This window comes from Lepidochelys kempii, chromosome 23, assembly GCF_965140285.1.
Source record: "Lepidochelys kempii isolate rLepKem1 chromosome 23, rLepKem1.hap1, whole genome shotgun sequence".
Classification (NCBI taxonomy): Eukaryota; Metazoa; Chordata; order Testudines; family Cheloniidae; genus Lepidochelys; species Lepidochelys kempii.
In genome coordinates this window covers 5,595,237-5,714,931 of record NC_136402.1, presented here as the reverse complement: position 1 = coordinate 5,714,931, position 119,695 = coordinate 5,595,237, and the positions used below count along the sequence as shown (strand labels likewise).

General features: G+C 61.1%; 4 protein-coding genes across 12 annotated transcripts; 2 read left to right on the top strand and 2 right to left on the bottom strand.

Annotated features, from left to right (window-relative positions):
* Positions 1-31,746: 31,746 nt before the first annotated feature.
* LOC140902289 (homeobox protein Dlx2b) lies at positions 31,747-35,300 on the bottom strand. Its single transcript, XM_073322206.2, has 3 exons — positions 35,088-35,300; positions 33,066-33,229; positions 31,747-32,291 (listed from the first exon to the last, which is right to left on the bottom strand). Exons 1-3 carry the CDS (start codon positions 35,101-35,103, stop codon positions 32,118-32,120), a joined length of 354 nt encoding a protein of 117 aa, XP_073178307.1. The 5' UTR covers positions 35,104-35,300; the 3' UTR covers positions 31,747-32,117.
* An 11,348-nt stretch (positions 35,301-46,648) lies between these two features.
* Positions 46,649-67,739, top strand: SYMPK (symplekin scaffold protein). 6 transcript variants are annotated; one of them, XM_078850012.1, is made up of 27 exons: positions 46,649-46,738; positions 47,990-48,229; positions 49,425-49,490; positions 49,952-50,005; positions 50,538-50,611; positions 51,306-51,432; positions 51,707-51,956; positions 52,115-52,285; positions 52,692-52,931; positions 53,679-53,833; positions 54,424-54,574; positions 55,054-55,288; positions 56,971-57,121; positions 57,201-57,436; positions 58,122-58,203; positions 58,540-58,653; positions 59,040-59,187; positions 59,713-59,873; positions 61,948-62,056; positions 63,054-63,154; positions 63,429-63,519; positions 63,914-64,015; positions 64,281-64,468; positions 65,256-65,432; positions 66,117-66,206; positions 66,517-66,822; positions 67,442-67,739. In XM_078850012.1, the coding sequence occupies exons 1-27, from the start codon at positions 46,649-46,651 to the stop codon at positions 67,619-67,621; spliced, it is 4,089 nt and encodes a 1,362-aa protein (XP_078706138.1). In that variant the 3' UTR covers positions 67,622-67,739. The 6 variants fall into 6 exon arrangements, with proteins under 6 accessions (XP_078706138.1, XP_073177495.2, XP_073177490.2 ...); XM_073321394.2 differs by having other exon boundaries at positions 46,665-46,738; positions 47,987-48,229; positions 53,664-53,833; XM_073321389.2 differs by having other exon boundaries at positions 46,688-46,766; positions 47,987-48,229; positions 53,664-53,833.
* A 594-nt stretch (positions 67,740-68,333) lies between these two features.
* DMWD (DM1 locus, WD repeat containing) lies at positions 68,334-77,594 on the top strand. Its single transcript, XM_073322398.2, is given in 6 exon segments — positions 68,334-68,714; positions 71,432-71,614; positions 72,511-73,245; positions 73,247-73,777; positions 75,131-75,640; positions 77,212-77,594. Coding segments are annotated over 5 exon segments (1,905 nt in total). The 3' UTR covers positions 75,206-75,640; positions 77,212-77,594.
* Positions 77,595-81,069: 3,475 nt separating this feature from the next.
* DMPK (DM1 protein kinase) lies at positions 81,070-112,504 on the bottom strand. Of its 4 annotated transcripts, none has more exons than XM_073321380.2 (15): positions 112,130-112,504; positions 99,771-99,862; positions 98,177-98,260; positions 96,721-96,816; positions 95,769-95,917; positions 93,705-93,798; positions 93,117-93,317; positions 92,196-92,459; positions 90,762-90,847; positions 89,991-90,096; positions 87,504-87,646; positions 87,144-87,241; positions 86,016-86,080; positions 85,581-85,657; positions 81,070-82,930 (listed from the first exon to the last, which is right to left on the bottom strand). In XM_073321380.2, exons 1-15 carry the CDS (start codon positions 112,287-112,289, stop codon positions 82,297-82,299), a joined length of 2,349 nt encoding a protein of 782 aa, XP_073177481.1. In that variant the 5' UTR covers positions 112,290-112,504; the 3' UTR covers positions 81,070-82,296. The 4 variants fall into 4 exon arrangements, with proteins under 4 accessions (XP_073177481.1, XP_073177482.1, XP_073177486.1 ...); XM_073321381.2 differs by having other exon boundaries at positions 92,211-92,459; XM_073321382.2 differs by having other exon boundaries at positions 82,300-82,930; positions 85,581-85,661.
* Between the last annotated feature and the right edge of the window lie 7,191 nt (positions 112,505-119,695).

The window sequence follows — 119,695 nt, the reverse complement described above, 5'->3', positions numbered from 1 at the left end:
GAGGGGGTGTGGGCTCTGGACTGGGGCTGAGGGGTTCGGAATGTGGGAGGGACTCTGGGCTGAGCCTGGGGCAGCGGGTTGGGGTTCAGGTGCGGGCTCCGGGAGGGAGTTTGGGTGCAGGAGGGGGCTCAGGGCTGGGGCAGGAGGTTGGGGTGTAGGAGGGGGTGCGGAGTGCTGGCTCCAGAAGGGGGCTAAGGGCTCAGGCAGCAGGTGGGGGTGCAGGGTGTGGGCTCTGGGAGGGGGCTGGGGCAGGGAGTTGGGGTGCAGGAGGGGGTGCAGGCTTTAGGAGGGAGTTGGGGTGTGGGAGGGGTATGGAAGGGGGCTCAGGGCTGGTGCCGAGGGTTGGGGTGCAGGAGAGGGTGTGGGCTGTGGGAGGGAGTTTGGGTGTGGGAGGGGTTCGGGGTGCAGGCTCTGACAGGGCACTGCTTACCTCAGGCAGCTCCTGGGCAGCGGCACAGCGGAGCTAAGGTAGGCTCCTTGCCTGCCCTGGCCCCGTGCTGCTCCCAGCAGTGGCCAGCATGTCTGGCCATGGCTCCTGGGGGGGAGGGGCAAGTGGCTCTGTGCGCTTTCCCCCTCTGCCGGCACTGCTCCCACAGCTCCCATTGGCCGCGGTTCCCCATTCCCAGCCAGTGGGAGCTGCGGGGCCAGTGCTTGCGAAGGGGAGCAGCACGCAGAGACCTCCCATGCCGGCCACTTCTGGGAGCGGCGCAGGGCCAGAGCAGGCAGGGAGCCTGCCTTGTCCCCACTGCACCGCTGGACTGTTAGTGGCCAATCTCCTGGTTTGGCTGCAGGAGGGTTGGCAACCCTAGACTGAGACTGAGATCGACGGTCAGCGGCTCCACGATCGATCAGTTGATCATGATCTACCGGTTGGTGACCACTGCTCTATAGAAATCCATAGTATGCACACATCTGGAATACTGCATGCAGATGTGGTGGCCCCATCTCACAAAAGATATATTGGAATTGGAAAAGATTCAGAAAAGAACAACAGAAATTACAAGGGGTATGGAACGGCTTCCATATGAGGAGAGATTAGTAAGACTGGGACTTTTCAGCTTGGAAAAGAGATGACTAAGGGGGGATATGATAGAGGTCTATAAAATCATGACTGGTGTGGACAAAGTAAATAGGGAAGTGTTATTTACTCCTTTCCTTAACACAAGAACTCGGGGGTCACCAAATGAAATTAATAGGCAGCAGGTCTTAAACAAAAAAAAGGAGTATTTCTTCACGCAACGCACAGTCAACCTGTGAAACTCTTTGCCAGAGGATGTTGTGAAGGCCAAGGCTATAACAGGCTTCAAAAAGAACTAGATAAATTCGTGGAGGAAAGGTCCATCAATGACTATTAGCCAGGATGGGCAGGGACTGTGTCCCTAGCCTCTGTTTGCCAGAAGCTGGGAATGGGTGACAGGGCATGGATCATTTAATGATTCCCTGTTCTGTTCATTCCCTCTGGGGCACCTGGCATTAGCCTTTGTCGGAAGACAAGGATACTAGGCTGGATGGATCCAGTCTGGCCGTTCTTATGTTCTTACGTTTTTATGTTCTTATGTACCTCCCCACGCATGTAGCTGGAGTCGGGGGAATTCTGCCTACAATGACACCACTGTCATAGTGGTTTAGCTACATGGGAAGAGCCAAGTGAAACTCGGAGTTTCTGTCTTGCAGGAAATTCCGATATTCTAATATTTGATTTTTCTCCAAAACAATCAAATGTGTCCAAAAATTTGCATGGATTGAAACAGTCCATAAATGTTGACTGGGAAATGAGGAAACATTTCGTTTTCAATTGGTTTGACATTAAACTGCATCTGTGATGGGAGCTGTGCCTCATGCCCCTATGGACTGCATATCCCATGATTCACCACAGATTCATGATTCCCATGATGCATCATCTGGCTCGCTCTCAGAGGACACCATGGTCCATGGGGGATGTAGTCCATCCAAGGAGCCTGGCCAATAGGAGAGAATGGGGGCATGAAGGATCTGCACTACAACTCCCATGAGGCATGGCAGCACATTAGCAGAGGCAGTTTAATGTCCATCTAACCTGCAAGGAAATATTTCATTTGTAGTTTCTGCAAAATCAAAATATGCCAAATTTTTAATCCAGGAAAAGCCATTTCCATCCAAAAAATCCTTTAAAAAAATCTCAACCAGCTCTAGACACAACTCATCAGAGGATCAGGACCACAGCTGGCTCACGGTGAGATTCCCCGTGCATGTCAGTGGTTGTGTATTCCCCAGGGTAAATTCCACTCTGAGAGCTCCTTTGTCCCCTTGTTTGATCAGCAACTGGGTCACCAACCAACCGGATTTTCTGCAAACGTTTGCCAAAAAGTTTGAGTGCACATTTTATTATTATTATGTGCATGACAGGACCATTTAGAATTCCCAACCAAAATGAGGGCCCCGTCGCGCCAGGCGCTGCCCAGACACACCGTGACTGAGATCAGGCCCTGTGGTGCCAGGCGCTGCCCAGACACACCGTGACCGAGATCAGGCCCTGTGGTGCCAGGCGCTGCCCAGACACACCGTGACCGAGATCAGGCCCTGTGGTGCCAGGTGCTGCCCAGACACACCGTGACCGAGATCAGGCCCTGTGGTGCCAGGCGCTGCCCAGACACACCGTGACCGAGATCAGGCCCTGTGGTGCCAGGCGCTGCCCAGACACACCGTGACTGAGATCAGGGCCCCGTCGTGCCAGGCGCTGCCCAGACACAGGGTGAGAGACTGTCCCTTGCCCCAAAGAGCTTCCCTTCCTTTTTTCTCCCGAGCTCCCCCCATACAGACAGGGCCCTGAAGTAGCATGTGACTCTCCCATGGTCACACAGGCAGAACCTGGATCTCCTGAGTCCTAACCTAGGGCTTTAACCACACAGCCCCCTTCCGCTAGCCCCGAGCTCTCTCTGACCCAGCCGCTCCCTCCAGGGGTTCAGACACACTCTTGGGAGGACAACGGGGCAGGGCCCAGCGCCAAATACCTGGGTGACATCCCAGCCTTACCACAATGTTTGCAGCTCTCATGACTGGGGAAAAACGCTAGAAAGTGACGCAACACTCCAATGGAGGTTACTGGGGTCCCCCCACCCAGCGGGGAGAGACAGATGTGATTTGACACCCAATGGGGGTTACTGGGGTCCCCCCCACCCAGCAGGGAGAGACAGGTGTGATCCGACACCCAATGGGGGGACCTTCTAGAGATCAAACCAAGTTATTCTAGACACGCACCGCCCCACTACGCCCCCTGGGGAAGGTGGCCAATGACTGGATGAGGAAGAGCTGGGGCTGGTCCTGGTTCAGTGTGGGAGATGAGCCCCCCTCCCAGCCCAGCCCCACACCCATCCCAGGCCCACCATGGGGCCCAGGTCCCCAACTCCCCCCGCCCCCAACATCTTGATGGGGCCCAGCTGCCGCCCTTTCCAGCCCCACTACTGGATCCAGGCCTCGCCACCCCCAGCCCCCAAGCACTCTGCCCTTGAATGCCCCACAGCCCCAACAGGTGGGGGGGAGCTGGGCCCTCCCCCCACTGCCCCTTACAAGCCTTGGGCTTCTCCCCAGCAGGCCCACCCACTCCAGATGGGGCCAAGGCCGGAACCCCCCAACCCTAGCCAGAGGGAGCAGCCCTTCTCCACCCTGTGCCCTCCATGTCGCCTTGTGCCATCTGGGGACCTTTGTCCCCAGACCCCTCTGGGCCTGAGCCATGACCGCAGGGACAGTTTGCTTGGCAAACAGCGCCCACGCTGCCCCAGTGGGTGGGCGGCCCCTCGGGGATCCGCCCGCCCCAGCCTGTTTAATCACTAATCGCTGGGCACCCCAGCTCGGGGGCGAAACCCGGCCAAGGTGTGTGCTGGGGGAGGGGACGGCGGCTGGCTGAACTGGAGCCCCAAGGCCTAGCCCCCCTGAACCTTCAAAGGGGGTCATTTCTATCTGTGGGGTGGGAGTGACAGGGCCACTCTTTCCCTGCTCCTTGGGCATCTCACCAGAGGCTGAATCCGTCTTGACTAACCCCCAGTCCAGAGTAACGAGATCTGTCGGGGATCTTTACTGCCTCTATCTATCTATCTATCTATCTATCTATCTATCTATCTATCTATCTATCTATCCCCAGACACCCCCTCTATCTATCTATCTATCTATCTATCTATCCCCAGACACCCCCTCTATCTATCTATCTATCTATCTATCTATCTATCTATGCCCAGACACCCCCTCTATCTATCTATCTATCTAGCTAGCTAGCTATCCCCAGATACCCCCTCTATCTAACTATCTATCTATCCCCATACACCCCACCTATCTATCTATCCCCACACACCCCCTCGTCTATCTATCTATCTATCTATCTATCTATCTATCTATCTATCCCCATACACCCCCTCTATCTATCTATCTATCTATCTATCTATCTATCTATCTATCTATCCCCAGACACCCCCTCTATCTATCTATCTAGCTAGCTAGCTAGCTATCCCCAGATACCCCCTCTATCTAACTATCTATCTATCCCCATACACCCCACCTATCTATCTATCCCCACACACACCCTCGTCTATCTATCTATCTATCTATCTATCTATCTATCTATCTATCTATCTATCCCCATACACCCCCTCTATCTATCTATCTATCTATCTATCTATCTATCTATCTATCTATCTATCCCCAGACACCCCCTCTACCTAACTATCTATCTATCCCCATACACCCCACCTATCTATCTAACCCCCCACACCCCCTCTATCTATCTATCTATCTATCTATCTACCTATCTGTCTATCTAAGATCGGCTCTAGTGCACAGAGGGATTAATTCAGGCAGCTCCCTGGCTTGGCTTACGCAGTGGCTCAGGCTAGGTGATGGCTGTGGTCCCTCCTGGCCTTGGAATCTATGAATGAATCTCTCCCCATATATACACCTGCCCCCCCTCCTGCCCCGCCCCGCAGTACTTGGTCTCTGAGTCACTCCCCGCACCCGCTCCGTGCTGGCTGCCCCGTGCCGTGGGCTGGCCAGGGACAGGCTGGCTGGGGGCTGCCAGCAGTGGCTGCTCGGGCCGGGGCGGCTGAATAGAGCCTGTGTGAGCGGGTGCCGGCCGCTCTGCAATTCCTCGCAATGCTGGAAAAAACAACATGGCAGCAGAAAGCTCCTGTGTGATGATGGGGCTCCTCTGCCCACCCCTCCCAGCTCGGCCCTGCAGAGACAGGAGCCCCCAGGCGCCCTCGGGCTCCCTCCCCATCTTCACCCCCGTCCCCTCCTCCTCAGCTCCCCACACTGGCACTCCAGTGGGCCTGAAGGTGGGTGGAAACTGACCCCTGAGAATCTCTCCTGCGCAGGGGGTCTCCCCAGTCAGTGCCCAGACGGTGTAAGGCTTCTGCTCCCAGTCCCTGGCAAACAGGGCAGATTGGGGGCGTGGCTGGAGCACCCTGCACTGTGGCTATTCTCTTGCCCCCAGGGCCCATGGGGTGAAGCATGTGTTAGAGCAGCCCTGAGGGTGCTCTAACTGACACCAGGAGCCGGGCAGGCCCCAGAATAGAGGCAGGCCCCAGGGCACAGGACGGAGGAGCGGGCGATCAGGCCTGGCACTGGTGTGAGCACAGGAGTGCAGAGCGGAGGAGAAAAGGCCGGGGTCTCCAATCCCGCTGGGCTTGCAAGAGCTCCCTTGTCATCTGTGTGTCCCCGCTGAGCCCCCGAGGTGCTGCCAATCTGGGTCATTTAACGGGGTCTTTCTGCCACCTGTGGAAACAAATGTCGCTTGCTGCTGGAGATGAAGTGAACTAACTTCCTTTGGGTGGCAGCGAGGTCTAGTGGTCAGAGATAAGGATTGGGGGGGTTCCACCCTCATCACTGGGGCAGGGAGTGGGATCTAGTGGTTAGAACAGAGGACGGGGAGGCAGACGGCTGGGTTCTATCCCCAGCTTGGCCGCCGTCTTGTGACCTTGCAGCAGCTCCCCCTGCCTCAGTTTCCCCCCCCCCCCCCCGTGACCGATGGGGATCCCAGAGCTGGCCTCTCTGTCAGGGCAGCGTGAGGCTATGCCAATGCCCATGCGCTGTCTGGACAGGATGGACAGAGGAACGGATTTCTTTTCTTCCCAAGTAGGAGTTGGAGAAGCTGGGCACGTTTGGCCACAGCCTGAGGAGCCGGGTTCTGTGTCCCAGCCCCGCTGCCATCTAGGGCAGCCTGATCCAGGCACTGCGCCAGCTCCCGGCTCCCCTGGAGCTGGGGGCAGGAGCCGGAAAGCTGCGGTTTCTGATGTTCCAACAGTGTGAACCCAGCAGGGCCCCTTAATTCGCTCTCTTCCCTCCCGGCTCTCAGCTCCTCGCTACGGCCAAGAGTCTAAACATTCTGCAGGGAGAGTGGATTTCCTGGGGCTGGTGCCACTGAAAGGATCATTCATCGCTGTCCAGTGGGCCTGGGATCTGCCGGGCTGGGAGGCTGGGAGCAAGGGCTCTGGGGTAGGGATCGGTGATCTGCCAGCCAGTGGCCAGGCATCTGAACGCTGAGGAGCGGGGGTCAGAGATCTGCAGGCTGGGGATCCACTTTTTACTCACGATGAGCCATCAACCCTGCATCTCCTGGCTATATTCCAACTCAGACAGTCCCGTTTGGCCTCCCTAAAAGTCTCCCCCGAGGTTTCCGTTGCACCGAGGATCCTCCTTCACCGCCGGTCCTAAGCAGCTGTGTTGTGCTGCTGTGCAGTTGCCATGCCCCACCCCAGAGGTGGCTGCATGCCAGTGACAGGGGAAGCAATCCCTGGACTCACAGCCTGCAGAATGCTCTGGCAACCTGGGGTGGCGGGGGAGGGCGGGGGCGGATGTCTCTCTGACTTTCTAGGCCCTTGCATGGGCCCTGTCACCATGGAAGGATCTTAAGATACAGGTTGCTTTGGTGTTAGAAACATGTAAAAGGGGAGTGTTACCAGATTGTTGGGAACTAGCAACAGCGATTGTATTGCCAAGCTCCCGTGGGGGTCCTGAGTCCTGGATCGGGGCCCCAGCATTCTAGGCGCCGCACAATCACATCACCAGCAGACAGCGCCCGCCCTGAAGAGCTGACCGCGGAGCTGATGCAGATGGCAGATGAGGAAACCGAGGGTAGAATGAAACGATTCTGGGCAGCGTGAGCTCCTTACTGTCAGAAAACCCTGTGTCATTGAAATCCAAACGTTTTGCAGGACTGCATCCACTGCCACGAAATCTTCTAACGGGGAAAAGTCAAACTGGATCGTGTCTGCTTTCTCGGGGCAGTAAACACGTTTTGTTGCAATGTGAGATCCCTCCGATTCCTTCCCCTTCGACTTCTGCATCCTCTGAATAGAGCAGCCGGAATATCCCACTCACGTGGGTAGGACAGCACAGGACGGATTGTATTTAGTAGTCTTTTAGAAGGGGTCGACGTTCTCGAAGCAAAGCGTTTTCACCGAATTGGAACAAAGAGCAGCAATCTGTCAAAAGGATTCGGGGGGTTCGTTCTGCGGGAAATTGAAAATTTCGGCTTTGGGGTGGAAAAAATTTCTCTTCAGAACAGAAATTTCGGTTTCTGACCACTGGTGAGCCTGTTCTATTCTGATCTATCCTGTTCTAACTAGTCCTGGTGAGTCAGTTCTAACAAGTGCTGGTGATTCGATTTCATTCTATTCTGATCTTACCCCACCTTCATCACCACAACCTCTGAGCATGTCTCAATCAGGCACTAAGTGACATGGCCAACATTTCTCCCAGCACATTCATTCTCTCTCCCGCGTGTGCCGGGGAGCAGTTTGTTTTGGTAGGGTTGGCTGTTTTCCAGTGTTTTGTTTCAGCGTGGTGCTGTTCTATGTCCCTATCAGAGCAGGCTGGCCAGTAGGTGGTCCCAGCTCTGGGAGTGGAAGGGGGAAGTTTGGGGTGGGGTTTAGTCCTGGTCGGGGTTTGGTCCAGAGTTCCATGCCTGGGGGGAGTGCTGGGTCAGTACTGTGGCAGAAGGGGGATCTGAGGGAGGGCAGTGGGGGGCTCTGTGGAGGTCTCTGAGGAGCTTCTCCCATGAACGGGAGTTGGGTTGGGAGACAATACAAAAGGACTTAAAATTTAGTAAGTGGGTGATAATGGTGCACATCAGCGATTGACACCATCTGGAATCTGGCCGAGCTACAGATGGGATCTGGCCCAATTGACTCCAGTGGAGTGACGGTCCATTGACACCAGCTGGGATCTGGCCCATTCACTCCAATGGAGTGACGGTCCATTGACACCAGCTGGGATCTGGCCCAATGGACTCCAATGCAATGACAGTCCATTGACACCTGCTGGAATCTGGCCCATTCACTCCAATGGAGTGACAATCCATTGACACCAGCTGGGATCTGACCCATTTACTCCAGTGGAGTGACGGTCCATTGACACCAGCTGGGATCTGGCCCAATTGACTCCAATGGAGTGGCGGTCCATTGACGCCAGCTGGGATCCGGCCCACTGACTCCAATGGAGCTACGGTCCATTGACACCAGCTGGGATCTGGCCCATTCACTCCAATGGAGTGACGGTCCATTGACACCAGCTGGGATCTGGCCCAATTGACTCCAATGCAATGACGGTCCATTGACACCTGCTGGAATCTGGCCCATTCACTCCAATGGAGTGACAATCCATTGACACCAGCTGGGATCTGGCCCCATTCACTCCAGTGGAGTGATGTTCCATTGACACCAGCTGGGATCTGGCCCAATTGACTCCAATGGAGTGACGGTCCATTGACGCCAGCTAGGATCCAGCCCACTGACTCCAATGGAGCTACGGTCCATTGACACCAGCTGGGATCTGGCCCAATTGACTCCAATGCAATGACGGTCCATTGACATCAGCTGGGATCTGGCCCACTGACTCCAATAGAGTGACGGTCCATTGACACCAGCTGGGAAGTGGCCCTCAGTCTCTTCTAACTGCTCTGGCCTGGTTCTGTGTTGCCTCAGCCCAACAGTGAGAGGCAAAATTCTACTCCTGGGTGTGTCGGCCTGGTCCTTAGACCTCAGGATGGAGCTGCCTTCAGTGACACTGCCAGCAGCAAAATGATTCCCTCCGGCTGGAGGGGAGAAGGCAGGTGGTGGGTCTGAGAGCTGCTCAGATATTACAGTGGTAGATAGATAGACGGGGTGTAAAGAGACAGAGACAGAGACATACACCCCTATGTCTCTGTCTCCTTACACCCCGTCTCTGTCTATTGATCCCTGTACACCCCATCTATGTCTCTGTCTCCATACACCCTGTCTATGTATGTGTCTCCACAGGGTGTATAGGGATCAATAGACAGAGACATAGACGGGGTGTACAGGGATCAATAGACAGAGACAGAGACGGGGTATAAGGAGACAGAGACATAGACGGGGTGTACAGGGATCAATAGACAGAGACAGAGACAGGGTGTAAGGAGACAGAGACAGAGACGGGGTGTAAGGAGACTGAGACATAGACGGGGTGTACAGGGATCAATAGACAGAGACAGAGACGGGGTGTAAGGAGACAGACATAGACGGGGTGTATAGGGATCAGTAGACAGAGACAGAGACGGGGTGTAAGGTGATAGGTGCAGTGTCAGGCACGGGGGAGATTTCTGGACCTCTCTTGTATCTCCCCATCGCTGGGATCCTTGCACTGAAGGAGGTCTCCGCAGAGAAGGACCCAGCAGCCCCTCTCCAGTGCCTGGAGTCCGGTCCAGCCCTGCCCCCCACGCTCGCGCGATGGGTTGGGGCTCTGGGAGGGACGGGGATGGGACGTGGCTCCGTCTCTCCCTCCCCAGAGCTGTTGGTAGCTGTGTGCACCCGACCAGAAAGGGCTCTTTATGTGCCCCCGGCTGGGCAGCCAGATGTCATTCCAGCGGCACCTCCTGCATGAAAACAAGGCTGCTGGGAGGTCACCGGCCCGCAATGCACTCAGCTCCGGGCTGCCCGGACCCCCCCCCCCCCCCCGCCGGGCGATTTCCATCAGGGAACGGAGGGGGAGGAGTGTCACGCTGGCACTAGGGCTGGGCTGAGGCCTCCAGAGACGGAGGCACCCTGTGTGTGTCCCCAAAGCAGGTACAGCCCCGTGCGTACCCCACCCCCCATTTGACACAGCCATACCCTGGCTGGGGGAGTTCGGTCCCCAGGGCCCAGATTCCCAGCTGGCAGTGGGAGGGGGCCGTTCCAGCCTGGTCATTCCTTGGACCGGTTCAAGTGAGATGTCTGGGAAACCCCACAGCCCAGGAAAAGGCCTTTCCTGATGGAGGCAGAAACTGGCTCCCAGAGCTCCAAAATCCGACACTGGCAGGGGCTTCCTGACAACGCAGCATGGAGGCCAAGGGGTTATGGCACCGGCCTAGGCCCCAGGAGGCTGGGGTTCAGTTCCCAGCTCTGTGACAGATTCCCTGGGTGACCTCAGCTAGTCACTTCTCTGCCCTCCGCCTCAGTTTCCCTTCCTGAGCTTTGTCTGTTTAGACTGTGAGTTCTTTGGGGAACAGACTGTGTCCCTCTGGGTCTGCACAGCGCCCGGCGTGACAGGGCCCTGATCTCAGTCAGGGTCTGTGCAGCGCCCGGCACAACGGCTGTCCGTATCTCCATTGGGTCCTGCAGCTGCTACCGTAATACACCTCACAACAGACTGTGTGTGGCCGGCTCCCTCTGGGACGAGAGAGTGTCTCTGAGTCCAGGCCTCCAGCGCCATGGCTAGGGCTGGGGAGAGGTGACAGTCCGAAGATAGCTCTGTAGCTCTGCAGCAAATCCCCAAGCAGGAACCAGCATCCTGGAAGAGCTGGTGACAAAAGGACCCCACCCGCTTTATGGCTGGGGCGTGAGCAGGCTGGAGAGCAGTAGGCGCTCCCCATGCAGCAGGAGACCTGGGGTGGGGCAGGGAGAAGTGGCCCTGGCCCAGCACCCCCTGCAGTTCTGCAATGACTTTACTCCACCAAAGGCCTCCTGCAGCCCCTGGAGGCCAGGCAGGGGCAATGGGGCCGCACCGCCAGGGCACGGTCCCGGGGAATCCCCTGGCATGGGGGGTCTTCGGCAGAGGGGGCACGGCTGGGCTCCTGTGCAAGGCCTTTGTCCATGGGGCCCCCTCTGGGTGTGCCAAGGAACCAGACAGAGTGCCCCCATTTCAGACCCGGGTGTAGCTTTGAGCAGGGCCCGGCTGGTGCTCCATGTGGCCCCCAAGGGGCCATCAGCCAGCTGGGGATTGCTGGAGCACAGTGCACTCTGGCCACCCCCCACCCTAAGATGAGCTGCCCCTACCTTAGAATGAGTCTGTGTGTGTGTGTGGAGAGGGGCAGGTGCAGGGGCTGGCTATGCTGGCTCCACGCCAAGTGGGGACTGAAGTCTAGTGGAGAGAGCATTGGACAAGGATTCAGGACACCTGGCTTCTGTTCTATGCCACTGACCGGCTGCATGGGTCCCTGCCGTTCTCTGTGCCTCAGTTTTTCCTCCTGCCCTTTGGCTATTTAGACTTCAAGCTCTTTAAGGAAGGGACTGTCTCTCACTCTGTCTATGCAGCGCCCGGCACGACGGGGCCCTGATCTCGGTCACCGTGTGTCTGGGCAGCGCCCGGCGAGACGGGGCCCTGATCTCGGTCACCGTGTGTCTGGGCAGCGCCCGGCGAGACGGGGTCCTGATCTCGGTCACTGTGTGTCTGGGCAGCGCCCGGCGAGACGGGGTCCTGATCTCGGTCACTGTGTGTCTGGGCAGCGCCCGGCGAGACGGGGCCCTGATCTCGGTCACTGTGTGTCTGGGCAGCGCCCGGCGAGACGGGGTCCTGATCTCGGTCACTGTGTGTCTGGGCAGCGCCCGGCGAGACGGGGCCCTGATCTCGGTCACTGTGTGTCTGGGCAGCGTCCGGCGAGACGGGGCCCTGATCTCGGTCACTGTGTGTCTGGGCAGCGCCCGGCGAGATGGGGTCCTGATCTTGGTCACTGTGTGTCTGGGCAGTGCCCGGCGAGACGGGGCCCTGATCTCGGTCACTGTGTGTCTGGGCAGCGCCCGGCGAGACGGGGTCCTGATCTCACCGAGGGCCTGCAGGCTCCGCTATAGTAATGTGAGTCCAGTTGATAGCCCCTTTGTGGTGCACACAAGGGAATCTGACCTGCGACAGCCATGAGGGCTCTGAGATCCCTCCCCCGCCCCCGCGCTGTGGGAGGGTCTGTACGAAAGGAATAAAGTTGCCATTTGGATCCCGTTTTTTGGGACATTCAAAACAGCTCAGCCGGGCCAAGTGATGCTAAATTTATCGGCCAGAGGCGCGACCTGACTTCACCCCCCATTTCCATCCAAACCAAGAAACACTCCTGGTCCGTCTGATTAGCCCCGCTCAGCAAAGCGGCGTTTATTCCCAGCCCGCCGGGGCTCACCACAGCCCTGCGCCGGGCCCGCAAATAAACCCCAGTCGGCTTCAGCCCTGGGCCGCGCTGCCCCCTGGAAACAGAGGCAGCTGTCCCGGCAGCCCCACTGGGGCGGGCAGCAGGGCAGGGCAGGGAGAAGGGGGGACACCCAGCCGGAGAGAGGTGGAAAGGAAAACAAGCTACAGCCTGGAATGGAAAAGTACAGGGGCACCGCGGGCCTGGCTGGGGAGATGCACACCGAGACACTGGCATATGCACCCACATGCACAGCCCCACCCACAGCCCCCCCCCTCCCCCCCAGTGACGCCCCCTCAGCCCAGATCCTTTCGGTTGGTAGCACAACTCTTCAAAGTGCCCCGCAGTCCACACCCACACACGCGCGCTCACACACACGTGTGCTACACAAATACACACGCACGTCCACAAACGTGCACACGCACGCACGCAGCCTGCAGCTTACCTCGCCATAAAAGAAGCTATCACCTATTCCCCTGGGGGTCAGGGAGGGGGCAGGAGGCTGGGGGGGCAGGAAGGGGGAGGGGCGGGATGGCTCAAGGGGGCAGGAAGGGGGAGGGGACAGGAGGCCTATGGGGGGCAGGAAGGGGAGGGAGCAGGAGGCCACTAGGGGGCAGGAAGGAGGGAGGGGACAGGACCACTCGGGGGGGGGCGGGGGGTCAGGAACAGGGCATTCAACATCTTAGACCCTAGTTCAAATCCTGCCCATGTCAGCAGTCAGAGGTGCCCCCGCCTGGTTTGAGCCCAGTGCCCAGCAGGGGGATGCCCCCAGCCCCACCCGCTTGCCCAGCATGAGAACTGAGACGGGTCCCCACTCTCCACATCTCTCCAGAGGGAAGCCGGGGAGGGGGCCCGTGGCTGTGAACCCAACACCAGCCTCCTATGAGGAACCACCACAATGAAAATACCCCTCCCCAGCCACGTCTCCCTCCCCACAGCCACCAGGATGCCCCACATCCGGCTCCATGTGCTGGGGCTCACTGGGCCACGGATGCCAATCGATCCCCGGGGCCCCGGGCCCAGCCCTGCAGGGCTTTCCCGTCATTCCTGTTTGCTTTGCTGCGAAGATTTCCTCCCATGCCTGCGCGAGTGCAAACAACGGATCCTGGGGAACGCCCAGCTACCCGGACTCACCTGCGTCAGCCCAACCCGCGGGGCCCCGGACCTGTGAAACCGGACCCGCCCCAGGCCAGCACTGCAGGGCGGGGCCGGGATCCCGGCTGGGCTCTGACCTTTCACCCCCACGTTTGGGGCCCTGGAGCGCAGGGAGCCCACCCCAGCTCCACGCCCAGCCGGGCTTGGGACGCCGGCGGGTTTGCAGCTCAGGAACCCCTGGACACACAGACACACACACGTACAGAGACGCACACAGAGAAACGTACAAAACACACGGACACACACAGACACACGTGCGGGGTCACAGACACACACACATGCAGACAGAGACACACACATGCAATTACGGATATACAGATGTGTGCGTACACACCCACCCCCACAATGTGGACCAGGTCCCCAGAGTGACACTGCCTAGCTGTCACGCAGCCCCGGGGCGATGATCGGGGGGTTACTCCCAAATAGAGCGACCAGATAGCAAGTGTGAAAAATCGGGACGGGGATGGGGGGTAATAGGCACCTATATAAGAAAAGGTCCTGAATATTGGGACTGTCCCTATAAAATCGGGACGTCTGGTCACCCTACTCCCAAACCCCAGCGGATTGTGCCCCAAGGGGCCAGCCGTGCTTAGAGGGGAGTGACAGAGCAGCAGCAGCAGGGGCAGCTCAGCCCCCCTACTATCCGTGCAGCCGTCCTGGATCAGGTGAGTTTCCCTTCAGCGGTGAGGGGTGGGGGGGGCAGCGGAGAAGTGGAATACCTGCCGGCGGTTATAAATAACCGACAGGACGGCCCGGCAGCCGGCTCCGCCTAGACTACAATGGCCCCTTTGAGGCTCCCAGCCCCCAGCCTCCGTCACGGCCACCCCAGCCCCGTCATTGCCCGGCAGACAACTCCTCCGAACGCAGCCTGGTTCAAAGGCCTCCGGGGCTGGCCTGAAACGGCTCCCCCGATGCCTTCGCCTCGTCCTCCCATCTCTCTATCTCCGCTCTCCCCTCCAGCGTCCAAACAACCAGTCCAGCCGCCCCAGCCTTCCCCTCGAACTGGGCCAGAGCCAACCCTCAGGGCCCCCGAAACATCAGAACAAGCGTCTCCCCTCCTGCCTGCACCCCCTTTCTCTCAGTGGGACCTTGCCTTGCTCAGAGGGGCAGGCTGGATGGGGCGACTGCTAGACACAGTCGGAGTCCATAAACCAGAGCTGCAATCCTTGCTAGTTACCTTCTGTCTATTCCATGAGCAGCTACAGTCCCCAGGTGAGACCAGGCCCCCGCACAAAAGGGTTACTGTGTTTGTGCAGCGCCTGGCACAGGCATACGGGCACTGAGATCAGGGCCCCATCGTGCCGGGCGCTGCCCAGACCCACGGTGACTGAGATCAGGGCCCCATCATGCCAGGCGCTGCCAGAACACACAGCTAGAGACAGCCCTGCCCTGAAGGGCTCACAGTCTGAGCAGACAAAACAGATTATTCCCCCATTTTACAGCTGGGAAGCTGAGGCCCAGAGAAATTGACTTATTTGCCCAAGATCCCAGAGGGTCTTAGTGACACACCCAGGAAGTGGACCCCAGTTTCCCATACTCCAGCCCAATGCTGTGCCACACTGCCTGGACCTCTCTCTGCCCCTCAGTGTGTCTCTGATAGGCATTACTTGTGAACCGCGGCCAGCACAGCCGGAGACCTCACCCATCAGAGGTGCCAAACACGCACAATTCCAGCTGAAGCCAACGGGTGCCCAGCACCCCTGAGAGTGCACCCCCCCCCAAGCTGGGTCCCCAATATCTGAGGACACTAGTGGAACTGATGGGCCTGTGTTATTGCGAGAAGCCTCCCAACTGCACGGAGCCCCAAGCCAAGGCAGTGACCCTCAGCCTGACTACGATGGAGGAGGTGGGACACAGCGCCCCCTAGTGCCTGCCATGGGCACTGAAAAACTGGGCATGCGTGAGTGGGGAGCACAGCAGCCCCTAGCCCCTGCCATGGGCACTGAGACATGGGGCGTGGGTGGGTGGGGAGCACAGCGCCCCCTAGCCCCTGCCATGGGCACTGAGAAACGTGGCGTGGGTGATGGAGCACAGCGCCCCCTAGCCCTTACCATGGGCACTGAAAAACTGGGCATGGGTGGGTGGGGATCACAGCACCCCCTAGCTCCTGCCATGGGAGGATGGGTGGGTGGGGAGCACAGCACCCCCTAGCTCCTGCCATGGGCACTGAGAAACGGGGAGTGGGTGGGTGGGGATCACAGCACCCCTAGACCCTGCCATGGGCATTGAGAAATGGGGTGTGGGTGGGTGACTGAGCATAGTGCCCCCTAGCCCCTGCCATGGGCACTGAGACATGGGTTGTGGGTCAGTGCGGAGCACAGCGCCCCCAGCCCCTGCCATGGGCACTGAGACCCGGGGCGTGGCTGGGTGGGGAGCACAGCGCCCCCTAGCAGCCTGCTGGGGAGCTGCTCCATATATCACGCCCGGCTACAAAAACTAAACGACTAAATCTTTCCGGTCTCCTCGGCTCCGTCCTTCCCAGGAAGCAGCCGTAGCGCTCGGCTCGGCAGCCGTGGGCCCCCCGTGAGGCCAGGCGTCGGGCCGACCCTGGGCACGCCACGGGGCGGCTCGGCTCCGGCAGCCGGGGCCACGGGCAGGTGTGGAAAATGCAGCCGACCGGCCCTTCTGCCGGGCGAAGCGCTGGGAAGCTGCCGATCCTGCCTTCCTCACATCCTCACGCGGCTTCCCTGAAAACATCCGTCCCCCGGCCTGGCTGCTGGGAGCAGTTTTATATATATCCATACATTCTTAAATCAACACGGGCCCTGTGTGTTTTCCAGGCAGCCAGAGCTGGGCGAGGCGGGCAGGCCGGCTCCAAACACATGGGCCTTTGTCTCCGGCAAGGTGGGCCGGGTGCGGGCACGGCAGCGAGTATAAAGATGCTCCTGTCAGAGCTGCCAGTTTCCTTCCAAGGTGTGAGACAGCGGGACACTGAGACAGGCAGAGGCTGGGGGAGGAAAGGGGGGGAGAAGAAGGCAGCAGTTGATTCCAGGGAGGTGGGTTTCCAAGCCTGGGGGTGGCGGGGGGGGTGGGGTGGGGGGGAGTTAAACTTGTCGTGTTTTTATTCAATGGACCTTTCACGCGTGATGGAATTAGCTCCTTCCGCTCGGTCGGGAGGAGGCGGCCCCAAGGGGACTGTGCCAGGGCAGGGTTCGGGAACAGCCCGCCACCCAGCCCCAGGGCACAGCCAGCCCCTGAGCTGGCTGGCTGGGCGCAGGAAAAGAGTTGGGGCGGGGAAGGCTAAATATCTCGATCAGTTCTCAGCCTGACCCTTCGCCCACTCGCCCGTCCTCCTGAGGTTCGTAGCTCTTAGAGGCAGGGAGCCTCTGTTCTGTGTTTGTACAGCTCCGAGCGCGGGTGCAGGGGGTTGGTGGGCTTTGCCTGTGATCACAGAAATGGGCTAGGGAGAGGAACACCTGAGTGGATCCAGTCTCTGACAGCGGCCTGCAGAGGCGGGTTATGCTGCCCCCCCCCCCCATCTCCATCCTAGATCTTTTCCTAATGATCCATCTGGAGATGGGCTTGAACCCCCAGCCTGGGAGTAAACAGGGGAGGAAGATGCGAGGCCCTGGAGGGAGGTGGTGGGCACCTCCCAGCAGTTCGGCAACCGTAGCCTGCCCCTGGGTGCTGGCAACGCCCCCAGCCAGAGCTAACCACAGCAGGGTTAATGGTTAACCGGCAGCCGGGGAGCGTGAGCCTCGCCCTGCGCCCTGCGGAGGGTTATGGGAGAGGAGCAGCTGTTTGCCTCCAGCAAGCGCCGGCTCCCCCTCCATTGCCCCGCAGGGCCAGCGCTCGGGCACACAAGCAGGGGACAGGGGAGGAGGATGGCCAGTCCCCGGGAGCTGGGCACAGGAGCTAACTGGGTATAGAAACAGCCCCTTTGGCAAACATGCCTCAGGATGGGAGTCCCCGGGGAGCCCCCAAAGCCGCCCACACTTGTGCAGCCGCTTTCACCTTCCAGTTGGGGACAGGCCAGGGCATTGGCTCAGGAATGTTGGGTAGAAACCCAGCCAGCGCCCAGGATTCGTTGGGTCATGGGGTGGGCGTTTTGTTTCAGGAAACCCAGTCAATTCAGCTCGATTAATTCTTGGCTTATGGGGCGGCCATGGTGTTTTGGGAAAGCCAGTTAACTCCCATGATTCCTTGCCCCATGGGGCAGCCATTTTGTTTTAGGACACCCATCACCTCCCATGATTCCTTGCCCCATGGGGCAGCCATTTTGTTTTGGGCAACCCAATCAACTCCCATGTTTCCTTGGCTCATGGGGTGGCCATATCTTTTGGGGGGGGGAAACCTAGTCAACCCCCATGATTCCTTGGCTCGTCAAGCAGCCATCGTGTTTTGGGAAACCCAGTTAGCCGACATGTTTTTTTGCGTACGAGGTGGCCATTTATCTAACTAAACCCAGCCAGCTCCCATGATTCTTTGGCATGAGCAGTGGCCAGTTGATCTGAATAAACCCAGTGGGCACCCATATCTCTTGGCTCAAAAAACGGCCATTTTCCTTTCAGAAACCCAGTCACCTCCCCTGATCCCTTGGCTCGTGAGGCAGCCATTGTGTGATAAGGTGCTCAGTCATCGCCTGTACTTCTTGGCTTGTGAAGTGGCCATTTTGTGTTCAAAGCCCAGCCATTTCCCATGAGTCCTTGGCTTGTGCGGCAGCCATCTTGTCCTTCTCCTGCTGCCCTCCTAGGATCACATGGGTGATTGTTTCGTTACTGACGCTGCTGTGTGACAGTGGGGGGCAGACCCTGGTTTGGGGGCCGCTAGGACAGGCCTGAGGCACATTGGTAGAAAGTGGTGGGCATGTGAGGGTGACCCGGCTGTGCCCCCCATACAGGAGCCTGGGCTGCAAGGGACCGAGAAAAGGGACCTTGGTCGAGCCCTAAATTCACTGGAGCCACAATAGGGGCTGCACCTTCCCCCAGGAGCAGCACCAGCACCAGCACCAGCCCCAAGCCTCCAGCCCTGCCGTGGGATGGCCCCCTTTGCCGCAGGAAGCTCCCCGCCTGCTATCAAGCCTTTTATATCAGCAGCTGCTGTTTGTTCAGGGGGTGGATCCCCGGCTTCCATTAGCTCCCGGGAGCAGGATCCAGCCACCGCCACAGCAAAACCGGCCCGGGCAGGGCCCACTGATGGGTGTAGGCTGCAGGGTCCCGGTGCCCAGGAGCTGAGCAATGATCTGGGGGGCCTGGGCTGGGGCTGCGCCCTGCGACCCATCTCCCCAGGCCCCTGCTGGAGATTGGGGGGAAGCCCAGCACAGGGAGAGCTTTGCAGCAGGAGGCGTAGGAGCCCGTCCCTCCCCAGGGGATGCTGCATCCTGCTGCACCCGTCCCATCCCTCCCCGCACCCCCACAAGCCCAGCCTCTCCATAAACACCTTGGAGACATTTACAAGCTGTTTGCAGATGGCTTTTATAGGTGGTCATTATGCTATAAAGGGCCACATCACTGCAGACAGGAGCTGCCCATCACTACCTGCTCATGGGCACCAGCACTTCCCTGCAGGAGCGTCACCCACAGTCGGGCAGGCTGCTACATGGCGTGGGCATGGCAGAGGGGCTGCAAGTGAGAATTCTGGCACTAATGCCCAGGAGTGTCAGGCATCTGGCAGCCAAATAGCCCCTGGACCCCACGCCAAAGGCAGCTGCATCTCAGTGCCAGATGAGGGGTCCCTGTCTAAACAGCTTCCATGCCCCGCCCCAGAGGTGGCTGCATCTCAGTGCCAGGTGAGGGATCCTTGTATAAACAGCCCCCATGCTCCACCCCAGAGACAGCCGCATCTCATTGCAGGAGAGCGCATTCCCTGTAAATGTATAGTTTGTCGTTTCAAGAGGCACTCGGAAGTTTTCTGTAAATAATAATAATAAATAAATAGTTTACTTTAATGTGATGCTTTCCATCTTCAGAGAGACATTAATGCGCCCTTCCTGCTCCCCTGGGATCCTTGTGACTATTTCACCGGGGGGGGGGAGGAGCGGATGAGGTCCAGTCTGGGGGAGTGGCCTTCCCACAGTAACAGCGAGGTGGGGTGGCATTAGAACCCAGGTGTCCTGGCTCCCAGCTCTAACCACTTGAACCCAATCCCCTCCCAGAACTGGGGCTAGAACCCAGGAGTCCTAACTCCCAGGCCCTCCTGCTCTAACCACTAGACGGGGTGCTGCCCTCTCTCCCGCTGCTCGTTGCTGAGCTCTCCGTGTTGGAAAGGTGATTTCCCCAATGACTCCGCCATGTGATCGTATTGGCAGGAAACCCCCGCTTACCCTACCCCCACTGCCATGAGTGAACCTGCCCCTCTGTCCCTCGTGTGCTACCCACCTGGCCAGGCTGCTGTTTCCAGGCAGAGACACAGAAGCCACGTCCTTTGCGAGAGCCGGCTAGGACCGCTCTGTACCTGGGCCGCAGCCTCCCCCCTCGCCCCAAGCCAGCACACCTGGAGCAAAGGTTAGCGAGAGGGAGAGGCCCTGCCCTTCCCTCACTCCGGCCAGCCAGAACAGTGGAGGCTGAATTCCTGCCCAGCTCCGCCCGAGTGCCGACACCACCACAATGGCACTGAGCATTGAGAGGGCACTGCTCAGCCCTGCACTGTGTGGGCAGGGCCCATTAGCTCTCTGTTACAGGTTGGGAAACTGAGGCACAGAGCAGGTTTTTTTTAAGGCAAAACCTGCCCCCCTTGTGTTTGGGTGTCTCTTTATTCAGGGGGCTCCTCTGTGGGAGGACGGGGAGCTGCTGCTGAACACCCTGAATGCCAGTGGGAGCCGTGGGCACTCAGCACCCTCGCCCTCCCAGGGGGGCAATCTGGGCTCCTTTCAGGGGCTGCAGCTATGTCCATGCACCACCTCACACATCTCACCCTGAGGTCTATTCCCAGCACCTCCCCTCCCAACTGGGTGAAGCTGGGTGAGCCACCTTCCCCTGTGCCTCGGTTTCCCCATCTGTACAACAGGGCTAACGAGGTCCCTTTGTAAAGTGCTTTGAAATCTATGGATGGAAAGCCCTAGGGACTGGTACTGTTATTGCCAGAGAGCTAGCGTGAGTTGGGGGCAGGAGCCAACTTCTGTTGCCCCTTAGGCTGAGCGGAGAGTCGACATGCCAGGGGAGAAACTGGGGAGTGAGCTTCCAGGAATAGCGACGGGGCTCTGGTTCTCTGGCCAGTAGGCGGCATGCACAGCCCCCAGGTGGGCTCCTGCGGACCTTCAAGCCAAACCTCCTCCTGCAGCAGAACTCCTGGGCCCTCCCGTTCTCTGGTTACTTAACTCCCAGGTTTTAACACACCAGCCCCTGAGACACACGGTCTGGACCTCCCTGGGACTGGACACACCTTTGTAACGCAACCAGTTGCAATCAACCGGTGTAAGACCCCTTCAGGGTCTGGAATGCCACCGTCCGACTCAGTTCTCCAGTCCTCCAGGGAGACTTCCAGGAAAATCAAGTCAGATGAGGCCTGACTAATGAACAGGACAGAATAAGCTCAGAGGGGGCCCCTCGGGGCTTTGTGAACCACCCCTAAAGATTAAAAAACCCAACCACCCAGGGTACGAACTCCATTTTCTTTCCCGGGGCAGGTCGCCTTGAAAGGTGGGGACACAGGTTCCCGGCTGTTCATGGCTGGGTGTTAGCCTAGGCTTGTCAGGTGTTTATTACCCCCTGGCCCGAGGGGTCGGATCTCTCTGCTCAGGGCGCTGGCGGAAGATTTAGCCCAAGGATGTCGGACGCCCCGTGCACTCGGTCTCTCACGCTGAGCAGTTAGGATGCAACACAACCCTGGCCTGGGGGACACGACGGAATCAGGAAAGCACCTCACTCTGAGGAGAAGGTTGGCTGCACCTTGTCATTACAAAGAGCACCCAGGAGCCAATGATACTCCCTGCCTAGGAGGGAAGTGGGGTCTAGTGGTTAACAGAGTGACGCCTAACCATCAGGACTCCTAGGTTCTACCCCAGCTTGGGGAGGGAAGTGAGGTCTAGTAGTTAGAGCAAGGGGGCTGGGTGTCAGGACTCCTGGGTTCTCTTCCCAGCTTTGGGAGAGGAGTGGGGTCCAGTGGTTAGAGATAGTTTCTGCCCGGAAGAATTTATGGTTTAACTAGACAAGCCAGAGAAAGGGTGGGAGGCAGATGTTAATATAATTCCATGCTATTGACTTGCAACAAGAAAGAAAGTCAGAGTTGTAGCCTTTTGACCCCTTTAATTTTTTTTAACATCTTGCTGACATGTGGTGGATATGTCTAAGGAAATATCAGGACTGTCAAGTCTGTTCCTTCCCTGATTTTCCAGCCAGGGTGGGCTGAGGAATAAGCAGTGGGAGATTGGTTGAATCTTTCACAAAGAACGTTTTTCTCCAAAGAGTTTCTCTGGCATTTGAGTTAAAGAACAGAGTTTTCAAGCAGACTGACTACAAATGAATAGAGTCCTTCCTGTCTCAATGGTTGGCAGTTCGGTGGTGTGGCATCTCTCATGCCAGTTCTCCAGTTGTCCGGACAGTCTTGTGGGGGAAGCAGGGCAATCGTTAACAATAATTAATACCTAGCTCTCATGCAGGGTTTATTTACAGCTCAAAGCAGACAAGCCCTGGGGAGCGAATGGCAAACACAAGCAGAAAAAATGATGAGAGAAAAATATATGAGTCCGGCAAAAGAAGGCACTGAGCCTTTTTGTAGCATCACTGCTCCCTTGGCAGGCTCTCCCTGTTCGTGTGGGAATCACAGATCCTCAGGGAGATACCTAACTCCCATGGGAGCCTGGCTTCGAAGCACTAGACCCTGAACACACACCTGGAGTGAGACATCTCCTGCCCCGGAACAGGCAAGTGAGGATCACGATCCCCATGGGACAGATGGGGAAACTGATGCCCAGATCTCCAAAGGCGTTTAGGCACCTATCTCCCATTGGCTTCAGAAGGTGGGGAGCTGGGCCTAAGCAGAGAATCTGGCACCAAGCACTCCTATGAGGCCGGCCAGGGCTTTCCCTGCAGCCCCACCCTCCCGGGGAGGGCTCCCTCACAGCCAAGGGGGGCTGAGGATTGTAGATGGAGGGATGGGAAAACTGGCCCCCACTGCCTTTCTGTCGGACCCCAGCCCTGCCTGAGGGCTGGCGGGGGACTCAGTGCCCAGGCTGGAGGCTGGCACAGTGGGCCCTGCTGCTGATGGGGATTATTTGGAGCTGGGCTGAGACCCAGAAGACTAGTTCCACACAGAAGCCATCGCGTGGCCACTGCGTGGGACTGGCTCTGGGTGCCACCCACTGGGATTCACAGCTGGGACGCTCCCGGTCCCCTTCCTATTTTGCCAGGAGGCCTGGACCCAGGGCTCCGCTCTCCAAAAGGGTTAAATGTCTCTCTGCCATGGGATATGCCACAGCACGCCCTGCCCAGGGCCCTGGGCGAGTGCTTAGTCACGGCAGGGCTGGGTGGAGTGCTGTGCGGTCAGCTCTCCTGTTCCCAGCACAGGCTGGCAGCCCGGACTCTGGGGTTCTGCCCCCAGCTCTGGGACAGGAGTGGGGTCTAGTGGTTGGAGGGGCTTAGGAGCCAGGACTTCTGGGTTCTGTAACCAGCTGTGGAAGCCAGTGGTTTGAGTGGGGGTGGCTGGGCATCAGGACTCCTGGGTTATGTTCCTGGCTCTGGAAGGGCAGTGAGGTCTAGTGGTTAGAGCAGAAGGGATTAGGAGTCAGGACGCCTGGGTTCCATGCACAGCTCTGTGACTCATTGGTTGGGAGGCCTCAGGCAGGTCACCTCTGCTCTCCATTCCTTAGCTTCCCCTCTCTGAAGCAGAGTGGATTGCCCTGACCCACAACTCCCCCCCAACCCCGCACACACACACCTGGCGGTGGTGGGTGGGGTTAGCGAGCATCCTCAGAAGGCTTTGGCCAGAGACAGGGCTGTGGATATGCAGGCGTGCTCCTGGGTGGATTCACAGCCCCCCGCCCAGTCCCTGAGTGGAGCTCCGTGAGCCGGACGCCCCAGCGCCCCCCTGCCCCGGCTGGCTCGGGCGATCCTTGGACACCAGCTGTGGGCAGTTCTGCTTCTGTGCCACGCTCTGGCTGCTCCTCCCCTCTTATCGCCGGCGGGGATTTGCATGGACACAGCAGCCCAGTGTCTCATGGACTTGCTGCCGGCTGACTAGGAGGGCTGGGACACCACAGCCCATACTGGGCCACACGGCCGCTTGTGCTCTCACATGCAGGGGGCCAGGTGTGAGCTCCTGGGGCCAGACTGGGGGCAGTCACAAGCGGGGCTGCCATGGAAAGGCACTAGGAGCTAGTGAATAGAGCACTGGCCCAGGACACCTGAGTTCTATCCCCAGCACCACCCCTAACTTACTGTGCGACTGTGGGTATATTATATCCCCCTCCTGTCTCTCCTGCCACCCTTCAACCAGTTAGATGGTGAGTTCTACAGGGCAGGGACCATCTCTTGTGATGTCTGGGCAGCACCCGGTGCAATGGGGCCCTGATCTTAGTCAGTGTCTGGGCAGCGCCCGGCGCGACGGGGCCCCAATCTCAAGTGAGGTCTCTAACCATTGCCATAATACGAGTAATAATAACAACCTGCTAATTCAGTCAGTGTGGCACAAACACCTTGGCTTGAGGAGCTCCCCGACCGAGATTGGGGCCCTTCCATGCCAGGTGCTGCAGACACCCAACGAGAGACAGGCCCTGCCCCAAAGAGCTTCCAGTCTAAACAGAGAGCCATAGGAAGGGCAGATGAGTCTGCCACAGGTGGGGAGGAGTCTGGGGCGAGCAGGGAACTGACCCCTGGACTCCTGAGCCCCAGCCAGTGCTCTAACCACAGGGACACGCTGCCTGTTCCCTGTATCTCTGCCTCTGACACCTTTCTATTTGCTTGCCACCAGTCTCCAGCTGGCAGGCTTGTGTCCATGTCTCCAAGCCCTATTACAGGGCATTATGGAAGCCAGTCCCTGGGCCATTGATGCCAGCAGGTGCCACCCTGATAAGCATCCCCTCCACCAGCTTTGTGTTGGCCTTTCTTCTCCTTTTTCTCTTTCTCGTTCCCCTGTTCGGTCCTGCTGCGTTTGGCGGCAAACAGGAAGTCCTGGTTAATGGTTAACACCGGCGGCACCGCACTGACAGGTGCGGGCCAAGGACATGGAGAGATAAGGGAACAGACGGTGGCAGCGGTGGGATCGCTGTGGGGACCCGCCCCTGCGATAGCACGGCGCTGCCCCGGTTAACTCTTCACTTCCCTGCGCCGAAAGGGCTGAGAGTGGGGAGAAACGGGCGCCCGGCTGGATCCGGCCCTAGCACTCAGGGCGGGATCCAGCTCTAGCGTCAGGCTGGGCTGTTAAATGCATTAGATGGGTTAGCGGGTGGCCCCCACCTGCCCACATGCACCGGCTCAGCAGCTGTCCCCAAAGGCTCCTGCCCTGCAATGGGCTATCGCCCCCTGGTGGAGTCAGGAGGGAACTGCATCCCCGCACTCATTCCCTCCAGGGGAGCGGCCACCCCAGATCCCAGTGTGCTCAGCTCACTCAGGCAAAACTCCCCCCGCCGCACCATGGCAAAAGCCGGCACAAGAGCCTGACACTGCTTAGGTCCCATTTAAACCAGACGTGCCAGAAAGTCCCATTCAAGCCGTCTGCGCCGGGCTGCATTTCCCCCTGACGCTGGTTATCCCAGCAAAGGTCTGAGCCCCCCCAGCACACAGCCCTGTGCCCAGAGACCAAGGGACTCAGCCAACCATCCTGCCAGGGGCCGCGTCCCTGACTCTTATGGGTTTCATGGCTCTGTTACTGGGGGGGGTTGTTGAAAAGCCCCAGCTCCCGGATTCCTGGGATCCTGGGAGGGCCTGAGTCGCCCCTTTTTTAACGAACGAAGTTGAGCTGCTCGTCAAAGTCCTGGGCCCTGGGACCTTCCAGCTGGCAGTAGAAATTGATGGAGTCTGGGATTTTCTTTGATGCAGCCTTGTTTTCTGACCGAGAATGTACATAGGCCTCTTTAGCTAACACCAGACCCAAAATTGCTCTCTCCAGCTTTTTCCAGGGTCTCTCTCTCTCTCTCTTTCTCTCTCTCTCTGTTTCACACACACACACACACACACTTACCCCCACCAACCTCAATGGGCGTCTAACCCAGCCCATAACAAGGATGCACCCAGCTCATAAGAGAAGATTCTAGTCTTGAGGGCTGCTGAGAAATGGGCAAATGGGAGGCCCCCGAAAGCTCAGATGACTTGGATCAGCTTGGGCAGCCCTGGATTTTGTTGTTACTCTCCTGAGGATTTTGGGGTGCAGCTCCAGAGCGGGGATGCCTGAGCCAGGCTATGCTCTGCCCCACCCCGCCGGAGCTGGATTCGCCCTGTGGCGCTGACAGGCGGAAATGATCGTGGGTGGAGCCGGTGGGTCTGGCTCTGGCGGGCACACAGGGAACAGAGCTGCCAGGCAGGGGTTAGAGTGGGCATCGGCCCCGCCTCGGTTGTCTCAGATTCACGGCTGCACGCCCGTGAGAGACTGAGGACTCACCTCTCTCTTGGCCAGCCACAGGAACTCTGCTGGCCCGTCCAACACCCAGGCCTCTGCCGGCGAGCCGGGGGAGTGTGGAACTGCAGGGGGATTCTAAAAACAGCCCAAAAGGGGCAGATCAGGGGATGGAGCAGAGGAATTGCCCCCGAAGCTCCGTCCGTTCCCTGGGGGGGGGCGGGGGAGGGCTGGTATCCCACAATGCCCTGCATAAATCTCCCAGAAGGCAGTGCACCAGACGGCAATGGGGTGGCGACCCACAGGGCAGAGCAGCTTTGGCCAGCGAGGACACTCGGGCTCAGCAAAGACGGCCGAGTGCCCTGCGTGCCAGTCACGTGGCAATGCCAGCACAGGGCAGCGATAGCCATTCCTCCGAGCCTTCCCTGCCCCGACTGTGTGACCCAAGGGTTCAGGCAGTGTCAGGGGAGCCAGGACTCTTGGGTTCTACTCTTAGTGCCACCACTGGATTTTTGCTCCTACGTGCCTCAGTTTCCCCTCTGCCCAGTGGAGGCTAACGCTCCTGGCCTGGGCGCAACGCTGTGGGTGCTGCGTGGCTGAGCCGAGCAATGTCTATACGGGGGGTTATGCTGGCCTGGTTAGAGCTGTGTAATGACTGTGGTGGTTGGTTTCCCCCTTTGGAGCAGCCTTTCTCAGTCTCGCTTCACCTCCCCACCCCCCCGCGGGGAGTGACCGATTGGCAGCCAAGTCCATTTCCAGGCATCAATTGTGCAAAAGATCAGAGGTGCTGATCCGCACGGGGGTCTTCGTGCGTTAAGTTGGGGGGGGTCCTAACTGACCTTTGACTTCATACATGTCGGTTGCCCGCGAGGGTCACCTCCAGCGGAGGTCAAAGGACAGCTCGGTTTCTGCCCCGTCGCTCTCCTGCCCCAGTAGATCCCTCCCCCTCCTACTTCAGTCACAGCTTCTCAGGGGCTCTGCAGCCCTGGGGTCGTGCTGGCCTATGGGGCCATGGGGCCAACCAGACACAGATCAGGATCCCCCTTCCCTTGGTCAGGCTAAGCCAAACGGATGCGGTTCAGGTGGGTGCTGGAGCTGGTCAGCGTATATCGGTTTCTAGGTGTCTAGTCACGATGTGGGGCAGTTGGTTTGTTATTGTAGGGTCTCGCGGGAGCCACGGGGGTGCTCAGGGGTCTGAGCCTGTGCCTGCTGAATTGTTATTGTAGGGCTGCGCGGGGGGCTGGTTGGTCGTTGTAGGGCAGCAGAGGGGCAGAGTACACTGATTTGGGGAGGGGAAGGGCTGTACATACTAGCTTGTTACTCTGGCCTTGCTGAGGGTTATGGAGGCTGCACAAAGCAGATTGTTACTGTAGGATAGCTTGGGGACTGTTGACGTTGTAGGGTTGCTCGGGGGCTGTTGATGTTGGTTTGTTATTGTAGGGTTGCTCGGGGGCTGTTGATGTTGGTTTGTTATTGTAGGGTTGCTCGGGGGCTGTTGACGTTGGTTTGTTATTGTAGGATTGCTCGGGGGCTGTTGATGTTGGTTTGTTATTGTAGGGTTGCTCGGGGGCTGATGACGTTGGTTTGTTATTGTAGGGTTGCTCGGGGGCTGTTGACGTTGGTTTGTTATTGTAGGGTTGCTCGGGGGCTGTTGACGTTGGTTTGTTATTGTAGGGTTGCTCGGGGGCTGTTGACGTTGGTTTGTTATTGGAGAACCCTGCACATATATGTGCTGCCTTCACACACACTCTGCACAGCTCCACCCACCCCTTCACGCACACTGACATGCACCTATCCACAGGCCAAGAGCCCGAGCCAGCCCTGCTGAGGTGGGCCTTTGGGGTGGGGAGGGCAGGGGGGATCATTCGCTCCCTGATCTGCCTGCCCACCAGGGGCTGCCACACAGTGTGGAACAGCCCTGAGAGGTGAGGAGGGGTGGGGCAACTGAGGCATGGGGCAAGGAAGTGACTCATTCATTGTCCCCAAGGGAATCTGTGGCAGAGCTGAGGGCAGAATCCAGGAGTCCTGACTCCAGACCCCCTCTAACCACTGTACCCCACTCCCCTCCCAGAGCTGGGACTAAAACACAGCCCCTCCCCATCCCCGTTCTGCCCTCTAGACCCCACTCCCGCCCCTCCCAGAGCCAGGACAGAACCCAGGAATCCTGCCTCCCAGCCTGCCCTGCTCTGATCACTGGACAATGCTCCCCCCACGACTGTCACTTTAGACAACTGCTTGAAGAAGCTAAAAGATAGGAGTTGGTTCAGCCCTTGGGGTGCCCCCCACTCCTCATGCCAAGGGAGGGATCTTATCTGGCGGGAGGCACCTTTCCCCTACTCCCCAGAGGTGAGTGACTGATTAGGAGGCTGGGGCTGGACTTTGGCCCCCCAGCCCAGGGGACGTGGGCTTCGTGTTTGCCTTCGACCCGTACACCAGGAGCTGAGCCATTGGGAAAGAGGAGATGGCTGGTGGTGGGGGGGGCTACCCAGGGCACAGGGGCGGGGGGGGGGTGGTGTGCATGTGCACACATGCACGTGTCCCTGCTGCCCCCTGCTGGAGGGGACGAGCCCTGCTCTGAGTGTGAGTGCACGTGGGATTGTGTGCACACGCTCTGTGTGTGTGTCTCTCTGTCTGCCCCCTGCTGGGGGGAGGGGGTAACGAGCCCTGCTCTGTGTGTGTCTCTGTGTATGTAGGCAGGGGTGCTGTAGCCGTGCCACTCCCAGGATACCAGCGGTTCTCCGCCGGGGGCACGCCTACCCCCGGGGGTACACAGAGGTCTTCCGGGGGTACCTCAACTGACCTAGATATTTGCCTGGTTTTACAACAGGCTACCTAAACAGCCCTAGCGAAGTCCATGCAAACGACAATTTCATACAGACAATGACGGATTTATACCGCCCTATGCACTACGCACTGTAATATAAGTACAAGATTTATATTCCAGCTGATTTATTTTATAATTACAGCTCTACGCCGATATACCGTGACCCGATCTAACACGAATCCGGCTATAACGGGGTGCAGCAGCGCTCGGGGGCGGCGGGGCTGCGCGCTCCGGCGGACCTCCGACACGCTGCTCTGAGCGGCGTGTTAAGGGTGCTGGGCCGGGGCCGAGGGGTCGATAAGGGGCAGAGGGTCTCGGGGGGCAGTCAGGGGACAGGCAGCAGGGGGGGTTGGATGGTTCGGAGGTTCTGGAGGCGAGGCGGTCAGGGGATGGGGAACGGGGGTGTTGGATAAGGCGTGGGAGTCCCAGGGGGCCTGTCAGGGGGCAGGGGTGTGGATAGGAGACGGGGCAGTCAGGGGACAAGGAGCTGGGGGGGGTTGGATGGGTCGGGGGTTCTGAAGGGTCAGTCAGGGGGTAGGAAGTGACTATTAATAACGGAAATGCTCGAGGCCAAAGCAAGTTTGATATAACGCGGTTTCACCTATAACGCGGTAAGATTTTTTGGCTCCCGAGGACCGCGTTATATCAGGGTAGCGATGTATATAGTTAAAAAATGAGAAAGTCAGCCATTTGTCCGTAACAGTGGGGCTGGGACACTTTTGTCTTTTTAGGTCTGATTTTGTCAGCAAGTTGTTTTTAAGTGAGGTGAAACTTTGGGATACGCCAGACAAATCCGACTCCTGAAAGGGGGACAGTCGTCTGGAAAGGTTGAGAACCACTGGACTAGAGAGACAAGGTGGGGGAGTCAAGCTTTCTCTGTTGGCGAGGGAGTCAAGCTTTCAAGCCACACAGAGCTCTTCTCCAGGGCTGGGAAAGGGGCTCAGAGCATCCCAGCTACATACAAGGTAGAACAGATGGTTTAGCATAAGCAGTTAACACAGATTTCAAGGCAGAGTGGCCCATTTACACCCCTGCAGTCACAGGGACACAAAGAGGGGTGGGTGGGTTACCGATTGCTGGAATAAGCCATAAAGCCAGTGTCTCTGGTCAGTCCAGGCTTTCTGGTGGCTAGCCGTGTTAGGAATGTCAGGGCCTGTCTACACTGCACACTGAAGTGGACCTATGTTACTGCAGTAATTAATGTGGTGGGTCATGTCCACGCTGCTCTCCGTCTGACGTAAGAGGGGCAGTGTGGGTGGCTGAGAGCCCAGGCTGTCCCCTGGGCTCTCGGCTCCCCATTCCCTCCTGGCAGGGAGCTGGGAACCTGGGGAGCAGCAGGGCTCTAGCTGGAGCCCCCCGACCCGCTGCGGGGTGACAGCCGGGGCAGTGAGCAGCTTTCTTGTCAATTGCCGACACAGAGCCGTGATATTGGCAAGAATGCCAGCCAAGGGCCCATGAGGGTAAGGCCCTGTCTACACAGACGCTGCGTGGTGCTAACACCGACGGGAGCCCTACGCCTCTCGTGGCGGGGCAGTTATCAGGGTTGTAGGGCGCTGACATCGGCGGGACACGGCCATAGGATGGACACTGACATCATTAGGCAGCTTACGTGGCCCGAATGCCGGGGTGCAGCCCAGGCCGGAGCTCCCAGGCCAGCCGTTAGAAGGTGTTGTGCAGGTTTATTGGAGGTCGAGGCCGGAGAGGGCGGACGATCGCTGTGTGGCCAGGGCTCAACCCCAGGGGCAGGGGTCTGGCTGGTATTAGCCTGGGGGAGTTCACTGGAGAACGCAGGGGCTGTCTGGTTTCAGGGGCACTGATTGCACTGGCTGAGGTAAACCACACATTGGGCTCGGCACGGGTAAGACCCATGGAACTGGAACGGTGCCTTGCGTGGGGCGGGGGGTGTCTAGCCATGGGGATATGGCTGTGGATTTTGCATCTGTTGTTCTACCAGGACGCCTGGTTCTGTCCCCAGCTCTGGGAGGGGAGTGGGGGCTAGTGGTTAGAGCAGGGGGGGCTGGGAGCCAGGATGCCTGGGTTCTCCCCATAGCACTGGGAGGGAAGTGGGTCTAGTGGTTAGAACAGGGAGGCTGGGAGCCAGGACACGTGGGTTCTCTCCCCAGCACTGGGAAGGGAGCAGGGTCTAGTGGTTAGAGCAGTTACTGACTCCAGCTGAGACTGCGCCCCATGTTGCTGCTGCCCCTGCCAGGGCTAGTGGTTGGAGGGGTCTGGGACGTGTCAGGGGGAGGGACAACCCTGAATCTCCTCCCCCATCCTGCTGAGGTTCCCCAGGAGCACAACGGCCAGGAGTGATGGGGTGTTGGGGGCCTGGGCACTGGGCGTGGGATCCATCCAGCTCTGACCAAGAGGGAATCACAGCTCCCCAGGGTTTATTGGGCAGTAATGGGGGGTGGGCTGTGGGGGCCTCCATCCTGGCTGAGACCGCCTGGGGCTGGGGTGAAGCAGAGACTGGAAGGGCCTGGGGGCTGCAGGGGGAAGGCAGGGCAACACTGGTTCACGGGGGCTGGGGGTGGAGAATCGGGGAGACACACCATCTCACTGGGAGAGCGCAGGGGGACACACTGGCTCACCGGGGGAGGTCGGTGGGGGACATACTGGCTCACTGGGGGGGTGAAGTGGCCCAACCCCCTGTGCACTTTGGCCAGCGCTGTCATCACTGAGCCCCCAGGCAGCACAGCCCCCTCCCTGCCCCCGCCCTTGGCCAGGCTGGGGACAGGGCACCCCCACTGCATCCCCATGGCCTGGCCCCTCTAGCCTGCTTTGCACTGACAGCCCATGCCCAGCCCTGCCTAACAGGGCGCAGCCAGGGGAGGGGCGAGCACAGGACACTGCTCCGGCCCCCCAGGCAACACCCCCCTTGCCCCCAGCCCCCCGGACAGACTCAAGCAGGGACACAAGGAAACCACCACATGACAGCCCAGTGCTGGGATCAAAGGGGGTTTATTGTCCCCCCATGACACAGGGCACACCCACCCCACAGCAGATATCCCAGGACTGGGGGCAGCTCCCCCATAATCAGGTTCTCCTTGGCAATCAGTCTCCCCAGAGCAGAGCTGGATTTGACAGAAAGACAGATTCTGGTCTCTGCGTCAAACCAGAGTTTGAGGTACACATCCCAGCTGGGGGGGGGGTGTCAAATTCTGGCTGAAGATTTGGGGAGGGAGGGGGACCAGTTTGCAATTGGGGGGGGCTGGAGTTTGATGGGTGCCCTGTAACAACAGGGTGGAGGAGGTGCACAGCCCATAGGGGGACCATCACCCCCAATCTGGGGGCCCCCCCAATGGCAACTCCAGGCCTCTTTGCACCACAAATGGCTCCGTTGCGATCAGATGCCCGAGGTCACGGTGGCTCAAGGGGGCAATGTTCTGGTGCTGCCCGGCCCTGGCGTTGGCGCCAGCCCGAGGGGGGAGCATGGGCCGGCTCAGCTCCCTCCAGGGCACTGCTGCTGGTTGGCTGCTCCTTCAGAAAGTCCCGCCTTTCCCTTGCCCGCCGGTTCTGGAACCAGATTTTCACCTTGGAACAAACAAAAGCAACAGTCACCGCGAACGTGGCCCCCAGACAGACCGGACACCTCCCTGGGTGCCATCGGCCCCAGCGCACAGAGAGGGAAACTGAGGCACAGAGCCAGGGCTGCACAGCAAGCCATGGGCACAGTTGTGAATTCAGCCCAGGAGCCCTGATCCCCAGAGGCTCACTCGGGCCTTTTGGATACCCTCCAGTAGGGGGCGCTGTGGGAGCAGGAAAGCTAGTGCCTACGAGTCACCAGGATCCTCTGGCAGGGGTCATGGACAGGCTGGCTGCCCCAGGGCGCCCCCTGCTGGGGGATCCTCCGCACCGAGGGGATGGCTGCCCCTCTGGTGTTCCTTGCTGGGGGATCCCCTTTGCTGAAGGGCCAGCTGCCCCAGGGCGCCCCCCACCAGGGGATCCGCATCGCCAACAGGTCGGCTGCCCCTCAAGCACCTTCCGCCAGGCGATCCCCCTCACCGATGGGCCGGCTGCCCCAGGACTCCCCCTGCTGGGGGATCCCCCTTGCTGAGGGACCGGCTGCCCCTAGGACGCCCCCTGGGGGATCCCCCTCACCAATGGGCTGGCTGTCCCAGGGCACCCGCTGCTGGGGGATCCCCCTCAGTGAAGGGCCAACTGCCCCAAGGACCCCCCCTGAAGGATCCCCCTCACCGACAGGCCAGCTGCCCCCTGCTCTAACAGGTGCTGATAACTGAGAGGATCCGTCTGGGGTTAATTCCCCGCCCAGCTCCCCCAGGCTCTGCCTGAGCCAGAGCCTCCTACCTGGGTCTCACTGAGCCCCAGCAGAGCCGCCAGCTCCCCCACCTGCCTGCTGCTCAGGTAGCGGGTCTGCCGGTAGCTGCCCTCCAGGACGCCGATCTGGGCCGCGGAGAACGGGACGCGGGGCCTGCGGGGGGCCCGGCCGGGGCTGCCCCCGCACTTCGCTTCTGCGGGGAGGGGAGAGGGGAGAGGTGAAGCAGGGGCCTGCACAGCAGCCGGAAAGGAAGGACCAGGGCCGCCAGCCCCCCCTTGCTGTTAATATCAGCCCCACATCTTTCCTTCTGGAAGCCACAGCCCCAGTGCGGTGCGAGGGGGCGCTGTGCTGCAGGGGGCGGGGGGCTCGGCAGGGGGCGCTCTCCCCTGGCACGCAGGGCTGGCCCCAATGGGGCACTAGGGGGCACTGTGCTGCAGGGGCTCAGCAGGGGGCGCTCTCCCCTCGCACTCTGTGTTGGCCCCAGCCTGTTGCCGGAGGGGCTGAGATCCTGCTCACTCAAGCTGCTGGGGGTATCTGGGGGAGCCGGGGTGAACCCCCACCGTCCCAGCCATGCCCGGTGCCTCGTGGCGCTGCCATTCGTGGATGGCTGCAGGGCTTAGCCAGGGGCCCGGGCCACAGTGGGGCTCACCCCAAGGGCTCAGGAAGGGGAGGATCTTACTTGCCAGACGAGGTGGCTTGAAGCAGGAGCAGTGGATCCAGGCGTAGCCCGGCGGGGTCGCCCCCCACGCCACAGCCCCCTTGCCGAGTTCCTCCTGGCGCCCCCCTTCCCCCGTCCTCTCCGAGCCGCCCAGGGCCAGGAGGGAGCAGATGGAGAAGTCGGCCACCCGCCGGGGGGGCTGGGCTGGCCGGGCTTGGGGGAAGCGTAGGGCTGGATCCAGGGGTCCTGCTGGGGGGGCAAAGCCGGAGACCCCCTGTCTGAGGAGGAGGGGCCAGGAGGTGAGCACCCTGAGCTGGGCATAGTGCTCCAGGCTGCTGATGCTGAAGCTACCCATGGCCCCTGTGAGTAGGACAGGGAGACAGAAGAACCCAGGAGAAGGAGGGGGGGTGTAGAGACCTGGGGGCAAGGGTATGAGGTGGGGATGGAGCCCTGGGAGCCAGAGGAGTGTGCACTGGGGCAGGAGGGCTAGCCAAGGGAGTGCGGGGTAGGGGGGTAGCAGGGGGACTGGGGGGCAGGGGGAGCAGAGCCCTGGGGTCAGGGAGGCCAGCCAGGGGAGTGGGGGGCAGAGCCCTGGAGGATGGAGGGCCGGGAGGGGGAGTGGGAGGGTGCTCGAGAGGCACTGGCTGAAGCCCCGGCCCCTATTTAAGGGCAGAGCGCTGGCCAGAGGAGCTTTAGCGGGATTTACTTGGGACCAATCAGGGCGATAGGATCACCTGGCAGCAGCGAGGGGAGAGGAGGGGCCAGGGACACTGGGTTCCCAGTGTGGGGGTCCTGGGAGCTCTGGGCCTGAACCCACGGGGAATGTGGTTCCACCCCAAACCTCACAGCTGAACGCTCCCCCGGTGAGGGGGGCTGTGACAGCACATGGGGAAGGGGGCTGCTGGCATCTCAGCACTAATGAGAGTCAAGCCCTGCAGTGAACTATGGATGGGTTTCAGGGATCCCTCGCCTGGCGCTGAGATGCAGCCACCTCTGGGGTGAAGCGCAGCAGCTGTTTAAAAGATGCAGCAACACCACACTGCTGGTTGGAACCGAAAGTGAAGGAGGATCCCGTAACCCAGCTCACAACCCCCGCCATGCGTTTCTAGCCCTGGGCTCCCCACGCAGCTGTGCCAATGAGCTTCACTCCCAACCTGCAGCCCCCTGCTAGCCCAGCCCTGGGTTCATCGGCTGGCATGTGGGGCAGGGGGTGGGGGTTGATAATGTGACAAGCTTTCTCCCATGAGAATGGGCTGAGAACTGTAAACTCATTGCCCCTCTGCCCCTGCTCCAACCTGAACTCCAGAGCTCGGGTTCCCAGCACAGGCCCCCTGCCCTGGGGCCAGTGTGCCTCCCCCCTTCAGCTCCCACCTGCCTTCCCCTGGCTGTTTACCTGTCTTTGGCTTCATCTCTCCCCAAAGGCTCCTGTTACCCTGCCACTTCTCCGGTGCCCCGGCCGTTGTCAGGAGAACGCTTGATCCAGCTGCTGGTTTCGGGATTAAGAAGAAGCACAAAAGAGTCTGCCAGCCAAGGGGCCGCAATTGACTAATTACCTGCTCGACCTCTAATCCCCGGCGGGGAGTGCTGGGGCGCACGTAACCCAATCGCACCCTCTTCCCATTATACAACGGGGCTCCTGGGAAACTGACTGACGCAGGCACGGTCGCCCCCCCCCATCCCACCCCCGTCTCGGCCTCTCGGCAGGGAGAGATTTGCTGAGAGCAGAGGGCTCCCTAATCCAGCAGACAAAGGCAGAGCAAGATTGGATGGCTGGGAACTGAAACGAGAGAAAATCTGGCTAGAAATAAAGTGCAAATTGTACAAAGGGAGGGGAATTAACCATTAGAGAGAACCCAGGAGTCCTGGCTCCCAGCCCTGCTGCTCTAACCCACTAGACCCCACTCCCCTCCCAGAGCTGGGTTCCAGGAGTCCTGGCTCCCAGCCCCCTTGCTCTAACCCACTAGACCCAACCCCCCTCCCTGAGCTGGGGAAGAACCCAGCCTCCCCTGCTCTAACCAATAGAGACACCACTCCCCTCCCAGAGCCAGGGTTAGAATCCAGGAGTCCTGAACAATGGTGTTGCCGGCACCCAGTGCCGAGAGGCTGAACAACAGCTTGAGTTGGTTCGTTACCCGGTGTGCTGCACCCAATAATCACAACGGGGTGGAGAAGCAGAAAAGTTTATTTGCAGCTGCAAAAAGGTACAGGGAGAATAAAATCTCAAATCCTGCACCACAGAGCAGGAAGTTACACCGGCTTTTATACATCCTTTTTTCCAGCATACTTGTCCAATAGCAAGCTGCCCCAAGTATCTATATAGCCAGCCAATCCAGTTCCCAGCTAGTTCCCTGATTCTCTGTATCATTTGTTAAACTATACATAAAGCTGCTTTATTCAGCATTGTTCTTCCATATCTCCCCTGTTTGGCCTTGCTTAGTTTCAGGCAGTCTGACTCCGCAGCATATTGTTGCAGATTCTCAGCATAACCACTGTGTGTGCCTCCAGGCAGGGGGGCCAAGGACACTTGGGCCTAGTACGCAGAGCTGCTGCGAGTGCCTCCAGGCAGGAGGGGGGGCCAAGGACACCTGGGCCTAGTGCGAGGGGGCTTCATCGACACTCGTGGTCTTCCATCCCCTCGAGTTACCTAGTGGCCATGCCCCAGTGTCCCCAACAACTCCCCCCTTTGAGAACACTCAACAGCCTTGGCTCTGAGTTTTCTCACTTGGGCTACTTATTTCTTTACAATAGGACTTTGCATAAGCACTTTGTGATAGCCCTGAAGAGAATGACTTATTAACGTTTGCCAAAGGGCCCTGACACATGATACCGCACAGCATAATACCAGTAATACAAGCAATACAGGAAAGAGAAGTATCAATAGCAGGCTAAATAAACCACCAAGCCAAGACGACAAACCCCAGCCTGAAAACAAGGTTTGCAACCAATCGTTCTCTGGGGCAGTATAGGCAACCTGTGCTCCGGCTCGGGCATGGGCCTCAGCCTGAGATCTCATAACTGCTATCATTTACATATACACACCATCGGGGCGCGACGAGGGCACAAACCCCTCCTTGGGATGCCAAGATAGTCCAAAGCCAGCCTGTTTTGGAGGGAAAACGTCCTGAGCTGCTGTACCTCTTTATTTAATGTTTTTACTGCTGACCCTAAATCACTAACTGAGTCCTCTAACTCTAAGGCCACCTTCTCAAGTACCATCTGCAGCCTTACAGTATAGCGGCCTATGCATGCCATGGCTGGCCCGGTAAACAGTGGCGCTATTCCCAGTACAGAGCACCCTACCAGCTTCTCGGTTGTGAGGGGATTCTTCATCTTGCCCTCTAATGCCGTAGTCAGTCGCTGCAGGGTCTTTTCTCGTGACTCAACAGAGGTGTCTCGGGCATTTCTAATCTTTCCTTTGGGCAGTGTGGCAGTTATGGAAAGATGAGGAACTCCATGAGCTATATAACAGCTACCTGTCCAGTTGGCTGGCAGCACCTTGTAAGCCTTTCAGCCACATACAAAATAGTGACCCTGTAGGGCCCAGTAAGGACTGTTTCTTAAGGGGATTCCTGGGATATTTAAGGCTGCTTTTCCAAACAGTTCATATGCCCCTAGGGGGGCATCCCATCCTCCTGACTGGGTACAAGTGGGGGCATTTCTAATTGTGCCATTCAAATTACACTCGCCATAGGGACCACTACAAACCCACCATTGGCTTCCTACATTGGAGATATTAACTGGACGGCAAGTTACATTTCCAAACCCCTTTTTTGTGGTAAGATTATTTGTAAGAGTTTCCCTAAAAGGGGAGGAACCATTATACCCACACTGTTGGCCTCCCCTGTTGGTCTTTATTTAATACCCATCAGCCCACTGTGTAATAACACAGGAGCTCTTTTCCACAGGATGCCCATAGGGATCAGATTGGTTTTAGGTAAAACATAACACTCCCTCAGTGAGTACTGCAACTGAATACTCCTGGTCCTGATAGGTGGCTTGCTGTAAAGAGGTCTTGTTCCAGAACGGTGAGTCCGTTCTTTCCTGCTCTTTGGTGGTGGCTAATTCTGCTAGGGTCAAGGGCAGCATGTCAAGGGGCATTCCCGTTTTGGGGGACAGTGGAGTTGGAGCACATACCCAGCAATCAGTCTGGTTTGTTAAATTAGCAACATGGTGCACAAGCAAAACAAAGGAGTTATGCTCCCGATATGCACAGTTTGGAAATACCAATACAGAGAATAACAATGTTACCCAATTAATTATGACCAGAGTCTTCCCAACCCAGGGTCTCCAGTACCTGCGTGGGCCCATTTTAGCATTAAGGTGCCCGCTATTTGTGTCTTTTAAACAGTAGCTTTAGCCCGAGATCGTCACTAGATGAGGAGTCAGCAGGTTGGATGGTCCACTGTTCTGCTGACGAGGGGGCGGTTACTGCCTTCAGACGAGAGTGATGGATCCAGTTCTTGTGTCCCTCAATCTTTGCCGCTGTATGGGAGATCAGCAGGACGGTATAGGGTCCTTTCCACTTTTCCTGGAGAGGCTCGTCTTTCCAGGTGCGAACAAGCACAGAGTCACCGGGCTGTAAGGAGTGAACGGGAGAGTCCAAGGGGAGAGGCTGGGAATCCTTGGTATACCTGTGAAGAGACAAGAGAACAGCAGACAGGGAACACATATACTGTGACAAAAAAACATTACCCAACTCCCATTCCCCTGACAGAACCGGGGTGCCATTCATAGGCCATGCCCTTCCAAACATAATTTCAAAGGGACTGAGCCCTAATCTACCCTTTGGGAGAACGCGGCTACGGAGTAGGACGAGGGGCAAAGCATCAGGCCATCGCAGTGAGGCTTCTTGGCACACTTTTGAGAGATGCCGTTTAAGGGTCTGATTGGTACGCTCCACTACCCCACTGGCTTGCGGTCTCCAGGGCGTATGGAGTTTCCAGGGGATCTGTAAGGCATGTGAGATGCTTTGAATGATTTTTGATGTGAAATGTGTCCCATTGTCAGATTCCATCCACAGGGGGAGTCCAAAGCGAGGAATGATCTCCTTAACAAACTTGAGGGTCACTGTCCTGGCAGTGCAGTTACGGCATGGGAAGGCTTCTGGCCATCCGCTGAACTGATCCACTATGACAAGGAGATATTTGAACCCTTGGGTCTATTTGCCACACTTGTCCGGGGCCCGGAGTGGGTTCTAGGGCAGCTGGTGGCACAGGATGTCCCGGTCGGGGGTTATTCTTTTGGCAGACTAAGCAGTCCGCCTGTACCTGGGCAGCCAGGGGTCGGAGTCCGGAAGTGATAAAGTATTTTCCCATTAGCTGGATAAATGCTTCCCTGCCAGCATGAGTGGTTTGATGTAGTTTCTGCAGCACTGGCCGGATTAGGCCCTTTGGTAAGAGGACCTTCCCTTCTGGGGAATGGAGCCATCCCTCCTTTCACAACAGCATAACCCGCCCTCCTTTGCCCATTTATTACAGTACTGCTACCATCAGTGTACCACTCATAATCTGCATTTGGGAGAGGTACATCCTTTAAATCCGGACGGCTGGAGTACTGGACATCTATGATCTCTAAACAGTCATGTTTCTGTTCCTCTGTTTCTGGCAAGAGAGTGGCTGGGTTAAGGGAGGGGCAAGGCTGTAAGGTGACTTCAGAGTTCTCTAACACCTTAGCCTGGTACCGAGCAATCCGAGCCTGGGTGAGCCAAAGCCCTCCCTTTGCATCCAATAAGGCTCGGACCATATGGGGAGTATAGATTTGCATAACCCCTCCCAATGTTAGCTTCTCGGCTTCCTCAAGCAATAGGGCAGTAGCTGCGACCGCCGGTAAACATGCCGGCCAACCCTTTGCAACCTGATCCAATTGCTTAGAAAAATAAGCCACAGGATGTCTCCATGCTCCTAACAGCTGTGTAAGCACTCCTAGGGCCACCCCCCTTCGTTCATATACATACAACTGAAACGGCTTAGAGAGATCTGGCAGGTCCAGAGCTGGGGCTTCCATCAATTTTCTTTTCAGGATTTTAAATGCCCTGTCAGCCTCTGGGGTCCAATAGAAGGGGTCATGATCTGCTCCTTTTACACAGTCGTACAGGGGTTTAGCCCACAGTCCAAACTCTGGGATCCATATCCTGCAAAAGCCTGCCATACCCAGAAATGCCCTGAGCCGCTTACAATTATTTGGAGAGGAACTTGACAGATAGATTCCTTTCGCTTGAACGCTGACGCTCCCCTTGCCTTAGCTGTAACCTGATCCCTCTCCACCTCAGACAACAGGGTTCTCAGGAGGATATTACAGTCGTCTCAATCGGCTTGTGACTACTGAGGCACCCCTCAAAGACTGAAATAAACCTGCTTGCGTTCGTTGAGAATTCCCCAGCCTGTGTTTTAAAAGCTGCTAAGTCTATTGGATTGAATGGCACATGGGTGTAAACTTGCATAGTGGTAGCCTGACGTCCGTCTGCCCCTGGGCAAGCCACAACAGTCTCGGTAAGCAAAGGATAGAGTCCCACCGAGGGGGCAATCTCTATAAGCCGAGGCATCCTACCCTTATACGGTGGGGGTGTGGGGGCCGAAGGGGACACCGGCTCTGCCATTACAGTGGGGGTGGGGGTGGGGGTCTGGGGACTAACATTAGCTGCTACCGAACCAGTCGGAGTCAGATTACAGTGCTGTAAAATATCTGGTCAAGTACATAAAGTCAGAAACAAATGCGCATACATATGTTCATTCCATTTACCCATTCACTGACAAAACAAAACTAATTGGAGGATCGTGTTGTAATTAATTGACCCTCCTGGTGGCCACCACTCCTGGTCCTCTAGTTGATATTGAGGCCAGTCAACTGTACAGAATCGTTTTAATTGGCTCTTAGTCATTGGATCCGCACCAAATACCTTCCAGTTTGCTAGAATGCACTCTAGGGGCGTACACCGTGCCCTAACCTCTGAGCTCTGTCCCTGTCCCATACCTACAGGGTAACTCTGGGCGTCCCCAAGTTCCAACAGAGCATATAATCCAGATTTTAAAAGGTTCCTACCTTATCCAAGGGACCGGTTCTTCACCGTGGCCTGCAGCTGCTCCTCCCGCATGTCTAAGGGACTGGTTCTTCACCGCCGTCCACAACAGCTTCTCCACTATATGAGTGCATTGCACCGTTGTGCCCTTTGGGGTCGATCAAATCACATCTCCTCCGAGGCCCCTGATGAACTCACCAGTGCGCGCTGGGCGTCGGTTCTCACCACAATCCTCGACCTCCAGGAGGGGTCCGGGCAAGGCTAAATTGCAGCCTCGTCGCCCACCCAGGGACGCCAAAAGCTGTTGCCGGCACCCAGTGCCGAGAGGCTGAACAACAGCTTGAGTTGGTTCGTTACCCGGTGTGCTGCACCCAATAATCACAACGGGGTGGAGAAGCAGAAAAGTTTATTTGCAGCTGCAAAAAGGTACAGGGAGAATAAAATCTCAAATCCTGCACCACAGAGCAGGAAGTTACACAGGCTTTTATACATCCTTTTTTCCAGCATACTTGTCCAATAGCAAGCTGCCCCAAGTATCCATATAGCCAGCCAATCCAGTTCCCAGCTAGTTCCCTGATTCTCTGTATCATTTGTTAAACTATACATAAAGCTGCTTTATTCAGCATTGTTCTTCCATATCTCCCCTGTTTGGCCTTGCTTAGTTTCAGGCAGTCTGACTCTGCAACATACTGTTGCAGATTCTCAGCATAACTACTGTGTGTGCCTCCAGGCAGGGGGGCCAAGGACACTTGGGCCTAGTACGCAGAGCTGCTGCGAGTGCCTCCAGGCAGGAGGGGGGGCCAAGGACACCTGGGCCTAGTGCGAGGGGGCTTCATCGACACTCGTGGTCTTCCATCCCCTCGAGTTACCTAGTGGCCATGCCCCAGTGTCCCCAACAACTCCCCCCTTTGAGAACACTCAACAGCCTTGGCTCTGAGTTTTCTCACTTGGGCTACTTATTTCTTTACAATAGGACTTTGCATAAGCACTTTGTGATAGCCCTGAAGAGAATGACTTATTAACGTTTGCCAAAGGGCCCTGACACATGATACCGCACAGCATAATACCAGTAATACAAGCAATACAGGAAAGAGAAGTATCAATAGCAGGCTAAATAAACCACCAAGCCAAGACGACAAACCCCAGCCTGAAAACAAGGTTTGCAACCAATCGTTCTCTGGGGCAGTATAGGCAACCTGTGCTCCGGCTCGGGCATGGGCCTCAGCCTGAGATCTCATAACTGCTATCATTTACATATACACACCATCGGGGCCCAATGAGGGCACAAACCCCTCCTTGGGGTGCCAAGATAGTCCAAAGCCAGCCTGTTTTGGAGGGAAAACGTCCTGAGCTGCTGTACCTCTTTATTTAATATTTTTACTGCTGACCCTAAATCACTAACCGAGTCCTCTAACTCTAAGGCCGCTTTCTCAAATACCATCTGCAGCCTTACAGTATAGCGGCCTATGCATGCCATGGCTGGCCCGGTAAACAGTAGCGCTATTCCCAGTACAGAGCACCCTACCAGCTTCTCAGTTGTGAGGGGATTCTTCATCTTGCCCTCTAATGCCGTAGTCAGTCGCCACAGGGTCTTTTCTCGTGACTCAACAGAGGTGTCTCGGGCATTTCTAATCTTTCCTTTGGGCAGTGTGGCAGTTATGGAAAGATGAGGAACTCCATGAGCTATATAACAGCTACCTGTCCAGTTGGCTGGCAGCACCTTGTAAGCCTTTCGGCCACATACAAAATAGTGACTTTGTAGGGCCCAGTAAGGACTGTTTCTTAAGGGGATTCCTGGGATATTTAAGGCTGCTTTGGCTGCTTTTTTAAACAGTTTATATGCCTCTATGGGAGCATCTTATTTTTTTGATTGGGTACAAGTGGGGGCATTTCTAATTGTGCTGTTCAAATTACACTCGCCATAGGGACCACTACAAACCCACCATTGGCTTGCTACACTGGAGATATTAACTGGACAGCATCTTAATTTGGGGGGGTGAGTTTAGTTCAGAAGGGATAAGTTAACTGCAAAGAGAAGGGAAGGGGTGAGGGGGCAGGGATGGGAGTGGAGGGGACTGAGATGAAAAGATGCTGGGGAGTGGGAAGGTTGGAGCAAACACCCAATCCACCCAGGGCAGAGAAAGCAACAGCAAAACTGCAAAAAGTTCTTTAAATCACAACTGGACGTCTCTTTGTAAAAGAGCCTCTCTAGCTCAACCACCAGATCTGGGCTGGCTGCAGGTCTGGCTGGCTAGCTGGATTCCCTGACCCTGGCCAGGAAGGCCTCAGGCGGGATGATCAGAATGATCCCTTCTGGCTTGAGAATCTCCGAGTCGTCCCACGTGCTGTGACCCAGGGAGCTGCTGGTGCCGGCTGGCCGCGGATCACAGGGTTCCCTGGGCTGGTCTCTGCATAGTTCCTCAGAGGGTGTGGTGTGAGATCTCTTCTCAAAGCCTGCGTCACGACAGGCGCCATACTCACCGCAAAACCTGTGTACGGCTAATGCGCAGGGAGTTACGCGTCTGCAGTGAGTTGGGGCTGATCCCCAGAAGGTGATGAACAAATTTCTTTTGGGCAGGAGATGCTGATTTCTCTGCCTGGCTGCATGTAGCTTGACCTTCACCGTTAGCACCGGCGTACAGGCTGAGCAAAGTGCGAATCGAGTGATGGCAAAGTCTGCAAAGGAAAAAACAAGCTGCCCGGTTTACAAGTGAAGACAACAAATTGTTGGAACTACATCCGGGGGTACAGAGGTACACCTCACTATTCTGCCCCTAGCTTGTCTTCTGAACAGAGGATTGCAGCTGGCCTGGTGGTTTAATGCTGGGAGAGACAGAAAAGTGGCTTGTTATGTGCAGGCTTTAGAATGGGGGTTATGATTTTATTTTATACGTACCCATTTGTTTCCATTAATTCTACTTGCTTCTTCTCAAATCTCTATTCTGCATTAAATAAACATATACCTGTTTTCTCTAAGACGTATCTAAGAGCTAGGCACAAGGTGAGGGAGGTAATATCTTTTACTGGACCAACTTCCATTGGTGGAAGGTACAAGCGTTCGAGCTGGTGGAATCAGGGAGCTGACCCCTGGCAGGCACACATAAGGTTTCCTCGCGCTAAGAATGGGTGGTAGCGAGGTGCCTCGCAATGCTGGGTACCCCCGGGAAGCATCAGACATGCATGTGGCAGAGATTGGCTGCAAAGCTGATCTAATACGTGGACAAGATTCTCGGGCTACAAACTGCTTTAAACTTGGGAGGGGAATATCTATCACTTCAGTGATTAAAAAAAACAAAACGCAAATCATCCAGAGGGGAATGTTTACTGTCCTCCATAATCACCAACATCTGGACAGCGGGAAATTCAGTGGAAATTAAAGTGGAAGTTTCTGGTTAAAAAATAATAAAATTAGAAAATTATTTTTAAAAATGTACAGTTGAGGTCACTGCATTAATCTTAACTCCACCCCCAGGGTCAGACAACCTTAACTCCATCCCCTCCCATGATACTTTCACCAAAACAACGGCAAGTATCAGATACACACAGCTAACTGCACCTGATCAACCTTAGCTTTGTGCTGTATTGAGTCAAACAGCCTTAAACCCACCTCCCTTCCCATCTCAACAAATAGCCTTAACTCTGCCTCTACTTCCTGTCTTATTGGAAAATATAAACAATGCACAGATCACCAGATCAACCTTAACTTTGCTCCTTTGTGACAAAACCCCTTTACTCTGTTCCTTTCACCAAACAGCCTTATAACTTTGGGGGCACTGTATGCAATAACTGAATTAACTTCCAGAATTAACACCCTCAAGAATGGCAAAGACGCCACGCTAGACGACATTTGTACTGAACAAATTAAACCTGTCAGACCAGCAATAAAAAACTAGTTACTTAAATTGTTTAACACATGCTCAGCCACATACAAAGTACCCAAGACCTGGCAACAAACACAGGTTGTGGCTCTCCTGAAGCCGGGGAAGGACTCAACGGAGCTGAAGAATGTCAGATCTCTTTCACTACTATGTCACCTCTACAAACTGTGTGTGCTTCTTATCCTAAACGGCCTATCATAATTCGCTGAAAAGCATCTAATCCCAGATCAAGCTGGATTCTGCCCAGACAAGTCACGCACTGGTCAAGCACTGAACATCTCTGACTACATCACAGATGGCTTTGAAACAGGTCTGGTAACAGGCGCCATGTCTGTCGACTTAGCAGCGACATATGACACAGCGAATCACCGAAGGCTCCTCACTAAATACACAACATGACAAAAGATCACGCCCTCGCCTGAATGTTACAATCTCTCCTAGAGACCCAACGTCTTTACGTTGAACTATGCAGGAAGTGGAGCCGATGGAGGGCAACAGAAAACCAGCCGAACTTGTCCATGTTAATGACACTAACATCGGTGCTGTCCGAGCTCTCAGTCTATTACACCAAGACCCAGTTGTGTGCCAACCCAGCCAGAACACAAGTGAGTCTCTTCCATCTGTGCAGTTGTGAGGCCGGTAGACAACTTAACATCTGGAACGGGGTATCACTTGCCCACTGCTGGACTCCTGTCTACCTTGGAGTGACGCTAGCCTGCACTCTCTCCTTTGAGGCACACATGGAGAAGGTAAAAGGCACCCGGCACAACATACCCAGGAAGTGTGCCAATTCAAACTGGGGAACCAGCCCAGCAGCAAACCACTGCGCTTGCACTTCGCTATTCAATGGCTGAATACACCTGTCCGGTGTGGGCAAGATCAGCCCATGCACAGAAACTGGACCCTGCACTGAATGGGATCATAGGAGGCTAGAACCCACCAGTGTGAACAACCTTTATGTGCCTGCTGGAATGGCTGCTCTGGATGTTAGGAGAGAGGTTGCAAGCAACATGGAATGATTATGATAGGTCGACCTGCAGCCTGGAGAAGCTCGAAAGTCAGCCTGCTATTCTAGCGAGCCAGATGCAGGGGACTGCGGAGGCCCACGGACCAGCTGTTGACCAGAGGAGCCGCACAGCATGGAAGATCTCGCCAGGGCTGCACGCTGGCCGTGTCAAAGTTTTGTTTTCTGGAAGGACATGAGCCAAAGACCCAAACAACCTCCTGCCTCCTTATGGGCTGGGCCCAATGGGGCCGCCCGCACCAGGGCGTGAAAAGCTTTGGGAGGGGGCCGTAGCCCTGGCCTGGGGGACGGGTGCAAAGGTGGAGGAAAAACATCCGGGCCACGGGTGGGGTGAGATCCAGGTCTATGTCCACTGGGGGTGGGGGTGGGGGGAGATCACTGGGATTGGGGCTGTGGGGTCAGGGATCAAAGGGCATTGGGGAGTAGGGTGGCCAGACGCCCCGATAAAATCGGGACTGTGCCGATAATTAACTCTTTCTCCCGCATCCCGACCGATGTATGCCCGGGACGCCATTAGTCCCGATAGTGCAGGGTCGTCAGGCGTCCGGTTGGTGAGAAGCCGGTCGGCTCCCTACCCGGCTCTGCGCAGCTCCCCGGAAGGGGCCACATCTCCCTCTGGCTCCGAGGCACAGGGGTGGCCAGGGGGACTCTGCGCTCTGCCGCCACCATGAGCGCTGGCTCCGCAGCTCCCATTGGCCGGGAACTGGGCCCCAATGGGAGCTGCGGGGGCAGCGCCTGAGGGCGGAAGCAGCACGTGGAGCCCCCTGGCCGCGCCTCCGCCTCAGAGACCGGGGAGGCTGCTGAGGTTGGGGTCAGGGGTCAAAGGGCATCAAAGGGAGGTTGCTGTGAGCAGGGCGGTGGGGCCAAGGGTCAAAGGGCACCAGGAGAGGTCGCTGTGGCTGGGGTCATGGGTCAAAGGGCAGGAAGGAGCTGTACCATCCACCCCACCCGGCAGGCAGCAGCAGGCGATGGACTCGGTTACCCAGCACCCACCGCGGCGGCCCCGCCACGGCCCCCCCTTCACGCAACAGAACTACATGACCCAGGCGGCCTTGCGGCGCGCGCCTGCGCAGTGCGCAGCGCCCGGGCCGGGGGAAGATGGCGGCCGGGAGGGGGCAGCGCGGAGGGTGAGGGCCCGCGGCTTGGGGCGGGCGAGTGAGTGAGCGAGCGCGGGGGAGGGGGCCGGCGAGGAGGGGGGGGGTTACAATGGGGAGGGGGCCGGCGAGGAGGGGGGGTTACAATGGGGAGGGAGGGGGCCGGCGAGGAGGAGGGGGGTTACAATGGGGAGGGAGGGGGCCGGCGAGGAGGGGGGGGTTACAATGGGGAGGGAGGGGGCTGGCGAGGAGGGGGGGGGTTACAATGGGGAGGGGGCCGGCGAGGAGGAGGGGGGTTACAATGGGGAGGGGGCCGGCGAGGAGGAGGGGGGTTACAATGGGGAGGGGGCCGGCGAGGAGGAGGGGGGTTACAATGGGGAGGGGGCCGGCGAGGAGGGGGGGGGTTACAATGGGGAGGGGGCCGGCGAGGAGGAGGGGGGTTACAATGGGGAGGGGGCCGGCGAGGAGGGGGGGGGGTTACAATGGGGAGGGGGCCGGCGAGGAGGAGGGGGGTTACAATGGGGAGGGGGCCGGCGAGGAGGAGGGGGGTTACAATGGGGAGGGGGCCGGCGAGGAGGAGGGGGGTTACAATGGGGAGGGAGGGGGCCGGCGAGGAGGGGGGGGTTACAATGGGGAGGGAGGGGGCCGGCGAGGAGGGGGGGGGTTACAATGGGGAGGGAGGGGGCCGGCGAGGAGGGGGGGGGTTACAATGGGGAGGGGGCCGGCGAGGAGGAGGGGGGTTACAATGGGGAGGGGGCCGGCGAGGAGGGGGGGGGTTACAATGGGGAGGGGGCCGGCGAGGAGGGGGGGGGTTACAATGGGGAGGGGGCCGGCGAGGAGGAGGGGGGTTACAATGGGGAGGGGGCCGGCGAGGAGGAGGGGGGTTACAATGGGGAGGGGGCCGGCGAGGAGGAGGGGGGTTACAATGGGGAGGGGGCCGGCGAGGGAGGGAAGGGGGTTTACAATGGGGAGGGGGCCGGCGAGGGGGGTAGCGAGCCTGGAGGCTAAGGGAGGGCTGCCCTGAGGTGATGTGATCCCTGGGGGAGGCCTGGGGCGGTGATAATGGGGGGAGGGTGGGGCCAATAGGTATTCCATGGGGGCAGTGGGGCAGGCTGGGGGTCCTGTGGGGTAACAGGGCATCCAGGCCGGGGTGGCGTCAGGGAGGCCTGGGGGGTATCTGGGTGTGGGGATGTTAGACTGGGGTGATGGGGTGTCCTGGGCTTTCATGTGGGGGGAGCTGGGGATTCTGGGGGGCAGGGTGCTAATTAGTCTCCTCGTTAGCAGCTTGAGCTGAGAGCCCCTGGGCCGGGAACACAGAGCTGCCCTCTCGCCCGTCCAGCGCTGGGCACAGACCCCTTGGCAGGGGCATCCCGCTCTCGGCTGGGAACGGCTCGTGCGCCGGGTGCCCGCGTCACCATGACCAGCCGCGCAGGGGAGGGCAGCAACGCCCGAATGAGCATCGCCTCCCAGTTCTTCACCCAGGAGGAGGGCAGCGGCACCGACAGCATGACCACCTCGGAGCGGGTGCGTGGGGCGGGGAGCGGTCGGTGAAGGCTGAACATTCAAGTGGGCTGGGAGTCAGGCCCTGGTCCCTTTTAGCCCTAGACCAGGGACAAGAGAGGTGGCTCTGATCCGGCCCCAGGTCTTGGGCACTGGCTGCCCAGGGGTTGGGGGAATGGGATACAGGGCCTTTCCCCTTTAGGGGTCACCAACCCCAGCAGGGGGCATGGCTGGCTCCGTGGAGGGTGTCATGACTAGGATAAGGGCCTTTCCCTCTAGGGGGCAGCAACTCTGTTCCAGCCCCTGGGCAGGGGGAGTGGCTGGCGCCGGGGTTTGTGGAACAGGTTACAGTCTGCTCACCTCTCTTGCCAATTACAGTCCAGTTTCAATGGGTGTCCTGAGGGGCTAAATGTTGGGGCCACGTGCTGTGCCCCTCAGTGATCCTTCTGTACAGGGTGTTTACTGGCTCTGTCTGGTTCTTGCGAGGCAGCGTAGTCTGGGGGCAGGGCTGGGACTTCGCAGACCTGGCATCTATCCCGACTCTGCCACTGCCCTACTGGGTGACCTTTGGCACATCCCTCCTTCTCTCTGGGCCTGGTTCCCCTCCATCTTTTGCGTGTCTTGTCTGCACGGCTTTTATCCCAGGGTCACTAACGCAGGGTCGGGATGTGTTACTTTTCCTGGTATATAGCACTGGTGCAACCTGGCGTGGACTCAGTTACTTTGGCATCAAAGTGCCTTATCCTGGAATTCCCCTTCCCCACACCAATGTAAGCACCTTTATACTGGTACAGCAGCATCCACGCTGGAGGAAACTAGGTGTGGGTAAAGTCCTGTCTAGCTAAGGGTTTAGATTGGAAGCTTTTTTGGGCAGGGACCATCTCTTGCAATGGGTCTGTTCTAGCACGATGAGGCCCTGATCTAGGCACTACCATAATGCAAGTGGGACAGGTGTCTGTCACCAGGGCAGCTGTCGCCATTGGTCACGTACCCCTCCTGAGCTACCTGTGTGGAGTCCCTCTGTACCGGGCAGGACTTCTAACTTCATTGCCATCCCTGCTTGTGGTGCTGCTTTGTGCCGCATGAGTGGTGAACTTAGGACTGTCCTGAGCTCCCAGCCTAGCTTGGCCCTTGGGTGTTGCCTCCTTCGTCAGCTTGATCTGTCTTGCGAGAGGAGCCAGGCCAATCTTGAATTCCTTGGTGCCTCCTCTCTCTGCAGGTGGTGGATCTGTTAAACCAAGCTGCCCTGATCAGCAACGACTCTAAAATCAACCTCCTCAAACAGGTGAGCAAAACCGCTGCTCCTCCCTGCAGCAATGGGATGACAGTGGGCTGGAATGCAGGGTGCTGGGAAGAGCTGTAGAGGGGCACGAGGTCCTGTGCCTGCCTGTCAAAGGTGTAGACAGCAGGGCTAGGGTCAAATAGCATCAGCTTTTCTTTCATGCCTCTCAGATTCCTCCCTGGCCTTCTCATAAGGACCCACACCTTCCCCGTCTCTCTAGCCATTAGCCCCTCTTTGGCTTCCCTGGGATTCTCTGATTCCACCTGGCTCCTTGCAGGGACAAGACCTGCTGCTGGGCTCACATGGCTCTGTGTGGAGTTCTTTGGTGTCGCAGAAATGCTGGATGGCGGCTGGGTCCGTGGGGCAGGGTGCTGCGCTGGGGGGAGGCAGATGGGCGATGGCTGATGCTGCAAACCCCTCCATCCGCCCGAGTCTCACCCCCTGCCGTTCCTCTTTCCCCACAGGTCCAGGAGCTAATTATAAACAAGGACCCCACGCTGCTGGATAACTTCCTGGATGTGAGTAGCCCTGGGCGCCGCTTTGGGGTGCCAGGAACGACTCTGAAAACAGCCTGTCCCGACTCTCCTCGTGCCCGTGGCAAGGGCCGGTGCAGTACCACTGGCTCTGCAGGCCCTTCACTCAGTGGCCCCCATGACCCTGTGACGGCTGAGTGAGGTGGAGAACTCCTCTGACTGACACAGAGCATTAACTCCCTGCGCAGCAGGCCCATGGCTTGGGGGGCAGGGGGTGAGGTATGAGCGGCTGCCCAAAGGCTGCCTGGGTTTCCAGCTGGAGCCCCAGATGCCCCTCAAGCCTGGCGTGTCCTGGGCAGTGCCAGGGCTGGTGGCTTAGACTGCTCAGTGTCAAACACAGGCCCGTGGAGTGTGAATATTCTCACCTGGGCCTAACCTAAAGCTTTCCGCAGCCTCCTCCCTGCCCTGACTCGGGGGCACTCTAGCTCTGCCCTGGCCCCGCTTCCCCCTCTCGGCCAGCTCTGCTGCCCGCTGGGCAGCTGAGGCCGGCCCTGACCGCCTGCCTCTCCGGCTGCAGGAGATCATCGCCTTCCAGGCGGACAAATCCATCGAGGTGCGGAAGTTTGTCATCGGCTTCATAGAAGAGGCCTGGTAAGGACAGATTGGCTGCTGCATCCCGGAGCCACTGGGTGTAATTCTCCTTCCCCCACAGCTTCCAAGCCCTCAGGGTGCTACAGGTCTGTACAGCACCTAGATGGGAGCCCCAGCCAGCCAGCGCTCCTGCCCCATGTCCCACAGGCCGCAGCCGCTGGGACTCTCCCACCCCGCTCCCTACAGCACCCCCTGCTGGGAGGGGCTGAGTCTGGGAGCTCCCTTCAGCCAGCACAGGAGCATCCCAGCAGCAGCCTGCAGAAGGGAAGTCGGCTACCTACGGACCGGTGGGACTGGGCTTTTCCCTGAGACGGGGGGTGTCCAGGGTGGGGCAGGCGCTTATCCCTTGTCTCCAGCTAAGATCCCTGTTGTGAGCAGGGCCTGGTAGGTTACAACAGGGGCTGCGAAGAGTCAGGACTCCTGGGTTCTATTCCTAGCTGTGGGAGGGGAATGGAGTCAAGTGGTTAGGGCGAGGGGGCTGGGAGCCAGAACTCCTGGGTACTGTGCCTTGATCTGCCATTGACTCCCTGTGTGACCGTGGCAACTCCCTCCCCCTGCCTCAGTTTCCCCACTTGTACAAGGGGTGAGGTTTCCATAGAAGCCAATTGCTCTGGTCCTGGATGAGGGTCTGGTTGCTGCAGTAGCTGCTTGCCCCACCTCCAGCCAGCGCTGTCTGTCTCCCCACCACCCCCAGCAAACGGGATATCGAGCTGCTCCTGAAGCTCATCGCCAACCTGAACATGCTGCTGAAGGACGAGAACGTCAACGTGGTGAAGAAGGCCATCCTCGCCATGACCCAGCTCTACAAGGTGGCGCTGCAGGTGAGCGCCCCTCGGCCAGCCTGCGCAGCCCACGCCTCTCCCAGCAGGGGGCACTGGCTGGGGGAGGAGCGCCTGGCTGCTGCAGCCCCAGCTTCTCCCAGCAGGGGGCACTGTGGAGAATGGGGTGGGACGCTGGCTGTGTGGGCAGCGACCGGCTACTCCAGGCCCGGCCTCTCCCCGTAGGGGGCACTGTGCTCCCCACCCCAGCTGTCGGGGGTCATCAGTGCTTGGCGGCCGGCCTGGGCACTCACCCCTCCCTTCTGGCTCCCGGCAGTGGATGGTGAAGTCCAAGGTCATCAACGACCTGCAGGAGGCCTGCTGGGAGATGGTGTCGGCCATGGCCAGCGACATCATCCTGCTGCTGGACTCGGACAACGACGGCATCCGCACCCACGCCATCAAGTTCGTGGAGGGGCTGATCATCACGCTGTCGCCCCGCATGCCCGACTCAGACGTGCCCAAGCGCCATGAGAACGACATCAGCCTCGACCGCATCCCCAAGGACCACCCCTATATCAAACACAGTGAGTGGGGGCCCAGCAGGGCTCTAGGAGCCGGGTCGGGTGATCTGTTGGGGTCCCACTGCCTGTTGGCACGTGGCCTCTCCACCACTAACAGCTGTCCCCCACCCAGCCCACGGCTTGCGGCCTGTGCCGTGACCCCGCCCACTCCTGCCTTTCAGATGTGTTGTGGGAGGAGGGCAAGGCGGCCCTGGAGCAGCTGCTGAAGTTCATGGTGCACCCGGCCATCTCCAGCATCAACCTCACAGCGGCGCTGGGCTCCCTGGCCTCCATTGCCCGCCAGCGGCCCATGTTCATGGCTGAAGTGATCCAGGCCTACGAGACCCTGCATGGTAAGCACTGCCCCCTGGCCGGGCTCTGCCTCGGGACCCCCATCCCTGGCCTGAGCCACTGGATGCAGCAGTCGGCCGGGGGCTTCCCCGGGTCCTCTCCAGGGCTTCAGCCAGGGAGCCCAAAGGGCTTTGTGTGTGTTAATGAATGAAATCCCAACACTTGTCCTGACTCCCAGCCACCCCACCACTCCCTGTCCAGCAATAGAACCCAGGAGTCCTGCCCCTCCCCCACTCTGCACCCCGCTTCCTACCCAGGAGTCCTGACCCTCTGCCTTGCCCTGCACCCCGCTTCCTACCCAGAGCCAGACCTCAGGCCTAGCCCAAGCCTCCATCCTACAGCGGGTCCCTTCTGGGGCAGCCCCCCTCCTGCGTACCTGACGCCCCTTCCATGTCGCCCTCCCGCCAGCCAACCTGCCGCCGACACTGGCTAAGTCCCAGGTGAGCAGCGTACGCAAGAACCTGAAGCTGCACCTGCTGAGCGTGCTGAAGCACCCCTCGTCCTTCGAGTTCCAGGCGCAGATCACCACCCTGCTGGTGGACCTGGGCACCCAGCAGGCCGAGATCACCCGCAGCATGCCCAGCCTGAAGGAGCCGCGCAAGCGCCCGCGGGACGAGAGCGACCCAGCCCTGAAGAAGATGAAGATGGGTGAGCGGGCAGGGCAGGCCTCGCTCTGCTGGGAGGCCCCATTTAGCAGCAACCGTTTCGGTGGGTGGGGTGCCTTGGGAGATGGGGTGCAGGCAGCTGAGAGCTGTCTGGGTGGCCCCCTGTGCAGTGAGTTTGTCCCAGTTCCCAGAGGGAGGTGATCAAGGGAACAGCTCAGTTACTCCAGTTCCAGTTCAGTTACTCCAGTCCCAGCCTCTCCCAGCAGGGGGCGCTGTGGGGAGAGCTCCTGGCTACTCCAGTCCCAGCCTCTCCCAGCAGGGGGCGCTGTGGGGAGAGCTCCTGGCTACTCCAGTCCCAGCCTCTCCCAGCAGGGGGCGCTGTGGGGGCATGGGAGCACTGGTGTCCCAGGCATCATCTGAATTGGGCCCCTGGGTGCAGCCTGCGCAGCAAAGTCGGGGATCCAGAGGCCTGGAGCAGCCAGCTTGTCCTTAGAGGTCGGGTTTCTAAGGCAGTGAAATCCCTCCCCAGGGCTGGGTAAGGTTGGCAGGGGGTAGCGTGTGGGGCAGAAGCTGCCTCCCCTCTGCTGGGGCCGTACCAGCTGTGGACCCCAAGGTTCTGGTCCCAGGGGCTGCTGGGAAGGTGAAGCTCTGTGTGCACACGGCATCCGCTCTGTGGCACCTGCCAGGAGCCAGCTCTCCGCTGCCGAGCCCGGGGTGGAGATGGTGCCAGTCCTGGCTGTCTGGGGCTGGCAGTGCCCCTTGACTCTAACCCCAGGCCTCTACGGCACAGAGCCACCCCTCGGGGAGGACGATGAGGATAAGGATCTGGAGCAAGCAGCTGCGCCACCACCCAAGCCCTCTGCCCAGACCAGCACCCATTCGGACACGGACATCACGGCCGAGTTCCTGCAGCCCCTGCTGACGCCGGACAATGTGGCCAATCTGGTGGGTGAGGTTGGGCCCTGGCTCGGTGCTGGTGGGTCCCTGAGTCCCCTGAAATGCACCCCCCCCCGCTTAGACATGCTGCCCGGGGAGGGGTGTGTTGGGCTGCAACCGCCAGGCCTTGAGCAGTGGCTCCTGTTACAGCTCACAAGCTAAAGAGCGTCAGGCGTGCTGGATGGGAGACCTGTGAGGGAATCCAGGGGGATCAGGGCGCGGGACAGGGCTCAGCAGGGGGCGCTCTCCCCTCGCAGTCAGTGCTGACCTCGGTGCGATGGCGCTAGGGGACGCTGTGCTGCGGGGAGTGGGGCAGGGGGCTCAGCTTGCAATCCATCTTGCCTTGCAATCAGTAGTGACCCCAGTATGCCACTGGGGGGCCCTGGGCTGCAGGGCGCTTGGGCGGGGGCTGAGCAGAGGGCGCTCTCCCTGCAGCCTGGTCTCTAACCCGCTGGCCTGGTGGGAAGCCGGGGAGGCCTCACTGCTGGAAACGGCGCTGGGCCTAGAGCGCAGGGCCTGGGGCCCATAAGAGCACCGCCCTCTGCAGGGCATCCCCCGGCAGGCTGCATCACGGCCATGTCCTGGCTCTCCTGCCTCAGGTGCTCATCAGCATGGTGTACCTGCCTGACACCATGCCCGCCTCCTTCCAAGCCACCTACACCCCCGTGGAGTCGGCTGGCACAGACGCCCAGATCAAGCATCTCGCCCGCCTGATGGCCACCCAGATGACGGCTGCAGGGCTTGGGCCAGGTACGTCTGCTGGGGGAGCGGAGGTCTCCCTTGTAGCACAGATAGAGCTCTGGGGGAAGGGGAGCTAGCGTCTGGGAGACCTCAGACTCAGTGCCATCTCCCCTGCTCATCGGCTCCCTGCCTCTCCAGACTTCGGGAGCCCTCTCCATCCACAAGATTCCTCGCTGCCTGCTGGGGGTGAATGGTTTCCAGTGGGCGGGGGCACTGCAGGTCAGGAGTGCGGGGTACCAGCAGAGCTGGGGGGACTCCAGGGCTGGGCTAGCAGGGGGCTGCGGGTCAGGAGGGAGGGGCACAGGCGGAGCTCGGGGGGGGCTGGCAGGGGGCTGTGGATTGTGTTTGAGGGGCCTCGGCAGAGCTGGGGGTAGTTGCAGCTCTTGTTTCCTGGCTCCTCTCTCCTTCCTCTGGGGTGGTGGCCGGGGGCTGAATGGCTCTGCCTGGCCTCGCGAGGGCACCGTGAGTGAGTCGGCTCCTTGGCACAGGCTCCTCTCCCCGTCCTCCAGGCGTGGAACACACCAAGCTGCTGAAGGAGGAGCCGAAGGAGGAGAAGCTGGTGAAGCCTGAGAGCGTGCTGATCAAACGGCGCCTGTCCTCGCTGTCTCAAGGGCAGGCCATCTCCGTGCTGGGGGCGCAGGGCTGCGTCACCATCCTCCTGGAGCAAGAGGCCCCCCAGGCCAAGCGGCGCCCAGAGCCCATCATCCCGGCCACCCAGACCAGGTGAGGGGGAGGGCCCTCAGGGTCTGTGCTGTGCCTGGGGTTTATAGTCTCCCAGGAGGTACCCCAAGAGGTCGTGGCCCTTTCCAGGGCAGGCTGGCGCCTCCCAGGCTGGCTCTGCTGCAGCACCCCCTGCTGCCCGCTGGGAGCTCTGCCCAGCCAGTCTGACAGGCAGACTCCTGCTCAGAGAGGTTTTGCCCCATTGGGGATCAGTGCCTGTCAGTCAGTATCTGCAGCGCCACCAGGCAGCCCTTTACAAACAGGCTCCGAGTCCCTGCACCAGAGCATCATAGAATCGCAGGCTTAGGAGGGACCTGGAGAGGACAACTAGCCCAGCCCCCTGCACTCACGCCCGCCCCTGCCAGCTGTTTGTCCAACCTGCTCTTAAAAACCTCCAGGGACGGAGATTCCAAACCTCCCTGGGCGATTTGTTCCAGGGCTTAACCACCCTGACAGGAACTTGTTCCTAATGTCCGCCCTGGCTGCAATTTAACCCATCACTTCTTGTCCTGTTCTCAGAGGTTAATGAGAACAATTTTCATTTCCTCCTTGTGACAGCCTTTTATGTACTTGAAACTGTTATCATGTCCCTACTCAGTCTTCTCTTCTCCAGACTAAACAAACCCAGTTTGTTCAGTCTTCCCTCATGGCTCATGTTTTCCAGACCTTTCATCATTTTTTGTTGCTCTTCTCTGGACTCTCCAGTTTGTCCACATCTTTCCTGAAATGTGGCGCCCAGAACTGGACACAATACTCCAGCTGAGGTCATATCAGAGTAGAGCGGAAGAATTACTTCTCGTGTCTTGCTTACAATACTCCTGCTAATACATCCCAGAATGATGTTCGCTTTTTTTGCAACGGCATTACACTGTTGACTCATATTTAGCTTGTGGTCCACGATGGCCCCCAGATCCCTTTCCGCAGTACTCCTTCCTGGGCAGTCATTTCCCAGTTTGTATGTGTGCAACTGATTGTTCCTTCCCAAGTCCAGCACTTTGTATTTGTCCTTATTGAATTTCATCCTATTTCCTTCAGACCATTTCTCCAGTTTGTCCAGATCATTTTGAATTATAATCCTATCCTCCCAAGCACTTGCAACCCCTCCCAGCTTGGTATCGTCCACACACTTTATAAGTGCCCTCTCTATGCCATTATCTAAATCATTGATGAAGATATTGAACAGAACTGGACCCAAAACTGATCCCTGTGGGACTCCACTCCATGTGCCCTTCCAGTTTGATTGTGAACCACAAATACCATTGGGAGGGCTTTAGGTCAGCGAAGAGGATCGGAGGTTATGGCAGTTGGTCCTGGCGGGAGCCAGGCCAGGCTCCTGTGGGGTCCCTCACGGGGTCTCTGTGTTCCCATTGTTAACACACCTCTCTGCCCCCTCAAGTCCGTTGTCCTCCATCTGCCAAGCCCTGCTGAGTTTCTGGTCCTGCCTGAGCCCCCTGCGGCCGTTAACACTCAGGCACTGATTTTCCCCAATCCCACATGACGTATGTTGAGTCCAGCCAGCTCCTGACGGCGCGTTCCCACCACCCAGATGCCTGAGGCCTTCCTGCTGTGCCCGGTGGGTAGTGCTACCAAGCCAAATGGGTACCCTGAGGCGTGGGTGGTTCGTGAGAATGTTACACACCATGTCCGCCTCCGGCGCTGAGCCACACTCTAACTCCCTGCTCCAGGCTGGCGGGCGCCGGTGGGCGCAAGAAGGTTTTCCGCCTGAGCGACGCGATCAAGCCACTGACGGACGTGCAGATGGAGAAGCTGAAGCTGGGAGCCGTGAAGCGGATCCTGTGCTCGGAGAGAGCCGTCGCTTGCAGCGGGGCGGCCCAGGTAGGCACCGGCTCAGCCGCAGAGGGGCAGGGCCTGGGTACCGTCCATGCCTGACCCTCCCCTCTCCCCTCCCCACCAGGCCCGTGTCAAGATCCTCTCATCCCTGGTGACCCAGTTTGACGTGCCCCTGAAGAGCGAGGTCTTGGCCTTCATCCTGGACGACATCCGCAACCGGCTGGACCTGGCCTTTGCCTGGCTGTACCAGGAGTACAATGCCTACTTGAGCACGTTCCCCGCCGGCTCCCTGGACAGCTACGACGAGTGCCTCATTGGCCTGCTCTCTGGCCTGCAGGAGAAGCCAGACCAGAAGGATGGGTGGGTGTCCCCACTATGTGGGCTGAGCTTTGGGGGGGAGGAGCTGAGAGGTGGAGCCTTCCTGGCCTGAGTCACTGGTCTGGACCTAGACTAGCCTCGGTGTGGGGGGTGAGCTTTGCCTGTGCCATGAGCTGCGACCCTGCTGGGATGTCCGTGCTGTGAGCTTCCTCCCAGTAGTGCCTAGCTAGGGCTCCAGTGCTGCGAGCTTCCTCCCAGCAGTGTCCTGCCTGTGGCAGCTAGGGCTCCCATCAGCATCACCTGCCTTAGACCAGCACCCAGCCCGGATTCCTGTAGCGTAACTAACGCTCCTGCTGGGACCAGCTCCCTGCCGTGTCGTGGGGCTGCCAGCCTGGCCTTCCCTGCCACGCTAGGAAGGTTTTCCAGGGGGCAGGTGTCCCCATCACACAGCAGTGAGCATCCTCGCTCCATCCCAGCAGGGGGCACAAGGGCTGTGGAGACGGCACTCTCAGCAGGAGACATCTGCCTGCACTTCCTGTCCTAAACATCTCTTGCCCAGCTGAGGAAGTGACTTGGATAATGTCATGGGGCAGGGGTTCTCTCCCTTTTCCATCCCTGGCCCACCCCAGAAGTGGCTGCATCTCAGGGGCAGGCGAAGGGCCCCTTTTCAAAGGGAACGTTGGGGCCGCAGCCTGCTGGTAATGGTCTGTGTGTGCGCCCCCTACAGGATCTTCACCAAGGTGGTGCTGGAAGCCCCACTCATCACAGAGAGCGCCCTGGAGGTGATCCGCAAGTACTGCGAGGATGAGGTGGGTTCGAGGAGCAGAGTGGGGAGAGCAGCTATTCAAGAGGCACCGTCCTTGCCTAAGAAGATCCTAACTGACCCCACTGATCCCTCTTGCAGGGGGACAGGGTGGGGCTGGTATCTCCCCATCACATGGTGTTTGCACCCAATATCTGCGGGCAGGCTCCTGTGATTCCTGCCCCACCGCCCGCGTCCCTCACCTGGCACTTGCCTGTCCGCGTTAGATGAAGCTCCTCCGGCTGAATGCATGGAGCCGATTCCCAAGCCTACAGTGGGGGGAGGGGGGGTGCAGAGCCGAGCCCCTGGGGGACCATCTGCTCACTGGGGTCGTCTGTCGCAGAGCCGCACCTACCTGGGGATGTCCACCCTCCGGGACCTGATCTTCAAGCGTCCGTCCAGGCAGTTCCAGTATCTGCACGTGCTGCTGGACCTCAGCTCCCATGAGAAGGACAAGGTGCGTCAGGCAACCGGGGGCCGGTGTCTTGTGGTATCGTCCAGCCCCTCTGTGCATTCACTCAGCCCTGCTCATCCCCCCAGATACTGCCTCAGGCCAGGCTCCCACCGCTCTGGCCACAAAGGCTCAGGAATCCTGCCGATGAGACCTGTAACTCAGATTCCTCACTGCTCCCCCAGCGTCCTGAGCAAGACGGAGGGTTCCCAGTGCCGTCCTAGCCAGATCCCAGGCCTCTGTCCCCCAGCAGCTAGCCAGGGGTGTGATTCCCGGCCTGGAGCGCTCGTGTGGCGTTGCTGTGCAGCTGTCTTGAGCTGCCCCTGCCTCAGAGGTGGCTGCCTCTCAGTGCTGGGTGAGCACTCCCCTCACATGCCGCGTCTGCCCTGCAGGTCCGCCAGCAGGCGATCCTCTTCATCAAGCGCATGTACGAGAAGGACCAGCTGCGGGAGTACGTGGAGAAGTTTGCACTGAACTACCTACAGCTCCTGGTGCACCCCAACCCCCCATCTGTGCTCTTCGGCGCCGACAAGGACACGGGTAACAAGGCAGGGCCGTGCATGGCTGGGGGACAACCAATGAACGTGGGCTGCTGTCCCTGGGGGGCAGTCCTCAGTGTCGCTAGTTGGTGGGTCAGATCTCCCCTACAGTGCTGGCACCAGTCCCAGCCTGGTGCTGATGGCTGCTCCCCGCTCGGTGATCGGAGGAAGGAGATCTGTGCTCGTAGCCGCGGGGAATTCCTGGGCATCTCAGGCCCGTGGCTGGGTTCTGCCCGCGAGCTGGCATTGCTGTGGTTAGCACTCCAACCCCGCTGTGCTGGTAGCCATCTGCTGCTTCCATAGCCGCGGATCAGAGAGCCCCTCCTTAGAGTTAATCGGGCCAGCTGCTGGCTCTTCCCTGAAGTCTGAGCCTGTCCCTTGTCTTCCTGCTGGACTGGCGCCCTGGGTGCGGGCTGGCGCTGGAGGTCGGGGCGGCCGCTGCTCTTCCCAGTGGTTCTCCAGCTGCTGTTGTTGGCTGGGAGCCCCACAACTGATCTCCCGCCCCGCCCGCGCCCTTGTCATGCAGAGGTGGCTGCTCCCTGGACCGAGGAGACCGTCAAGCAGTGTCTGTACCTGTACCTGGCCCTGCTGCCGCAGAACCACAAGCTGATCCATGAGCTGGCGTCGGTCTACACAGAGGCCATCGCTGACATCAAGCGCACCGTGCTGCGGGTCATCGAGCAGCCGGTGAGCAAGCCGGGAAAGGCTCTGCGGGGACCCGCTGCTTAGGGTACAGGGCTGTCTGTGCAGGTGGGGACAGCGAACTGTGGCTGCTGTAAGGCTGACCCCAAAGCAAAGGGGCGCCGGGGCCCGATGACTTGGAGTTGTCTGAGCCCAGGGCTGGAGACTGAATTCAAAGCTAGGCTCTTGGGGCAGGGCTGTCTGTACAGCCCCTAGCACCATGGGGGGGCTGCTCTGTGACTGGGACTCCTAAGATGCTCCCGTAATACACCCAATAGCAAAGCAAAAGTACAGTGGGGTCCTGCCTGTGACTGTGGTTCCTAGGCGCTACCGTAATACACCTAATAATGATCCAGGCAGATGGGTCACACTTTCTATTAAGGTTCAGGTTAGAAATAAAGGGTTAATGGATGATTGACAGCTGGCTTAAAACTGGGTTGATCAGCTGTTCTGGAGTCCAGAAGTGTCCAGCTGGAAGGGGCCTCGAGCTCACCAAGCCCAGCCCCCTGCGCTGAGGCCCGGCCAAGTAAACCTAGACCAGCCGTGCCAGGTCGGTCAGCCTGGTCTTAAAATCCTCTCTGGATGGGGATCCCACAGCTTCCCTGGGAAGCGTGTTCCAGAGCTGAACTCCGCTGAGAGTTGGAAAGTTTTGGTCCTAATATCTTACCTCAGTCTCCCTCACTGCAGATTAAGCCCATAGCTTCTTGTTCGCCATGTCCACTGAAGGTAGGATGCTGGATCTCCGTCCTCTATACCAGCCCTTAACGAATTTGATGACTGTTCTCCACTCGCCGCTCAGGCTTTTCTAAATGCTAAACGTACCTGGTTTTTTTAACCTTTCCTCCTAGGCCAGGTTTTCGAAACCTTGGATCATTTCTCTTGCTCTTCTGTGGACTCTCTCCACTTTGTCCGCATCTTTCCTGAAGTGCGGCGCCCAGAACTGGACCCAGCCCTCCAGCTGGGGCCTTCCCCGGTGCCAAGTACAGAAGGATAGTTATGTCCCGTGTCTTTCCTGTGACGCTTCTGTTAATACACCCAGAACAATGTTCGCCTTTTTCACGGCTGCATCACGTTCTTGGCTCGCATTCAATTTGTGATCCACTCTAACGCCCAGCTCCTTTTCAGCAGTACGACCCCCTAGTTGGTCCTTGTTTTGTAGTTGTGCGTTTGATATTTTCCTTCCTAAGTACAGTACTTTGCGCCTGTCTTGATGGGATTTCTTCTTGCTGAGTCCTAACCCTCCAAAGTGCTCGCAGCCCCTCCCACCTCGGTGTCAGCTGCAGATTTTATAATCGCACTCTCCACTCCGATCTCTGGGTCAGCAATGGAAATACTGAATGGTAGCAGACCCAAGGCCAGCTCCTGTGGGACCCCGGGAGACACGTCCTCTCAGTTAGGCAGCGAACCATTGGTAACGGCGCTTTGTGCCCCCACCTTAGAGCAATTCCACGTAGAGCACATTTCCCTAGTTTGCTCTGAGACTGTCAGGTGGAACTGTTCAACCTGACTGAAATCAAGCTGGATCCTGCCGACTGCTTTCCCCTACCTCTGAGATCAGTACCCCTGTTGGAGGAGGAAATGAGGTTGGGTTGGGATGATTTGTTCTTGACAAATCCATGCTGGCCATTCCTTATAACCCTGTTATCCTCCAGACTGCTCCTGCCTGTGGCTCAAAGCCATCTCTGGTGGGCAGCCAGCCTTGGGTCTGTGATCTTACAGCCTCTGTCCATCCCCCTTTGCCTTTTCTGAACAGAACCTAAAGCTGGAGTGTCCCGTGCAGGCTCCAACCTCTGCGGGACGGGGGTAGGTGGAAACAAAGAGCATTACCTGGCCGTGCTGCACAGATCGGGTTAGCCGGCTGCTGGGCTACCTTGCAGCAGGGTGGGGAGGGTCCCAGGAGCGTGGGGGTTTGGGGTACTCAGCTGCATTCCACTAGCTGGGTTCCCTTGGGGCTTGGTGGGGAGGCCACGGCCCTGTTGCGTGTGCTGACTCGGCACAGTTGGTTCCTTTCCCCCCCCCCCGCCATCCGTGGTGATTCTGCTCTGAGACTGCCTCTTCCTTCTCTCCCCTCCTTGCCCAGATCCGCGGGATGGGGATGAACTCCCCGGAGCTGCTGCTGCTGGTGGAGAACTGCCCCAAAGGGGCTGAGACCCTGGTGACCCGCTGCCTGCACAGCCTGACAGATAAAGGTATCCCCACCCCACGCTGCCACTGTACCCGCCCCAGTTGGCACTGCCCTCCAGATGGGTGGGCATTCGGAGGGCTAGAGCAGGCCTGCTCGCTTTTCTCCCTGGCTGTCTGTCCTGCCCTGTGCCTCGGTTTCCCCTTAAATGGGAATGTTGCTTCCTCAAGCGTTCGTCCTCCCCCCACCCACACACACACACAGACCAGCGCTGGGCTCCTCCTGCTGATCTCTAGTCCCTCCCCCAGCGTTGGCCTGTGTCACGGAGTCCCCGGGCAATGCTCTGGAACTGCTTCCTACGAAGCCAGTCAGGACTCTGGGGAAGTCTCCTTTCTGGGAGAAGCCTGTCTTCAGGACACACAGCTCACACAGCTTCCACCTTCCTGGGTCTGACCTCGGAGCATTCAGCATCCTCTGCCCCTCCGTGCGCGTCCCACAGCGAGTCCGCCTAGGCGGGGCTCCTGGGGAAGCCAGAGGGTCTTGCAACCCAACTTTGCAGTCAGACGTGACTCTCAGCCAGCCAGTAAAACAGAAGGTTTATTAGACGACAGGAACATGGTCTAACACAGAGCTTGTAGGTGAAGAGAACCGGACCCCTCAGCTGAGTCCATTTTGGGGGGCAGTGAGCTAGATAACCAGGTCTGCCCTTCACTCCATGTCTCCAGCCAGCCCCAAACTGAAAACTCCCTCCAGCCCCTCCCCCGGGCTTTCCCCTTTCCGGGGCGAGGAGGTCACCTGATTCCTTTGTTCTCCAACTCTTTAGCTCTCACCTTGCAGGGAGGAAGGGCCAGGCCATCAGTTGCCAGGAAACAGGGTGTCGGCCAATCTCTGTGTCCAGACCCCTGTACACACCTGCCCTCTAGGACTCTGCAATGATCATACACCCTTACCCCACCCCCTAGATACTTAAGAACTGCCTAGGGGAAACCGAGGCACCCCCACACTATTCAGAGGAAACATTAAGAACAGTCCCACTTCGTCACAACCTGCCCTTGCTCTCACAGTGCCCCCATCTCCCGAGCTGGTGAAGCGAGTTCGTGATCTCTACCACAAGCGGCTCCCGGACGTCCGGTTCCTCATCCCCGTCCTCAACGGGCTGGAGAAGGTAGGACCCCATGGGGTCTGGCGGGTGCTGCTGAGCCAGGCAGGGCTCCTGGCAGCTTGCCTGGCCCAGCTGCTGCCATGGCCGGAGTGGGGGTAGTGGCTGGACAGCCACTGCCTAGTGGAGACTGTTCTTATGGGAGGCAGTAGGCTCTAGTGGTTAGAGTGGGGGTTAAGAGGGGGCTGGGAGCCAGGACTCCTGGGTTCCATTTAGAGTGGGGCCGGAGGGTTGTGTGGCATAACCGATATCTGCCAAGCTCTCCCTCTCCCTCCCGCAGAAAGAGGTGATCCAGGCTCTGCCCAAGCTCATCAAGCTGAACCCCATCGTGGTGAAGGAGGTGTTCAACCGCCTCTTGGGGACGCAGCACGGTAGGTGCTGAGCTGGGAGCTGAGCCGAAGGGCTGCGATTTCCCCGTTCTGCGGGGCCAGCTGCTGACATGATGCTGGGAGATGGGCTGGTGCCAATGGACCCTGGCGGGGCAATGGTGACATAACGCTCAGTGCGAGGACAATTGGGGGTCAGTCCTGCCACGTCCATTCCAGGCGGGGGTGGGAGCTTCACGCCCCCTGGCCCAGCCAGGGAGAAGCCTGAGCATGGAAAGTTTCAGGAGCCCCATCTTGTCTCTCGTTGGGAGCCTGGGGAGAAACTGATCTGGGCAGCAGGGCCCTAGGCCGCCCAGTACAAGCCTCCCACTAGGGCACAGTGGGTCTGCGCAGACAGCCCGGCCTCCCAGCTCAGCCTCCCCCTCTTTGCCTTGTGCAGGCGAAGGGAATTCGGCCGTGTCCCCCCTGAACCCTGGGGAGCTGCTCATCGCCTTGCACAACATCGACTCCACCAAGTGCGACATGAAATCCATCATCAAAGGTAAGGGGGTGCCGGAGCCCGGGGCAGATTCGGACAGCAGGGACGGCTGCGTCTGCTGGGCCAGCCCTTTGGCTGCTTGCGCCACTGTGCTGCCCCTTTCTCCTTCCCCTTAACTGGCCCACGGGTGGAAGCCAGGACTCCGGGGTTCTCGTCTCGTGCCCACTGGCAACCTACCCCCTGCTCTCTTCTCTGCCCCTCCGTGTGTCTCAGCCGCACCCCCGAATCCCCGGCAGCCTTGGCTGACGTCATCTCTTCCCCACCACAGCCACCAACCTGTGTTTCGGCGAGAGGAACGTCTACACGTCGGAGGTGCTGGCCGTGGTGATGCAGCAGCTGATGGAGCAGAGCCCCCTGCCCATGCTGCTCATGAGGACGGTCATCCAGTCACTGACCATGTACCCACGCCTGGGTGGCTTCGTCATGAACGTCCTGTCCCGCCTCATCATGAAGCAGGTGGGAACCCGGCCCCGCGGCACCTCCTGCAGCCTGGCCAGGCAGCCTAGCGCTGGGACCCCGGCACAAGCTAAGCTGGGTTGGGTTAGCCCCTGGAAATCCCAGGGCTCCTAAGGAGTGTGTGTGGGGGGGGTGGTGGTGATCCACAGAGGGCGCTCTTATTGTTGAGGCCTTGTTAAGCTAGTGCCCCGGAGGTAGGGGGCTCTGGAGCTGGCATTGTCCTCTCCCTGCTGAGCCATAACGCTAAGATCCCGTCGCTGGCTTCTGTTCAGTCCACTGTCCTGGCCCGTTCCCCCTCTCCTCTCTTCGGCCTCCCTCAGCCCCCACTCCTTGCACTTAGTCTGCACTTCCTGTCCTAAACTGCCATGCGCTGGTGGCGTCTGGCTATTGACTGGCCGCCAGGTTCCTCCCCAGAGGTGGCAGCATCCTCACGCCAAGGAAAGCGATTTTCTCCAAAGTAGCTGGGGGCGGGGCAGCTCTTCACCTGTCCCCCAGACAGCCCAGGTCTCTTCATTTCTCAGTCCTGCTCCCCCTCGGGCGCGGGCTCCGGAGGTGCATGTGACAATGCCAGGCCTCTGTCCCACTCCAGGTGTGCCTTGCCCCCTTGCTGCTCCTCCAGCTGCCCTGGCTTTCAGCACTGCCTCTGGGTGGGCTTCTCCACCCCCAGTGTGACCCGCTGACACATGGAGGGCTGGCTGAATTCGCTGCCCCTTGTGCCCATGTGTGGGTGTGCAGGGGAGGGCATAGTGAAAAGGCCCCTCTTAACCACCCCCCTTTGCCCTCCCAGGTGTGGAAGTACCCCAAAGTGTGGGAGGGCTTCATCAAATGCTGCCAGCGCACCAAGCCCCAGTCCTTCCAGGTCATCCTGCAGCTCCCTCCACAGCAGCTCAACGCCGTCTTCGAGAAGTGCCCCGAGCTGCGGGAGCCGCTGCTGGCCCATGTCCGCTCCTTCACTCCGCACCAGGTACTGGCCTGCTCCCTGGAGGGCTGGGGGGGAGTCATGCAGGAGATTGGGGGCTGAGTGTAATCTGGCGGGGGGCACAAGTGATGGTGGGGTATGTAGCTGTCCTTCCCTTTAATAATGGGGACAGACTGCAGGGCCCCAGCATGCAGTGCTTCCCGTCAGTCTAATGAAGGTGGGGGTGTAGGGAATGGAGCTTTCTTTAGGGTTTGTTCTTACCCAGTTCCCTCGGGGCTCCAGCATCCCCACCCTTTACTGGGGCAGGTGGGGAGTCAGGCTGTGTGTCACCAGCCCTCAGTGGGAGGAGGAGGATGGTCCTAGTCACAGTGCCCCCTGGAGCCTGATGCAAGATTGCTCCCTAGTGTGCTGGGCTCTGCCCCTGTTTGGCTGTGTACCCCCAGCAGTGGGGCTCCCAGCTCTCCCCTAGGGGATACCACACCTCAGTCAGCCAGCTCGTGCTCAGCCTTTAAACTCACCTGCTGCGACTAGTGACTGCTCCCTAGGACAACTCTGCCCCCGTCCCAGGGTAGGTCATAGAATCATAGGTCCTTACGGGCCAGCCTCTCTCTCCAGTTGGGAGCTGGCTGTTCCCAGGGCAGGGGAGAGGCTGGAGCCCCGGACCCAGGGCAGCTGGCTCCTGCATGACTTGCTCACCCGGCCCCTCTTTCCCCTCCCCATCCCACACAGCAAGCGCATGTCCCCAACTCCACCATGGCCATCCTGGAAGCCAGCAGCAAGCAGGAGGTGGAGGTGAAGGACTCCCAGCCGCTGGAGGAGGTGAGCGGAGACGCCTGGGCTGGGAGGCTAGGAACTGGGCTGGGGAGGGAGTAAGCCGGTACCTGAAGGTGCAGAACAGAGCTGTGGGCTCAAGAAGGTGCTGGGGGTGGGACTCTAGCCACAGGGCTGGTCTGAATGCTCTGCTGCAGAGGCCCAGGGTCTGTGGGATGGGCCTCGTCTATTTCCCCCGCGGGCTGGCAGGGAGCGGGGTCCCCAGCCCAGACTCTCTGAGCGGAGTCCTTTGCTACCCTGACTCGAAGGGATGGGGAGGGGTCCCTTCCCTGGCTGACGGTGCTTTATCGCCCGGCAGGAGGAGCAGGAGCCCGCGCCTCTCCTCCCACGCATGTCCCAGGACATGATCGCTCTGCGGCTGGCCCAGGAGAAGGCACTCAAACGCCAGCTGGAGGAGGAACAGAAACTGAAGCAGCCAGCCAGCCAGCCGCGTCCTGCCCATGCCCTGGCACCACTGCCTGCCGAGGAGCCGATGGACTTCCGGGAGGAGGGGCCCGAGGTGGAGACGCCCACCATTTTCATTAGCATGCAGGAGGAAGAGGAGGGTTCAGGCGGAGATGGGTCCCTGTTGGACTCCAGCGTGGAGGGGCCCCTACCTGCGAAGGTACGTTCTGGGCACGGACAGGCACTTGGCAGAGCTCGTGCATAGAGTCAGGGCTGCACACAGCCAGGGTCCCATTAACCCCTCGCTGGCCTTAGAGCTTCCTACTTCTTCTTGGCCTCCCAGTGTCCCCTTGCACAGAGGGGGGTAAGGAGAGCTCTGCCGGCCACCAGAGGGCGCTCCCCAAACACTGCAGCATCAAGGGCCCTGCCCCATGGTAGCCAAGGTGGCTCCTGCTGCCAAACCCCTGTGCAGCCAGTGACCCTGCCCTGCTTGCCGCTTGAGCCAATCTGCCCTGGGGGCAGGGCTGCTCCACCCCAACTGGTCTGATTGACCAAAGCATGGAGCCAAGGGCCTATCCAGTGCCTTTGGCTCCTCCCCTTCCTGCCTGCGGCCAGGAAACCAAGGCTGATGTAGAGATCTTGGGGTGGGGTGGGAGTGCCCCAGGATAAGTGAGGGGTCGTTGAGGTCTCAGTTAGGGACATGATCCCCTCTTGGGGGTCAGGGTGGCAGTTAAAGCTAGAATCCAGCTCCGGAACGGGTCCCATTGGTCCATCCGGCTGCAGGGCTGGGGTGTCTCCATGAGGCATCTTGTCTGCCCCCTTTCCCTGCCCCCTACCAGGAAGCGAAGAGCAAGGAGGCGGGAGCCAGCAGCGCTGCTGACGAGGGAGCGGAGAGCAAGCCCGAGAGCCTCACGCCCGACGAGCCGGCACCCGGCGGGCCCCAGCCGGTCAGCCAGCCTGAGGAGCTGCCAGAGCCCGGCGGTGGCGGCATGGAGCAGGAGCAGAAACCAGAGAGCTGATGGGGCGGGGCAGAGCCGGCCCCTCCAGGGCAAAGATACTCAGGGGGGAGGGGGAGAGGAGCAGAAACTGCACAGCTACGGGCCTGGCTCTTGGCCTAATAAAGAGGCCAAATCAAGAGTCGCTGGTCCTGGGCCTTTCTGCCTCCCTGTCTGTGTGGGGCGTGTCCCTCCCTGGGGCGGGGCTCATCTCCCTGACCCTCCAGAGAAACCTCCTGCTGGGGGAGTCTGGTGGGGGGGTGAGGGAGGGAGCAGTGGGTGCTGGAGGGGAGGAAGGGGAGGGGAGGGGCAGTGGGTGGGGGGGTGGGGAAGGGGCGGGGCTGAGGGGGGGAGGGGCAGTGGGTGGGGGGGTGGGGAAGGGGCGGGGCTGAGGGGGGGAGGGGCTGAGGGGGGGTTGGGGAAGGGGCGGGGCTGAGAGGGGGCTGGTTGAACCTGGTGGGAGGTTGCTATGGGTTGGAACCTAGGGAGGGGCGGAGCCCGGTTGGGGTTGATAAGGGGCGGAGCCTAGAGGGAGGTTGGTGGGGGCGGAGCCTAGGGAGGGTCAGGGCGGGGACGGAGCCGGGTTGGGGGTGGCTAAGGGGCGGAGCCTGAAGGAAGGTCGGTGGGGGTGGAGTCTCGGTAGGGGGCGGGGCTAGGTCGGTAGGGGGCGGGGCCTCGGGAGGTTGCTACGGCCCCGCTTCCGGGGGCGGGGTCAGAGGTGGCTTCCGGAGGGAAGATGGCGGCGGCGGTGGCGGCTCCCGACGGGCCCCCCGCGCTGCTCCCCGAGCTGAAGAGCCAGTTCCGGACCCGCGAAGGCTCCTACCGGCTCCTGGCGCCGCCGGGGCCCGAGCCCCGCAGCCGGGGGGGCCCCGCCGCCGCCGCCGCGCCGCCCCCCGGGGGCCCCTCCCCGCCCGCGCCCCCGCCCGGCCCCGCCGCTCCCGCCGCGCTGCCCCCGGTGCGGCTCTCGCTGGTGCGGCTGCTGCTGCCGCCCGAGGGGCCCGAGCCCGCCGAGCCGGGCGAGCCCGCCGAGCGCAGCCGCCTCTGCTGCAACCTGGGCCGGGAGCTCTACTTCTACTCGGGCTGCGGGCCGGGCCCCGGCGGCCGCGGCAGCAGGCGGGTGAGGGGGGGGCGCGGTATTAACGGGGGGTTGGGGGGCAGGACGGGAGCACCCCCATGTGCGGGGTACGGGGGTGGGGGCTGGGAAGGGGACGTGGGCGAAGGAGGGGACTGGGGAAGTGGGTGGGGAAGGGGAGGACCCGGGTGAGGGGGCTCTGGGGGGCCCCGGGTTGAGTGGGTAACGGGGTGTGGGGGGGAGCCCTGAGCAGAGGGGGCTGGGAAGCGATCTCTTGAGGGGTGGAAGAAGGGGTCGAGGAGAGGGAGGTAACTGTGGGAGGGGCAGGGGAGTAAGCGGATGCCAAGGGGCCCGGGGGGGGGGGCGGGAAGCTGGTACAAGGATTGGGGGAGCAATTAGGTCATGGGGTGCAGTCAAGTTGTGGGGGGATCGAGGGGGCCTGAGGCGAGCACGTTGATAATGGGGAGAGAGGGAGGAGTTGGTTTTTAGGGCCGGGGGGGAGCTGGAATCGGCAAATCCCCAGGGAAGGGAGAAGGTTCCCTCCAGAAGCAAGATCTGCAGGGACCCCCAAAGTGAAGAGGGAATCTGGGTGGTTGCAGAGGAAGGGAGAAGGGGAGCCTGAGGCTGGAGGGAAGAGAAACCCCTGAGAAGGAGGAGAGGGATGGAACCAGGAATCCTGAGGGGGGCTGGGGAGTGTGTGGGGGTCCTTCCCCGGGGAGGGGAGGGGGTTAAGCTCCTGCAGGGGAGCGTGTGGGGTTGGATTCCAGACAGAGGGAAGAGCCTCCGCTGAGGGGGTGCTTGGAGGCCCCAGTGTTCGTGCGCTGAGAGGCGTGCAGGCAGTAAGAGTTTAGGAGTGAGTGAGCTGTTTAGCTCCAGTGAAGGCCAAAGGTGGCAGCGACAGGCGTCTGTCCTGTTCACTTTGGGCATCCGCCCTGTGCTGTTGCTTTCAAACAGCTGCACAAACAAGCTACGCAATCAACCCCTGCCGAATTCTGTGCTGGTGCTGGGTGCCGCTTTGCTACTCTGCAGTCCCCCATTTCCACAAGATTTAGCAACAGAGATGTTGCTGCCGTGAGTCTTTCTACTGCCACTTCTCTGACATACACTCCAGTGCAAATATTTGTACAGCAGCAGTTGGGATGTACAACCCTGGGAGGAGGATGCTGACTTTAGATCTCTGAGCTTTTAGTTGACCGTAAGGTTGTTGGAGATGTGAGGGGTCTGGGCCCATTTCCAGAGAGATCTTGGCAGTTGGGGCCAAACTATGGTATCCCTTACTGAGCCTGACCAATCAAAGTATATTTAATGATGCAGCATCCTTGTGTGTGTTTCCAGCGTGTGTTAATGGGCTGTTCCAGCTGCGCACACAGGACCGTGGGTGAGCATGGTGCTTCAGATGGATAAGATGACTGTACACCTGAAATTGGGAGCACTAAGGTTCTCGATCTGTCACTAGGGCAACTAAGGGAGGCTGTGTGGAGACTAACACTTACACGGCTGGCACTCTTCCACATCAGAGCCCTTGCTGTGCCAGTTCTCTCTCGATCCTCCCCGGGGAGGGGCAGGGAAAGCGGAGCCACCGAAAGGGGAAAGTTTTAGCCTTCTTTAAAAGGCTCGTTTGGCATCTTGTGTGGGTTGAAGAGGGTGGCGGGGGGTGTTGTGGAGAAGCCTTCTGGGGGTTAGATGTAATTGGGGGTTCTCTATAGGGGTTGTGTAAGCAGTTAGGAAACTGTTCAAATCTTTACTGCAATGTGATCGCATCACTGGAGATGCACATCGAAATGGTGTGAGAGCAATTGCTGCTTACAGTGAACAGTTGGCTGCTTAAGCCTTAAAATAAGTTTCAGAGTAGCAGCCGTGTTAGTCTGTATCCGCAAAAAGAAAAAGAGGGGACGTGTATTAGTCAGGCACAGCTGGTTGTAATCCCTGTCACAGTCACGTCAAAAATGGTCAGGCTTGGGCAGGAAAGAGGGGTCTAGTGCTTAGAGCAGGAAGGAGCTGAGAATTGGGATTCCTGGGTTCCATCCCCAAGCTCTGGGAGGGGAGAGGGGTCTTGTGGTTAGAGCAGGAAGGGGCTGAGAGTTGGGATTTCTGGGTTCTGTTACTGGCTCTGTCACTTCTTGACACAGAAAAATCACTTCCCTTCTTTGCCTGAATTTCCCCATCTATAAAGTCAGCGGGATGGTACTGTCCCGGGAGGAAGGGGCTGGGCCTCTGTAACCGATGTCTGTCCACACTCTGAGACCCTTGGCAGCAGGGCGCGGCAGGAGGGAGGGGATTCGCTGTCCTGAACAGTTATTGAGTTCAGTTGCTTGCCTTGGGGATCCTACCCTGAACAGGAGCAGCAGCGATAATCCCCTGTTCCTGCCAGCACCTCCCACCATGCCATAAAAACTCCACGGCCCACCTGAGCCACAACAACTTTTTCTGCATATAAAAGGCAGGGACGGCATTAGGGGGTAGCAAACAGGAGCCACGTGAAGCTAAGTTGCTGAGGCTTCAGGTGGCGGGGCTCAGAGCCCGGGGCTTCAGCTTTCTGTCCTGGGACCCAGTGAGTCTAATGCTGGCCCTGCTTGGTGGATCCCTTAAAATCTGCTAGCGGCCCCAGGTGGCCCTGAACCCCTGCTTGAGGGTCCTGGCTCTAGATCCAATCCTGCAAAGTGTGTAGGTTTACGGGGGGGGGGGGGGGGGGAGGATGTAACTGACATTTCCTCTTTCAAAGCCAGCGGCTTCTCACCCCTCCTGGTGTTGTTGAATTCCAGTCCCTCGATCTGAACAAGCCCATCGACAAGCGCATCTACAAAGGCACTCAGCCCACCTGCCACGACTTCAACCAGTTCACAGCCACCACTGACAGCATCTCACTGCTGGTGGGCTTCTCTGCTGGCCAGGTTCAGTACCTGGATCTCATCAAGAAGGACACCAGCAAGTTGTTTAATGAGGAGGTGAGATCCCTGCTGCTAACGAGCCTTTTGCTCCCTCCTTAGCCTGGGCAGGATTTCATCCAGCCTCCTGAGCCCTGCTGCCATTATGGGTCTTGTAACTCGCCACCTTCCTGTTCAGAGCCCAGCTGTGCTGGTCCCCAGACTGGCCGCTAGAGAGCAGTGCAAGATTTCCCATGCTCCTGGCATCACTTCACATTTCACAAGCTAAGCAGGGTCAGGCTGGGCCAGAGTTTGCGGGAGGCTCTGTTAGGCAGTTCTCTTCCCTCTGATTGGTTACTGAGCCCTGTGTGTTTCTAGGGGTCACTGGGCGCTCAAGGGGAGCCTGTCATTATAAATCGTCTTCTGAGGTCGTTAACGTTCTGTCCGTTACCTGAAATAACCCCTGTAGCAGCAGCAACCAGAGGGGGACTTCACAGCTGCTCTTGTTTGTGTGGGTGATGTACTTTGCTGTGGGGGTTGTGCCTGACTCTCAGCTAGCAAAACACTCCCCTGCTGCAGCCTGGGCCTGCTAAAGGCTTCCTGCTGTAGCTGGCAAGTTTCTTGTTTAGCTGCAGGGGTTTTCAAACGAGGCTGCGGTTTGCACGGGAAAGGGTTAATGGTGAAGCAGAGGGATGGGAACGGGATACAGGCCCTTCAGCCTGGAGGTTTCTGGTTCAGGTCCAGCCCAGTTTGGGACGCAGTTGCCATCTGTCCCTTGGTCTGTATGCAAGAGTTGGGGAGTTCTCAGTCTAGGGCCCAGCAGGCCACATCACAAGCTACTGTCCCAACCAGCCCCAGTGGACTGGCCAAGGACTGGACAGGCCCCTAACCTGAATTCCCCTCTCCGCCCTGGGGGGGCTCCCCCTAGGGAAGGGCACCTCGGTCTGATACCTGCTCTCTGTTTCACATTGCCCCAGCGGCTCATCGACAAGACGAAGGTGACCTACCTGAAGTGGATCCCGGAGACAGAGGGCCTCTTCCTGGCCTCCCACGCCAGTGGGCACCTGTACCTGTACAACATGGAGCACCCGTGCGGCTCCGCCTCACCCCAGTACACCCTCCTCAAGCAGGGCGAGGGCTTCGCCGTCTACGCCTGCAAGAGCAAAAGCGCCCGCAACCCACTGGTGAAGTGGGCGGTGGGCGAGGGGGCCCTCAACGAGTTCGCCTTCTCACCCGACGGCCGCTACCTGGCCTGCGTCAGCCAGGACGGCTGCCTCCGCGTCTTCCACTTCGACTCCATGCTGCTGCAGGGAATGATGAAGAGCTACTTTGGGGGGCTGCTGTGCGTCTGCTGGAGCCCCGACGGGCGCTACATCGTCACTGGCGGCGAAGACGACCTGGTGACCGTCTGGTCCTTTGCCGAGGGCCGGGTCATTGCCAGGGGGCACGGGCACAAGTCCTGGGTCAACGCGGTGGCCTTCGACCCCTACACCAGCAGCGTGGAGGAGGAGGAACCGCCGGAGCTAAGCGGCAGCGACGAGGAGCCCCAGGAGCCGGCCCACTTTGGCCGGGTGCGGACTAGCAGCACCCTGTCCCGCCTCTCCAAGCACAGCACCAAGAGCTCCCCCTCGGTGACCTACCGCTTCGGCTCGGCCGGCCAGGACACTCAGTTCTGCTTGTGGGACCTGACGGAGGACGTGCTGTACCCCCACCCCCCCGCTCTCCCGGGCCCGGACTCTCACAAACACCTTCAGCTCTGGCATCCCCTCCTCGGTGAGCGGCGGGAGCAACCTGGCTGGGGAGCCGGGGGTCAGCAGCGGGGGGTCCATCCTGCCCCGCTCGCTCTCGCGCTCCAACAGCCTGCCCCACCCGGCCGTTACCAGCGCCGCCAAGAGCCAGGTGGCGGACAGCGCCGTGCCCTTTAGCATCGGCAAGTTCGCCACGCTCACCCTGCAGGAGCGCCGGGACAAGAATGCCGAGAAGGAGCACAAGCGGTATCACAGCCTGGGCAACATCAGTAAGAGCAACGACAAGATCAGCGGGGCGCCCCGGAGCAAGCTGGACACTGCCAAGGTCTTGGGCACGGCCCTCTGCCCCCGCATCCACGAGGTGCCCCTGCTGGAGCCCCTGGTCTGCAAGAAGATTGCCCACGAGCGGCTGACGGTGCTGCTCTTCCTGGAGGACTGCATCATCACCGCCTGCCAGGAGGGGCTCATCTGCACCTGGGCCAGGCCTGGGAAAGCCGTAAGTACAGCTGCAGGGCTGCCCTGGGAACGGGGAGGCCTGCATGTACTGATCCCAGAGCGGCCAAGGCTTCTGCTTCCCCTCTGGCGCTCGTGGAGCCCTGCAGCCTGTGGGGAATGGTTCCTGGCAGGGGGACCACACAGGGGCAGTGCTCTGAGGAGAGGGGAGGGAAGTGGGAAAGGCTGTTGTACTCAGGGGGGCATTTGGGACAGCAGCTAAGAAATTAGGGAGTGGGGTCTAGTGCAAAGTGGTGTCAGGACCTCTGGGGTCCATTCCTGGCTCTGGGAGGGGAGTGGGGACTGACTATTGGAACAGGCTCTAGCTTCTATTCACTGCCCCAAAACTTTACTGCTGCAGAAGGTCAAGTGCATCGACGTAAACCCTGCAAACGGGCCAGCTCAGCCCCCCAGCTCTAACTCTGCTCTCTGCGAGAGGGCACCACGCCACTCTGCCCTTCCCGACGGTACGCAGTGATGTGGGGACGCTGCACATGGGACAGTAGGAAGCTGTCTGAGCGTGTCCTCACTAGGGGAATAGGGCTGGCTTACGACCACCAGCTACGCCGGGGTTGGACTTGCCTACGCTGCACAGACCACTCCGGATGCTGCTCCCCTGGGCCTTCGTCCGGGGGATTCTGTTGGGCACGTCCCCTGAATGGGGCCCAGCAATCTTCCAGACAGTCTGAGTGAGCAAGTGGATTTTAGAGCTCTTAGAAAAATCAGCTGTTAACAAGAGTCAGCCTTTGCTGTAGGGATGCTGCTGGCCCAGGTGATTCCTGTCTCTGCCGCTGACTCGCTGGTTTGGTTTTCAACCCTGGGGGCAAATCACTTCATCGGCCTCCGGATTGACTCTGTTCTGGAGTGGCAACGCGGCCCTGCCTCAGAAGCATTGCGGGAGGTGTCCAGCAATTGCTGGGTGCCACCTGATTTGTCGAAAGTTACTCCAACAGGGGACCCCAAAAGGCTCAGACACCAGGAGGCTAATGAATGCCCCCTCCCCCCCCCCACTGTTGTTTTAAAAAAATCTCCGGAGGTTGAAGCTAATCTCGTGATTTGTGGGGGCAGGTTTCTGAGCACTTGGGGTTAACTTTGCCCTTCCCTGTCTCTGCAGTTGGGGTGGCGTGTCTTCCACCTTCCCCCCCACCCTTTAACTGGTGCCTGGGAGCACAGAGGTGTGAAATCGGGGATACCTACAGTGCCCCCCCCCCCCCGCTGACACAGCCACCCCCAGCGGTTCTGTGGCAGGAACGCCCAGCTGCTCACACTGACTCATCTTCCAGCTTCCCACCACACACACACTTTGTGCTGCTTGCTCTGAGATGATCCGTGCAATTTGCCTTCTCTTGCTTCTCAGGCTGTCGGGCCTGAGACAAACCATCCTCACTGCCCCCTGCAGCCGATTTCAGGAGCGACCCCGAGACGCGGCTAGTCCAGAACCAGCCCGGTCCCGTGCGCGGCAGAGAAGCAGAGACCAAATGGGGGGGTGCCTTTGGGTACGTCTGGACTGCAGCTGGCAGCGAGCCTCCCAGCCCGGGCTGACGTTCGCGCCCTGGGGAGGTTGCAGCTCTGGCAGAGACTCAGGCCCTCCCGACCTCCTGGCCGGCCCAAACCACCGCTGGAGCCGCAACATCCGCAGTGCTGGGCGTGAGCCACACTAGCTCAAGTCGTGTGGAAGTGAGGCCCTGCTGCATGTTGGCCCTAGAGCAGCGTGTTCCCCTCTGGCCCAGACGGGGCTGGGTCCTGTCACTAGTGTGTGTGGGGGGTGCCCCTTTCCACCCATCTCCATGGTGGTTGTAGCCTGCAGGCAAAGGGTTAACACGCCAGGCTGCTGGCCTGTCACTGACTTTGACGGGAAACAGGACTGGTGAGTGATGCGCTTAAAACCCGGCAGGACCTGCCTCTGCGCCCCGGCTCTGCCTGCTGTCGGTGAGGGCCTGGGGGTTGCGTGATCCCAGGGGCACCTGGCCCCTCAGCTGCCCTTCTTGAAGTTCTTTAACTCACTCCTTGTCGTCCCCCAGCCTGAGCCTTGGGACCCCCGTCGGAGCCAGGCACCCTGTGTCCCGGAGATGGTCGCTGGCTCTGAATCAGGCAGGCGGGGGGGTCGTGTGGACTCTCGTTAGTGCTTGGAATCCCATGGGCTGCAGCTGCTTCTCTGTGGAGCCGCCTGGCCCCTCTGTGCTGCAGGGTCGTTGGCTCCCCAGATCTTGTCCCAATGGGAGCCTGTGGCTAGAAAGCTTTGGGTGCACAGGGCAGCCTGGGGGGCCGAGCCCCGTTAACAGGATGGGGGGTGGGGGAGGGGATGGTGAGCCCTGTCCTGCCGATACAACAAGGGCTTCACAGCTGCCAACTCAGCCCTGATTTCACCCAGATGTCCCAGCGGCTGGCATGTCGACTGCCTCCCCGGTAGAGGTGATTCCAGTGGCTTTGTGGTGTCTGGGACCGGAGTGGGGGCTTGTTCAGCAGAAGAGCTTAGCCTCTGGAAGGCAGTTTCCATCCAGCCCTGCACCGTGTAGTGCCGTGCGCCCCCCCCCCCCCCCAAACGTGCTGGGACTCCAGATGGGCTCACGAACAAAGGCAAGCAATGGGATTTGATCCCTGTCACCAGCCCCGACAGCTGCTCCGGGGCTCGGCGAGGGGAGCAGGGGACTCTCTCGATCTCACCTGTCTCCACCAACGGAGGTTCTGCTGCCTGCACAGCCCCCACCGCCTTCAGTGGATACGCCCCTGGGTGGGGGCTCTGGGCTTCGCCGCTGGGTGCCCTTGGGCAAGATATTTCCCCTCCCTGTGCCTCAGTTTCCCCACCTGTGCAGTGGGGCTAATGACACTGACCTCCTTCGTAAAGCACTTTGAGGTGGATTGTTGTGTTTGCGGGGGTGGGCATGTTGTGCCAGGTGCTGTGCAGACCTGGGGGAGAGCGGGGGGGTGGGGGGTGTGCAGGGGGAGAGACTCCCTGTCCCAAAGAGCTCACGGCTGGAAAAAACGTAGTACCCAGGCAAAGCTCTGCACCTGGCCACTGCCCCCAGGTTAGAGGGTGGGGGGAACAGGAGCAGGTCTGTGATGGGCTGGGCTGGCAGACATTTGCTCTTGTAGGCCAGGAATCAGGTGCAGGGACCGGCCCCTTCTGGCTCCGGCTGCTGCAAAGGGAACCGAAGAGGTGGGGCCCAGATCCTCCAGCGTGGTTTGGTGCCTAGTTTCTGTTGGTTCAGGTGGAGTTTGGTACCTCGATCCCTTTGCCGGGCTGGGCCCTGGTCGGTGCCTGTGTTTCAGGCCCTGGCAACGGGGCATCAGCCTGGGGTCCTGGGACTGGGGAGGTGCAAAGTTTTCTGACTTGTGGGGCCTGGTTTGCCCCGTTGCAGCCTCTTGTCCCTGTCTGTTGTTGTGTGGTGTGTGTATCCCCCACCCCCCGGTTCTAACCATCTCCCCCTTCCCTTTCAGAACCTCCCCTCTCAGAATGGCAGCTCGCCCAGTGGCACTGTGGTATAACCCAGGGACCGCCTGCCCCCCCACTCGGTGCCAGCTTGGCCGCCTGGCACCGCCCAGACTCCGGGCCCTCGTTATTTAACGCTAATTGACGCTGCGTGGACAGACGCTGCCCGTGGTGGTGAGCCACTAACAGAGGTTTAATATATAGATACCCGTCTACAGTGCACAGGCCCCTCTGTCCCTTAACGTATTAATGGCCCCTGTTTAAAGCTTTGTGGAACTTCAGCCCTGGAGTGATGGGAGCAGAGCCGGTCTCCCCAGAGCCCTCATTTTGCACAACTGCCTGGAGCGCTGGAGCTGCGAGCTGCCCAGGGGTGCTGCGGGGGGGGGGGGGGGGGGGGCGCTTTCTGCTGCCTCAGTTTCCCCAGAACACACTGGAGTGGCCAGAAGGGCCCCTACAGGTTGGCACTACCTGCACTTCCTCTGCCAAGAGACAACCACCCTGGAGCATACGCAGTCCTGGAGGCAGCCGGAGACCTGGCACCCTGCCCCCACATGGGCACAAGCTACCGCCGGCATCCCCGGCACCACCTGCTGCTGTCCCAGATCCCTTGCAGGCAGGCTGGGCTTCGTCCTGAGCCAGCAGTCGCTCTCATGGTTGAGCTGAGGGGGGGCCTGCCTGTCTCTGTCCTTGCCCTGCAGGGCCTCTGTGCCCGCTGTTACTACTGATCCCTGGCCCCAGAGATGGCAGGGCTGAGTGGAAAGGTGCCCAGAGGGCGGCAGTTTGGCAAATGCCTCCCCCTCCCCTCTGTGGGAGCGACCCCCAAAGAGAAACTCCCAGGCTGCTGTGCCAGTGTCCTGCGTTATACCCGGTCTGGCCATCTGCTCTGTGCCTGGGCAGAGCTGGGAGCTGGCCTCGTCAGACCCCCCACTCCCCAGGGGCAAGGGCACTGCCATGCACCTTGGCTCTCCCCGGCCTCCCTGGAGCTGTGGGTGCTCACGGCACTGCCTGGCTACCGGCCCCTTCTTCCTGCAGCTGGCCACAGCGACTACCCCTTCCGCCTCTTAAAGCCTGGGCCGCCAGCTCCAGCTGGGGTTGGACACAGCTGCCCCTGTGCTCCTCTGAGCCCCTCTCCCTGGGAACGGCCACCCTGGCCTCATGTAGAATCACGGGGGGGGATGCTGAGTGGCACTTGGCCCCAGCTGCCTGAGCAACTGCCACTGCCTCCCGCCCTGGGGGAAGGCTGGCAGGACATGCACCTTTCGCTGGTCCGGGCCCGGGGAACTCTCCACCTCTGGAGCAGGCGACCCTGGGTCCCCCTGGGAGCTGACCAGAACACAACGTGCATCCCTCCGGCTTGACTTGTGCTTGTCCCTGCTCGTTCCCCTGCCTGCTGGGATGGGGGAGAGCCCAGCCTTGCTGTACACCCAGCGTGGGCACTGGGAGAGCCCGGTCCGCACAAAGAACAGTATTAGCCTTGGTATCCCCTGCCCCATGGCCACTCACCTGTGCCCTCTAGCCCACTCCCCTGCAAGCAGCCCTCTGGGGCTCTGTGCAGGCACCACGTTGCCCTACTGCTGGCCGAGGGCATCTGCCCACTGGATGCCCCCCAGCAGCCCACACCCCTTGTCCACCCCTGCGTGGGGGGCAGGGCCCGCAGGGATTGGGTACCCCTCTGCTGTCTGTTCCCCTTGTGGCTGAATGTCTAAGTTATGGAGCTGCGGATCTGCAAGTTCTTATTTATACTAAAGAAACAATTTTCACACCCATGCCTCCACTCTGTCTGCGCCTCCAGTTGGGCTCTGCGCTGCCCATGGGGCGATGCCAGCATAGGGCAAAGACAGGGCTGCTCCTGCCAGCCGTAGCATGCGCAGCCCCAGCTCCTCTCTTGGTACCAAGGTGGGGAAGGCCGGTGCCATCTGACCACCTCGCTACTTATAATAATTCACTGTGTGTCTTTATAAGCCAGGTGCCAACCAGGCTCAGGGACCCTGTGTACCTGGCTCTGCCCAGACACACAGTGACCGATGTCAGGGCCCTGTAATGCCGCATGTGGCCCAGACACACAGTCACTGAGATTGGGGCCCCTCAGGCCAGGCGCGGCCAGACACGCAGTGACCGAGATCAGGGGGCCGGACGTGGCCCAGACACACAGTGACCAAGATCGGGGTCCCGTCGCACCGGGCGCTGCCCAGCATGAGAGCATCCCAATCCCAGAGCTCCGGCTGAGCAGGGGGCAGGGACTGGCCAGCCCATTGCACTGGGTTAGCTCCAGTTGCTGTGAAGTGGGGGGGCAGGCTGGGGGACAAGATTGGCGCCATTTCTAGCTGGGCAGCCAGCACGGGCATGAACAACTATTGTGCCCATGTGTGAAGTAGTCTGAGGGGGGCGACAGCGGGCTTAGCACCAGCTGAACTTAACTGGCTTTCAACCCCCTGCTGGCTGCAACCTGGCCAGGGCGACGGGGGGAGCTGAGCAGGGATGTGGGGTGGGGGTAGGAATCGAACCTGCCTCTGAGTTCCAGGCCAGGGTCTCCGCTGGGCTTTGGAATCGCAAAATGCATCTATGGGGTTTTTTCAAGTGGTAGGACAATGCCTAGGGATCTCTGCCCCAGCCACTGAGATGCAGCCACCTCTGGGGTGGAAGACGGCAGCTGCTGTGACAGTCACGAAACAACATGGCCTGCCAGGCCAGGATGAGCAGCGATAATGTCTGCGTGTGTTCAAAGCCATGGGGGCCGTGAGCGGAGCTGGAGTTCAGCCAGGCCTCAGGGTGAAACAGCTTAGTACAGGGGCAGCATGTGTCCTGGGCCCCCCCCCCCCCCCCAGTGCTGCCAGTGCCCCTCCCAACCTGGTGCCCCCTGCCAGCCCAGCCCAGCCGGTGCCCCTCACTCCTGACCTGCAGCCCCCTGCTAGCCCAGTTCTTCCCCAGCATCACCACCCTGCTCGTGTAGCCCTGCATGGGGCTGGCAGCGTGGTCCGTCCTGGCTAGGCTGCACTGCAGTGGCTGCTGCGGGGCCCGGCAGGGGCAGCTGCAGGGCACCCCTTGGCCCCCCCGGTCCCCACCCCAACCATGGAGCCTGACTGTGGTCTCGGTAGCCTGCGCCAGGCAGGGCAAGGGGTGATGTGACCGGAGCCTGTGCATGGTGGGTGGGTGGGTGTGCGTGCTGGGGGGGCGGGGGGGGGGGGGCTGCGTGCTGCGGGGGGAGGTGAGGGGGTGCCTGGTGGGTGAGTGGCAATTGCAGGTGCATGCGTTGAGTATCAAGGGTGGAGCATATTGGGGTGTCAGGGAGGGCTCAGTGTGTGCACCTGGGCCATTCGTGTCACTCAGCTCCTGGCTGGTGCCCGCTGCCCATGGGCCTGGCCCTGAGGCCTGTTGCCTGACCCACCCCTCAGCCCTCTGCCTTGCTCTGCGTGTGGGGCGGGAGGGGGCGGTGAGTGCCCCTTGCTGGCCTGTTCCCTGCCCCCAGGCCCAACCTCCACCAGGCCGCATTTGGCCTGCGGGTAAAGCCCCATCGTCCCCACTAGGGGTCGCTTGCTTGGGCAGCCTGCTGGGGCGTCAGCCCCTCTGAGCGGAACCCCCCCAGAGCTCGGCCCCAGTGGTGTTGGGGCCCCAGGGGCTAGGGCGGCAGCATAACATTCAGCCAGGAGGGGGCGCCCCTGGGCCAGCCAAAGGTCCAGTCGCCGAGCCCCCACAGTGACTGGCCAGTGGGGGCCATGTGGGGCCCGGCTCCCCAGCCTCTTGCCACATCCACCATGTGGGGGCGCCCCAGGCTCAGCTCCCCCCGTTGGTGCTGCGTTGGGCGGCGCTGATCCCCCCCCGCGGCCCCGCTCATACACGAGGCTGGCGCTGGGCTGCCCGCCCCTGGGCCTAATTCAGCTTTTTTATTTCCTCTCCACAGTTCAGACAAAGCCTCCAGGCCGGGTCCCTCATCCCACCTCCGACCCCCGGGCCCGGCTGGCACCGAGGGCCAATAAATACATGGGGGGGCAGCAGGTGGCTATAAATTAACCGGGTCAAAGTGCAAAACTGCAGGATTTCCCCCTCCCCCCCCCCCGGGCAAAGGGGCTTCACCCCCTAAGGGTCTCCGCCCCAGGTGTGCACTGGAGATGGGTGGTTGGATGGGAGAGCCGGTGGGCTGGGTGTGGGTCAACAGGGAATGGAAGATGCCAACACTAGAAATAAATTACTAGCTGGGGGTGTTGCGAGGGGGGGTCACTGGGGCCCCCCCATGGCGGAAGGTGGAACGGCAGGTGATGGGTGATTTTAGCAGCATAAATTCAGCCTTTAACAGCGGTGCCACCCCTGTGCCTGGGGCTGGCACCCGCTGAGGGTCCCTGGTGCTGCCTGGAGCCCTGCTGAACGGCGCCTGGGGCTGGCACTGCGGAGGGAGCAGGGCACCCTGGGCAGCAGCCCCCCGCCCCCCGTCGGCTGTCGCCACCTTGCGGCTCCCTTCGGGCAGGGAAGGGCATCTGTGGGCTCCCTCGGCTGCGTTTCTGCAGGTCCCAGCCGGCCCCTCCGCTGGGCCCCTTTCCCCATGGAGTGGGGCGGGTGGGGACAAGGCCCGTGCCAAGGACCCAGGATCACTGGGGCAAAGGGAGCTGGGAGCAGGGCCTTTGGAGAGGCAGGGTGCCAGGGCAGGGGGCACTAGGTAACACCAGGCTCCTGGGAGGCGGGTGTAGAGGGTTGCCAAGCCTGGCACCACCCCGTGGCATGACCATCACTTCACCCCCCAGGGACTGGGGCCCACTTCCAAAGTGACATGCCTCTTAGAACGACCTGGGGGCTAGTGGTTGGGGTGGGGGTGCTGGTAGCCAGGACTCCTGGGTTCTATCCCCAGCTCTGGGAGGGGAGTGGGGTGTAGTGGTTACAGCAGCGGGGCGCTGGGAGCCAGGACTCCTGGGTTCTATCCCCAGCTCTGGGAGGGGAGTGGGGTGTAGTGGTTACAGCAGCGGGGCGCTGGGAGCCAGGACTCCTGGGTTCTATCCCCAGCTCTGGGAGGGGAGTGGGGTGTAGTGGTTACAGCAGCGGGGCGCTGGGAGCCAGGAGTCCTGGGTTCTATCCCCAGCTCTGGGAGGGGAGTGGGGTGTAGTAGTTTAAAGAAGCAGGGGCTGGGAGCCAGGACGCCTGGGTTCAGTTGTCAGTTCTGCCCCTGACTCACTGTGTGCCCTTAGGTGACACTCTTCCTCTCGCTCTGCCTCAGTTTCCCCAGCTGCCAAACGGGGCCATGGGGTGGCTACGTGGGAAGGAGTGGAGCTGGGGCCGGGCAGGGCAGAGGCAGCCTGCCCCATGCAGAGGGAGCTGGCAGGGGTCCACGATGGGGAGGCCAGAGGGTTGGCGGGCAGGAGCAGATGCACCCAGCCAGCAGCCCAGGGCCAGGGCAGGCCCAGGAGGGGACTGGAGAGATGGTCCCCTGACGGCGGGAGGGGCCCGAGCCACACAGCCTGGCTCCGGGTGGTAAGGGGCCCGTGGGCCTGGAGTGCTGTCACCCAGGCGTCCCCAGCTCTGGTCCTGGCTGGGCCCGGGGTGTGAGGCCTCCTGGGGAGGAGGGCTGACGGGCACCCTCGCGGTGCTGGCCAGGCGGTGACAGGGATGGCGGGCGGGGGCAGCGGGGCGAGCGCCCAGCCTCGCCCAGGACGGCTCGCCCGGGTCCTGGCCAGGCACCACCAGCCTAAAGCCGCCGGTACAAAGGAGCAGGTATCCCGCCTTGGTGATGCAGGGCCTAGGTACCTGTGAGGAAAACGCACCGTCAGCAAGGGCACCCCCAGCAGGCAGAGGGGGCTCAGGGGCTGGGTGCTGCTCAGCAGCTGCCCCCCCCCCCCCGGCTCATTTTTCCCATTCCCCACTCTCCTGAGCCAGCTGGTCCCTGCCATGGGTCCAGATCAGAGCCAGCGCCCCTAGAGGGGAAAGGCCTCATGTCCCATTCCTTGCCCCCCTCACTATGGGGCCAGATGGGAGCTGGTGCCCCGTAGACGGGCCCTCGCCTGCCCCCCACAATGTGACATGTTCACTATAAACACCCGCCCCACGGAGGCCGAGCAGGGCTGTTGGCAGATGCCTGGTGGGAGGCCTGGGGGGTCCCAGGCGGGAGGGTCACACTGGGGGGGGCTGGAGCTGATGGGGAAGAAGCCCCCAGCTCTGAGGCTGGCTGCAGGGGGAGCTGGTGGCCAGCTGTTTGCTGAACCCCATAGCCTTGGGCGCCAGGTCTTTCCCCTGTTCCGGCTGGGACGGGGGGTGGGGGTGGGGGCACAGTTGTAGGTGCTGGCAGACCGGGAGCCATGACCCTCCTGCTGGGCGAGGACTGACCTCCCCCGCCCCATGTGACATGGGGCACCAGGGGCACCTCTCTCGGGGCGGGGTGAGTCTCAGTTTCTCCCCCACCCTCCCTCCAGCTGCAGTCTTCAGGACGCATGTGTCCCATCGCCCACCCCAGTTCTGTCCCTTCGTGGGGGCTCTCCAGCCCTGAGGAGTGGGGGGGGGCTCTTTGTCTGCCCCCCCCCCCAGCTGTGTGTCTCCACAGGTCCTCCTCAGGGAGGAGAGGTGGTGAGAGGGACAGGGGCGGGGACAGGACCAACCCTCACGCAAGGGCCATCTCGGTGCTGTCCAGCAGGGGGCGCTGGCAGGGCCCAGCGGGGTGACACACAGGGTTAGTTGGGGGGGGGGCAGGAAAGCACCTTAAGCAAAAGGTTAAGCAGGTGGGGACCTGGGGGGCAAGCGGAGGTCAGATTGTCACGGTTGACAAGTTGACTTGAATCATAGAATCACAGAATATCAGGGTTGGAAGGGACCTCAGGAGGTATCTAGTCCAACCGCCTGCTCAAAGCAGGACCAATCCCCAATTTTTGCCCCAGATCCCTAAATGGCCCCCTCAAGGATTGAACACACAACCCTGGGTTTAGCAGGCCAATGTTCAAACCACTGAACTATCCCTCCACAAACCCCAGCCTGAGCCCCAAAGGTGGAGCCGGGCAGGGCGGGCACAGAGCTGGGCAGTGGGCACAGAGAGCGAGGCACAGAGCCAGGCAGCAGGGACAGAGATGGGCACAGAGCCAGGCATGGGGCATATATCTGGGCACAGAACTGGGCAGGAGGCACAGATAGTTGGGCACAGGGCAGGGTGGGTGAGGAGCCGGGCAGGGAGCAGAGCGGGGGGTAGGGCAGGTGAGGAGCCAGGCAGGTGAGAAGCCGGGCGGGTGGCAGGGCAGGTAAGGAGCCAGGCAGGGGGGTAGGGTGGGGAGCAGGGCAGGTGAGGAGCCAGGCGGGGAGCAGGGCAGGTGGCAGGGCAGGTGAGGAGCCGGGCGAGGGGGCAGGGCAGGTGAGGAGCCAGGCGGGGGGCCAGGACGGGTGGCAGGGCAGGTGAGGAGCCAGGCGGGGGGCAGGACGGATAGCAGGGCAGGTGAGGAGTCAGGCTGGTGAGGAGCCAGGCGGGGGCCGGGCGGGTGAAGAACTGGGCCGGGGGCCGGGCGGGTGAGGAGCCGGGCGGGGGCCGGGCGGGTGAAGAGCTGGGCCGGGGGCCGGGCGGGTGAGGAGCCGGGCGGGTGAAGAGCTGGGCCGGGGGCTGGGCGGGTGAGGAGCCGGGCGGGTGAAGAGCTGGGCCGGGGGCCGGGCGGGTGAGGAGCCGGGCGGGGGCCGGGCGGGTGAAGAGCTGGGCCGGGGGCCGGGCGGGTGAGGAGCCGGGCGGGTGAAGAGCTGGGCCGGGGGCCGGGCGGGTGAGGAGCCGGGCGGGTGAAGAGCTGGGCCGGGGGCCGGGCGGGTGAGGAGCCGGGCGGGGGCCGGGCGGGTGAAGAGCTGGGCCGGGGGCCGGGTGGGTGAGGAGCCAGGCGGGTGAAGAGCTGGGCCGGGGGCCGGGCGGGTGAGGAGCCGGGCGGGTGAAGAGCTGGGCCGGGGGCCGGGCGGGTGAGGAGCCGGGCGGGGGCCGGGCGGGTGAAGAGCTGGGCCGGGGGCCGGGCGGGTGAGGAGCCGGGCGGGTGAAGAGCTGGGCCGGGGGCCGGGCGGGTGAGGAGCCGGGCGGGTGAAGAGCTGGGCCGGGGGCCGGGCGGGTGAGGAGCCGGGCGGGTGAAGAGCTGGGCCGGGGGCCTGGCGGGTGAGGAGCCGGGCGGGGGCCGGGCGGGTGAAGAGCTGGGCCGGGGGCCGGGCGGGTGAGGAGCCGGGCGGGTGAAGAGCTGGGCCGGGGGCCTGGCGGGTGAGGAGCCGGGCGGGGGCCGGGCGGGTGAAGAGCTGGGCCGGGGGCCGGGCGGGTGAGGAGCCGGGCGGGTGAAGAGCTGGGCCGGGGGCCTGGCGGGTGAGGAGCCGGGCGGGTGAGGAGCCGGGCGGGTGAAGAGCTGGGCCGGGGGCCGGGCGGGTGAGGAGCCAGGCGCGTGAGCAGCAGGGGCCGACGTACCCTAGAAAAGAGCAGCAAGTGGCGGTACAGAGGTACCACAAGCGGGTATTCACAGAGTCGCGCTGCCATGGTGCCGCCTTGCTGGAAAGAGAAAGCAGAGATGCCCCGATCAGCGGAGTCGGCCAGGGGGGCGACACTGGGGCTGGACCCAGGCCAAACCTCCTCCCAGACCTGCCCCAGCAGGGGGAAGGGGACCGGACTCTGCTCTCCACCCCAGCCCTGGCACAAGCGGGCAAAGCCCCCCCTTGGCTCCCCGGCCACGCCCCTGCACATCCAGGCTCCCCGAGCTGCCCACAGCCGTGACCTATGCTCCACCCCCCCACCCCCTGGGTGTGGGGCCCTGAGTGTCACAGTTGGGTTGTAGCCTGGTGACCAGCCCCGGTGCTGAGCCCCAGGCAAGCCCCACTCCAGACGGTGCCCCCAGGCCAGGCTTACATCAGTGGGGTGCTCCGTGCGGCACGGCCAGGGGGCACCGCAGCCGGGGGGCCGCCCCACAGCAGCTGCAAGGAAAAGAGAGAGGTGGGACCGTGCGCGGCCCGAGGAGGCCAGCCATGCAGGAGTCACCGCCCCACAATCCCAGGGCAGACGGGCCCCCACCACCCAGCCATGCAGCGGTGACCCCCTCCACCTGCAGGGCAGACGGGCCCCCACCACCCAGCCATGCAGCGGTGACCCCCTCCACCTGCAGGGCAGATGGGCCCCCACCACCCAGCCATGCAGCGGTGACCCCCTCCACCTGCAGGGCAGACGGGCCCCCACCACCCAGCCATGCAGAGCCACGGCCCTTGCTGAGCTTTGTGGGCACCAGAGTGCCCGCCCCAGCCATGCACAGACCCCTGTCTCACAGGCAGGCTCAGCCCTAGGTGAACCGATGCCCCCACCCGCGCGGGCAGCAGGGGGCAGCACATCAGCTCCCCAACAGGTCGATCTGGCCAGGCACGGGGGCTGGGTGCGTGTATCCTGCCCCACGCGGGGCTGTGCCCAGGGCTCTCGGGCCGATTCCCGGCTCACACTCACCGCTGCAGGGGGCAAAGCCCAGGCTAGCGCCGGGACAGCCGGACGTCACCAACCCGGAACGGTCCCTGCCCCCCATCCCACCCAGTTAATTACAGTCCTGCCCATCTCTGGTCCCTTGCATCAGCCTCGAAACCCCCAGCCCCCCCAACCTCCTGGAGGTCAGGCTGCTTACAGGGGGACCCCCAGCCAGCACGGAGATGTGGCCGCCTCTGAGGAGGGACATGGCAGCTGTTTAACAGCCACACGAGGCGGGCACAGGGGGCCTGCCACAGGCCAATTTCCCCAGCACAGGGCTGGGGCAGGGGAGGGGAATCGAGGGGAAAGCGGGGGGGCTGGGGGAGGAGAAAGAGGAGGGTGCAGAGAGGGGAGCGAAGGGGAACGGGGTGCAGAGCAAAGGGCGTGACACAGGGGTGGAGAGGGAGAGGCCCTGGGGGGAGGGGGGAAAAGGGTCCAAGGGGACAGGCCTGGGGCAGGGCAGGGGGGCAGGCGGCGAGTCAGTGGGGGCAAGGGGGGTAGGGGGCCCGGGGAGGGCAGGGGGGCACTTGCCTTCCTCCCCGGGTGGTTTCATCCCCTCGATTTGTGCCTCCAATCGCTTGATTTGAGCTTCCAGTTCCAAGTTGCGGCTCTCGGCCTCCTGCAGGCGGCTGGGGGGGTTGGGGGCACGTCAGGGCAGCCGAGTCCCAGAACCAGCAAATCCCCCCCACCCCCGCCCATACAGGCCCCTTGACAAGGGCACCGCTATCTGGCAGGGGGCAGTGCCACTCCTCGGGGGGGGCAGCATTGGAAACCCACCCCCCAGGCAGTTTCAGGCCTCTGACCGCCCTGCCCATGCCCCCAGCTCTCCCCAGGGGTCCCTGCCCCCCACTGCGCATGCCCCCAGCTCCCCCTGGGGTCCCTGCCCCTCACCTGGCGAAGGTCTGGTTGGCCACCTTGACCATGCTGAGCTCCTGGCGCAGCCCTTCCCGCGTGTGCAGCTCCGACTCGAAGGCCGCCTGCAGCTCCAGGAAGGCGGCGAGATCCAGCTTCTGCCCGTCGGGCGCCTTGCAGGCCTGGCCGGGGGAGGGCGCCCGTGAGGGGGGCGAGGCTGGCTAGCAGGGGGCTGTGGGTCGGGAGTGAGGGGCACCCACCGGGCTGAGGGGAGCCCAGGGCTGGGCCAATGCCCCGGCTCTCCCCTGGGGTCCCCCCCGCCACTGCCCATGCCCCTGGTTCCCCCCAGGGGTCCTTGCCCTCCCCCCACACGGCCCATTGCATTTTTTAAAAAAGAGTCCTCATGATTTTTAAGCAAATCTCGTGATTTCGGGGGGGGTGGCAACACTGAGAAGTTAAGGATTATCATTTAGCATTTACATTACAATAGGTTTTGGGCCGGGGGCGGGGGGAACAGGACTGGGACCTTGTCTTGATCTTACAAATCAAGATACATGGGACGTAGACTGGATGGGGAGAAGTCTATGTAACTCATGTAGCCATTGATACACGTGTGGCCTCAAATATTACCAACCCCCCCCCAAAAAAAAACAAGCATCTCCCCAACAGACCCACAGTCTGGAAAGCATTCGTCCCTCATACTGTTGAAAAGACTGACAGCAGAAAGAAGGATCCCAGCTTCTTAAACAATCTTCTAGCACAGGGGTTCTCAAACTGGGGGTCGGGACCCCTCAGGGGGTCACGAGGTTATTACATGGCGGGGGGTCACGAGCTGTCAGCCTCCACCCCAAACCCCGTTTTGCTTCCAGCATTTACAATAGTGTTCAACATACTGTAAAACTTATAAGGGGGGTGACACACAAGAGCCTTGCTGTGTGAAAGGACTCGCCAGTACAAAAGTTTGAGACCCACTGCTCTAGGAAGACAAAGAATCTCTCATCTAGAGACTCACAGAACGCTCCCAAGAAATTGTAACCAAAGCACCCGCCAGAGATTTCAGATTTTTCAACTAAACCTGCTTTAAAGAACCCTCGTCCCAGCAAAACTCTTCCTGTTTTTCTGACCAGAAGATTCTCTCTAGACAGAGTCACTACAATATAATGTTGATGCATGAGGTGGGTGGAGCAACCTCCTAGCCCAACCCCCGGTCCAAGACCCAATTTAACACACAGTCCTAGTACAGGACTGATCTGAGATTACACTGATAAAACCAGAAATGATGCTTGACCTCAGAGAACGGAGAAACAATGGTGAGACTCTGTGACGCGCGCCCACCCCCGCACCCCATGCTCTCTACCTCACCGTGACCAGCTCCCAGCCCCGCAACAAACACCATTGCTAGGTGACTCCACGTGAGGTCACTCCCCCGACATGACTCCAGGGGCAGGATTCAAAGCGAGAACCCTGAACACACAATTCTGTTCAAAGACAGACAAGTCTTGCAGCTGCCTTCCTCTGGCTGGGTTCCCTGTATGCTCCTAATTTGCATAAGCCCGCCCACTGCCCTGTGACTAGCAATCTCTCACTGTTCACGCTTACAGCAAACCAGGGCAAAGAAAGCCCATGCCAGCGTATACCGCAGCCCCATGCTCTTTTCTGCTCCTTCCCACAGAACCAGCACCGGGTTGCCAAAGGGGCCCAGCCCAGCCCAGCCTGCTCTCAGGGCGGTGGGCGGGGCTGGGGGCCGGGAGCACCCCACGACCCCAGCCCTGACTCCTGCACCGGTGCACACCGTCATCCCCCCAGCCCTCTGCCCTCCCTGACTCCTGCAACCCCCCCACCCCACCTGCACCCCTCGCACCAAATGGGAGCTGCCCCAGGTAAGCTCTCCACACCCCAACCTCCTGCCCCAGCCCTGAGCCCCTTCCCGCACCCTAACTCCTGGTCAGACCCTGTACCCCAACCCCCAGCCTGCTCCTGCACCCTAACTCCCTCCCAGACCCTGCACCCCCAGCCCTGAGCCCCCTCCCACACCCTAACTTCCTCCCAGACCCTGCACCCCAACCCCCAGCCTGCTCCTGCACCCTAACTCCCTCCCAGACCCTGCACCCCAATGTTTTCTTAAGGGTTCTTATCCAAAGTGCTTTAAACTAGTTAGCTAATGGTACAAACAATATTTGGAAAGATCATTAAGTGGTTCACCGAGACCCCCAGCGATTTTCAAGAGGTCTGTGGAGAAATAAATTAGACTAGAAAAACTGTCAACTTTACTTTCATTTACTTGATATTACTTATAGGAGGAAGAGGAGGAGGAGGAGGAAGGGAAAAGGGGAGCCGATAAGAGAGAATGTTTTTTTCTTGGCTGGCCCCCAAAATGAAGCTGAGCACAGGGACCCACTAACTCTGAATCTGCCGCTGGGGGGGACTAGCAGAGCTGGGGGGAGACCAGGGCTGGGCTAGGAGGGGGCTGTGGGTTGGGACCCCACAGCAGGGAGTCGATTGCGCCCCCCAAGTGCAGCCACTTACCAGGTCTTCAGGGGGCAGGTTGGGGGGCTGCTCCTGCGGGGGGCGGCCCCGGTCGCACTCCAGCTCCATGGCGATTTCCCGGCCCCTGTCCCCCGGCTCATTCTGTCTGAGAGGAGGGAGAATCTCACGGCCCCGCCTGGAGCCCCAGAGCCAGCCCCCAACCCCGCTGTGCCCCCTACAGCTGGCCCCAGCCCCCACAGCACCCCCTCAGGGCTGGCCCCAGCCCCCAACCCCACTGTGCCCCCCACAGCCGGCCCCAGCCCCCAACCCTACTTCGCCCCCCCTACAGTTGGACTCCCAGCTCCCCCCAGCCCTGCCAGAGCCGGCCCCAGCCCCCAAACCCAATGCGCCCCCCCCATGGCCAGCACCCCAGTACCCCCAGCTCTGCAAGGGCAGCTCCATCCCCCTCCCCCATGCCTCCCAACTTCCCCCAGCCCTGCCAGGGTCACCCCCAGCCCCCAACCCCACGTGCTCCCCCACAGGTGGCCCCTTCCCCCCCGCGCCTACCCAGTCCTGCCAGGCCAGCCCCAGGCTCCCACACCACCCGACCCAGCCTCCTGTGCCCCACCCCAACCCTATCAGGGTTTCCTGCACCCCCACACCCTGACAAGCAAACACATGCTCTGCCCACCCCCAGCCCCCACCAAGGCTCCCCCCACCACCAGGCCTCAGTCCCCGGGGGAGGCCCCATCACACCCCCAGGCCCCGCCGCACCCCCTAGAGGGGACAGCCCCCATGTCCCCCTCTCCCATACCCCAAGCACCCCCTTACTTGAGGCTGGTGCTGGTGTAGGAGAAGCCCACGAAGGGCAGGTGCACGCCCAGCGGGGAGCTCTCCAGCACGTCTGACAGTGTCTCCTGGGGGCGACACCAAGGGGGGCCCTGAACTGGGGGGGCCGTGGCTCCGTACCCACCCCCGCCAGGGCCTGCCCCATGTGCCCCCCCACAGCTCCAAACTCTGTTGGCAGACATGGCCCTGCCTTCCATGCCCTCTGCCGGCGCTGGGCCAGTTGCTTTAGCCATGCAAGCAAAAGCCAGACACGTGTGCAGGTGATTCCCGGCTCCATGTGGACACGCAAGAGGTGGGCGGGCGTATGTTTGAGGGGCAGGCAGGGGATGACTGGGGGGCTGGCGGGCAGTAGGTGGGAGGGGCGCGTGGGACGTGGGAGGGGTGGTGGATGGGGGCCTGGTGGGCTGGAGGGGCGATGGGGGCGATAAGTGGGGACTGGGGTGACAGGGGTGGATGGGGGGTAGGTGAGGGCTGGCGGACAGGGGGGCTGGTGGGTGGTAGGTGGGGGCAGGGGGTGGATGGAGGCAGTGGTGGGGGCTGGGGGGCACAGGGTGGATGGCGGGCAGTAGCTGGGGGGTTGGCGGGCAGATAGGGAAACTCTATGCTGGCTCAGTTGGGAAAGGGGTGGGGGGGTCTGGGAGTTCATGTTATTTTGCCCCTTGGGGCAGGCAGCGAGGGCAGATCTCAGCCTGCAGCAGGGCAGGGGACCCCCCTTCCCAGGGGGCAGCCAGGGTCTCCTGGGCCCGGTCCTCTGGCGCTCGGCCCCTGAGCACCAAGGAGAGAACGAACCGCCCTGGGAGCCCCGCCCCCGCCCCACACCGGGGTCGGAGCGGGCGACTTTCCCACCCGCTTGGCACGGCCGCAAACGACACACGAGCCGGGGCAGGTTGCCCCTCCCTGTGCGCAGGTGGGAATGGGGGGGCTCAGTTTATGGTGGCAGCTGCCCCCAGACCCTGGCCTCAGCTGCTGCAGCCTCAGGGCTGCTCTAACTCATGCTCTGCACACCCTGTGCCACCCCCAACCTCCCATCCGTCCTCTATGGGCCCTGGGGGGCAGGGAATAGCCACAGCGCAGGGCGCCCTGGCCACACCCCAGGGGCTGGGAGCAGGACCTTTACGCCAGCTCCATGCTAGCCAGTGGCGGGGATACTCAAGGGGCGCTTCCCCCCACTTTAGGGCCATTCTGCAGTGCCAGGGGGCCTGAGCGATGCCAGGCCGAGGGCGCTGCACCAGCCCGCGGGCACGTCCCACCATTGCCCGCCCTGACCAGGTGGCCCGGCCAGGGGGCATGCGGAGACAGCCCCCCAGTGACAGTGGGGGCAGCCCAAGGTGAGAGGGGGGACGCAGTGGCAGAGGGGCGGCAGCCATGCGGGGCGCGGATGGGGGGTGGGGGGCTGAGAAATGAAAGGTCACGTACCCCGCCCCCGCTCACCATGTCCGTCAGGCAGTCGTCCACCACGTCGAAGTTGGAGGTGTCGGTGGCGTTGGCGAACTCGGGGGCGAAGGGCGGGGTGAATGCCCGCAGCCCCTCCCAGTCCACGCCGGCGAAGAAGGGATGCTCCCGGAAGTCCCGCACCCCGTTCCGGCCCAGCCGCGTCTCCCGGGGGCAGAGCAGCCCTTGAATCAGGGCCCGGGCGTCGTCCGGCACATCCGGCGCCGAGAGCGGGAAGCGAAAGTGCTCCTGAAAGGCAGGAGGTGGGGGGCTCAGGGGCGCGGGGTGGGGGCACATCGGGGGTGCTGGGCGTGGAGATGGGGGACAGGATGGGTGGGTGGAGATGGGGAGAAATGGGGGTGCAAAGCACTGGGCAGTGAAGAGGGGCAGAGCACTGGGAGATGGGGGGCAGGGTGCTGGGGCAGAGATGGGGGGGCGGGGAGCTGGGGTGGAGCTGGGGCAGAGATGCGGGGCAGGGCACTGGGTTAGAGATGGGAGCAGGGCTGGGGTGGAGATGGGGGGCAGGGCACTGGGGCAGAGATGGGGGCAGGGCGTTGGGGTAGAGATGGGGGCAGAGATGGGCAGAGCACTGGGTTGGAGATGGGGCCAGGGCACTGGGGTAGAGATGGGGGTCTGGGCTGGGGCAGAGATGGGGGCAGGGCACTCAGGTGGAGATGCGGGGCAGGACACTGGGGCAGAGATAGGGGCAGGGCACTCAGGTGGAGATGCGGGGCAGGGCACTAGAGTTGAGATGGGGGCAGGGCTGGGGCAGAGATGGGGGGCAGGGCGTTGGGTCAGAGATGGGCGGCAGGGTTCTGTGGGGAGGCGAGGGGATGCCTGGCAGTGGGTGAGGACTCCTAGGGTTCCAGGTACTGGTGCTGCCTCCCCGCCCCACTGCCCCCCCACCTTGAAGTGGATGATCTTGCCGTAGGTCTCAACGATGGAGTCGGCGAAGAAGGGCGTGTGCCCGAAGAACATCTCATAGGCGAAGACACCCAGGGACCACCAGTCGCACTCGGTGCCGTACGAGTGGCTCCCGTCCTCCACGGCCTGCAGGATCTCAGGGGACAGGTAATCAGGGGTCCCCACTGCCACCGACGAGCAGATCTGTCGGGGTGGGGGGAAGAGGATTCAGCAGGTGGGGGGCACCAGTTTGGACCCTCCTCTTGTTTTCGGTGCCGCAAGGCCCATGGCATGCAGGGTCCCTTAGCCCACCGCACACCGTGTGCTCCCTGCATAGAGAGGCAGAGCCCTTTCTGCTGACTCACCCGGACTCCCGGACCAGCTGTGTCCTAACTGCTCAGTCCAGGAGCATGGCAGGGTGAAGCAGCGTGAACTAGAAGCAGGGAGTGAGGACAGGGAGTCCCCCCACCCCAGCCGTGGCAGAGAGGTGTTTGCCAGTCGGCAGATCTCCGGCTGGAAGCTACGTCATTTGCCCCGGCGCTGTCGCCCGACGCGACCAGCTTTGTGGGGGGCGGGGGGCACTGCACTCACCGTGCCGTCCTCCCGGAGCTTGAGGCAGGAGCCGAAGTCCCCCAGGCGGATGTGCCCGCAGCGGTCGAGCAGGATGTTGTCGGGTTTGATGTCTCTGGAGGGGGGGGGTGGGCGCAGACAGAAAGAGGGTGTTGGAGGGGGAGTTAGGGAGTCTCCCCGTCACTCCCAAGTGACATTCGCTTCCCCCAGCCCTGAGCCCTGGCAGCTTTGGGACAGCACAGCAGTTTGAGACAGGAAGTGGAGGACCATGCCCACTCCTCGCGAGAAGCCATCGGGGACCCAGGCTGCCACATAGCCGGGACGCCGGGAGAACGTTCCAGCTTCTGCCCACAGGACCCCGGGCTCGTGAATACTCCCGACGGCACGTTCAGCAGTTCGGCGCCCCCTGGTGCCAGGCTGGGGCACCACTGACCGAGGGGAGCGCGCCCCCTCTGTGGCTTCACCCCGCTCCCTGCGGAACGGCGCCCCCTGGTGCCAGGCTGGGGCACCACTGACCGAGGGGAGCGCGCCCCCTCTGTGGCTTCACCCCGCTCCCTGCGGCACGGCGCCCCCTGGTGCCAGGCTGGGGCACCACTGACCGAGGGGAGCGCGCCCCCTCTGTGGCTTCACCCCGCTCCCTGTGGAACGGCGCCCCCTGGTGCCAGGCTGGGGCACCACTGACCGAGGGGAGCGCGCCCCCTCTGTGGCTTCACCCCGCTCCCTGCGGCACGGCGCCCCCTGGTGCCAGGCTGGGGCATCACTGACCGAGGGGAGCGCGCCCCCTCTGTGGCTTCACCCCGCTCCCTGTGGCACGGCGCCCCCTAGTGCCAGGCTGGCGAGAGCACCACCTCACTCCGCTCCCCTCCCCGCGGGTTCTGCCTGGAGGTTTCCCATCCCAGGCCAGGCCCATGTGCCAAGGTCCCTGCAGGACGCCAGGAGCCCAGATGCTCCCCTTCAACCAGCACTAACGCAGGGTCCTCCCCAAACCCGGGCCCCGGGTCTCCCTCCCCGGCCACCTCCAGGCACTGGCCTAGGATCTGCCTGCCTGTCTGTCCGTCCACCCCGTCCGTCTGCCCATCCATCGTGCTAGCTGGGAGCTCTCTGGCCCCTTCCCATCTCGCCAGCGCGCCTCCCCCGATTCTCACCCTCCCCCACTCCTCGGGGGCCTTCCCGGGCCCTCTCCCAGGGCCCTGAACCTTCCCAGGCCTCGGTGGCTCATGTGATTTGGAGCCGGGCCCAGCTGAGATGAGTCTGAATCTAGGACAGTGTTTATGGCTGGAGGCAGAGCCAGCATCACAGGCTGGGGGGGCAGGGGACAGGGGTTGTTGCCAAAGCCAAGAAATCCGACCTCGTTTGGTACCCTGGGACGCTGGCTGGCTGGCCGGGGCCCTGTGCACCCCACAGGGGAACGAGAGAGCTCCCACGTGCTCCGGCCCCGGGGGCTGCAGGTTGGGGAGCAAAGGCCTGATCTGATGCTCTCTCCCGACAATTAGCAGCCCCCAGGATAAGGGCCAAGGGGTATCTGGCTGGAGAAAGGGATCTGGAGAGACAGAGGGTGTCTGGCTGGAGAAGGGAGGCCTGGGGAGGGAGGGAGTAAATGGTTAGTGAAGGGGGGCCAGGGGCAGCAGGAGGTGTCTGGCTGGAGAAGGGGGACTGGGCGTGGCTGGGGGTGTCTGTCTGGAGAAGGGGGCTGGGGGCTGGAGGGAGTGTCTGGCTGGAGAAGGGGGCTGGGGGCTGGAGGGGGTGTCTGGCTGGAGAAGGGGGCAGGGGGAGGCAGGGGGTGTCTGGCTGGAGAAGGGGAGGTGGGGGAGGCAGGGGGTGTCTGGCTAGAGAAGGGCGGGAGGCAGGGGGTGTCTGGCTGGAGAAGGGGGACTGGGGGAGGCAGGAGGTATCTGGCTAGAGAAGGGGGGGAGGCAGGGGGTGTCTGGCTGGAGAAGGGGGACTGGGGGAGGCAGGAGGTATCTGGCTGGAGAAGGGGGCCAGGACTCTGTCTGCCTGAAGCTCTAGGCGCTCTGCTGCCCTCCCCCCAGTGCAGGCTGCCCCCTCTGCTCGCAGTGCCCCGCCTTGCCCCCCGGGGGCACCTACCTGTGCACGTAGCCCAGGCGGTGGATGGAGTCGATGGCCATCACCATCTCGGCCAGGTAAAAGCGGGCCATGTCCAGGGGGATGCGGTCCCCGAATTTGCTCAGCAGCGTCAGGAGGTCACCCCCCACGTAGTACTCCATCACCAGGTACTGCGGGAGCAGAGACGAGGTGTGACAGCTCTCCCGACAGGCCACCTTCGAGGGCAGCCCACCACGGGGGGGCAGAGCAGCAGGGGAGAGACTGTGCTGGCAGCGTGGGGGGCTCCAGCCCTTGGCATGACCAGCACCCGCTGTGTTAGCTACACTAGACCCCCCGCCCCTCCCAGAGCTGGGGATAGAACCCAGGAGTCCTGGTTCCCAACGCCCCCCCCTCTAACCACTAGACCCGACAGCCCTCTCTGAGCTGGGGATAGAACCCAGGAGTCCGGGCTCCCAGCCCCCCTGCCCCAGACCCCTCAGGGTGCTCTAATCTCAGAGCTGGTGGCAGGAGGTCCAGGAGATGTCTCATTCATAACATCCCATGTCAGGACATGGGGTCTCCACTCTGTCCCCTATAGACATGCCAGGCTATAGGGTCTATAGGGCCCAGAGTGGCTAGCCCTCAGTGTGTGTCCCCTATCGAAATCTCAGGCTATAGTGTCCAGAATGGCCCTTTCCCTATGTGTACCCCCCATAGAGATCACAGGTGAGGTTTCTATATGGTCTGGAGTGGCTGTTCCCAAGTGTGGTCCCTATGGAGACCCCAGGCTGTCCGATCTATAGGGTTTGGAGTGGCCCATCCCTAGGCAGATGGTCTGTGAATGGGGCAGGGCGGGAAGTGCTGGCAGAAGTGCCCTGCCCTCCCCTGGGTGTGCCTCCTGACCCCCCATGTGCCTCCTGTACCCCCTGTGTGTGCCCTGGCCCCCCGTGTGCCCCATGCCCCCCACCCGCAATGCCCAGCACCGACTGCTCACCAGATAGTTCTCGTCCTGGAAGGCGAAGTGCAGCTGGGTGATCCAGCGCTTGTCTCCGTTCACCAGCACGTCCCGCTCCTCGCGGAAACAGGACACCTGCCCCCACAGGAGAGATGCTGAGCCTGGCTTGGGGAGGCCACCTGGGCCCGGGGGACCGGGGGTGAGAGGGGCCAGCCAGGCTGGGCGAGGGTCTGGGCCCCACAACAGGGCCCCCAGCTCCTTGGGACCCCACAGCGCAGCTAGGGGCAGCTGGACAGAGGTAACGGAGATGGGGAGATGGGCCCAGGGCCCTGCCACGGGCAGGGGGAGGGCAGTTGAAGAGACGGGACAATGCCATGGGGAGGCGTGTGCAGAGAGAGGCTTGGGCCAGGGGGGTGGGTAGATCGGATGCGGACACAGGGCTCTGATGGGGCAGGACTCAGAGAGTCTGGCCTGGAGAGCCCGAGCCCAGAAGGGACCATTGTGACCCCATCTCATCTGACCCCCTGGATACTCCAGGCCACAGATCTGCCCCCACTGTAATTCCCAGGGCAGGTTGTTTACAAAAACCCCCAGTCTTGACTGAAATGTGGCCAGTGCTGGAGAAGCCCCTCGGGAAGCTGTTCCCAGGGTTAATGACTCTCCCTCTTAAAAATTGATCCCATATTTCCAGCGTGAATTTCTCTGCCTTCAACTCCCAGCCCCCTGATCGTGTGAGACCTGCCTCTGCTAGGCTGGAGAGCCAGGGTTCAATATTCGTTCCCCACGTCGGCTCCGATGGACAGGACTAAAGTCTCCCCTTAACCGTCTCTTTGTTAAGCTAAATACATTGAGCTCCTGGCGTCTCTCGCTGCAAGGCAGGTTTCCTAACCCTTCGATCCGTCTCGTGGCTCTTCTCCGAGCCCTCTGCAATTTGTCAGCATCTCTCTCGAGCTGTGGGCCCCAGAACTGGTCCCAGGATCCCAGCAGCGGTCGCACCAGGGCCACACACAGAGTAAAGTCACCTCTCTGCTCCTGCTCAAGATTGCCCTGGTCAGGCTGCTGGGATACAAGGGCAATGCTGGAGGGGGCAGAGCAGAGCGGATGGGGCAATTCAGGGGCTCTTACCCTGCAGGCGCAGACACAGGGCAGGCCCCGGGGGTGGAGGGCAGAGGATCTGGGACATAGTGGGGGTGGGGGTTATTGCTTGGGGGCAGACAGATGAAGACACTGTCCAGAAGGAATTAGCAATATGGCATGCCATGGGTGGGGGATGACCACTGGGCCATGCCATCATGGGGGCAGGAATGGGGGTGGGTGGCTGAGCCATGCCATGGGGGGCAGGTGGGGGCACCCTTCCAGCCCAGGGTGGCCACGGATGGGCACCGGGGAGAGGCACTGGAAAGGGGGCATCCGAACCTTCAGGGAAGCCCGAGGCCCGTTTGGGATCAGCCCCCGGCACCCAGCGCCCCCCACGTGACTCACGCCTCCGACTCACCTCGCCCCGCTTCAGCATGTCCCACTTGTTCATGATCTTCATGGCGTACACCTGCGACGTCCTCTTCATCTTCACCACCGCCACCTGTCGGGGGGAGGGACATGGCCCATGGCTGGCACAGAGACACCCCAGCGGGAGGGGGCAGACTGGCTGTCTCCGTGCAGCTCCCAGCGGGAACAGTGCCCACCCCAGCAGCAGCATCCACAGCCTGGGGTGGTCACAGGGCCCCTCCAGGAATCCAGGGTAGGGCTGGGGTGCAGTGGGGTGTGGGAAGCAGGGGTGGGGGGCTGCAGTGCCATCTCCCTGGGGGCAGGGAGCGAGCAGGGCAGAACCTGCCAGCTGCAGGGGGAAGGTTATGAAGTGGGTCACTGGTGGGAAATGGGGCTCCCCCTTACCAGTCGGCCAGAGTGGCACTGACCACTCCACGCTGCCCAAGCTGTAGGGCAGAGACTTGACACCGCTGGTTCTGCAGCACTTGGTCCCTCTCCAACCCAGCAAACCTGGGGATTGAACCCGTACCCTTAGCGGGAAGGACAGGCTGTGACGCCCTGGCTGGGAGACCTTCCTCCCTGAATTGGGCAGGCTAGAGAGAACATACGAGTGGCCGGACTGGGGCAGGCCAATGGGCCAGCTAGCCCAGTATCCGGACCCTGAAAGTGGCCACTGCCAGATGCCAGGGAATGACCAGAACAGGGCAATTACCAAGTGATCCATCCCCTGTCATCCAGTCCCAGCACCCAGCAGTCAGAGGCTTAGGGACACCTGGAGCCTGGGGCTGCGCCCCTGACCGTCTTGGCTAACTGAGGGGCCTATCCTCCAGGAACTGATGGGCTTATCCTCTCATTCTTTTCTGAACCCACTTGTACTTCTGACTGTCACAGCATCCCCCAGCCGTGAGTTCCACAGGTTGACTGGGCGTTGAGTGAATGCGTCCTTCCTTTTGTGTGCTACTGACAGTTAGAGCTGGACAAACTTTTCCACCCCGAACCGGGTTTTTCTGTGAAAAATGCAGATTGGCCACCCCAGGACACACTGTGCATTTCAAGTGGGGGGGGGGTGCGGGGGAGGGAGGAAATCAAAAGGTTTCGTTCCACCATTTCCAAAACCAAGCGTTGCCCTTGGAAGCGACTTTACATTCTCAACTGGCCTTTTCTTTCATTTCAGGTTTTAAACGTCAGAAAAGCTCCGAACAAAACAAAACATTTTCTTTGGCCCAGAACGGGAGGGGAGGGCTGGGGGGGGGGGGGTTGGTGGTTTTTTTTTTAAACTTTGCAAGTTGCCAGAACAAAACCAAAAAAACCAAATTTGCCTTTTCGGCTCGACACAAACCCATTTTGCCTGGATCCCTTGGGCTCGCCAGCGACTGGTCAGCACCAGCTCTCCTGCGGCTCCCGGGGGCTGGCAGCAGGGGAGCCCGGGGCCTGGGCTGTGTTGGCTCAGCCGGACACCCGGCAGCTGCGCCCCCCTGTCCCCCATGCACAAGGCCAGGGCTGGGATCCCCGTTCGACCCCGATGAGGCGTTACCCGGCTGCCTGGCGGCCCTGCGGCCCTGCCAGCTGCTGGCCCGGCTTCCCGGCACGCGGCCCCGTCTCACCTCGCTGAATGCGCCGCGCCCGATCACCTTCAGGATCTCAAAGTCATCTCTCTGCAGCTGCAGCTCCTTGATCCGGGCGGTCACTGGCTCGGCTGCAGGGGCACCGGAGGGACACGGGTCAGTAAAGCTGGGGGGGGGGTCACACTCCAGTTGACCCCTTGTGCTTTCCTCAGCACTGCCTTCCATCGGCCCCATGCGCCCCCCTCGCCCGCCCCCCACAGCCCTCGGTCCTGCACCTCTCCATCGCCCCCACAGCTGGCCCTGTGCACCCCCCTTGCCCACCCCCCACAGCCATCAGTTCTGCACCACCCCATTCCCCCTCCCCCCCAGCCAGCCCTGGGCACCCCCCTCCACAGCCCTCGGTTCTGCACCTCCCCATCCCCCGCACAGCCAGCCCTGTGCACCCCCCTCGCCCGCCCCCCCACAGCCATCAGTCCTGCACCTCCCCATCCCCCCCTCCAGCCAACCCTGTGCAGCCCCCTCACCCGCCCCCCATAGCCATCGGTTCTGCACCTCTCCATCCCCCCACAGCCCCCATTCCCCCCACAGCCAGCCCTGTGGGGGAGGGTAGAATGGGGCCCTGGCACTCACAGGGATCCCCCATCCATGCACACCCCTTCTGGGCCTGGTCCCCCCTGAGATTCCCCTCTCAGGCCCCTCAGTCTCCGGGGGCTGATTGCTTGGTCCTGAATGCAGGCCAGGCTCGGGTGCTGGGGGCCAAGGTCTAGCTCACGCGCCTCTCTCAGCACCAGCCCCAGCCTGCTCAACACCCGCCTGCAGCCTGCCGGCATCGAGTGCTTTCATTTCTCCTGGGTCTCCAGCCTTGCCAGAGCCCCAAGCGCGCCGGACAAATTCAACCGCAATGCAGCCACCTCTGGGGCGGGGCGCAGCAGCTATGCCAAACGCTCACGAGGCGTGACAGAGAAGCCGGCGCAACCCCGAGAACGTGTCCAGTCACAGCAAAAAAAAAAAAAAAGGTGGGTTTCTTGGCCCGGCTACCTAGCCAAGCAAGGGTCGTTTTTACCTGGCCGGCATGGACGGAAAGCAGCCCTGTCCCTTCCGGCCAGAAGGGCCTCTGCTGGCTGCCTCCAGGGAAAAGCCACAGCCCGGGTCCATCCCAGCACGAGTTGGACAGGCCACCAGGGCTCTGCGTGCGCACGGGGGTGAAATCCGGGCTGCCGGGGCAGCGCCAGGGGCCACGGTGCCATCTAGGTGCAGTGCAGACAGCCCCCGAGGCCCACAGTGCACCGGCTGCTGGTCCAAGGCCCTAGCCGGCGTTTCCGATCCACACCCCCCTTCCACGGGCGTTCTGCTGGGGGAGTGCTTCCCTGTCATTTTTCACTGGGGTCAGGGACAGCACCAGGGGCCTGGGGATCCTGCAGCCAGGAACAGCGTGCGGTTTCACCCCACGTTCGCTAACACCTGGTAAGACCCGAGTGTGGACAAGGCAGTTTGGTTCGCACCCGTTAGCCAGCTGCGGGAAACACAAAGGGGTCTGTCTACACTGCAGTGGCAGCCCTGGGCTCGTGGAACTGGAGTGAGCAGCCATCGGGTTTGTTACCCTAGGGCTTGAGCGTCAACACCCGTTGGTAACTTCTTGTTAGGAAGTGTTGAACCCGGGGCCCAACCTGGGGCTGCAGCATCTACACTGCCCCACCGAAACCCGAGCCCCACCACAGCTATCCCAGACTTCCTAGCGTCCTCCCAAAATGGGGCCGCTCTAGCCCTTTGTGGTGCAGAGTAGAAAAACTTGACTGCCCAGAGTCAGTCGGCCCAGGGGATTGTGGGATACTTTTGGTGGACTCCCAGAACACAAGTCCAGGGGGGCCGAGTCTACACTGCGGAGCAACACGACTTGAACCCTGGGTCCTGGCTTGACTCAGGCTTGGACACTCTGCCCTGTAGGGTCGTGGGAGGCTAGGTCCAAGTCCTGCGTTAGCACAGTCGGTGTGTAGATAGAAGGTGGTTTAGTTTGGAGCCTGAGTTCGAATCCTGGGCTCACGGGGCAGTGTAGCCCTACCCTGGGAGTGGGGCCTGGAGCAGCTAACGCGTGGGAAAATTACAAGCTGCCCTTATCCGTGCAGAGACTTTACCACGTGTTCCAAAAAGCCCTTTGTCCCTAGTGTGGACGCAGCGCTGGAAACGGTGCTGAACTGGGGGCAGTAATAACACCAGATCAACCTGGGGCTCTATGGACTCCAGTATCCTGCCTCCGGCCACACCGGATCAACCCAGGGCTCCATCTCAGCCAATATCCCGCCTCCGGCCACACCGGATCTACCCAGGGCTCCGTCTCGGCCGGTATCCCACCTCCGGCCACACCGGATCAACCTGGGGCTCCATCTCGGCCAATATCCCACCTCTGGCCACACCGGATCAACCCGGGGCTCTGTCTCGGCCAATATCCTGCCTCCGGCCACACCGGATCTACCCAGGGCTCCGTCTCAGCCGATATCCCAACTCCGGCCACACCGGATCAACCCGGGGCTCCGTCTTGGCCAATATCCCGCCTCTGGCCACACCGGGTCAACCCGGGGCTCCGTCTTGGCCAATATCCCGCCTCCGGCCACACCGGATCTACTCAGGGCTCTGTCTCGGCCAATATCCCGCCTCCGGCCACACCAGATCAACCCAGGGCTCCGTCTCGGCCAATATCCCGCCTCCGGCCACACCGGATCTACCCAGGGCTCTGTCTCAGCCAATATCCCACCTCTGGCCACACCGGATCAACCCAGGGCTCCGTCTCAGCCGATATCCCAACTCCGGCCACACCGGATCAACCCGGGGCTCCGTCTCGGCCAATATCCCGCCTCCGGACACACCGGATCAACCCGGGGCTCCATGGACTCCAGTATCCCACCTCCAGCAGCGGCCATAGGAAGGTCTCATACATGCATTCCCTTCCCAGCTGTGCGGTGCTATTCCATGGGAGCAGTGGCCTTCCTGACCCTGCCGGTGAGCAGTTCTCAGCTGAAGCACGAGGATGGGGAGCCCTGGTGCTTTTATCCCAGCCGAGCCGCTGGAGTCAGTCTACCCGCACCTGCTGCTGGCCTCGACCCTGCTGCCCCAGAGCAGGGCTGCAAGGGGGTCCCGGGGGATCCACACCGAGGCATACACCAGCCACCCCAGCTCTCCGGATCTCTGCTTCCCATGTCCGCCCTGGGGCCCCTCCCTGCCAGCCCAGGACGGACAACCTCTGTGTTGTCCCATCATGTCTTGCACGTAGCTTCGCAGGGTGCGATCGGGGCGGGAGCCATCCGGAAGGTGGAACCTCTCCTTCCACAGCACTGATCCAACAGCCCCATCGTGTGGCTGGGCTCACCATCTTCTGGATGGAAAACTGGAGCCCCTGACTGCCCCCGGCCCCTAAAGATCCCGGGACATTTCCAACAGGATAACAATAGTCCTGGCCAAAATCTATCATCTCCTTAAACTTCTGCTGTGTGTTAGCTAGGCCCCCTCCACTTCTGTGCTGCATCGTCGACAGACAGCTCTTTAAACAGCTGCCGCGTCCCACACCAGAGGTGGCTGCCTTTTGGTGGTGGGGCAAAGGGAATCGAGGTGAGAAAAGATTATTAGGAAGCACAAGCTTTTGGCCCATATTCTCAAAAAAGCCTGTAAGCAGAGGGGTCAGATCTGTCTGCTCGTTGAAGAGGAGATGGTGAGTTACGCTCCGTCAGTACGAGGAGAGGGCACCACTCCTGGAGAGGAAAGCAAGCAGCCACCTCGCACACAAAGTCCCTTGCCTACCATCACTAGGACTTCTGAAGCTGAGCTGGGACCAGACCTCCCACCCCCGGGCTCATAGCCATGGGCATTAGCTCCTTGGTCTCTCACTGTCAGGCAGGTTTTCTAATGCTTTGATCGTTCTCGTGGCTCTTCCCTGACCCTTTGGCAATTTATCAGCATCCTTGAATTGTGGGCCCCAGAGCTGGACCCCGGATCGCAGCAGCGGTCGCACCCAGGCCCAATCCAGAGGGAAAATCACCTCTCTGCTCCTCCGCAAGACGCCCCTGTGGGTGCATTCGCCTGTTCGGCCCCAGCGTCGCACTGGGAGCTCGTGTTCTGCTGATCATTCCCCGTGACCCCCAAATCTTTTCAGAGTCGCTGCTTCCCATGAGAGCCCCCATCCTGTGAGCACGACCCCCATTCTTTGTTCCCAGACATTTAGCCGTGTTAAAACGCTCTGTGTCCATGATCGGTCCCCTTCCTTCCGAGCTGCTGGAAGCTTCCCCATCTCCGCCAGTCTCTCAAGGCGCCTGTCGCTGCAGCATCTAAACACGGGTGAGGCGCTAACTCCCCTGTGCAGCCAGCCTCACGTTCCCCTGGAGCGGCTGCTTTACTAAGAGGATAACGGCCAACTACTGCCGCCGGCTGGCGCTCCTTTAGTTCGAGGCTGGGCAGGCTCGCATCCTGCGGATCCCCCTGGAGGGGGAAGAGTATGGGAGAGTTGCCCCAACTCCCGCATGGGACCACAAACTCCCACATGGGAGCAGGCCAGGACTACCACGGAAGAATGGCCATCGGGCAAGCGGTGCAGGCCGGTGTCTTAGTGGAGTCTGGGTCTCCCCCTACCCCAGCTCTCTGCCAGCAATTGGGGGCAGGAACCAGCCTGGGTCATGTCGGCTCCTTTAACCCCAGATGGGGAAAGAAGCTGGCAGGGCAAGTGTTGAAAGGCAAGGACAGGAGCTGTGTCCCAGCCCCTCACTGGAGCCCCCCAACCCCTCTGGAGCGAGCAGGGGGAAAGATTTGGCCAGGCCGATAGATGATGAATGAAGATTAATGGGAGAGGGGGGAATAGAGAGAGGGAGGGAAGAGACCACAGCAAAGGGGCAGGGCCCCATGCATGAAGGGGTCATATCACCGACGTCTCCCCCCCAACCCTGCATGGGACCCCCAGCCCGGGCATCTGCCCCCACAGCTGGGCAGGGAGAGGCCGTGACCCCTTACTCCCATCGTGTGTGCAAACAAAGGGACCAGCCTGGGCTGAGTGGGGGATGGTCAGAAGGTGCTGGGGTGGAGGGGTAGCTAGCTGGATGTTGGGGGCCATTAGCCCCTGTGCAGGTGGGGGCCCCTCTGCTGGCAGTTCAATCACCTCAAGCCTGGGCTTGGCGGGGCAGGGGATGGTGGGTGCCAAGCTAACAGAAGCTCTCAGCCCTGGGGCGGGGGGCACGGCGCACTCCTAACAAGCTTTGGGGGTGGTAACGATCGCTTGCTGCTGACAGTCGCCCGTGCTCCCTGCCCGCAGCTGGGACAAGAACCCAGGAGTCCGGACTCCCCCCTCCCCCATGCTCTGACCACTAGACCTCCTAAGACCCAGTTCCCTCCTCCTGCCATGCAGCAAGCAAGGTCAGGGGGCCTAGGTGCCCTCACCCCGGCACTCAGCTGCCCGCCTTCCCCGCCAGATGATTCTTTGGACGCAGAAGTTTGAAAATAGCCCAAGGTCTGAACCGGGGGTGGGGGAGAGAGGGGAAGATGCAGCCAGGCGCGATCCAGAGCTAAATCCGTCCCCTTGGGCCGGGCAGCGGGCGGGCAGGCGGGGTCAGGTCATGACAGTCTATTCATATCAGCGAGTGTAAACACCGCAGCGGGCAGGGAGGGGGCATTGTTTGGGGAAGTGGCATGGGGAGGGTCTGGCACCCTGGCCATGCCTGGCACCATGGGAGAGACAAGGCAATGCCAGCTGTGTGGATGGGCAGCCCTGGGGCAGACGGACAGCCAGGAGCTGTCTCCCTCTGGGGCACTGCCCCAGGTGGGCAGGAATCCGGGCCGAATCAGAGCTCAGCGAGCTCAGAGCCCCACTAAAACCCCTGTAGCTCAGGCTGACTGACCCAGCGCCCACTCCTCCAGCCACCTCCCTCCGCGTCCCCCGGGTCCTTATCCTCCTCCTGGCCAATGGCAACACAGCAGCCCCCTCCCTGGGCACCCCGAATCACCCCTTCCTGCCACGCCCCAAACACCCCTCCACCCCCACAGCGCCCCGCACGCCCTGTCTCTGCCACACCCCAAATGCCCCTCCACCCCCACAGTGCGCCAAACGCCCCTGCCACGCCCTGCACACCCCTCCATCCCCGAACGCCCCTGCCACGCCACGCCCCAAACGCCCCTCCACCCCCGCAACACCCTGAGCACCCCTGCTGTGCCCTGCACACCCCTCCACCCCCGCAGCACCCCGCACGCCCTGTCTCTGCCACACCCCAAATGTCCCTCCACCCCCACAGTGCCCCATATGCCCCTGTCCCTGCCATGCCCCCATGCCCCTTCACCCCCGCAGCACCCCGCATGCCCCTCCACCCCCACAGTGCCCCATATGCCCCTGTCCCTGCCACGCCCCAAATGTTTCACAGGCCGCAGCTTCCTAACGAGTCGATGAAAAAAACCTCATGGAAAAATGGAGCAGAGCCAGCAGGGCGCTGGGTCCGACCCGCTTGCTTTAGAGACACCTAACAAATCTAGTGGTTAGAACGGGGGGCTGGGAGCCAGGGCTCCTGGGTTCTCTCCCCAGCTCCGGCAGGGGAGTGGGGTCCAGTGGTTAGAGCAGGGGGGGCTGGGAGCCAGGACTCCTGGGTTCTATTCTCTGCTCTGTGACAGCCCCTCCTTGTGCCCCACTCTCCTGCTGGTGGCAATGAAGGGGGAGGGCCAAGAAGAGGAATTATGACTATCACGCCTGCACCCCTGAGCCCTGGTGGGGATCAACACGCCAGGAGCTGCTCAGGCCCTGCCCGGCGCAGCAAGGGCTGCCCCCCACCAAGGCCTGGCCCTGGGAGGAGAGCAGTGGCCAGCAACACTTTAGTGAAGACGTGGGGCTATTTTTGGACACTTCAGCGCCCCCCGCTCCCTCAGCGGGGGTGGAGGCAGCTTTGCGGGAGGCCTTGGAGCTCTGACAGGATCCCCCACCCCCCCCACCCCTTCCTCCAGCTCCTATTTCGGGCTGCGGCCGGGTTGGGAATCTGGGCTCGCTGCGATTCTCAGATTCCAGCCGGGCCTAGGCGGGGCTCGTGCCCGGGCGGAAATTCCTGCGCCTGAAATTTTCCATATACAAGCTACGCCCCTCCCCACCCCCCGCACGCCCTGCCCCCGCTAGTGCCCCACAGCACCCCCGTGCCCCACCCCCCCACTAGTGCACCACAGTGCCCCCCAGCTCCCCCTCCACCCCCTCTTCCCACCTCTGCTAGTGCCCCACACCACCCGCCGCACCCTGCCCCCACTAGTGCCCCACAGCGTCCCCCTGGTGCATGCCCCCGCTAGTGCCCCACAGCACCCCGCAGCTCTCCCTCCACCCCCTCTCCCCACCCCCCCCAGTGCTCCACAGCACCCCCCTGCTCCACACCCCCACTAGTGCCCCACAGCAGCCCCCCAACTCCTGCTCCCCACCCCTGTTAGTACACCACAACACCCCCCAAGGTATGACAGAGCCACTGACTATTGTAGCCACATGCTGGCCCCCAGGCCTGGTGACCAGAGCCTGGAGAACCAGGGGGTGATGGGGAGCTGAGTCTACAGCAAGGGATCTAGTCAGGGCCTGACCAGAGCACTGGTTAGACCACATTCCCCTCCCGGCACTGAGACAGAACCCAGGAGTCCTGGCTCCCAGCCCCCTGCTCTAGCCACTAGACCCCACTCCCCTCCCAGAGCTGGCGTTAGACCCCAGGAATCCTGGCTCCCAGTCCCCCCCTGCTCTAACCACTGAGCCCTCCTGCTGCTTTGTAAACTTCATGGCCCGTCCTTATTCCTTCCCTTCACTGAGGAGACAAATCAGCCCCGGCCCCTCCCAGCAGGGGGCGATGTGGGGAGTGGGGCAGGAGTTGGCTGTGGGGAGTGCTCCCGGCTACACCAGCCCCTGCCTCTCCCAGCAGGGGGCGCTGTGGGGGGCAGGGGAAGGGAACGCTTCTCCCAGGCAGGAGGCAGGGCATTGCTCTGATATTAAGGCTGCTGAGGGAGGGGGGGCTGGATCCCGCTCCCCTGAGATGGGCTTTTCTGGCTCCCCGTAAGCAGCAGGGCCTGGGCCTGTGTTTAGCCTGGCACTGAGCTCCTGGCGCAGAGCAAGGGGGGGTGGAGGGGCAGTGGTGAGAGCCGCCGGCCTTTTATGGCATTGCACAAACTCCCAGCATGCAGACAACAAATCCCCCTGCGGCAGCGCGTGGCGCAGGCTGGGCCCGGGGGCAGGGGCGGCTCTGCCAGCTTGTCCACATAAGGAGCGGATCCAACGGGCCTGGCGGAGCGGCTGGGGGCCGCTGCCAAAACCCAGCCTCTTCCTGCCGGGATCCCGCTCGCTCGGGGACGAGGCTGGCGGGAGCAAGCGCCGGTGGGGGCCTTCCGGCTCTGGTGCTGTGAACTTCCAGGCAGCCGTGCCCTACTGGGCCCCCGGTGCTGCGGGCTTCCCCCTGGCATTGGCCAACTGGGACCCCCGGCGCTGCGGGCTTCCCCACAGCAGTTCCCCATCAGCACAGTGCTGGGGAGCTCTGTCGCTGTGAGCTTCCCCACAGCAGTGCCCCATCAGCAGCACATGGGGCTGTCACCCCTGGCCAGTGGGGCTCGGAAGGGAACCCACCATCCCGGGGCAGAGAGGGCCGGAACCCTGTGGAGCGAGGCCCAAAGACTGGCCATTTCCCAGCTGGGGATGAGGCTGGGGGGAGGAGTTTGGTGTGACCCCACCCTGCCAGTGAGCCCCAGCTCAGCCCCACAAGGGCTTCCCTTTGAGGCGGGAGAGGGAAGCTCAGCCTGCGGCCCATTCAGGCATTGGCATCTCTGGGGAACCAGTGTCAGGTGCCCATGAAAGCTCCCCGGTAACCCCATTCTGCCCCCTCTTGCTTTCACACTGCAGCTCCGGGTGGCTGTTACACAGCGGCTGCGCCCCACCCCAGAGGTGGCTGCAATTGTCATTCCTTGAACACCTTCTGCCTGAGTGGCTGGCTGCTTTCTCCAAAGGTTTATTGGTGTCGCCGGCTCCATCGTCCAATCAAGAAACCAAATTCCAGAGCAGGGAAGTGAGAGTCAGGAATAGAACCCAGGAGTCCTAGCTCCCAGCCCCCTGCTCTAACCACTTGACGCCTCTCCTGTCTCACAGCTGGGAACAGGACCCAAGAGTCCTGGGTGCCAGTCCTGTCCCATAACCCTGACAGCAGGGACAATGTCCTGGGTGCTTTGAAGTCTCCAGGCCGGAGAGATTCAACTGAGAACAGGGCAATGCCAGCAGCCTGTGGGTACAACCTGTGCCCCTTCTCCCAGCTCTCTCAGCTGCCTCTGGGGACCCCATCACTGCCTTCCCAGGATGCCAACCCCGGGGACACAGGCTTGGCTCTGCCCAGACTCCCCCCTCCCCGGGACAGCTGGCATGCCTGTGCCATGAGGCTCCATCAAGGCTGAACAATAGCAGCTGTGTGATGCTAATGGGGGTCTGGAATGCACAAGGCCTGGTGGGGAGGGGATGCCGGGGGTGGGGGGCGGGGGAAGGCCAGGGGCTGGGGGAGCTTCTTGTAAGTTCCCAACCCAAGGAGGGAGCAGGGCAGAGGGAGTACAGCGAGGGGCACAAGAGAGAGTTTGGGACAGGAGGGGGAGCTGGCCTTCGAAGTTCAGAAAACTTTGGCGGTCAGTTTGGGTGGAGATCATTAAGCTAGTTTTTGGGGGGAACCCAAAGGCTGGGCTAGCAGGGAGCTGTGGGTCAGGAGTGAGGGGCACCGGCAGAGCTCGGGGCAGGGGGCGGGGAGGGGAGCGCAGGATGGGGACAGCAAGGGGCTGCCCCAGGGCTATGAGTCTTTTCCTTTCCAAGGCATCACCGAACAGTTCTAAGATTCCTCCACTTCAGAAGACAATGCCGCTGTTACCCCCCCAGTCCAGCCCCCACCCCACCCTGCCCCTGCTAGTCCAGCCCTGGGCTCCCCCCAACTCCGCCTGTGCTCCTTGGCCTACATCCCGCCTTGTGGGTGTGGGGTGAGGACTCAGGCCCCCTGGGTTCTATTCTCAGCCCTTGGATCTCAGGGCACATGTCCAGGACGCCTGGGTTCTCTGGTTGTCATGTGGCCTGGGGCAAGTGGCCTCTCTGGGCCTCCTCATCCGCAATTCATAGCGAGGGAAGCCAGGGGCCCCCCAGCTCTTCAATGGGTGGGGAGAACCTGGCAGACAATTCTTCTTAGTGCAGTCAATGGCTGAGCCAGAGCCCAGCCCAGGCTACCCAGATCCAGCCCCTACCCAGGAACACAGGAGCTGGATGCTAAACTTCCCCAGCTGGAAACACACTGCCCCACTCCCCTCCTGGCTCCCATCCCCCTGCTCTAACCACTAGACCCCATTCCAGGGGAGAGAACCCAGGAGTCCTGGCTCCCACCCCCCTGTTCTAACTGCTAGGCCCCACTCCCTTCCCAGTGCTGGGCAGAGAACCCAGGAGTCCTGGCTCCCACCCCCCTGTTCTAATTGCTAGGCCGCACTCCCTTCCCAGTGCTGGGCAGAAAACCCAGGAGTCCTGGCTCCCAGCTCCTCTCCTGGCCTAACCCCTGGGTCTGCCCCAGGGTGGGAGGGAGCATGGCTGTTGCCAGGTGGGCTCGGCCATCCCCTCTGCCCACAGCTGAGTGCTTGTCATGGACCTGCCTGCAGGCTGAGCCAGCCTGTCCCCTCCCAGCCAGGGACAGAGCCAAGGAGGGGCAGGGAGTGGAGGTCTAGGGAAGTATGGGCACCCCCCACCCAAGGCAAGTTCTCCTCCAAGAACTCCACCCTGCCCAGGAAGAGAACCCCGGGGTCCTGACTCCCCCCAAGAGGTGTCAACCTCACCTGAGGTCAATAATGAACCTTCCTTGCCCTCCCCATTCACTGCCACTGGAGGGAAAGTGAATCACAGAGTGGGGAAGGGACTTGACTATGGACAGTGGCAGAGTAGAGACTAGAACCCAGGCGTCCTGACTCCCAGCCCCACCCCACTCTAACCACCTGAGCCCACCCCTCTCCCAGAGCTGGGGACAGAACCCAGAAGTCCCGGCTCCCAGCCCCCTGCTCTCACCACTAGATCCCACTCCCCTCCCAGAGCCCTCAGCACCAGCCCGTGTTCTTGGCCCAGCAGCCCCCTCTTCGTCCCCTGGGAGCCTTGAACACTGACTGGGCAGCATGGCCCGAGAGAGGCCTGGATTTGGAGCATCCCGGAGCAGGTGCTGCCCCCTGCCAAGGGAACCCCACTCGGTGAGGCTCCATTTCCATGGGCCAGCCAGGGGCTGGGAGCTCACCTGCCAACTCGGAACTGAGCTGACAGTCCAACAAACTCGCTTCACGGGGGGCAGGAGGGGAGGAAGGTTTTGGTCATCAGGGGCTAGATTGGAACCGCCATGGGGACCCCTCCGCCAACCCCTAGTGGCTGCCCGTCTGATCTGATGATCGGTGGCTGGAGCCCCCCCAGTGTGGATCCCACTGGCTCCTCCCCTGCCCTGAGCCCCATTCCACGCATGCTGCAGAATCACCCGTGGGGTTCGGGGCTCCTGCCACAGCCCCATGGTATAGGCTTCAGGCAACCAGAATTTCCACAGACACCCCCGACCTGGACCCCCAAGAAAGCTCGGATTCGCAATGCCTGGGTGTCCCCCTACCAGGCCGAACCAGACCTGCCCCAGAGCTGGGCGCTAGGGACACCTGGGGCCAGCTTGGACCCCTTTGTCACTGGGCACTCGTCGCTGATTTCACTGGGGGGATCTCAATACAGGCCCCTGCCGCTGGCACCTGAGGGACTCACCCCACACCTGGGAGCCTTCTCCCCAGCACCCGAGCCATTCGCCCCTCAGTGGGGGGCCCGCTGTGCCCGGAGGGTGAGGGGCAGGGACAGCAGGGTCATGCCCCAGTTCCCCACATCCTCAGCGGATTGTCCAGTGCCCTGGGGCCTGCCGGGGAGACTCATCAGCTCCCCTCCATAAGTGGGGGGTCGGGGGGGCAGGGTGGGTTTATCTTTGTCCCTAGCCCATCCTGGGCCAGGCCGTTAGGGGGCTTAGGGGAGACACCGAGGAAGATGCTGTGAAGAAAGTGAGACCCCTCCTGCCCCCCCAAACTCATGGCACTGCCCAGCCACCAGCTCCCCCTCCCCATGGCCTGCCAGGCACCCCCAACTCATCACAGCACCCATGCCCCACTGCATCATCACCCCTGATATGCCACCCTGGCCGAGGAGGGACCCAAGTGTCTGGAGCCTGAGGGGTGGCCAGGGAGGGACCCAGGTGTCCGGGGAGTGGCACAGCCAGGGAGGGACCCAGATGTCCAGGGTAGGGGGGGGGCGGTACGCCCAGGGAGGGACCCCGGGGTCCGGGGCGTGAGGGGCGGCCAGGGAGGGAGCCAGGTGTCCTGGGCGTGGGGGGCGGCCAGGGAGGGACCCCGGCGTCCGGCGGACTCACCCCAGCGCAGGAACTCCGCGATGTATTTCTCGTGGGCCAGGGGCGAGGCGCCCAGCTCGTGGGAGACGCAGAGCAGAAGATCCAGCAGCGTCTCCAGCCCCAGGAAGCTCCGGTCCAGCGCCAGCGCTTCCAGCTGCTTCAGTCGCACCTCGGCGGACATCGCGGACGCTCGTGGGGTGGGGGGACGGGCGGGGGGACGGACGCGAGCCCGGCGGAGAGGGGGGGGGCCCCCCACGCGTGGGTCGGCAGAGCCCTCGCCCCCTCCCTCACATCCAGCCACGCGCGCCAAAGCCACGGGGATGGGCGCCCGGCTCAGCGCCCCCTGCCCCGGATCGGGCTCATCCCAGCCCCCGGCCGGCCCCTGTCCCCCCGCGGCTCCCTGCGCCCTGCTCCGGGCTGGCAGCGCAGCGGACGGAGCCGCCCGGGCCAGGGGGCGGGGGCTGGCGGGGCCGCACCCACTGTCCATGTACAGCTCCCGGGGCGGGGGGCGCTTAACCCCTTCCCTGCCGCCGCGCCCTCCCGCCCCCACGGCTAGGCACCCTCCCCGCCACGGAGCCAGCCCGTCCGTCCATCGCCGGACACGGCTGTCTGTCCGCCCCCTGTACAGCCGTCCTCCCGTCCGTCCGTCCCCATCTATCCATCCATCCCCGGACCCAGCTGTCTGTCCGCCCCCCATTCACCCGTCCTCCCGTCCGTCCGCCCCTCCTCGTCTGTCCGTTCCCCCCATAACCATCCACCCCTCCGCCGCCCCCCCCATCTATCCATCCCCGGACACAGCTGTCCGTCCGCCCCCCATTCACCCGTCCTCCCGTCCGTCCGCCCCTCCTCGTCTGTCCGTTCCCCCCATAACCATCCACCCCTCCGCCCCCCCCCCCATCTATCCATCCCCGGACACAGCTGTCCGTCCGCCCCCCATTCACCCGTCCTCCCGTCCGTCCGCCCCTCCTCGTCTGTCCGTTCCCCCCATAACCATCCACCCCTCCGCCCCCCCCCCCATCTATCCATCCCCGGACACAGCTGTCTTTCCACCACCCTATACACCCGTCCGTCAGCCCGTCCCCGTCTGTCCGTTCCCCCCATAACCATCCACCCTTCCGCCCCCCCCATCTATCCATCCCCGGACACAGCTGTCTTTCCACCCCCCTATACACCCGTCCGTCCGCCCCTCCCCTTCTGTCGGTCCCCCACACACCCCTCGACCCGTCCCTCCCTCCCAATCTATCCATACACCCATCCCCGGACACAGCTGTCTGTCCACCCCCCTATATACCCGTTGGTCCGACCCTCCCCGTCTGTACATCCCCCCCACACACCCATCGACCCGTCCGTCCGTCCTCATCTATTCATCCACCCATCCATCCATGCCCCGGACACAGCTGTCTGTCCACTCTCCTATACACACTTCCTCCCGTCCGTCCACCCATTTATCCATCTGTCTATCCATCCGCACACACCTATCCATCCATCCCCACACACGCCCCACCCATCTGTCCAGCCCCATATACACTCATCTATTCCATCCATCCCCATACACCCCCCCTCTATCTATCTATCTATCTATCTATCTATCTATCTCCATGCCTTTATCCAGCTAGTTAACCCTTCACCCGCTTTCAGTTAACCCTTCAGGGCTCCATTCCCTCCTGTCGCCCCCGCATGGTGGTGAGACCCCTCAGTGGAGCGGGGGCAGAGTGGGCAGGCGGGTGGCATTAAGAGGGCAGTGCCTGGGCCCCTGTGTGTGGTTGGGCAGTGTTGATTCCCCCCAGCTGTACACAACTGACTAGGATGAGGGTGGGGGGGAAGGAGAAATGAGATTGCATTATAGAATAGAACCCAGGAGTCCTGACTCCTAGTCCCCGCCCCGCTCTAACCACTAGACCCCACCCCCTCCCAAAGGCGGCGATAGAAGCCAGGAGGGAGGAGGTTTGGCCAGCTAGCCAGGTCTGTCACTTCTGGCAGTGCCCTGCACCAGCCGCTTCAGCGGATGGTGCAAAGCCAGCTCTAGTGGGCACTGCTGGGTGAACTGGCCATGGGGACGTTACCTCCAACCCCCCACCTGGCTCAGTGATGGGCCCTTCTCTTATTAACCCTCTGTAGTGTCGCTTTGCATGTCATGTAAACAGCCACTTCTCAGTTTGGATCCTGCACCGCTCCGGGGGCTTCCTGACATCCAGTGGTGGTGAGTTCCACGGGCCCATTGCGTAACCAAGTCCTTTCCTTGTATCATTCGAGAAGGGTTTTCCATTCAGCGTCGCCGCACGGCCCTCGTCCTTGTGTTGTGGCTCATATCGCAGCACCTTTCTCTGCCCCATGCCTTAGTCCATCTCCTGCCAGCCCCTCTTACCCTCCTCTGCCCTAACCGGTCACAGGACCATGGGGCCTGCCGGACTGGATCTGACCCTAGCTCCCTCTACCCTGGGAACCTGCCTCCAACAGCAGCTGGCTCCAGATGGAGACACAAAACAGCCTCTTCAACCCTAGGAGCCACAGCTTACCTGAGCCTGAAGTGTGAGGTTTTTATCTCCCTTCTGACAAGTGTTAGCATTAGCTGTTATAACTGAGGCTGTAGCTGGGATCCACCTTCCCACTTGGAATCTTGTGAAGCTCTTGGCCTCAGGGATTTCATGGGGCCGGGAGTTCCACAGGCTAATCGCGTCGTGTATGGCAACCTCTTTCCTTTCATTGCTTTGGAATTTGCCACCGTTTGGTTTCACTGACTGTCCCCTTTTTCTTGTGCTCTGAGACGGGGGAAGCAGAAGCCCCCAGTCTCCCAGGCACGGCATTACAGACCTACCCTGTGCCCTCTTCTTCGTCCCTGGGCTAAGAGACGGATCGAGTCACGCTCCAATTTGCCCTCAGTCAACTCTGAACCTGCCCTGGGCCATGGGACATGAGATGACCCACACAGCCCAGGGCGTCGAGACAGGGCTGCCCCCTTGGTTCCCAGAACATGGGAGGATTTTGCCCAGGGTTCATGTCAAGGCTGGCTGCCAGGGTGGGGCTGGCAGCCCAGAATGTGTGTGCCCAGCCGCACCCCCTGGGCAGAGCGACACCCGCACACCACAGGATCCCAGCAGGTGCAGGGGGGCTGGGCAAGGGCAGGGCCAGAGTAAAAATAGCCCCCCAGCTGCTCTGAGCAGCAGGCGCTCAGGGAGACGCAATGCAGCAGGCTGGGGGGTGCTGCTCAGGAGTTCGTGGGGAGGCCCAGCTCTGAATGCTGGTGCTGGGCTTTGGAGGCTCCGAGTTTTAACCAGCAGGGAGGGAGAGGAGGGGGCACAGCTAAATAATCTCATGCTTATCTTGTGGAGATACGCTGGGGATGGAACCCACAACCCAGGAGTCCTGGCTCCCAGCCCCCTGCTCTAACCACTAGACCCCACTCCCCTGCCAGAGCTGGGGATAGAACCAGGGCGGAGGAGGGCTCACACCCTAGGCTGCCCCCCGAGGGACAGAGCAGGGTGCTAACCCTGTAACCCGGGTGCACAGTTCAGGCCGCAACGCCTGACCCACCCTGCCCCTTCCCCTGCAGCAACAGTGCCCCCCTGTGCCCTTCGGGGGAATTGCAGGCTCCCCAGCTCCCTTAAAGCCCGGGCCACCAGAGCTCACTCCCCGGCCTTGCAACTGCTGTGGGACCTGCCCCCCGGGGTTTGGGGGAGAAGGAGGAGTGTGGGGGGAAGGGGCAGTGTCGGGGTTTGGGGGAGAAGGGGCAGTGTGGAGGGAAGGGGAAGTGTTGGGTGTGGGGGGAAGGGGCAGTGTGGGTTTGGGGGAGAAGGGGGCAATGTCGGGGTTTGGGGGAAGGGGGCAGTGTGGGGGGAAGGGGGTGCCAGGAGTCCTGGCTCCCAGCCCCCTCCCGCTCTAACCACTAGGCAGCGCACTCCCCTGCATACCTATCATGGGCGTCTCGCATATCTGCAGTTCTACAATCAGCCACAAGACGGCGCCCTAGCTCAGGCTTATCCCTTGTGAGGGGCGGGCAGGGGGTTAGACGAGGCAGCGTGGGCCTCAAGGGGATGGGGAGGGGCTGATCCCCCTCTCCTGACTCCCTAGGAGCTTTCACAGCTCCTTTCCTTGGCACGGGGTGCTGCCCATGGGGCTGCGTGCGAACCCTGGCACTGGCGCTTGGTGCATCGGGTGCTGCACTGGGACTCCAGGCTCTCCATTGGCCTGAGGGGCCGGCACTGCTCCAAGGAAGCTCGCAGCCTTGGAAGTCCCCACCTTTGCTGGTTACAAACACAGGCCGGACACTGGGCCCTACAAACGACCGGGCTGGAGCAGCAGGTGAAATCTGCCCCAGCCGAGGCCTTGGCCAGGGAGCGTGTGCCAGGCGGGCAGGTCTCTAAGCCCAGCTGCCACCATCTCACCTGAGCCTTTGTCTACTCCTGCGATTCCCCCCAACACCACCTGCCAGGCCAGACCCCACCCCCGCACTGGGATATCTGCTCCCCTGGTGCCCGACCTGGGTCCCCTCTTGTCCCATCAGTGCCCGCCTTCCCTGGCACTGAGCTGTCCCACTCGGAGGCAGCTTGATTGCGCACCAGCTCCTCACCCACCCTATGCCCAGCACCAGGCTGACTGGGGCTGCAGCAGGTGGGAAAGAAGCGGTGAACCCTGACACCCCCCCCCCCCCCGCAGCAGTGGAAATGGCTCCCAGTCGGTGCCCGGGAAAGCCCTGGCACGGGTGGGTTACAGAGACCATCGTCGCCTACTGCGGCCCGTGGCCTCCGCGGAGCAACCACCTCACACCCGGCATTGCAGATTCCCAGCTCCGGCTCAATCCCAGGGATCTCGGGGCAGTGCCTGGTACCGGAGCGTTTGACAGCCCAGCGCCCCGGGCTGGGTGTGCCCACCCTGGGGCCAGGGCGGCGGAGGACGCGACAGCCTGCCCCTGCGTCCTGACTTCAGAGCCAGGCATAGCCATCCCAGACCTCCATCCCGATGCCAGGCGGCTCCTTCTGAGCCACGGGCCTGCGGCTACAGGACCCGGCAAACCACAGGGCTGCGGCCCCAGGGAGGAGCCGTGATCCAGCATCGTGCGAGAAGGCGAGACTGGCCGTGTGGCTGACCTGGCAGCTATTGCAGCCCAGCGGCACCCAACCATCGGCCTGCGTCAGGCACTAAGCAAAGTGCCAGCAGAACGGACAGGCAGCATCACAGTAGGCAGAGGCTGTCGCCCCGAGTGGGGCAGCTACAGGCCGATCTCATGGTCCCCGGGCCCTGGGACAGGCTTTGCTCACGTTCTGCCCGGTGGGACGCAGCCGCTACTTGACAGAGCCGCACCGAGAATTTAACCGCCTGCTTTATGGGGCAAATAGCCACCACACAGTGGCTCTGGATTCGGTCGCCCGCTCAGCACTTCGCCTGGCAGTGAAAGGAGCTGGTGCCCCAGGTGTTCTGCTAAATCTGGCGCGTGATTTTCACACCCGTACCGGAACATGCCCCGGCTCCGGGCTCTCACCATGTTTCTACACAACCCTTGGGGCGCAGCAGGGACGTGTCCCCCCCCCCCCCGGCCCAGTTCTGTCGAGCTGGCGACTGGCTAGTAGGACTTGCCGGGCCACCCATCGGAATCAAGGCTGGTCAAGACGTGTTCACCGACCGGGCGCTGCCTGGCTGGTGGGGAAGTCAAACAATTTCAGCCCCACCCACCACACTGTGGGGTCAGACGTCTGGGGTCAGACGTCTCCGGGCAGAAGATGAAGATCCAGACCTGGGAGCTGGGCCAGCAGAACCCCGGGTTCAGGTGGGGTTGAGCGCCATGGAGAAGGGGGATGAGTTGGGGGGAGGGATAGCTCAGAGGTTTGAGCATTGGCCTGCTAAACCCAGGATTGTGAGTTCAATCCTTGAGCAGGCCATTTAGAGATCTGGGGCAAAAATTGGGGATTGGCCCTGCTTTGAGCAGGGGGTTGGACTAGATACCTCCTGAGGTCCCTTCCAACCCTGACATTCTATGAGTTCATCTACCGAGAGTTCAACCGGTCGCAGCGAACGGGACGCTCCCCCACCAAGAGGTCTTGCCACCTCCTACATGAGTCCAGGTCTCACTGCGGACGCAAGACTGTCTTTGCACTGAGACCAAGGTCAGGGTCCATCAAACCTGTGTTCTCCCTAGACTGCTGTACGGTCAGAAACCTGGCCCCTACACAGGCAGACCTGGAGCGCCTGGAGGCTTTCCAGACATACTGTGCCAAATAGGCATAACGTGGTCTGACTATGTGTGAAATGTCACCGTCCCACAAGGCCTGGCCAGCCTCCAGTCACCCGTTAGATTCAAAGGCCGCATGGCAGGTTCTCCGGCTACATCGCCAGGATGGACAAAAACACTCCAGTGCACCGTGTTCTCCAGCGCTCCCAGCAGGGGGTGCTGTGAGGAGCAGGGCAGGAGCCTCCAGTTACTCCAGCCCCGGACTCTCCCAGCAGGGGGCGCTGTGGGGAACGGGGCAGGAGCTGGCTGTGGGGGGAGCCCACACCTGAGTCCCAGGTTCCGCCCGTGTCTCACTCCCCGGCTGAAGGCTGGGTGCTTGGATACAGGCCCTGGTGCTCGCCCAGGCCCACATGGTGCTGCGAGTCTCTCTGGAGGGGGTGATCAATGACCCCGGGGGGTGGGCAATTTTTTTTGTGGGGGGGAGACGACTTTGGTGGATCTGGGCCTGATTTACTTCTGGCCCTTGGAGGCAAGAGTGAGGAGAGCACCCAGCCTCTGCCAGCCCCCACCCCAAGCCAGAGAATCCCAGCTGCAGGGAGGGTCTATGACACGCTGATGGGCAATTCTGATCCTGCCCAGCAGAGGACAGCGGATTAGAGCTCCCCCCGCCCCCTGGCTGCCCCCTCCTGTCCATGGCACCCTCCACCGCTGGGTCTGCACAGCTGACACCCCCAGGGACAGGGCAGCGGCCACTGGGCTCCCTCTAGCCAGAGCCCGGCTGGGACGTGCAGCCCCAGCCTCAGGGGCCCAGGCCCGCTCTGTGTGGCCCCAGCTCTCTAGGGGTGGGCTGAGACGTCCCATAGGCTCAGCCGCTCCCCGGGAGCGGAGGGCTTTGCAAGGGCTGCCTTTGCCATGGACCCTGGTAGAACTGGGGCGGGAGGAGGGGGGGGGACCCAGGGCTGGGCTAGCAGGGGCCTGCAGGTTGGGAGTGAGGGGCACCAGCAGAGCTGTGTACGTTGCTAACCCCTCTTCTGCTACCCCAGCCCCATGGACCCCTGCTGTCCCCGCCTGCCCCCATGGGCTGGGGCTGTCCAGCAAGCCAAGGGGGGGCATGGCTGGTAACCTGACCCCGGGCACGGGTATTAAGCCATGGTGGCTGCTTCCCACCCCGTCCGTGCCAGGCAGCTGTTCCTGTCTGTCCCCAGGACTGGCCCACCCCGTCCTCTCTGGGCTCCCAACCCGGCCCTCTCCCAACCCAGCTGTTCGAAACATCTCCACCCTGAAACCCACCCTGGGACCCCAATGCCACCCCCAGGGGTGACCAATGCTTGGGGGACCCAGCCATGGGGCAGTCAGAGCCTGGGGATGTGGGGGGCGGAGAGACACAAACCCACAACCACAGTGACACACACACACAACCCCAC

Bases quoted from the DNA above. Each gene is read 5' to 3' on its own strand.
- LOC140902289 (XM_073322206.2), bottom strand. The intron at 32,292-33,065 runs GTAGGAGGCTCT...GTTTGTTCCAAG, and splicing joins TGGGGCTCAGTGAGACCCAG to GTGAAAATCTGGTTCCAGAA.
- SYMPK (XM_078850012.1), top strand. From the start codon at position 46,649: ATGACCCAGGCGGCCTTGCGGCGCGCGCCTGCGCAGTGCGCAGCGCCC. The intron at 48,230-49,424 runs GTGCGTGGGGCG...CTCTCTCTGCAG, and splicing joins GCATGACCACCTCGGAGCGG to GTGGTGGATCTGTTAAACCA. The intron at 63,520-63,913 runs GTAGGTGCTGAG...TGCCTTGTGCAG, and splicing joins CCTCTTGGGGACGCAGCACG to GCGAAGGGAATTCGGCCGTG.
- DMPK (XM_073321380.2), bottom strand. From the start codon at position 112,289: ATGTCCGCCGAGGTGCGACTGAAGCAGCTGGAAGCGCTGGCGCTGGAC. The intron at 96,817-98,176 runs GTGAGTCGGAGG...CTGTGGGGGCAG, and splicing joins ACATGCTGAAGCGGGGCGAG to GTGTCCTGTTTCCGCGAGGA. The intron at 86,081-87,143 runs GCAAGTGCCCCC...TTTTCCTTGCAG, and splicing joins GAAACCACCCGGGGAGGAAG to CTGCTGTGGGGCGGCCCCCC.